Below are 144,179 nucleotides of genomic sequence, written 5' to 3' on the forward strand. Positions count from 1 at the left end.
CTCAGTATCCCTCTTCAATAGCCAGGACCGTCCTCACAGTCCTATGACCTGAGCAGTCACTCTGGGTCTGATGCTCTATGGTCGCCACCTGGAAATTCTCCACACTTTCTGAACAAGGAGGATCTGCGCCTGCGTTTTGTGCTAGCTCCTCATATTATATACCGATCCTATGGCCTTCATCCTGTTCAATGAGATGAATCATTGGATACACACCTCCGTATCTGGGCCAGGTGAAATTGCTATGAAATGATCTTAAATGCTTACTCTCAAGTTTTGCACTTATCTCTTCATGAACCACCAGCAGTCACCTAGGAGCAGGCAGCTGAGGACCACGTGCACAGAAGGTTGCCCAAAGGACAGCTGAGCATTAGCAAGGACAGCTGTACTGTGCAGAAAGGACTGGGTCATTGGTCAAGACCATTCAGCTTCCCATGGAACTGGCCCCTGAACAATGGATATTGGGTCCATACTCTGTTCCTTAGAGGACAAGGGACATCTTCCTAATGTTGCTCGGGGGCCCAGGATACTGTCATTTATAAGGCTAGATCCATGTTCATGGCAGTTGGCAAACACTTCCCCACCATGTCAATGATCTGCGTCCCAACAATGTGAGTAAGTCACGAGTCGGCCTTGGTCCCCTTGCCTGGTAGAAAACTGAACCTCAGGAAGGATACTGAGCTGCCCCCGGTCCTGCGTTAGCCACATGAAGCCAAGTCCTCTGTCCAATATGCGGGACCCAGGCTCCATCTGTTAAGTGAACGGATATTCCAGCTGTGAACAGGTTTTTGTTTTTTCTCCTGTTCTTTCTGGGAATGAGCCAGCTGTTATTTCAGGAGCAGCCAGAAAGGTGGACGGTTTTGTGAAACTATGAAGCACTTAGGAAGGTGAAGGCTCGGGGCACCAAGGCTGCCTGTGCCCCCCTTCTCCCAGCTCGCTGCCCGCTTCCCTCCATTCGGGCCTCCAGCTACAAGCCTCTCGCCTGGAGACAGAGAGAAGAGGCTCCCTCCTTCTCACTTTCAAGGTCGCGCTCTCTTTAAGCAAGGGTGGCCTCCCAGGGCTCAGTTCCTGTGCCCTTCAAAGGGCAAAAACACTCCTGACTTTTTCAAATAAATCTGTGTGGGCTACCCACGTCACTTCTGCCAGCCACGTTTAGCCTGGGAACTGGAGTGCAGAAGGGGAGCTGAATCACAAGCCCACAATCCCCAGGCCTGGCCTTGGCTTTGGCTGTGGAGCAGGTCTGAGGCTGGAGGTGGGAATTCCTGCTGTGTGCTGGTGTGCGAAGCTGTGAGCCCAGGACAGGGGAGGCCCTCACTGCCACTGGAGGTCCTTGTCCCACTGTGAGCCAGGCTCTGGGATAAGCATGTGGGGCTGGGACAGGGAACCACAGGGCCTCTGGCATTCGTTCATTCACTTATTCACGGATTCCTCCACGTCACAGCCCTGCACCCAGAGCATCTCACTGCCACATCCTTGTGTGTGGTCGCTGTGGGCTGAACTGCCTCTGCCCAAGAGATGCTGAAGCCCTACCTGGTGGTCAAGTCCAGATGAGGTCCTTAGGATGTGCGCAGATCCAATACAATCGGAGTCGACAGATTATGTCCACGTACAAATACCCCACAAAGAAATCCAATATATCCATATGCATAATTATAATCCACTAATTGAAATACCACTACTACTACTACTAATAGTACTAACAACAATAGGAAGGAAATTAGCAGAATAATGCAAATGGATTGGGGGAGGGGGAGGGGAAGGAAAGGGGAGGTTTGGGGAAAATAGATTGATCAGATTATATGCAGGAATATGGCATGATGAATCCATTGTTACGGATCATTGTAATTCATCAATACAAAAATGAAAGCCAGAGGTCACCACAGGGCAGGCACATGGGGGAGATGTGTGACCACGAAGGCAGAGGTCGGGGATGCTTCCACCAGCCAAGGAACGCCAGAGGTCTCCAGCAGCAAGCAACCCAGGGCTAAAACCCTCCCAGCCCTGGAAAGGGGCCAACCTTGCTGACCCCTTGACCTTGGACTTCAGGCCTCTGCACTGTGGGATGAAATGTCTGTCGTTCCAACCATGCAGCATGTGGTCCATGGTTACTGCAGTCTTTGCCAACTGATGGGACAGCTAGTGGGAAAGAGCAGCCGGAGGCAGGAAGCCACAGGACAGGTGGAGGTGGGCACAGAAAGCCTCAGGGTGCACAGAGGAATCACCTCGTTCCAGGGAGGATGCTGTAGAGGACTTCAAGGGACGGGGCCCTGCCAGCTCTCCCTTGATGTCTAGAAGACTGTCCCCAGTGGCCAGGTGTGCCAGGCCCACAAGTGAGGAGAAGGGATGCTGAATTCAAGGACAAGGCCCGGGAGGGAGCTGAGGATGGGGAAGAGGACCATGGAAGACTTGTTCTTGTGTCTGTCTCCAACCTTCAGAACACATCCAGAGCCCATGAGGTGTTAACAGATTCCACAGCTTACATTTTCTTCCAGGGCACCGTGACACCCACCCGAATTACTGAAAAAGGCTCTTCAGAACTTGTCTTTCTGCTTCCACATCAGCCTAGTCTCCTCTCAGTCACGGACAGTTCTACACCAGGTCACACTCAAACTCCTGCTGCTTCCCATTGCGCTCACCTTCCTGCCCAGCTGGGGAACCAACAGCCCCGGCCGCACCTTTCTCTCTGACTTTATTTCCCCTGTTCTCATTCTGTTCCATCCACATTGACCTCTGTGCATCTCTGGCCCAAGAGTCTGGGCTTGTTCACTTCCCTGTGCAGAATGCTCATTCTACAAGAGTGAATGTCTCCCTTCTTCCCTTCTTCAGAGTGCCACCGAGGGCTTGGAGGCCTTCCTCTGCCACTGAATATAGTATAGCAGCCCTTCCCAGGCCCTGCCCCTCTTACTCTGCTCCACAGCTCACCATTTATTTTGCGAATGCATTTATTGCTTGCCTCCTTCTGCCACAGAGTGTGAGCTCCTCGGAGTCCAGGGCTTCCCTCTGCCTCCTTCCCAGCACCAAGGAAGCTGAGATGTAGCCACCTGTGTCAACTCCCCGCCAGCGCTCATGTGGCATGACGCCTCTGCCAACTCTGAGGACCATGTCTCTGCAGCCAGGTGGGTGATGGTGCTTGGCCCTGCTGCATCAGCAGCCAGTTAACCAGCTGAATTTCCAAATTGAGAAAAAGCCACTGGGAAGAGAAGGGGAGAACCGGGTGACAGCCACTTTTGCTAACAAGGGGAGGCAGGAGAAAGCAAAACTGCCACCCAGGGTAGGAGTCAGGAAACACTGACATGGAGACTCCCCATCAGTGGCCTCTGCTCAGGACACAACAGGAACTGTAGGAGAAAATGGCACCACAGCAGCAGCTGAAATGTGGCACTGGGGTTGACTCCAGAAAGGAGCTGCGTGAACAAACCTGGAGGATGCACCGCGGGGTCCTTCTGTGAGAATGCAGTTTCCACACCCTTGAGGATTCTGGCAGTCCATGTTGGCAGCCCACAAGCCCAGGTTTTGTTGCCTGCTTGTTATTGAATACCCAGCCATTCCTAGCTCTGTGCTGCAGACCTGGAAGCCCTAAGCACCATTCCAACAATGGAGACAACCAAGAAGCCTCCAGCCTGCTGCACTCTGGCCACCGTCTTAGTGTGTGTTGTGCTGCTGTAACAGAAAACCTCAGACTGGGGAATTCATCATGAATGGAAATTTTTGCTCCAAGTTCTGGAGGCTGGCATGTCCCAAAGTCAAGGGGCTGGAGTCTAGAGAAGGCCTTCTTGCTGTAACATACCACGGTGGAAAGAGAGACAGGAACAGAGGGAGAGAAAGCAAGAGCAGGCGAGCCCACTCCCAAGATGACCACCCCAGCACTTTCACTAAGACAGCACCCGGCTCCTAATGCCTCTCAAAACCCACCTTCCACCACAAGTAACTTGCCCCATGAGCTTCAGAGAGCACAGACGACCCAACCACACAGGATTCCACAAAAGAGCACAGAAACTGCTGGAATCTCAGACTTGAGTCTTGTTTCCTCCATTTACAGGCTCCGTCCTCCTGGGCAGTCACCTCTCCCCTGTCTTTTATCAGAGGGACAATGTTGTGAGCCGGGGTTCCCTCGAGGACTGAAGGAGCCAGTCTGTGTGTCTCTGTGATGTTCCCACAATACTGTGACTCATCCTGGTTTCTATGGCACCTCATGCATGGTTCTCAGGACGCCTGTGCACTTACCAAGCACTCTGCAAGGACCTGTCTCCCCAGATCACCTGACCCTGTGGTGGCCCTGTGTCCACCATGGCTGTGACAAACAGGCATGTGGTTGCCAGAGGAGCACCCAGTCTCCCATGGGAGTCCATGCGTGAGTGGGTGTATCATTCACACAAGGGCCGATTGCCGTGACAGGTGAAGAGATAGTGATGACATATCAGGAGCCCTGGACGAAGCCCCTGCCCACGAACACCAGAGAAGGTGACTTAGACCTCAAGGGAGTGATCCGAGCTCTGAGCCCCAAGGGGTGAGTTGAATGTGCCTGGCTGAGCATTGAGCAAAGGGACCTGCCAGAGTCACCGGTGGGCAGAAAGGAGGAACCCAGAGAGGGGAGGGGCCATCTGGAATTTGTCACCAGGAGGTAGTGATACCTTACTGTCAAGCCTTGACGGATGGCCTTGGGCAGGAGCAGACACTGCATTTGTGGCTTGAGAATGGAAGCTGAGGGTCTGAAGAGTGAGAGGGACGAGACTCTGGTCACCAGGGTGGAGCCAGTGCCTAGAATCTGGAAATTGTTTCTAAGAAAATCGTCTCCAGAAGAGTGAAGGCAGGTAAGCTGGGCTAATGGGGGCAGCTTGTAGGGGGACAGGGGGTCTCCGTAGATCAGCAGAGGCGCTCTGAGACATAGGACCAGTGCGACAAGGTAAAAGGCAATGACATCGGGCCCTAGGGCAGGTTCTGTGACAAAATCAATGATCTTTGGTTGCACAGACTTTGGACAGCCCACCCCAATCAGGTCGATGTCCTGCCCCATGGTGACAGAGAGCAAATCCTAAGGAGTCACGGAATTGCCACCCCACTTGCTGGTGCTAGGAAGAGAGGCCTATGACCCACCATGCCCAAAGAGCTAAGAGAAGAAACCCTCCCACTATTCCCTGGGAAAAGTCTCCTCTTAATTGATGAACAGGAGGAGCTGCCCCTGGTTACCAACCAACTAGGTCCTCCAAACCTGCTGGGCTCCTCACTCCCAAATAGAATCCAACCTATTTGGACAGTGTTGGGAGACTCCTTTTTATTTTTTTCCAAATTCAGGAATATTTTCATATAGATAATGAGTTATCTTGGAGATGAGACCCAAATCTAAGCACAAAATTTGTTTATCTTTTGTATACACTTTACATATGAAGCCAGGTCATATGACAGTCCCCACAGGGCTCTCCATGCTAAGAAAGGTAGACACAGAAAGCACCTGCGTCCTTGCTCCTTCGACGTGTTCTGCTGAAGTGCCTGCCACCTCCCTGCAGCGGGCCCCTCGCTGCCTGGTCCACTTGGGCTGGGCTCCTGCTACTTACTGCTGAGGTCATCCTACCTGATACAGTCAGGCTGAAGCTGCCCAGTCCAGGGAATTGTTGCTCACACCACTGGGATACGCTCTTTATCCTGAAACTCTGCAAAGAAGGTTTTGAGAATTTTATGTTCTTCCTATTCTTCCACCCCACCCATGAGAACCATGAGCAATGAGTTCAAAGTCACTCTCCGTTTCCTCTCCCCAAATAACACCCGTTCCTGGGAATTTGTGTGTGCAAGGCGGCCCCGGGCTCCTCTCTTGTCTTCTGGGCCTTCATATATTGAGCCACAGCCTCTACGCAACACTTGCTTAAGATGCAGTTGCTAGTAAAATATATCCCATGGTCAACCTCTCTCTCCTACTTCCTCCCTATCCTCTGCAAATGTCCAGGTCTCCACTTGACCTGTTGACAACGAAAGGGCTGGGATAATGGACTGACCTGACTCTCCAAATTTAATGCCCAAGTCTATTCTTAGTTCTCTGCTCTCTGCCTGGGGACAGTGCCCTGAGGTGGCTAGATAATGGGAGAAACAATTTATGCCTCTTGTGAAAGGAAGAGGCATCTTTTTTGGTGGGCCATCTTGGAATGCACACTTGAACAGAACAAAACACCTCCTGGACCCACCAGTGATGTCATCTTGTGGACCCGTATGAAGCCTCTGAAGCACCCCACCCATGCCTCACTGTCAACCACCAGAACTCAGGGGCAACTCAGATGCCTGGCGGTTTAGACATGTAGTGGTAAATTTCACATGGGCTCCCCACAGCACAGCAGAGTGTCACCATTCACTGGACACGACACCATGTACTTCCTTAAGGACTTGGCATGTGCTACAGAGAGAAAGTATTGCTACAGTTTGGAAGAACAAAAGGGCTGAGTGCTGTCATTTTCCACAGCTTACAGAGGGACAGAAGTATCGGCAGACAGGTGGAGGAGTATCCTGTCCGAAGTCACACAGGGGAAATCGGCAAGCCTGCATTAAAGCCAATTGGACCACAGAGAGCAGGAGCGACCAGCCACAGAGGTGGCAAGAACAGGGGGTGAGGAAACCACCCCAGGCCAGGAACCGAGCCCTGAGCTCACGGGAGCAGAACAACACCAGGGACAGAGGGAAAGGCTCTGGAGTTGTGTCCTTGGCAGTGGTGGGATCTCTGAGCAGGACAGGGTGATTGGCCCTCCACCTTTTCATATGACCTTCTGCCTCTCCTTGAGCAATCAAGCCACACCCCATATTGTCTCCACTGCAAAACCCTGAGGAAGAGGTCCTTGGTGGGACCAGGGAGAGCAGAGCCACGGGTTCCTTATTTTTACTTTTATTCTTTCAAGGCTGAGTTCAACACAGTTGGTGGCTCTGACAGAAACCACTGCCACCAGTTGAAAAGTTAATTATGGATTTTTGCCCCTTGAAATAAAACATAAGTTTTATTGGAAGTTGAGGGATAAATCGAAACAGCTGGTGGGAGCATGCCAAGCCACTGCTGTGACAGAGCCCATGATGTTCTACTTAGAGTAAACATTCCTTTTATTTTATTTTTTTAAGGCCCGTGTCTGCTGCGTAAAAGTCATCATCTCTTTCATGTGGGACAAAAGAGGATTTGGAAAGGGAATCTTCTTAAATCTGTGCATTGAACATGCAGCTTATGGGAGCCTAAGGGACATACATGTTGCCTTTTTCTTACAGTGGGTTCCTCTTAATTGTGACTTTTCTAAAGCCCTTCTGTAGCCACCCTAACCATCCAATTAGCTCGCTTCATCTCTGTATGATGAAAAGAACCCTCTCGCCGAACATACGGCAATTATCAGCGAGCCTCTAAAGCCATTGTGCTCTTTCTGGTGATGTGAGAGTCCCCTAGATAAAATAAGGTTTGATTTATAAAATCCTGAAATATACGTGAATATGATATCTATAAATAAACACTATAGTAGATGCAAAATCTCATTACAAGGAACAATTTTATTAGCATATGCATTGAGGAAAATGCTGTCTGATGTTAATGTTGGTAAAATTAAACTCCAGCCATCCCATCAACTAATCATTCCTGAGCTCTACAGCGTGGGCACCCCGGCCGTGAAGGCATGTGTGTGAGAACATAGTGTGTGTGCATGCTCCTTTTTATAAAGGATTGAAAAATACCTTGGGACTCCTTCCTAGCTAAATGAATGCAATCATAAATAAAAGTAAGACTGATGGGGGAACTTTCTATATGCCAGGTTTTATTCTGAGCAGTTCGAGCTACAGGTTGAGCGTCCATCATCCAAAATGCTTGGGACCAGATGTGTTTTGGATTGGGGAATTTTTTTTCCCAAATTCGGGAATATTTTCATATACATAATGAGATATCTTGGAGACCCAAGTCTAAACACAAAATTTGTTCCTCTTTCGTACGCACTTTACACATATAGCCTGAAGGTCATTCTATGCAATATTTTTAGTACACCTGCATTTTTTGGCTGTGGCCAAATATGAAGGTCAGGTTGGAATTTTCCACCCACAGCAGTGTGTCAGTGCTCAAAATGTTTCAGATTTTGGAGCATTACAGATGTCAGATATTCAGATTCAGAACACTCAACCTATAGTCTTCACAGCTACTCTGAGCGGTTAGTATGGTTAAGTCTAGAAATGAAGCTTGAGAAAGGAGAGGTTAGCCAATTGCCCTGTCCACCTGGACAGCCACTGTTGTACCTGGGCTAAATCAGAAAGCACAGAGGACAAAACACCACCACAGAATGGCAGAATGAGAGGCGTCTATTTGCATGTCAAAGCCTAACATAAAAATCATTGGTGTTCTAAAGGAAGGAGAAGAGGAGGTTCCCAGGGGACAGAGGAAGGGATGAGAGAGAGAAAAGTATCCCAGGAAGAAGTGGAAAACACAGGATACTGAAAGACAGGCATCGCCATGTGCTTTTGGAACGACAAGACAAGAACCTAAAACCCTAAGATAGGCTAATGGAAAATAAATCCTTACACAGTCACACCGTGCAAAATGCACCATCACAGTTTGGGTTTTCAAAATGTTTTCAAAAATGTTTGTAATGCACAGTTGAGTGAACCCTAAAGTACCATGTAAAAATTTCTCTTCAATATCATCCCCATCATGTAAATAAGCAAAAACACAAGTGAAAAAATCTAAATGACAAAACAGCTTTTCTCTGTTACGAGATTATTGGTGACTTGAATTTTCATCTCCTCATGAAGCTGTGGTCTAGGTATTTTTTCCACAATGGTTGGGTATTTCTTTTATAAGCTGAAAGTCATGAAAATATGAACTTAGAAGAAGATGAAAAGATCTTGTGTCTCGTCGTCCTTTTCCTGGCACTGAGGTCCAAGGACCTTACACCCTTCAGAACACAAGCATCCCATAGACAAGGCACACTTTTAGGCAGAAAGGAGAAGCGGGCTGGCGGGCTGAGCCCCTTAGCCCTCCGAATGATGGGATTCAGTGGTTGGGAAAGAGTAGCCTGAGGCTGCCTTTTGCCCGTGGCATTGGGTGGATGGAGGCAAAAAGGATCAGGTGTTAGATCAGTTCCCATTGGATCTGTAAATACGGATACAGCCATCTCTGGGGAGGGTGGGGGAGAAGGGGACTCCTACAGGTCCCCATGGTGACTGGGATATCAGGATATGAGTGTGGAGGTTCCCACAGAGCATGAGGTCAGCAGACATGAAGGCAAATACCACCACCTTGAGCCAGGTAGACCTCCCGAAGCCCTTCCCCCGGCTTCCCTCCTTTCTCTCTCCTCTCTCTGTCCCCGCCATTCTCTCTCCCTGGCCCTCACCCTTGCTCTCTGCTCAGGGATGGTTTTGCTGTGGTCACACATTGCCCCAAACCACACAGACCATCCGAAGTGGCCTGGCCTCTCCTTGTCTTCCTTTGCCCTTCCCCAGCCGTCGCTGAGATCCACCAGCTCTCCTTTCCCCTGAAACACATCCCCTCCTTCTTTCCTCACCTGCAAATGCCATTCCCGTTCCAGGGCACAGGAGGCAGGATCTGGGCCCCATCGCTGCACCTTCTTGCAACCTTCAAGAGACTCCTTTCCCCACTCAAGCAGGCATCCCTGAGTAATGAGTGGAAGAATCTTCCCTGGGTTTACTTGCCCAATTAAATAGAAGTTAGCCAATGCAAACCGTAAAGACTTATCTGAAACCAGACTTTGCCCAGTTTGGGAAGAATAAATGGTGAATTGCTTTCAATCCCTGATACCACCCAATAGCACTGAACTTGGTGTTGAGACAAGCATACAAAGCACTTGGCGGCTTAAAGTTCAAGTTTACAGTTTTTAAAAAAGTGGACTTTTTACTGCTTTACTGGCATAATTCTGAACAGTGTCAGCACATCAGCAGTGCACACAGAGCAGCTCAGCCTGGCCAGAAGAATGTGCTACTGATGAAGAGTTTCTTGAAAAGCAAATGAAGGACCACAAAGATAAATCCATGCCACATTCCCTTTCATTTCACATCAATTTTTAATTTGCACAAGTTCCAAATTATGTGAATCATAATTAGTAGCAACTTATTTTCGGTGATAATATTAAATTTCTCGGAAATTTTCATGTAGTGATCTAGGTCGTCAAGGTGGAGGACCACACAGTCCTGCGCCGACACTGCACGTTACAATTCTCAAAGCACTTCAGAATTTGTAAATTAATTTTTTCCTCAAATTAAAACATGAGAGGGCATGAAATTCTTATTAGATTCTTGTTTAACCAAAGGGAACATGGGTATAAGAAAAGCTGGGAAAACAGTGAATTACCGGAGATTTCTAAGGCTTGCCCTTCCACAGTTTGTCCAAGCATGTATCCATCTGTCCATCTATCCACATAGTGCTCATGCCTTTATATCTGTCAGTCTTTTCCTCCTCCATACAGTGGCTGCATATGTTCGTGCACATATGCAGGGTGATTGTGAATACACCTACAGTCCACGCCCACATCCATGGGCTCTGCATCTAAAGAACCTCAGATCAATATGTATGGGAAAAAATCTCATCTGTATTGAACAAGCAAAGACTTTCTCCCTTGTCATTATTCCCTAAACAATACAGCATATCCACTGTTTACACCGCATCTACATTGTAGTAGTTATTATACAAAATCTAGAGATGATGTATGTATCTAGAAATGCTATATGCTATTTCACGTACGAGACTTGAGTCTCCACCATTTTGAGCTTTCACAGGGATCCTGGTACCAACCCCTTATGGAAACCGAGGAGGAAAGACTATAGAATATCAGGTAGCAACCAAGTGGGACCCCTCCCCTAACAGAACAAGTCTGTTGAACTTGGAACAATGTCCATTGGCTTTGAATGTAGGCATCAGTGTGTTCTCCTCCCAATAATTCTGTGTCTCCTTCTAACACTGTGGACCAGGAGAGATCAATCTCATTTCCATATTCTGGGAATGCCCCAAGGGAATTACCTGCAGGGGACACATTCAGGCTGATGCAAGTGGTAGATAAAGGAGGAGATTGGATCAGGGGTGTGTATGTGTGTGTGTGTGTGTGTTTTATTTTTCTTTGTTTTGGGGTTTTATTAAAGGAGAAAGCACATGAATAAACAAAACATCCACCAGAATTTTATCAGAATTGTGTTCTATTTTTTCCATTTATACATTTCCAAGCACAGGTCCTTAAGTTGTTGGGTTGCTTGGTCAGAATTTGTTGAATGAATCTCCTGGGTGTGGAGTGCCTTGTTCCTGCCCTTGCAGAACTGGACTCAAGGAGACAAACTGTAAACAAGGAGAATGAAGTGATACAGGTGGGCTCTGGGGGTCCTCATGCTGGTGACTAGTTACCACACCTCCCGCTGGTACCAGTATCACAGTGGAACAAGAAGAGACTTGGGGAGAGGCGGTGCCCTCCCTGAGGGTCTGCTGGGGTGGAACGGGCTTCATTCATGGGCTGGGAACAGAGGCCAGGGTGGGTAGCACAACGTGGATCCAGGTAGTGTGGGCCAATACAAATAGCTTAAACATTGGGTTTTGCACCAGGCAGTTAAGGTCTCTCCCTCATGCACCTGCCAGCTGCAGGAACTTAACTAGAGGTCCCTCACGTGTCTGGTCTTGTGTATAAAATGGTACCATAAGATTTGGACAGTGCACGTTCGACTCCAGGCTGGATGCCTAGCACAGAGCAGACACCCACCCAACAGCCCTGCAGCACCAGTTACTCCTCATTCAAAGCCTTCCACTGAGCGGGCCTTTCTCGAAGCTTCTTCTCCTCCCAGTTCTGACCCACCATCCTATCTTCTCGCCTGTGCCTTTGGCTGGCCCTCAGGTCCACTGGTCTTTTCATAGGTTTCCTCATCCATAGACTCCATGTGTTGGCTCTGCTTCTAGCCTCTCTGGATTCACTGTAGCCCAGGGGTTGGAGAGAGGCAGTGGGTGCCACCAGCAACCCATGGGTAACAGTCCCCCGGGCTTTCCTGAACCGTGCAGGGAATCCAGTACCTTGACCACATTCCCACAAGACACTGACAAATGGGAAGGACAAGCTCAGAGTTTACCTACCTGGCCAAAGACAGCAGGGAGGGCTGGACTTTCATTGTCTCCTAAGTCTGACTTCCAGGCTAGTGCTTTGGAAAGAAGCACAAAATATATGGATTTGTGTAATGCTGCACACGGAATGGACACGGGGCTCGTCCAACCCATGTTAACTGTGATTTTAGCCACAGAGGTGGCTCTTAGCTCCGGGGAGTTAGTAATATCCAGTTGGGTGAACAGAATATGACGTCATAGTCTGGGAAGCCAAACCCCCTGAAGACAAAGTGACACACTGGAAATTCACCCTCTCCAGGGAAACTGAGGCCAGCGGTAGGGTCGAGAGCCGCAGGGAAAAGCTTAAGTGAGTGAGTCTTACAGCATCTGGTCAGAGAGCAGAAAAACTCAATTGATCATCTCGACCTTGAGATGCCTCCCTCCACCATCCTCCTCACCCCAAAACATCCTGAATGGCCGGAATGACCAGGAGGCAACAAAACTACCAGGTGACTAATGGGATACCCTGCTCTTCTTTCAGATGCCCTGGTGCCTCCCAGCCACTCAGGTACACACCTGCCTCTAGGAGGGAGCAGCTTCTGCCCCTGAAGCTCATACGACTGTTCCCAAAGTTTCTGATCATTTTTATTGTTCATAGAAAGAGGAAGGAAGGACCCGGGCTGAACACTTGGCCTCGGAGTTGGGGCAGCCAGGATGCAGCGGCACCCTCGGGGACCTCTGGCTGGGTCTTTGCTGCCCAGAGCACATTCAAGGCAGTGGGGGCAAAGCTAGGCGAGAGCATCCTTCTCCAGGCCACACATATCCACCGACCTCCTGGATAAGATAGAAAATGGAGGCTGCAGGGTGCAGAGGAGGGTGTGAGTGGGATTAGAGATCTGCTGGGGGCTGCAGAGTACACCTTGGGACTACGCCCAGCAGCTGGGCCTGTGAGTGTAAATGACACTGTATTGGAACACAGCGGTGCCCATTGACTGACAGAGTCTTGGGGCTGCTTTTTTAAACATAAGAAAGGTCTGAAAAGACAAAAAAATTTACTATCTGGCCCTTGATGGAAAAGTTTGTGAAACCCAGCAGAGGGACGATTACCCAGATAGGTATCTCAGCGAGGCAGACACCTCGGCATGACACGTTCTGCAGGGACGCTCACCCCTGGTTAGTCTGCCAAATAAATAAAATATTACAGACCTTCCCAGTCAAAGGCAGGAGGTACAAGAAAGAGAGAGAAAAATCATAATAAAAGGTAATCCCATTGGATTTATCGTTTCAGCCCTGGAGCAAGCGAGTGTATCTGAAGCACATTCCGCAGCCTGTCGGGGGAGGCAACCCTGATGGGCGTCGGGCCGCCTGGGGCGGAGGACCACTGGGGTTGGGGATGCGGAGCCAGCATCTCCATTTCTCAGGCTGACGTCGGAGGAAGCTGGGACCCTCAGAAGACTGGCCTTGTCCCCCCAATCTTGCTGGCATTGAATCCCACTTAGAGTGTGAACAGGGAAGGGGGGGACCTCCTGACAAGGTACACTTTTCAATTGAAATGGGACCGACGCATTATTAACGCCCAGAGCCAATCTGGGGCAGTGTTTATTTCCTCTTGTGCATTGAGGGGTGTCGCAAAAGAGAGGGAAGAGGAAAGGAGAGGACAGAGGAAGGGTGGAAAGAAAGCGAGAGAGACAGAGAGCGCCTGCCAAGAAGAGGAGACGAGAGGGGGAGCCAAGGAGGAGGCTGGCCTTTCTTTTTTCTTTCTTTTCTTTTCTTGATGTGTTTGCCTTCACGACTCCGAAGTTCTCGCTAATTCCATCTGTCCACAACAGAGCCATCGACGGCGAGAAAAAGCGTTTCCATATGTGCAAATTCGCATCCAGCCTCCCTTAATCTGCACCGTGGTCCTCTGAAGTGGAGGGGAGCCCGCCTGCCAAACCCACTAATGGCATCCGACAGACACGGTGCTGGCTGAGCCGCAGCCCCCCCCCCCCCCACTAATGGTGTCACTCTGCACAACTTCTTGTAAACACAGGGCCCCTGGTATCACGGCTTCCTTGGTGAAGGCCTCATCCCTCCAGATCCACAGGTGGCCCTTCCAATGACAAGGGACCTTGAAGGGCTACATGCCATCACCTGGCACCACCGGGTTCCTGGGCTGTCAGCTCCCCATCTGCTCCTGCTCTGTGCCTTGGTCCTGGTGGAATGGAGGCTCTTGTGTTCCCCAGCAGCCCGAGCCCTGCCCTCTCCTGTCCCTTCTCCAGATCAGGGCCTGTTCCTCCTCTGCTGCTGTCTTGACCTGACCCAGCACTATCACACCTGACACTTGCTCGTGAACTGTTAGATGGTGTAAGAAAGGTGTAGGGGCAGGACTGAGGCCCTGCCTGGTGAGGCGGATGCTCAGAGGGCCTGTGTAGGTAGAGAGGGGCCTCCCTCAACCCCACTGGGTTTGTCTCCTGGGTTTTTAGCCTCACCTTTCCTCAAAGTAGTGGCTTCAGCCCACTCCTGTCACCCACCCTTTCCTGACTCCATGGGGTGACTGGCAGCTGTTGTTACCAGGAGTCGGCCCTGGGCCTCACTCCCCACTGGCCCCAGGAAAGGGCTCCCCTTCCTGCACTATGTGATTTTAGCACAAACCTCTGGGAGGCAGAGGAGGAACTGGGAGGGGCAGACCCTTGAGGTCACCAAGCTGGCAGGCCCCTGCCTCTCCCCCACTCTCCTTGGGAGCTCCCCTGCCTGTCCTTGTTTGGTGGGTACAAAAAGGAGATGGGGGTGACGTTCTGAGGGAGAATCTGCACGTCGCTCCCACCACTCTCCTTTCTCCAGTGTCCCTGTATCCCACTAGGATGTCACAGTGAAGGTCAAGAACATAAGCGCAGGGCTGACAGCCTTGCTCAGACAGGGCCTCATACGTTCGTGGACCCTGGCCTTGAAGCAAGGCCTCGTAGCTCAGAACTTTGGGGACTTGGCTCAGACTGTCTTCCTGAGCACTTCCCCCTTCTCCTAACCACATCTTCTCCTGGTTCTTCAGCCAACAGATGCTGAGTTACCTCAGATTAAAATCAGCTCCCTGGACCATCTCAGAAAGGGCCACAAAGGACTGACTTCAGCTCCTGCACTGTGATCCACCCTCATCCTCTATTTATGGCCTCAGGGTCCCTCCAAGGGTCTAGACTACAGCTGTAAAGAACTTCAGAAAACCCTCTAGAAAACACCAGAATGTGTAGTCCAGAAACAGGGAACCTCTGAGAACACAGGGTTTTCCTTGCTGATCCCCACTCTACAGGGGAAGAGGAATTCCTGAAGAGACAGGCATGTGGCTTTAGCCATTACTGTCACCCACACTTTCCTGACCCCGTGGGATGACTGACAGCTATGGTCACCTGGAATTGGCCCTGGTGCCTCGCTCCCCACAGGCCCCAGGAAAAACAGAGTCTCTGGGAGGCCTTGGACAGAACCAAGCCCCTAAATCTTGAGTCCATCAAATTCCACTCTCAAAATTGGGAAAAGAACAGAAATCGTGTGTGAAGGAGAGCAGCCTCTGACCTGGGATCCGCTGCACCACGGGGAGGGTGCTCATAGGAACTCTGCATGGGTGAAGGACAGCCAAGGCCTGGGGACAGGAGCTCACCAGGAGAGGTATCGGGGCTCAGTATGAAAGCTTTCCCTGACCCTCAGCGCTGCCTTAATATGACACCAGGTGCCTCAAGTTGTGCACCAACAATCAGAGCAGTTGTGACAATGCAATCGCGAGTTCACTGCCACCGTGAAGCACCTGGCTGGCCACCACCCTTTGCCATGAGGTGAGAGCTGGACCCTGACACCATCTCACTCACCTTCTACTTTGAGGAAACTGAGACGGTGCAGAGGTGGACGTTGCAAGCTGTCAGGACAAATGTCCCATAAATCTCAAAGCTGGGAAGGACCTGCCTAGGGTACCAAGGTGGTGGTCATCATAAGCCCTCCATCACCCAGGGCACAGTGACAGTGATAGGCATGTTTTTGTTAGACTCCAGCTTTGTGTGGGGTTCTGGTTAGAGCAGGGAGCTTCCCTCTAGAAGGGTAAAAGACCAGGGCTCCCCAGGAGAATCACACAGCAAGCCGCAGACATGCTGCAATGGAGGACACTCGGGATTTCCCATTGGTGGCCTTTCCTGAATCACACCAAGAGACCCTGCATGCAGTGCCCTCAGATTGAGGGGCTCTCCTCTCCTCTCCCTCCTGTGGTTCTTAATATATATTAACTGCAAAAGATCCTAAGACCCCCAAGCACCTCCAACATACCCACGCCCTGCAATGACTCAGTGATGTGTGATTTTATTGTCTTTGCTATGACCTTCATTTGACTATCAGTTCTTTGAGGGCAAGAACTGCTTTATATATCTTAAACATCTCGGTCCCTGGCACACGGTAGGTGCAAAGCAAGTTCGAATGATGAATGAATGAATGAAAGAGCTCGTGATAGGTGTGTACCATGCTAACCAGAAGCTGCCAGCTTTGGAACATACCTCTAAGACCTCTGCTCCTGATCAGAGAGGGGCTGTACCTGGTGGCCTAGCCAGCTAAGATGCTGAGATGGTCCCCAGTTGCTAATCCTGACTCGCTTGGTAGTGCCAGCAATAAAACCACGGCCTCTCGAACATAGCAGGCTCCATATGCTAGCCCCCCAGTCTGCTAAATCACCAGCCAGCCTAAATTTGAAACATTTCTAAAGTGTTATACAATGTTGTAATAATGTTTTTACAAAACAAAGGCTGAGTTACTGGAAGCCATTTTCGACCAATCAGCGTCTTATTGAAAGAGGAGTCCTGGCGGTGCCGGCCTAACACAGTGTGAATGTATGTATATTTCACAGTCCAGGCTCAGCCGGGAAACATCTGCTTTTTACATGGGGAAGGGGTGGTAAGGGGATGGGGTGCAAGTGGGACTGGGGTGGAGCCAAGGAATGTGGGCTGAAAATGTTTTCAACTTAAAGAAGTTGAAAGCAAATCCAAGTCAAGCAAAGCTCAGCTCTTGGGTCCTTGGGATTAACTGTACCATCAGAGGAGGGCAGATAGGGTTGGAAATGTGACTTGGGATCTTAGCTCACAGCCAAACTTCATCCACATGTTAATGATATCACGCAGGGCTTCATGCTATGGGGATGCATTAACAGTGGTAGCATTCCCAGGAAAGGGAGGAGACAGCCTTGCTCTGTCCATGCCAGGCCACATTTGGCATCTTGGATTTAACTCTGAACACTGAAGCTTTCCAGAGGATGTTTAGAGACAGTCCTCAGGAGGAGTGAGTGAGATTCAGAGAGCATAAGATATTAGGATGTGTAAAGAAAAATGTAAAAATATAAAGGTCAATTGAAAAGAAGATGTTGAAAATCAAGGATCTGAGCTATCTTCAAAGAGCTCCAGACTGTAATGGGGTACCTGAATTTTGTTTCCCCAAAAATTTTAGGTCATTTAGGACCCTTGCTGAAGGTTTTTTTGCAATAGTGGAAGAACTCGTGGATGGGCAGGCGCGGGGTGAATTCTTACGACTCTTGGGAAGAACCGCAGGGGATGGGCTAGTTCCATGGGAGGGAAGAACTTTCCATCCGACTGCTCTTTGCAGAGATGCAAATGGCCACAGATGATAGTGAGCTCTCTGTCATTGTGACCGTTCAAGCATGAAGCAGCAGGCCCACCTGTGCTGATCCCAGGATGCTAATGTCACCCAGGGCTGTGATGGTGCAGCCGGGTGAGCTCCGCAGACCTTGGGGAGCTCCCCAGTGGAGCTAGGAAATGCCACTCAGGATGGCGAGAGCGAGGAGATGGCGACTCCTGGGCCGGTGGGTTTTGAGGCTCTACAGCTTCTCGACAGCTGGCCATCCTCAGCACATTGCTGCCACCATTCTAGGTCCTAAGGACGACACAGAGACAACGTGGAGTGCGACTGCAGAGGCTGTCCTGTCCCCAGGCCCCCAGACTGGAGCTGGGCTCTGACGTCCCTGAAGTGCACAGGGGACGGAGGAAGAAATCTCTGCCAGTGGCCAGGGCAGGGGCAGGGCGAGGCTCTGCAGAGGCGTGGACAGCGCCAGGCATCCCACCCCTACTCCCTCCATGGGGTGACTGAGGCTTTCATGTCAGCTTCTCATGAGAGAGTGTCACGGGAGGGTCCACACTGCAAAGGTGTCTGCTCGGGTCTGCCCTGTGCCCGCCCTTCCCCTTCCCAGCTCCTGCAGACACTCAGACTCCAGGTGTGCATGTGTGTGCATGTGCATGTCTGGACGTGCGTGTGAATTATCTTTCCATGAATAGGAATCTACCATATGCCTACGTCCCTGTACCCAATCCCAATTCATTGACCAACAAGTACAATCAGTGCAGCGTGTGTATGTATTTGTGGGAATACGTGTGAGTGTGTGTCCACACACCCCTATAATATGCGTGTGTGTGTGTGTGAATACAGAAAGAATGGTCTTTTTAAGGACTATCTCCTATCTATGTGTGTGTCTGTGTTTCTAGCAAAATTTGTTCAAACAACTTTTTATGAATGAACATTTAGGGCGTTTATTGTATTTTGATTCTATAGAAAGCATCACAGCAAAGATCTTGACACAGTATCTACCATCAAACTGCTGGGTCCAAGCATCAGGGTGGCGAGAGCCAGGAGATGACGGACAGGGCGGCTCCTGGGCTGGTGGACTTTGAGGCTCTGCAACATCACCACAGCTGGCCACCCTCAGCCGTCAGAAGTTTTATTCTTACAGGACACTGCGGAAGCCCGTGATTGGGGGACAAGCAGTAGTGGATCATGTGACAGCTCTGCTCTGTGTGATGGGTTTTCAGACTCACAGATGTCACCAGTCTGATGGGTGACAACTAATATCTCATAACAGTTGCAATTTGCATTTCTCTTATTGTGATTAAAGTTTGTACCGTTTCATATGCTCAAAGTCATTTGTGTTTTTTCCAGGACCTTTCTGTCACTGTCCTTCAATTGTGTTTTCCCCACAAATTTCCGATGATTCCTGACATCACTGAGTTCCAATAATCTGACCCAGGCTTTCCCCCATCTTTTAGATGACGATTGATCTGAAAAATATGCCCAAGTGACACAGGCCCCTCCATCCTCTGCTCTGTGCACAGGTGACACTCACATGCAGGTTCAGGGTGGCCATCCCCTCTCCACCCCAGACGTGGCCTGGTGCATCATCAAGCCATTGCTGTTCCAGGAGTCAGGAGGGACAGGAGCCTGGCTGGAGTCCCCAGGTGGAATGAGCCTTGAGCCAGAGGAGAGCGTGAGGCCCTCTGTGGACTGCAGCTGGGTTCCCAGGTGGGGCCAAGGGCAGTGGGCTTTGCTTCTTCCCCTTCCTCTGAGCCCCAGATTTTTAGCAAAGCCCTTGGCCAGGGCCTTGAATAGGAACACCCACTGGCCTGCTGCCCAGGTTGCCCTGTGTCCGAGACCCATCTTCAGACGGGTGCTTATGGCTGGGTAGTGAGTGAGCAGGCCTCTTCCATCTCCCGACCGCACCCTATTCACAGGACCGCTCAGGACCCTACCTCCTAGGAGCTCAGTGGCAACACCACCCCGCCCTTGCTGGGGAGGGGGCTTCTCTCTCCCTGAGCGGCTGGGCCTCCCCGTGGTTGGAGGTGAGATCTCGCCGGGTATCCAAGGCGGCACGATGCTGGTTCTGTGCTCCCGCCTAACTGTTTCAGGACTTATGAATTATTAACGAGCCCTCTGTTTGTAATGCTGGGCTCTCCGCTTCCTCCAAATTAAATTACCGAGGGATATATTTGATTATAAACATACTTAGTAAATGTTTTCATTGTTGCTTTCTGTAGCTTCCTTTGTACTAAAGTGTTATAATGTCAAAAAGTCAACCGCGAACATCTACAGCCTGCCGTGGAAAACCATTTAAAGCAAACACTGGGCAAATTAAGTAATCAGAAATGAAAACCACTTTAGGACAATAGCGAATATAATTTGTCATCTCTCAAAAAAAAAAAAAAGCGGGTGGTGGGGGGACACTTCTCCCGCAGCTGAGCACTCTGGAAGGAGACCTGAAACTGACACACGAAACCAGAGTCAGGATTCGCCGCGCTCTCTTGCTCCTGTTGTTGTCTCCAATGAAGTAAGGTCCCTGCCTGCCTCTCTCTTCTCATCTGCAAAATGGGAACAATGAGCTCTCCTCCTCCTCCTCAATACAAAGCCTGAGAAAGGCAGTTTGGATAAACTGTAGATGATCTCCAGATGTGAAGGCAGATTGTTTTACAGAAGTCAACAGTGGGGAAGTGGGAACCGAGGGGCTGCACACCCATTTGGAGTCAAGCAGTGTGCAAGCAGCCAGGGCAGCTGGAGCTGCATCGCAGAGCCCCTAACTCTGCGGAGCCGGCAGTCTGATGGAGGTACAGCCACACAAAACAATAGCTGGGGTCCCTCGACTTGGGGTCCGAGGGGACAGGTCTGGCACTGAGGGTAGACACAACTCTTCTCACCTTAGAAGATGAAGCCGTGTTACTTATGCAGGGGAGGAGGCAGGGCTGAGGCCAGAGGTCTATCTGCAGGGTCAACAAGCAAGAATACAAGGAACCCAAAACAAGACAAGGAAGGTAGCCAGGATGTTTCTGGGTGCAGAAAGAGGGAGTGGACCTGCAGGGTGGGCACAGAGTGTGTGCCAGCCTAGGGGCATCAGGCCTGAGAGCACGGGCTGAGGATCAATAGAGGCTGAAACGGGGAGAACAGGGCTGGGGAACTGCAGGTGCCACCTGACAAGGGCTTTGAATGCCACCTAGAAACCATGGCTTCTCTTCTACTGCTGACGGGATTCATGCAGATATTGACAAACAGAATGTCATCACAGCCGGGCTTTTGGGAAGATAACCAGAAGACGGCTCCAGTCAGCCAAGTGGAAAGGTGTCCTTGGGGACTGGACAGACCGGAGTGCAATTCCCCAGCAGCACACAACGACCGAGGGCTCACCCCACCACCCCCGCATCTCAGGTCCCCCTTTGGTGCAAGGAGAAAAGATGGCCCATGGCCCTGAGTCACTCTTGGGAACTTCAGACCACAGATGTAAGGCCCCATATTCACAAGAAAGCAAATGACAGCTTTTGTCCTTTAGTTGCTTGTGGAAATTCTAACCCTTTTGTTCCCTAGTAAGAACAAACATCAGGACAGACTGGAAGACAGTGTGCCCCGTGAGGAAGAACAAGCCCCCAGGACCTTGCACAGATGGAGTCTGCCTTATCTACCTCAGTTTCCCCACATATAAAATGAAGGCTTTAGAGCAGATCTAGTCAAAGAGCCATCTCTCTTTAATTGCCTCTCACAATATCAAATGGACATGTGGGACACAGCTTGTTAAATGGGACCAGGGTCCAAGGGCCCTTCTTAGACCATAGCATGACAAATGGCATTTAATACAAGCTACAAAGGCACCAGATGCAGACTTTAATGAAAAGAAAATGGCGCCTCCATATCATTACAAATTAGCTCCATCTATCTGCAAAGCCTGTGGTTCTGAAGTCATAGTTTGAAGTTCAGCGACACTTATGGCTAACACATGCTGGTTTATTCGTTTTCTTCTTCATCAAACATTTACTGAGCACCTACTAGTGCCAAGAATTGTCCTAATCCCTGGAGACACCAAGATGAAAGAGGTTATCTTTTAATACAACTCCACAACCCCATCAGAACCCCTGGAGCACAGCTGTTGCGTTTCGTGTGCCTCTGCTCAGTCAGCGCCAGTTCAGTATCTCTTGAGCAGTAAGGCTCAAGGCATCATGGATGGTGAGGTGTTGTGCTGGGGGCTGCAGAGCTGGAGTTTACAGCAGGTGGTGTTAATGACAGTGGTGCAGGGGTGATGGTAGTGGGAGAAGTGATACTGGTTTGGGTGGTAATGGTGGGGTGCTGGTGGTAGTTGTGGTGGTAGTGTTAATGTAGTGGGATTGTAATGGTGATGATAGTAGTAGTGGTGATGGTGAGGGTCATGATGGTGATAATGGTGATGGTGATCATGGTAGTGGTGGTGATCATGGTAATGATGAGGATGATGGTGGTGGGATGATGGTGGTAGTGGTGATGTTAGTAGAAGGGATGGTGTTCATGATGGTGGTGGTGATGGTGATGATAGTGATAATGGTTATATTAGTAGAAGGGATGGTATTGATGGTGGTGGAGGTGGTGATCATGGTGGTAGGGATGATGATGGTAGTGGCGATGCTAGTAGACAGGATGATGGTGACGGTGGTGGTAATGATGATGGTAGGGATGATAGAAGTAGTAGTAATCGTAGTGGTAATGTTAGTAGAAGGGATGGTATTAATGGTGGTGTTGGTGTTGGTGATGGTGATGGTGGTGATGATGATGGTGGTAGGGACAATGGTGTAGGGTTATGTTAGTAGTCGGATGGTGGTGGTGGTGATGGTGATGGTGGTGGTGATGATGATGGTGGTAGGGATGATGGTGGTTGTGTTGATGTTAGTAGAAGGGATGGTGTTGATGGTGGTGGTGATGGTGATGATGATAGTAATGGTTATATTAGTAGAAGGGATGGTGGTGGTGGTGATAATGGTGGTAGTGGTGATGTTAGTAGAAGGGATGATGGTAATGGTGGTGGTGGTGGTGATAATGGTGGTAGTGGTGATGTTAGTAGAAGGGATGGTGGTAATGGTGGTGGTGGTGATAATGATGGTGATGGTGGTGAGGGTGATGGTGGTGGTGGTGATGGTGGTAGTGGTGATATTAGTAGAAGGGATAGTGTTGATGGTGGTGGTGGTAGTGATGGTGATGGTGGTAGGGACAATGGAGGTAGTGGTGATGTTAGTAGAAGGGATGGTGATGATGGTGGTGGTGGTAGTGATGGTGATGGTGGTGGTGATGATGGTGGTAGGGTTATGCTAGTAGACAGGATGGTGGTGGTGGTGATGGTGATGGTGGTGGTGATGACAGTGGTAGGAATGATGGTGATAGTGGTGATGTTAGTAGAGGGGATGGTGGTGATGGTGGTGGTAGTGGTGATAGTGGTGATGATGATGGTATTGGTGCTGGTGTTGATAGTGATGGGAGAGACAACACTGTTTTAGTGGTATTATGGTGCTGTAGTGTTCATGGAGGTGGTGGTGCTGGTAATAGTGTTTTCTTTACCAGCACTAACTTTGGAGATGGAGGTGTTGATTGTTTTGTGGAAATTTAATTTTTTTTTAATTGCAGTACAGGGGAATGAATCCAGGGTCTTTGCATGGGAAGCAAGCCCTCTATCACTGAACCACATTCCAAATCTTTTTTTGAGGATTTGATTTTTGCCCAGAATAATTATTCTATTAATTTCTTATTGATGATGTTCATATTTTTCTAAATAATGGTGTTTTTTCCTCCCAAAAGAATACATGTTCATTGCAAACTACGATAAATTAGCAGTCAAGAAAAGGTGAAAAACACTCATAACCACACGCCAGGATACGGTCATCACTAAGCTTTTGACTCATAGCCTTTTCACTGCCCACAGACATTTCAGACAGAGCACAGTGTTGTTTAACCTGATTTCACATTCGATCAAAGGCATTCCATTTCAAGAAGAAAACACAACAATCACATTCATCGTTCCTTTTTACTAGCTAATCTCTATATCTTATTATTAAACAGAGATCACCATTCCATGGCCGGAGACTATGATTCCCCACTCACTGGGCCTTACCTCCTAGGTTAGAGCAATGAGTTCAGCTTTCAGGATGTGCCAGGGTTCAATGCCAAACTCCACTTACAGATGGGAGAGGTTGGAGAGAGCTCTTTTATCTCAGTCTCCATTTTCTCTGCTGAAAAAGAGGGCATAAGTGCCTACCACCTAGATATTTTGAGGCTTAAATATAATGCATAAGGCTTGTAGCCAGTCTTGGAAGTAGCCAATAACCAAATGGCCCCTCCACTCTTGCCTCCCCCCAGAAAGTGGAGGGAATCATTAATAGAAACAGGCTCATCTTCTAACTTAGGAGTAGAGACAAGTGGAGCGTGAAGATCCATTCTTCTCCTACTTATCTTCTTCTCATTCTCCAGGGCTGTGCCCTATGGAGCAGTGGGACTGGAGAACTGTTCATCTCTGCTACCAGCGAGGAGAGAGAGGAGAGAGAACGGGGTGCCCATCTCTGGGGTCAGAGGCAAAGGGGCTGTGTTTCTGACCTCGTTGATGTAGTAGATTGGGAACCCATAGTTCAGTTTGTCTTGGACTCAAAGAAACCACATTGAAAGTGCTAGCAACATTCCCAGGCTAGACCACCCAAACTGCTGCCATCCTGTAAATCCCTGGGGTACTGTGTAAACAGGATGGTTTCAATTTAATCTAACAGTGATGAAGCCAGTTTAATTGGAAAACAAAGCATAAAACTCTCTACCACTACAGGTAATCACCGTGCTGTGAAATCCACCCCAGGGCTAGTGTCAGACCACGGAAGAGCATTTCATTCCAGAAGCACGTTTCATGGAGAGGGTCTGAGGCCTTTTACACTTTAAAGGCCATGGGACATGCAGAGCCTGCATTTCCCAGACCCTCAGAATCAACCCCAGGAGGAGGATGCAGGAGTCTCAGTGCTGGACTATCAGGATTCTCACCACACCTATCTGGACAACGGGGAGCCTTCACTGGGCCCTGAGCAGGGGATCCCAGAGGTGGCGGCAAGTGACAGTGGTTCAGTCAAGACCCACCTATGTTCCAAAAGTTTTCCTGGACTGTGTGCAAGGGAGCCTGGCCTTAGAGCTGAGATTTGAGTTCAGACGTTTAATTGAGTCAATTCAGTCGTTTAATTCTTATCCCAACCTAGTGAGGTAAGAATGTTGATTCCCACCTTATAGGTTCAGGACCAGTTTCAGGACGTGAGCTGTTCATAGGAGAGAAGCCAGGACCAAACCCTCCAGTAGGCGAGAGCTCCACCCCATGTGGATCCACCCCTTGGACGTGCAGGCCAGCGCCATTTGTGAGTGGAGGGAACTGGGCTGCAGCAGACCCAGCTGGGCTTCCTGTGCTCTGGCTACTGCCCTGTATTCCTCTGCCCTCTACAGCTGCCCCTCTGGGGTCTTCACTGCCAGGAGGGACTTTGGACAGGGCAGCCTCTCTCCCTCTACCACTGCTCCCTGGCTGAGCAGAGCATCCCTGGTGGTAAACACAAGCCAAATGTTTTAGCCAGCTTTTTCACTCCTATGACTAAAAGACCCAACCAGAACAATTGTAGAGGAGGAAAAGTATATTTAAGGGCTCAGAGTTTCAGGGGTCTCAGTCCATAGAAGGCCGGCCCCATTCCTTGAGGCTCCAGGTGAGGCAGAACATCATGGCAGAAGAGTGTGGCAGAGGGAAGTGGCTCACATGGTCATCAGGAAGCAGAGAGAAAGACCCCATTCTGCAGATACAGATATATCCCCCAAAGCCACATCCCCATGCCCACCTCCTCCAGCCACACCCCACCACTTCAGCTACCACTCAGTTAATCCCTATCAGAGGATTCATTCACTGATTGGGTTAAGACTCTCACAACCCCATCATTTCTCCTCTGAACCTTCTTGCACTGTCTACACGTGACCTCACATCCAGGCCATAACAACAACCACTCCGGTTCCCTCCTTAACATTCCAGAGAGCAGGAAGAAGAAACGCAGACTACACCATCTGTGCCATTCTTGCCTCTGTGTGTTGGGTTTCAGGTCCAGAGAAGATCCTTCAGTCAAATTTCTATCAATGGCATGGCTAACTGCAAACCCCATGGACACCCATAAAATGTGGCACTTAAAGATGCTTTGGGTTGGCACTTGGGAATCTGATGGAAAAACTGAGATACAGTTTGATTACAAGTAAAGTTTTTTTTAAAAAAATACTGATCTGAAGTTTGCTTTTTCCACCATCCAAGTCCAAAAGAAGAGGGCAAGAGGTAGGGTGACCGTGTATCTCCATGACATCAAGTAAGGGCTTTACCCCAGGGCAGCCCAATGCTGCTAACACATGGGAAAGTACCTTCCAGTCTATTAGAAAAATAACGCAAGTTGCAATGAGACTAAATATGCCCCTGTGGCTCAGTAAGCATCAGACTGTCAGGGAAACATGATACATTTTAATAAACCCAATATTTAGCCAAATACAGCAAAATCCCGTAAGAACATTTTTTTCCAGAGGGTGGGAAATGAACACACATTAAGTGGGAAATATCATGTGTGTGACCACCCGACCATGTCCTAAAGAGATAAATGCTATGTGCGGGAAGAGTTCTAGGGAAATAACCAAGTGTTGTGGCCTCCACGGGGGAGGCCTTCAGAGGAGCCAGGGGGTTGGGGAAACTGTGCAAGCAGGGTACAGACCCACAGTTCTCTGTATGCCAGTGGGTGTCCTAACCACCCCGCTGGCTCCAGGGAAACTCAAGGCAGTTGGCATGAGTGACAGAATGAGGCAGAGATGCTAGTAGCCTGTGGAACCCAGTATGCATGGATCTCGTTATACTGGACAGTCACTGATATCCCTGGACCCATTGTGTGCATCTGTAAAGGGGCTTAAATACCCAGGTTTCCAGGAGCAGGTACCAATGAGAATTCTCCATCACCCACAGACAAGATCAGGTTATGTGTCGTAGACTGACCAGGTCGGTGGGGACAGCGCGACCCTTGCAGGACAAGCTCCCTCTCCTCCCCCCTTCAAGGACAGTCGGTCCTTCCAGTACCACCTATATGTGTGTGCAGTGTTTGCCCACCGGCGAGAGGAAGCCACACATCCATGATCATTGACAAAGGGAAGGCGTTCACAAAAAGTGCCCCTGGGAAGGAGCCACTGCCCAGGCGGAGGCTGCACACTGCACCCAGAACCTTCCCAAAGCCAATCTGTCAGCCTAGAGCACCTGCTGGTCCTGGTCCCCACATCTCAGAGGAAGCCCGGCCCAAGAAGCCAGGTGAACACCGGGTGCCTTCTGGGCACTGCCTGATGGTCCTCAGAAACTAGCTCCGGGTGACCTGGGTGACGTCCTGTTGCCAGGCATCTGGCAGGTGCCACTGAGAGGGGCTTTGGCTCTGCTACCACTCCAGCCTACCTGGAAGGAGAAGCAGCCCCCACCTCCCTGGACACATGACGGGCTGTTTCACTGAAAGACATCATGGGTGGCTGAGTGGCTGACATGGCTTGTCACCACCTGTGAGAGGTGTCCCATTAGGTCCATCCGATGCCTTCTCTGAAACCCATCTTGCTTGCACCCTCACCTCTCTCTCCATGAAGCCCCTGACTTGGTTTGGTGTTCAAGAATTTGGGACCACAGGAAGCATATGTCCCATCTCTCCCCTTCCCGGATGCTATGGAAAGACTCATTGGGGAGGCTCATTTTTGAACTGCCTTGAAGGCCAGTTTTGTCCCTTGCCCGCACTCTTGCCTGCTTTGGTGGAGGAGGTCTCTTCCAGCCCAAATTTCCTAATCCACCCTGTGAGGACAGGAAGTCCTATGGTGGCGGAGCCGGGCTTTCTCCTGCAGAGGGCCATGCTGTTGATGGCACACACTTCCACGGTGAGAGACGCTCCTATTGGGGTCCGAGGCTGAGGACCAGCTGGGCAGTCTCCACTCTTCGCTCTGACTGGAGTACAACGACTCCAATCAATTACTCATAAACACTTGTGATATGATTAATTTAATTTTTCTTAAACAAAGAGGGTAAATTAAAAGAATGAGCTCAGTTCTTCCCACACTATAGTGACAAGATTAAAAATGAAATTTATACATATTTTATTTCTACATAATAAAATCTTTTTGCAAAAAAAAAAAAAAAACACAGTTCATCTAATTAAATCAAAGAAAATCGCCTGCAGCGATGTCACAGGATTGCAGTTAAGCCACTGCCAAAACCAATCCTAGGGATTCTTCGGCACTGCTCTGGGTTGAAAAACCCGATCGGGTCTTGGTGGGTGTGAATTTTGGGGGTGACTTTAGGAGAACCTGGAGCCTCTTCCTCTGTCAGTCCATAAGGGTGTGAACAAAGGATGTGAAGCTCTTCTAGAGTCACTGATACATCGAAGATAAAAGATAAAAACAAGATCTAATTTTGGTTAAAATAAAATAAAAATTTTAAAAAAAATACTCAGCAGATTCCCAGAAAGGAGTAAAGAAACAAATTCAAGATGACCTCCCCTCTTCCCAACTCTTAAACCCTAAAGCCAGCAGCAGGTATATACCTTAGGTGAACTCAAGGTGGGATGGTCTCTCTAAGTCTGTGAGTCCCTGATCACACCGGGACCCAGCCGGGGTCCCCTGTGGTCCCAGCTTCAAGAGTTCTAACGTCTCTGCCCAACTAGAAATGCCACGTGGCCCACTACGACTCAGCCTGGGAGGGGCAGGGGTCTCTTGGACTCCCCTCACAGGGCCTCATCCTCAGGAGGCTGGGCAGGGCGGTGGACATGGCCTCTGGGCTCCAGGGCCAGGGCACCCTCCGTGTGGCCCAGGCTCCTGGCACACTCTCCGGCCTCCTAAGTTCCTAATTTGTTTCCTGATGGCATTCTGAAAGGATGGAATTTTGTTCTTGGAAATCGGGCCATGGAACAGGGAGAGGCTCACAGAGGATTGGCCTGGGTCCTGGTCCTGGTGGATCATTTCTGCCTTTTAGGTCAGAACAAGGCTCTCTGACAGGTGCTGAGCAAATGTTCCCTCTACACGAGCTGCTTTCAGCAGCAGCGTGGTGGGGGCACCGGCCCTGCTTGGGCTGTGAGGGCCTCTACACTCTTGGTTTCTTCTGCCCAGTGAGGTCCGTTCTGGAGCTTGAGGACCCTTGACGGGCTGTACCAATAGTTCATGACCTGTCCTAGCAGGAGCAGCTGGCCGGGGAGCTGTAGCTTGCTGCCTGAGCTCCCCCGCACATTCTCATTTGATCCTAGTGACATCCTTGGGGGATGTGCAAGAAGTCCAGAGCCATTTATCTGAAATCCAGAAAGCTCTGAAAGCCAGATGTTCATTCATAAATTTGGCACAAACTCATGTGGCAGCAAAATCTGAACTGAACAACTGTGATGTTATTTATAATCTTCATTTATCCCACAGAAGGGGAGTAAGCATTGGTTTGGGTGCAGAAATATTAATGAGTTTCATTTTAGGGTGCTCTCCCAGGTCCCACTGGAGGTATTTCACAGAATGGTAATGAGCACCTATTGCCTGTATTAGTTATTGATTGCTGTGTAACATTGGGACGGAAGCTCAGAGAAGGAAAGCAACACACACTGATCGTCTTACAGTTTCTGTGGGTCAAGAATCGGAGCCTGGTTTTGCTGGGTCTCTGCTTTAGTGTGTCTTCAGAGGCCCATGTCAAGGCTAGGGTGTCTCACAGGGTGGCCATAAAGGTGTGAGCAGAAGCCACAGCCATGTCACATTGGCCTGGGAAGCCTCCTCTTCCACGTGGCTTGCATGAGGGTCAGAAAGAGTCAGTTCCTGAGGGGTCCTGCTGCTCCGAGACCTCAGGGGTCCCTGGCTGTTGAGTCTGCTCTTTCTCCCGGATGAATGTCACCAGAAACATGGTTGAAAGCCTAGAAAGAAATGACTATAAGATGGCAATCATGACCTTGAGCCTAATCACAGGACCCCCACTAGCTTCCCCATGTTCTTTCACTAGTGGGAGTTGGTAGGTCTGGCTCAACCCATGGGGAGGGAACTTCACGAGGTCCCCAACGCTGGAGGTGGGAGCCTTTGGGAGCCTGGTCAGAAACTGCCAACCACATTATAATTCAAAATCTGGACACCCTGATAGACCCATGCCATCACCCCTGCTTTCCACGGGGAAGAGAAGTTCGGAGCCATTAATGTGCCACGTTCTGGGTTTCAAGACTGAGAAGAGATGAGTGAGCACTTGAACTTGAGCCTCAGGCTTCCCTTGTCTCCTCCGCTTCCAGCTCTATCCTCAGAGCGGCTGATGACGCCTTGGGGGAAAAGACTCTTGGAGTCCTCACAAACTCAGCTGGACCTGCAGCTAACTCACCAGCTGTTGACCCTGGACAAGTGCCTCAGACTTTCTGCACCTGGACTTCTTCATCTATAGAATAAGGCACTGACCCTCAGCTGACGAGGCTGCTGTGAAGAGTATGTGGATTTCCACAGAAGGTCCCCTAATGTGCCTGGTGGCCACAGGTGCCCAGAGTACCCTCTTTAGGCGTTGCTTTTGTCTGCCTTCTGCAATAGTCTAGAGACTGACGAGGAAGTACAGCCGTGCCCATCTCACAGAGGAGGATCTGGAGACTCCAGGATGTAAGGTGACTTGCCATATGCCCCCCAGGGAGAGTCATTGCCAACCCTTGACATTATTTTTGAATGTGGCTACAAATCTATTCATTGTCTCCACAGCACAAATGCAGACTCCGTGGCAAAAGGAATCCGTGTGTCCCCTTCAGTGCCTCACCCCATCCCTGGCTGCACAGAGGAGTCACCAACGTTCACTTGAGGAATCAGTGCACCTGCTTGGGACCGTCCACCCCCTGCTCCTCAGCTGAGACCAACTGTCTGAGCCCTGATGGATGCTCCAGCACTAACCAGTGGCTTTGACGGACATGTAGGGACAGTGTTTTAGAAAATTTTTATTTATTCATCCATTCACTCATTTCTGGTTGTTTGATTTTGGAATAATCTGATAAAAGTCACTGAATAATCTCATTACAAATTCAGAAACTTTATCAAAGGTTTTCGAAGGTCCTCTGAAGCCCATTCAGGACTGTAGGGTAAAACCCCTGAATAGAGGGCAGTGCTTGGGTGGAGATGCCTGTGTGTGTAACCAGCCTGCTCCTTGCCCACCTGGTCTTCACCAGTCATCACAAGCCCTGGCCCCTACCACCCACCAGGGCCTGCTGCCTCAGAAGCCTTTATCTAGTTCCAAATCCAGGAATATCACACACCCCAACCCCTGGAATTCCCACGTAGCCCCTGCCTCAAGTCACAAGCGCAACATGGGAAGAGAGCAGCCGGCTGGTGCAGGGCAAGCCAGCTCCAGCTGCTACATGCACTGTGTGCCCAAGGAGTCCTCTCGACAACCTATAAGGCAGGTGTCTGTGTCACCCCCATTTCACAGATGGGGAACCTGAGGTTCAGGTGAGTTAAGTCATTTTCCCAAGTTCAGATGGCTAGAAGAGGCCATGTACAACCAACACCCCTAACTGCATGCACTGTGAGGAGATTCATTGATAATTTTTATCAGATTCTCTCAGAATCAACAGTCAAAAATAAGGATTTAAGAGATGAAATGATTGGCCCAGGACATGGAGTATGTGGTGTAGGTGATCTAGCTGTCCCTACAAATGCCACACCAGCTTACCAATCTGGTAGCACTCAAACCACACCCACAGTAGGCACATGGCCTCAGGAGCCATGTTACAGTGATAATGAGTGGACTGTCCTACAGGATGGTGTTCCAGGCAAGGGGCACCCCCAGCATTTCCTGAACCCAGACAGAGGCTACATTTCCCAGCATCCCATGTATCAAGTGAGGTCATTTGCCTGAGTCCAGTGGGATGTACATGGGAAGTGCCTGCCTCACTCTCTTTTAAATCACTCTCTGGAAGCTGGGCTAGTGTGGCCATTAGGAGGAAGTAATGTGGGTCCCTGTGTCACTGCACAGAAGACAGCTGCCTGGGAGGATGACCCAACACCTGCAGTCTCAGGATGTTTCCAAGGAGTATGTCTAGAAAGGAATCTAGCACTAATTCTTTTTAAAAATAATAATAGCTGAATTCTGAGGACTCATGGTGGAATAGGGTCTTTGCTGGCCTTATCTCCATACTGTGTTTTAATAATTGCTGAATGTGATATTGTTGATCTTATGGTTTAGATATAAGGTGTCTCCCAAAAGCTTATGTGTCAAACAACACAAGAATGTTCAGAGATGAGACAAAGAGATTAGGAGAGCTATAATTAATCAGGGTGTTAATCTTTGATATGGATTAACTAGGTGGTAATTGTAGGCAGGTGAGTTGTGACTGAGGCGGTAGGTCACCGGGAGCGTGACTTTGGGATGTGTTTTGCCTTTGGTGAATGGAGCTGTCCGTCCTGAGCTGCTTTTCCCCGTCATGCCCCTCTGCCTGGATGTTCTGCCTCACCCCAGGCCCAGGGCTTCAGAGTCACCCTCATGAATTGACCAAGAGCATGGGAACATTTCAAACCCTAATTAGCATAAGCTTGAACCAATAGCATTGGTACTTCTTCCAAACCCTGATTAGCATAAGTTTGGACCAATCACAGTGACCCCAGAGGTACATATACCCCTAGACGAGCCCTCTCTTCCAGGGAAAACCAGCAGTCGGATGCCTTCTTGCCCGTGGCAGTTCTGTTCTTGTCTCTACTCTTCAATAAATCCTCCTCTTACACTCACTCATCCTGGTCTGTGGATTTCATCCTTCAATTCACAAGAGGAGATCCCCGAAGAAAGAAATTGAGGTGAGCTGCTGGGGTCTGCAGAACACTGGAGGGCATGGTCCCCCCTTCCTCAAGAGTTGCAGCACTTCTGAGCTCCAGAGGCCTGTGGCCTGTGCAGACCCAACTTGCCAGCAGAAGGAGGGAATTTAATCTCAAAACTCCGGTTTTTCAGTACCACACGATAGAGTGGAGACTATCCTTAAATCTGGCTCTATGATTCCCGAGCTGTGAATGTCCTTCCCCATCCTCCTAACCTGCAGTGTCCCACTTAAACGGGTCAACTATCTATCGAAGGAAAAGTCTCGGGAGCACAGAAGATCACATCCTGGTTGGAACTGTTGAGTGCCCCTGGAGAAGACAGGTAAAGTGTACTTGGGATTCAGCTTAGAGGACAGTTATTTGTAGCTAGACATCAAGGAAGACTCCCTGGTAGGACTCTTTGGAGACCATCAGTGCTATAAATCTGTATAGCACCCCCTGAACTCCTGGGACCCCTCTCATTCTCCCTCTCCACCTGTACTCTGCCACACAGCCTGGCCCTTCCATGTCGTTCTCCTGCTCCCCCAGCCCCATGGTGACAATCTGTTTGTCCGGCTATAGTCTTCTATCTTATGGAAAGCTTCTCTAGAAAATCTCAAGAATTTTATCCAGAAAGATTACCGTGAAACGGTTCCTAGAACCCATGATGATTCATCTAGAAATGTTGTGGCCACAGCCCACGTAACTATCCTAGGGAGAATCAGCACAGTCGAGCCAAGGGGCTGGTGCCTTGGAGCCAGGCACACTGATATAGGGGTGCTAGTGATAACTGGCCCCTGGGAGAGCTGGAGATGAGGCCTGACAGAAGTTGCCCTCGGCCCCCTGGACTGGGATTTCTATAGCACACCTGAATTGTTCACCTTCTTTAAGAAAATTTTCATGGTAAGTTACATTAGATATTTTTAAAATTTTATCAAGGTCACCTTCTATGTTATAATCTCTGACACAGCAGTCCAGAATATATTTTGATAAAACTCTCTAGATGATTCTGAGGCATACTATTTAGATTAAAAATGTCTGTCCTGGAGTAAGAGGGTCAGTTTCATGCTCCATCTATGCTCAGGAGCACAGGCATGAGAGTATTTAGGTCAATGGAGAGAAAATTCCACCGTGCTGCCCACCTGGGAGGAGGTACAGACTAGACACAATACAAACAGGTCCCAGGCTCTAGGACAAAGTTCAGGTCTCCTTGTCTGGTGTTTGGCTTTTTCCTTCAGTCTTCCTGGGGTCATTTGTTCACCTGTTCATGAAATGGAAGTATTTGGCAGTCAATGCCAAGAGGAAGGAGCTGCTCTCAGAGATCAGAATTAGGAATAATTACCGTTGCTATAGGCAATAGAGAGATGATGAGAAAATGCGACCTCAGAGACACCGAGGCCTCTGCTCACACCAAAACATTTTTCACAGACTGGAGCAGAGAAAAAGAACAATCCACCCCAACTCCCTCCTGGGAAGTCTCTGGAGCAGCAAGCTCATGTCAAAGACCAAACTCTCTACCCAGAACAGAAATGGAAACATCAGCTCAGAGAAAGACTGGGGACAAAGAAACAAATCCCAATGGCTCTTCCACTCTCCTCCCTAGCTGACTCGAGGCAGAGCAGGCAAACTCATTCCTTTTTTCTGGGTCATGCCCCTAAAATGAGACGAGACGTCTTGGTCACCTTAATGAAGCAAATCAGTGTACAGAGTTCCTTTCTTTGGCTTTTCAAAATGATTAACCACAATCATGATAATTATTCCACTAATCCAAATTATTACTAATGGAACATAATTATGAGATCATCGTGCCCAACACTGTCAACTGACATAGGAAGAAATTGAGGCACAAAAGGGAAGGGCCTTGTCTGAAATGGCAAAGCCCAACTGTGGCCTGGGTTGTCCAAATCCCTGTGCTTGGGGCTTCCTGAGGAAGCTGACTGCTTGCAAGGACCATGGCAGTGTGACAGTTGCTGAGTGGCCGAGCAAAAAGCCACAGATAGAGAAGAAATGAAGACCTCCTGGAAATCTCACATTTATGGACCATACCAAGACTCAGAGAGACAAAGGGCCCAATGCTCAGCTTTCAGGACCTGATGCAGCATGAGAAAGTTCCCTGAGCACTCCTATGCGGAGCACAACTTCCGGCTATATTGCTGGGCTCCACAGTTCTGTGAAAACAACCATTTGTGGGATGATGAACATTTGCATGCAGTTTCTTTACCCATCAAATTCAGGAATGCTTATTCCACTCTGTGCTTGAGAAATTGGGTTCCTAATTGTTCCTAGGTGCTGAGGCCGAGAGTTCACTATCTGTAGGGTCAGGATTCAATCCCAGGGCTCTCTGGATGCATGGCACCTCATCTTCTCATACCTGCCTTGCTTCTGCCCACCTCTGGGCTGATACGTGACTATTCAAGGTTATGGGAGAGTGGTATGATGAACATCTGAAATGTCCCCAAGGCCCATGGGCTGAAGGCTTGTCTCCCATGCAACAAGGTGCAGAGATGGGCTCTGGAGGTGATAGGATCATGAGGGAGTCAAAAGTCATCATGGACAAATCCACCTGTGCATTCATCATCTGAGTGGGCTTTGGTGGTGACAGAAGCTGTAGAGGTGGAACCTAGCTGGAGGGAGTAGGTCCCTGGGGTTTGTCTTGAGGACTCTTATATTCCCAGCCCCTTCCTGTCTGTGCTTGCTGGCTGTCAATAATTGAGCAACTTTGCTCCACCACAGCCTTGCGCCATGATGTCCTGCCCCATCTCAGGCCCAAAGCAAAGGAGCCAACTGACTATGGACCAAAACTTCTGAAACCATGAACAAACCAAATCTTTCCTCTTCTAAGTTGATTTCTTGGGTACTTTGTCACAGTGATGAAAACCTGACTAATATGGAAAGGAACTGGAGTACTTTGGAGAAATCGTAAAGTTAGAGCAATTGTACTTTTTCAGAAAGTGATAACTGGCTGGAAATGAATGGAAAGTGTCAAAATTCAGAGAGTTTGAAGATTTCTCAAAGAATATGTGGCCTTGTAGTTTTGTTCTGGAAAATGTCCGCTCATTACTCAGACACTGGTTAAGTACTTATTACACAGGAGCCCCGTAGAAGTCAGAAGGGGTTGTTCCCAGGCTCTGCTTCCCAAGACCTCAAAACCAGGTAGGCAAGACAGGGTTGAGCATGTAACTGACCCAAAGATGTCATCACCATCACGCATCGTTCTCAATGCCACAAGAACCGTCACTCTTTCTGGTGGAAGTTACGAAGTCCTTACATCATTGACTCTGGGCGTAGCCTGTAGGATGTGGGAGTCATCAAGTATTTCATGTCCAAGTCAGAGCTTTAAGAGGGACTAACAATTTCTTCCACAACTCCTCTGGCCTTCTGCATGGGGCCAGCATGACTTGGAGGGTGCTGTCTCATCAACCAAGCTCCAAACATGAGGAGACATGGGGTCCTTAGAGGTCCAGCCCAGAGAACTGCAGCCTAGAGCAGAGCCCGCCAGCGGCCTACATATAACATGAATGAGAAATAAGTTGACACACATCGCTGAGACTTTCAAGTTGTTTGTTACAAAAACAAGACAGACTGATAGGATAGGAAAATTCCACAAACTGATTTTAATACAAAGTAGAAGCAGATGACTTCCAAGAGAAAGACAAACACAATTTTATCAGTCTATAGAAAGAAGAAGATTGCTTCTTTTGGTAAAAAATCAAGGTGGCCCTATGGAGATGATGGTGTAACAAGGGTGCACTGCACATTCTACATGGTGTGCATCATCCAGGGCTGCCCAGGTGGTTGGGCAAAGGCAGTAGGAACAGAATATCTGAGAAAAGCAAGTCTCTTCTCTGTTGTCTTGGAAATCCTTTAGGACTGTGTTCCTTTTGGTGAATTAGTATCTATGTGTAGAATTCCAAGAGCCCTGGTCATAATCGACTAGCATCTCCCCCAGAGGAGCTCCTGTGAATGGATTTCATAATGTGATATTCATTTGACGGAGAGTGGACGGCCTGCCCTAGATTCAGAAGGGAGGGGACAGGATACCGCACACCAGAGCTGAGCTCATTGCTGTCTCTAAGATGAAAGGGCTTTGTGATTTTGGATTAGGGCCCCCAAACCACCCCACACCTGGCCTCAATTTCCATACGCATATACTGAGAGGAAGAAGTGAGAATCTCTAAGGGCTCTTTCAATTCCGAAAAATCTGAGCTGCCGAAGATTCATTTTCATGAAAGCCTCCAATGCTAGATTTGATTTCAGCTGCCAATTAAGTGTCATGTCACACATGCATATAAGTTTGCCGTGTTGACCCAGACGATGGAAAACATCCGCTCCGCCTGTGATAAAGGTCTAGCGGTTAATTGCCAGTCTCCTCACTTGCCTGGGCCTTGTTCCTTTACATCCATGCTAACCTTTAGTTTTCCTCTGTCGTTTCTTAAAAACTCTTCTGTATTCTTCAGGGAGCTTTTCTTTGTCCCATCCTCTAAATGGTAACTGCTTGTAAACAAATGCCGAGTTCCATACTCAATACCTTCCAATTCCATATTCCTTATTTCTTCTTATGATCATGGAAGAACTGTGTTTTTCACTGTATGTCTATTTCTGAGCTGTTCAAGCAAGGTGAAAACACAGGATTTGTCTGGACTTTTATTCCATACACTAAAAACACTTAAGAAAGTTCTGTTGGCCTTGTGTTGAAGCTGTAGCCCAAACCTGAGCTCTCCTTGAGAGCTCTAACTCTACCACAGCTCCCTACTAGCTGCCTCTCTTCACGGAAACTCCTGCTGTCTTCTGGTCCCTCCAGTGTGCTCTCAACACTGCGGCCAGGGTAATAATTCACAGAGTAAAACAGATAAGGCAACCATAAAAAATGTGCCACTCCAAAGTCCCGCTGCAAGGACAACAGCTGATTAATGATCTGAGGTTTTGAACTTTTGGATCCACCTCCGTATTCATAGCAAGGTGCTGCTTCTCGGGGGCCACTCCTGTTCAGTGCCAGGCAAGGTGGAGGTGCAGGAGCAGGCTTGTTCCACAAGGCTACCGACTGCTGGCCTTGGAGAGAGGGGAGTCACTGCCTCGATCCAGCCTTTCTTAGAACTTGGAAGCATCTGAGGCTCTTCCTACCTCCTCCTTCCAGCTCCCTCCTAACAGAGGGCAGATGTGCACTGAGGTCAGAAGGCTCTCCTCCCCGACTCCAGCCAGCTAGGGGTTGCTGTCAGTGCCCTCCAAAGTGAACTCCAAACAGGATTAACTCAAAGAAACCTCTTCTCAGATAGACCATAACCAAACTGTCGTAAATGTAGGTTCAATAAAAAAGTGACAGAGGCAGCCAGAGGAAAATGGCTCAATACTTCAAGAAGGAGGAGGCCATGAATAACTGAAGGTTTCTCACGGAAGACCAGGAGGTCAAAGGAAGAGGGCAACGGAGATGAGAAATAAGAGTGCTGACCGGACTCGGCCTGTGACCTGCCTTCAGGAATAAGGGGAAATGAAGGCGTTTGCCTGTGAAAGGAAACTGAGTCTGGGCCACCAGCTTTCTCTGTGGAAAAGAAAGTGCTAAAGAATGTGTTCCAATCAGAAGAGGATGATACCAGAAGAGAATCTGGAATATTGGGAATGAAGGAAGAGTCACAGAAATAGTAAGACATTTGAAAAATAGGATAGATTATTCTGTTCCTCTTAAGATCTTTAAAATACGCATGACGGCTGAAGGCAGGGATTATACCATTGCCTGATTCAGGTTTCTCCGTGTTTTGGGTATAATATATAAGGGGCAGGCAGGAAAAGAAGAGTGTGACATAATCTTTATGGTGACAAGTTTTCTGTATTCTATGAGAAATGGTAAAATACTAATTTTAAGTAGAGTGTGACGTGTTTAAGTACACATATTACAACCTCCTGGAACAACTACTAAAATCTCCCCAAGAAATATAATAAAACACTCAACAGTTGAGGAGGAATAAGTTATTTACACAATCCAAAATAAGGTAGGCAAGGGAAAACAAAAGAATCAATAAGATTTAAAAAAAATGATCATGATAGGATAGATCTTACTAAAAAAATTGTATTAAATGTAAATAATTCAAATAAGATACTTAAAAGCCAAAAAATAAAATGTCTAATTAGATGATAAAGGAAACAAAGACCCAAATTATGCTGTATGAATGAAAAGTATGAATGAATGAATGAATGAAGCTACTATAAGTAGCTCACTCACTTCCTAATAATGTAATTATTATGTAAGTATAGATATAGGAAGTTTGAGAGAATGAGCAAAAAGATACTCTATGAAGACACTTACCCAAAGATGGACTGACCACATTAATATAAGACAGATGAGACTTAAAAGCAAGATAAATCCCCAAGGGCATACAGAATGCTAAAGAAAGGGATCAGTTTGCCTGAAGATATAAAAGTCTAAATATGCATGCACCTAATAATAGAACCTCAAAATATATGAAAAAAAAAGAAAATTAATAAATTGAAAATGGAAAAACTATAGTGAAAAATCAAGCAAGACAAACCTGATCCTCTGGAAATCCCCAATCACTTTGATATGCTATGGAGAGACAAACAAGAGAGAAGATGCAGGATCAGACACTACTACAGATTCCACAGTCTTCCACACAATGGCTGGGAATCACCAGGAATAATGTCCACTCCTAGAGATTTGGCAGCAAATGAAATGCACTGTTCCTTCTAAGCCACCAACCACAAATGGAAATTCCCAAAGAAATGGACAACCTGAATAATTCTACATCAAATTTTAAAAATTGATTTCACAGTTAGAAACCTCTCACACACGTACGTGCACACACATGTGCTAATACACACACACACACACACAGAGTTTCACTGGCAAATACTACTGAACATTTAAAGAAGGAAGACAAAATTCTCTGTAATCTTTCAGAAAGCAGGAGAAGGACATATCTCCCATTCACTTTATGAGTACTGTAGGATCCTGACACCAAAATCAGACAAAGGCTGGGCACGTTAGAGCATGAGGCTCAGGAAGTTGAAGCAGGAGGATTGCAAGTTTGAGGCCTGCTTCAGCAACTTAGTGAGGCCCTAAGCAACCTAGTGAGACCCTGTCTTAAAATAATAAGGGCTGGAAATGTAGCTCAGTAGTTAAGCACCCCTAGGTTCAATCCCTGGTATCAAAAACAAACAAACAAACCCAAAAAACCCAAAAGCAGACAAAACCCTCAGCAAAATTCTAGCAAATCAATGGATTAGGTGTGTAGCTCGGTGGTAGGGTATTTTCCATCATGTTCAAGGCTCTGGATTCAATGCCCAGCAATGAAAAACAAATTCCAATTCCACTAAATAAAATCCAGATACTTACAAATAATAAAAATAATAATAGTCTGAGTAAGTCTGATATGTTAAAGTAGCAAAAGAAAAAGAAACAAATACATGAATAAGTCAATTATATCAATAACAAAATTTCACAAACTTCAACTTTTTTTCTTGATTAAAAAAAAATAATAATGAAGACTCCCAGTAGACAGAAATAAAGTGTAGCTTCCTAAATCTGAAAAAAAAAAGAAGCTATAAAAAGCCCTTGAGGCAACCCCATACTTAAAGGTGAGAGATTTAATTCTTTACCCATAGATGGGGAGCAAGACAAGGAAAGCCACCCACTCTTCAGTTCAGTAACACTCTGGAAGTCTAGCCAGGGAAGAAAGGAAGGAAGAGCAACGTGGGCATGGAAGGTGATGGAAAAACACATTGCTTTCCAGAAAATCCAGAAGAATCTACAAATAATTCTGAGACCATTATCAAAGTTGCAAAGGCAGCCAGGAATGATATTTTATCCAGTAAATGGTGGTGGAAATATTGGATACACAGGCAACAACATGAGCAACATTGATCTAAGCCTCAACCTTAAACAAAGCTCCATTTGTGCACAATGAATCAAAATGCATTCTGCTATCATGTATAACTAATTAGAACAAATAAAAAATAAAAGATAACATTAAAAAAAATAATGGCATCAAAATGCAAAACTATGAAAACTATGAAACTAGAAAAACAGGAAGATTAGAGGAGATGTTTTTATGATGTTGAATAGAATAAAAAAAACATGAACCATAAAAGGGAAAAAAATAACTTGAATTTTATGCAAAGAAAAAAAATTATCTTCGAATCACAATGTTAAGAGAAGGAAAAGATAAGACAGACTATGTTGCAATGTTTACAGAAACACAACTCACCATAGCCAAGTTACGGAAGCAGCCCAGAAGCCCATCAACAGGTGAGTGGCTAATGAAAATGGGGGACATACACACAATGGAGTTTTACTCAGCCATAAGGAGGAATGAAGTTATGGCATTTGCTGGTAAATGGATGAAATTGGAGAACACCCTGCTAAGTGAAACAAGCTAGACGCAGAAAGTCAAGGGTCCATTGTACTATGGCCAATAAAATTGGAAAAAGATTAAAAATCTTCTGATGAGTGTTTGGCAAAATAATAATAATAACCTGGATCTTCCAAGTTAATTGTGTTATGAAGATGATATGTTTTCTACTAATTCTTTTTGTGTTTCAATAACAGATCATGATGACCTTGGGACAAAAGTCAAGTGACTAAAAGATAGAATTTTCCAGTTACATTTTTTTATATATATATATGAAGAAAGGGGGAATATGTGGGAGACAAATCTTACATGTGACTGAGTCATACTCCCCGGCTGGGTGCTGGGACGCTCAGTCACAGAAATGTGGCAGAGCTTTCCCCACCCTTCTTGGGTGCGAGGATTGGTGTCTCATGCATGGGTGTGTCTTGCTACAGCCCCATGGATGGAGCTATGCTCACCTGTTCCTTTGTAATATAACCCCTTGCCCTGTTTAGGGTAGAATCTTCCATGGAAGTGCCTTGTGTGTGTCCCCTTCTCTTACTATGCCCTTGGGTGTGGCCTACCCAGGTGTCAATCAACCTGCTGACAGTGGACATCATGAAGATAGACTCAGCCCCCTGAAACCTGACCCCTTGCCTCATTTGAATAGCTTTTCCATAAAAAGGGTCAGCGCGTACTCTCGCTCTCTTTCTGTGGACCCTTAACGTCAGAGGAGCCATCACAGTGACCCCAAACAAAAAAAAAGAAAGAAAGTCAAGGGTCCAAAGTTGTCTCTCATTTGCGAAAACTAGAGCAAAATAATGAAAAAGGGGAAGAAGTGGGATCCCATGAAAACAGGGGGAGATCAGTGGAGCAGAGGAAGGGATTGAGGTGTGGGGAGGAGGAACAGGAACCAAGAGGAAATGTGGAATGAAATTGGCCAAATACAAAGAATGCACACACAGGAATGTGCCACATGGAATTCACCTTTATGTATCTCTAGAAAGCACTAATTAAAACATCTATGAATAAATGGAAGGAAGACCAGTAGAGTAGAGGAAAGGGGGTGGGGAGGGAGGAGAAGAGGGAAAGGGGAAGGACTGGGGACTGATGTGGAGCAAATTATGTTCCATACATGCATAATTCTGTCCAAATGAACCCCAGTATTAGTATTATGTGTAACTAAAATGAACGGATAAAAACATTAAAAAATTTAAAACTATAATAAATATTTGGAAATGACAGAACTACTAAAAATGTGTATCTGCAATCTATAATAATTGCCCCAAACTCAACAATAAGGAAACAAAAAACTTAAAAAGTGACTTCCCCCAAAAGGACATACCAATGATGACTATCCACAGGAACCTGTTCTCAACGTCATCACCTCATGGGAAAAGGCCAACTGTAATCACGAATCAGCACTCTGCACCGTTGATGGAAATGCAAATGAGCTGTCCACTCTGGAAAACACTCAGCCATTTCTTTTAAAGTTTTGCCTTCACACACCACCTGACCTAGCAGCCCCATTCCACAGTACTAAGCATAAATGAAAAATTTATATTCACACAAAATCTATGTGTGAACATTTATATCTAGTGTACTCATAATTTCTACCACCTGGAAGCCACCCAAATGTCCTGCAGAGGGTGAGAGTGTCAACAAGCCATCTGTACACTGGATACCACTCAGAAAATGAGAGACGGACATCTCCATACACAACAACAGAGATGCAGCTCAAGGCCTCCTGCTGACCAAATGCCAGTCCCAGAAGATCACACAATAATGCACAAGGTGTTCATAACAAAGCTCAATACACACTTGGATGTTTTTGGCAGGGAGTACCAGGGATTGATCTCAGGGGCATTCAACCACTGAGCCACCTCCCCAGCCATAATTTGTATTTCATTTAGAGACAGAGTCTCACTGAGTTGCTTAGCACCTTGCTTTTGCTGAGGCTGGCTTTGAACTTGTGATCCTCCTGTCTTAGCCTCCTGAGCCACAGGGATTAGAGGCGTGTACCACCACACTTGGATTTTTTAAAAGCAAACAAGGAGTAGAAGGGAATATTCTAAATGTGATAAAGCATATCTTCCCAAAACATAGGGCAAATATCTTTCTTGGTGACCCACTAGAAGTAGTGTTCATTAAATTTTGAGCAAGACAAGAATCCTCAGCCTCACTATTGCTATTCCAGATTTTCTTGGAAATCCTAACAAATAGAGGAAAGGAAAAAGTAACTTGTAGAAAGAAAAAAAAGGGGGGGGGGAACTACCTTTTTACAGCTTATAATTATCAATAGAGCAGATTCTGAAGTATCGATAAATCATTACATAAGAGTTTAGTGAAATGGTTATATATGAGACCACGTATGATAAAGTCACATTACATTTACATATTCTAGCAAAAATAAAGATACTTTTGTATTTATGACAGGAAGACATATGGTACTTATAAATGATTCTGTTAATGGATGTATAAAACCTACTTTAAAATAATAAAATTTTATTGAAACTTTTTCAAGGACCCAGGTAAACAGACAGATGTGCCATAATCGGCAGTACCAAGGCTTGCTATTAAGATCAGGATAAATTTCCTCAAAAAGACCTGTGGGTTGATGGACTCACGAAAACATGGTGGTGGGCAGGGAGTGAGCCGCCCCGTGCCCTGTGCTGCCATGCCCACTGATCTCGCCTAGTCAGAATACTATGTCTCTGAGAGTGTTAGAGGACCCCTATCCAGCCGCTCTCCACAGAAATCATCAGCGCTGTGACCCCATGTGGGGCTCTGGGCCTCAGCATTTGAGTAGGATGCCCAACATTGGGGCAGGACCCAAAGCCCAAAGTTCTAGCTCACACAAGACTCTGCGAGCACCTTAGCAGAATCAACTATCAACACATCTGCAGACGCCAAGACTTCGCTCCACTCCCAAGCAAGTCACTCAGCTGCAACCTACCCACAGTGCAACGCCATCACCTGGCTCCCCCCACCTCACCGGCTCCCCCCACCTCACCAGGCTCCCGGAGCTGAAAGCAGATGCCGCCATCTTGACTCAACTTTCTCACCATTTAGCTGGGGGCAGTTCCCAGATCGGATCTCCAGCGGCCAGGTACCAGGTTTCTAACCTTCCCAACTCCCCAGCGGTAATAACCCAACTCAGTAGCTATCCAACACAGGTGTGTAGTGTGACCAGGAAGCCATCCATGGGATCCCCAGGGTGAGAATTTCCTCAATTGGGAACTGCTGGGGGAGAGGGAGGCAGGGCTAAAGTCTGGAGCCTAAGGGAGAGACCAGGAACTGTGATATCTCTAGGCAAGAAAGGGAGATAGTACTGGGCACTCAAGTCATAAGAGTGGTCCCAAAAAGAGACCCATGAAATGCAGTCTTTCAGCAGGGACTGGTGGGTGTCACTCCCCGCATCCAGGTGCCCTGCACCAGGACCAGTTTTCCCACCCTGGATACCTCCACCATCAGGAGGGCAGACACCGGCTTATAACAGATGACCCCACTTACTGGATGAGAAGAGAAGCAGGAAAGACACAGATCTCTAAATTAGCTAGAACCCTGTTTCTTCCTTTGAGTTTTTTGTTTGTTTTTTATCTTCTACCCCTCCATCCTCTGGCCCTTACATCCCCAACATATGTGAAACCAAGAACTTTGCATGAAATGGGACTTTGAGGACTGAGTCATCTGAATAATATAATATAGAGGTGTTATATATACCCTTTTTTCTTTTTCTATTCTTTCATTTTTCTTTTCCCCTCCAAATTTTATTGTTTTAACAGCCTGTATTTTTTTTAAATACATATATGTGTGTTTGTCTTATGTATTCTACTGTCATCCCACGTACTTGCCTACCCTAAATTACTTCCTGTCTATTTTCTTGCTACTAACCCTCTTCATTAGATTTCTCCTTCACACTTCCTAAGATATAGTAACTCTGCATCCTCACATCCTATCTCATTAGCATACCATCCTAAGCCCCACCCCCAGTTTTTTGTCCGCTATCAGAAACTGTACATCTTTTTACAAAACTACTGATTATAATTTAGATAATAATTGAATCCAACATTTCTGTACATCGAGACTAAACTGTAAAGGTCTTAATAACAACAAATTGTTCATAGGTGGTATATTGTTGATATTGGAATCTGTTAACAGTGTCCTTCCCCACAAAGGAGAGGTCTTGGAACCCTACAAGAGCACTACAAACCTATGGGGTAAAAACAATAACAATCTAGACCCACAGAGCTGGAAAGGAAGACACACAAGCAACATGAAAAGACAAGGGAAGAAAATGCCCCAAACAAATGAAGGCACCACATCATTAGAATCATTGGCAGCCACAGCAGGAGGAATGACAGAGAAGGAGTTTAGGATGTACGTGGTTAAAGTGTTCTGTGAACTCAAGGAAGATACAAGAGAGCAAACACAGGCAGCGAAAGATCATTTCGATAAGGAGCCACATAAACAAATACAGGAAGCAAAAGATCACCTTAACAGGGAGAGTGGTTCTAAAAAAAAATTAAAAGCTCAAATGAAAGCATCATCAACAGAGTAGACTACTTGGAAGATAGGACATCAGACAATAAAGACAAAATATATAATCTTGAAAAGAATATAGACCACATAGTGATAATGGTAAAAACCATGAGCAGAACATTCAAGAAATATGGGATACCATAAAAAGACCAAATTTAAGAGTTATTGGTATATAGGAAGACATGGAGGTCCAAACCAAAGGAATGAACAATTTATTCAATGAAATAATAACAGAAAACTTTCCAAACATGAAGAATGGATTGGAAGTCCAAATTCAAGAAGCCTACAGGATGCTGATTGTACAAAAATCACAACAGATCCACACCAAGGCACATTATAATGAAAATGCCTAACATACAGAATAAGGAGAGAATTTTAAAAGCCACAGAGAAAGGAATCAGATTACATATAGGAGAAAACCAATTAGGATAATGGCAGATTTTTCAACACAGACCCTGAAAGCTAGAATATCCTGGAACAATATACATCAAGCTCTGAAAGATAATGGGTGTCAATCAAGAATCTTGTATCCAGAAAAATTAAGCTTTAGATTTGAAGATGAAATAAAAATCTTCCCTATAAACAAAAGGTAAAAGAATTTATAGCTAGAAAACCGCACTGCAAAACATCCTTGGAAAAATATTCCATGAAGAGGAAATGAAAAAAAAGCAATGAAAATCAGCAGAGGGAGGTAGTACACTAAAGAAAAGACTAATCAAAGAAGAAAATCGAGTCAAGTTAAATAACAAAATAAACAAACATGGCTGGGAATTCAAACCATGTCTCAATAGTAACCCTGAATGTTAATGGCTTAAACTCACCAATCAAAAGACATAGACTAGCAGATTAGATTTAAAAAGACCCAACAATATGCTGCCTCCAGGGGACTCATTTGATAGGAAAAGACATACACAGACTGAAGGTGAAAGGTTGGGACAAATCATACCACTCACATGGACTGTGGAAGCAAGCGGGGATTTCTATCCTCATATCAAATAAAGTAGACTTCAAGCCAAAGTTAATCAAAAAGGATAAAGAAGGATATTTCATACTGCTCAAAGGAACCATACACCAACAGGACATAACAATCATAAATATATATGCCCCAAACAATGGTGCAGCTATGTTTATCAAATTCTTCTCAAGTTCAAGAGTCAAATTGATCACACTACAATAATCTTGGGTGACTTTAACACACCTCTCTCACCACTGGATAGATCTTCCAAACAAAAGTTGAATAAAGAATCTAAAGAACTCAATAACACAATTAATAATTTAAACTTAACTGACATATATAGAATATTTCAACCTGCATCACATGGATACACTTTCTTCTCAGTAGCTCATGGATCCTTCTCTAAAATAGACCATATACTATGCCACAAAGCAACTATTAGCAAATACAAAAAAGTAGAGATACCACCATGTATTTTATCAGATTATAATGGAATAAAATTGGAAATGAATGACAAAATAAAAAATAAAAATTACTCCAACACCTAGAGACTAAACAATATGCTACTGAATGAACAATGGGTTGCAGAAGACATCAAAGAGAAGATTAAAAAATTCTTAGAGGTAAATGAGAACATAGACACAACATATTGAAATCTCTGGGACACTATGAAAGCAGTTCTAAGAGGAAAGTTCACTGCATGGAGTTCACTCCTTAAAGAAGAAAATGTCAATAAATAAATGACCTCATTTTGCATCTCAAAGCCCTAGAAAAAGAAGAACAAATCAACAGCAAAAGCAGTAGAAGGCAAGAAATAATTAAAATTAGAGCTAAAAATCAATGATATCGAAACAAAAGAAACAATTAAAAAAATTGACAAAACAAAATGTTGGTTCTTTAAAAAATAAATAAAATTGACAGTCCCATAGCCATGCTAACAAAGAGAAGAAGAGAGAGAACTCAAATTTCCAGCACACGTGATGAAAAAGGTAATATCACAACAGACATTACAGAAATACAGAGGATAATTAGAAATTATATTGAAAACTTATACTCCAATAAAATAGAAGATAGTGACGGCATAGACAAATTTCTTAAGTCATACAACTTGCCCCGACTGAATCAGGAAGATATACACAATTTAAATAGATCAATACCAAGTGATGAAATTGAAGACGCCATCAGAATCCTACCAACCAAGAAAAGCCCAGGACCAGATAGATACACAGCTGAGTTCTACAAGACCCTTAAAGAAGAACTAATACCAATACTCTCCAATTTATTTCATGAAATAGAAAAAGAGGCAGCACTTTCAAACTCATTCTATGAACCAAATATCACTCTGATTCCAAAACCAGGCAAAGACAGATCAAAAATGGAAAACTTCAGACCAATATCTCTAAAGAACATAGATGCAAAAATTCTCAAAAAAATTCTGGCAAATTGAATACAAAAACATATCAAAAAGATCATGCATCATGATCAAGTGGGGTTTCAATCCCAGGGATTCAAGTTTGGCTCAACATTGATTCAATAAATGTTATTCATCACATCAATAGACGCAAAGATAAGAACCATATGATTATCTCAATAGACACAGAAAAAGCATTTGACAAAATACAGCACCCCTTCGTGTTCAAAACACTAGAAAAACTAGGGATAACAGGAACATATCTCAACATCGTAAAGGCTATCTATGCTAAGCCCCAGGCCAACATCATTCTAAATGGAGAAAAACTGAAGGCATTCCCTCTAAAAACTGGAACCAGACAGGGATGCCCTCTATCACCACTTCTATGTAACATAGTTCTTGAAACACTGGCCAGAGCAATTAGACAGACAGAAGAGGTTAAAGGGATACAGATCGGAAAAAAAAGAACTTAAATTAGCACTATTTGCTGATGATATGGTTCTATACCTAGAAGACCCAAAAGCTCCACCAGAAAACTTGTAGAACTAGTAAACGAATTCAGCAAAGTAGCAGGATATAAAATCAACACCCATAAATCAAAGGCATTTCAGTGACAAATCCTCTGGGAGGGAAATGAGGAAAACTACCCCATTTACAATAGCCTCAAAAAAAAAAAAAAAAAAAAACCTTGGGAACCAACTTAACAAAAGAGGTGAAAGATCTATACAATGACAATTACAGAACCCTAAAGAAAGAAATCAAAGACGACCTTAGAAGATGGAAGGATCTACTTTGCTCTTGGATAGGCAGAATTAATATTATTAAAATGATCATACTACCAAAAGCACTATACAGATTTAATACAATTACGATCAAAATCCCAATGGCATTCCTCAAAGAAATAGATAAAAGCAATCATGAAATTCATCTGGAAAAATAAGAGACCCAGAATAGCTAAAGCAATCCTTAGCAGGAAGACTGAAGCAGGTGGCATCACTATACCAGAACAATTTTTCATATCTCTGTTTGTATATAAAGTATGCTCACACCAACTCATGTCTTCATACATGTTCTATATGCATAATAAGAATTGTGATGCATTCCACTGTCATATGTTCAAAAAATAAAACCAATATTAAAAAGGCCTGTGGATTGAATGCAATCCCAATATAATTCCCTGAAAATTCATAATCTGACAAACTGATGTGAAAGTCTATGTGAGAGATCAGAGGCCTGAGAACAGGTAACAGCTTCTGAGAGAACAATTTGGGATGGGAGTGAACCCCCACAGAGGGTTCCACAGTCAGGTTCTAGTAGTTAACACTGGTGGTACAGAGGTGAGGACCACCCAGTTGGTTCTGTGACAAGAGAGAAGCCAGACAGCAGCCCCAGAGAGGACACTTGGAACATGACCTAGATGGCTTCTTGGGGCCCACACATGAATGGTCTTTATCATTTGATTATTCATATAGAGAAAAATGAAAATGTACTCACATGAGTGAAATACCAAAATGTAAGAGAAAACAATGTTAGGATGTTTTCATGATATCCCAAAAGGAAGGATTTTCTTACTAAGCCTCCCCACAACCTGCCTAAGGAAGACGTGCTGACATGAAATGTGATTGCAGGGACCTGAACTGTGGCTCAGTGGCAGAGCGCTTGCTTAGCATGTGTGAGGCACTGGGTTTGATTCTCAGCACCACATATAAACAAATAAAAAATAAAGGTCCATTGAAGCTAAAAAAAATTTTTTTAAATGTGATTGCAAATTCAGTCATGTTAAAAATAAAAATTCCTGTTCACCCAGGCATTGTGTAGCATACAAAGAGATGAGCTACAAGCTGGAAGAAGAGTTACTACACAAACAGCAAATGAAAGACCCATATCCAAAACATATAAATATCTAACCGAAATTAAATATACAAGCTAACATAGAATCACGGATCAAAGTCTGAACATAGAAAGAAAGCTCAAAAGACGATACAAATACATGCATGTGTCTATACAAATATACATAGCATATGGGGTAAAAATGGGAGCTCATAACCCACTTGAATCAAAGTGTGAAATATGATATATCAAGAACTATGTAATGTTTTGAACAGCCAACAATAAAAAATTAAAAAAAAAATGCTAAACAAAAAAAAAAAACAAATATACATAGTAATCAGTTATAATTAAAACATATTCAGACCATTTACAATTACTATATAAGTAAAAATTAAGAATGTTTGCACAAACATGTTCATAGCATCAAGAATCCAGGCCAGACTCAAGCTTCCTCAACTGCAGAACATATAAATTATACTGACATCTATTGACCAGGGGGATTATTATGCACTAGAGAAAATGAACTACTGCCAAAAGTCCATGTGGATTTATGTAAAATACATAGCAGGTGGAACAATGGGAGGCGTGGACCATGACATAGACAGATTTCTCTTTTTTTAATGAAATCTAAAATAACAATTTTTAAAAGCCCAACACCGTGTTTCAGAAGACACACACTTCCAGCACGAAACTTTAAAATGTAGGATGATAAGCTAGAAATCCCCTGGAGGTCATTCACAGGCTGATGGTGAGGCATCCCTGATGGCCCTGGTCATGATCTGCCTCAGGACTGTTCTCCTCATTATCATCATTCATAACATGTACATATATTCAACGCACAGTTTTGTATGAGTCAAATATCCAATAACGATCATCTTAAAGAAGACAAAATCAGTAACAGAAGACAAACTGGTTGCCACGTGCTTGGGGCGGGGGGGGGGGAGGGGGGGCAGGCAGGGCAGTCAGAGCAGGAAGGGAGGCAGTGGGGGGTCGAATGTGCTGTGGGGCCTGGGTGGTAAGGGTCCCTGGGGCTTGGGTGGCTAAACAAAAGGGTAGCTTTACCTGCTGTAGGATAGCAGGAAAGAGCAACAGGATGTGAGTTCATTAAAAACACCCAACAGCTGTGGTTGGGGCAGCTGAGGTGTGTCTGCTGCTCAGGTACCTGCTGTGTGGGCGGGGCTGAGCAGGGGCAGTGAGGGTCCGCTCCCTCCCTCCAGCAGGGTCAGCCCTAGGTCTAGGGCTGCATCCTGAGAGACCTGCTTAGTCTTGGGGCTGGAGTAGGAAGACCCAACCAGCTGGGGCTCCCCTGCCAGGCAGCCAGCTTTCCTGGCCGCTAGTGCAGAGTTCCACAGGTCAGCGTCCCAGTGGAGAGAGTGCTCTGCAGAAGCTGGGCCACCTTTTCCAACTTGGTCTCAGAAATCAGTCAAGGTCACTCTCCTGCATTGCATCATCCAAGTTGCACAGGACCACCCACTTTCATGAGGATGCAAAACCAACTTGATCTTTTGATGGGGGAATATGAAGGCTCGGGAGAAACATGCAGAGCTAAAACTGTTGGTGCAGCCATTTTTTTTTTTACAAGCTCTGCTGCAGTGTGTTTTATGTTCCATCAGCTAACAGACAGGGGTGGAGGTGGCGTCCAGGTAGAGAGATACAGGAGATGGAGGAGGGGGACAGCAGCAGAACAGCCATCTCTAGTCTAAGTAGTACTTGAGATTTAAGCACTAGGTAGATGGGCTATAGGAGATCATGACAGACACAGCAAATTCAAGATCCAAAGGGGGAGGAGAAAATACCACACTCAGCCTTGATTTGAGCCAATAGGAGAAGGAGAGCTCTCGGGAGGGAAGCGCCAGGCAGGGGTCAGGGACCTCGGGGAGGCTGGAGGAAGTGTGCAGACAGAATCTATGTGCAGTGTGTGGAGAGCAGCATTAGGGACAGGAAGCTGGCACATGGGATGCCCAGGAGGGACCAGCCGATGCCAGAGGCCAAGAGGACTTGATGTGGCATCTTCCCCCGACAGGAATGTCATGTGGCAAAAGCCCTGAAACCCCAGATCATCAGCTCCCCCAGCTCCCCGAGCAGCCCGTCCACTGCATCCTGGCAGAATGTGATGTCCTGTCAGAGGGAACTGAATAATTCAGAGTGATGTCGTCATCAATATTTAATGATATGAAAAAATGTTCATGAGAGAGTGTTAAGTAAAAAAAAAAGGTCGGTTTCAACATAGTAGGAATGCCTAGAAGGTCCGAAAAGATGTTCACCAAATGGGAGCCTTGTTCATCCCCAGGTACGGGAGTCACTTACTTGTCCTCAGTTTACCTCTTTGCAAGGTCTAGATTTCCACAATGAAAGTGATTAATATTTTAATAAGTGAAGGATAGTAGTGGTCATATTCTAAGAGGGTGTCCACCTTGGTGCTACTCAAGCCAGGGAGAGGATGATGCTTTAATGAGGTTCCTGCGATCCATCCCCTATCACGAAGTCTGACTTCCTGTTAGGTTCGCAGAACTGATGTTGGGTTTTCTTACCTATTTAAATTAGCAGCACCTCTCAAAATGTCACTCTTCCTGGATTCAAGGAAGGCAAAATTGCTTCCCTAGTAATAGCGGGGTGTCGTGTCTCTGTCACTGTGCTGGCATCTGCACGAGGGGCAGGGGTGCTGCAGAGCAGGGCCACAGGCTCCTCCATGGGCGTTGAGGCGGTGGTCCCCACGTCCCAGCGGTCACCCTGTCCACAGCCACACACCTGCAGCAAAAGGGAGATGAATAGAAAAGAAAAGATAAAAGGGTGTTTAAGAAAAGCAAAAGCTGGGGGAGGGGGAGGGAACTCTTTGTACACAGTTTATGGGAAGGTGAATTAGCAGAGCCACTAGGGAAACAGCACGGAGGTCCCTCAAAAAACCAAGGGAGTCACTGTCATAGAATGCAGCGATGCCCACTCCTGGGCATGGAGTCAACACACAAAAGAGACCCGCACGCCGGTGCCACGGCAGCACTGCTTACAGTAGTCAGGGTAACAAAAGCATTTTAATGAAAAGTAGCTACTTTCTAAACTTTATTTCTATCACAGTAAATGTCCACATAAGCAGAGGCTCTTTGATTTCCCAGGAGTCTTTGAGTGTGAAGGGGTCTTAAGGTCAAAACACTTGGGAGCCTCTACGTGACAGTCCCCGCCCATGGACCTAGCCACAGGTTTGTTTTCAGTGCTTTCCATTATCCGTGATCCACGGTATTTGGAAATATTAAAATTTAAAATTAAAAAGTAATTCATAAGTTTAAACTGCACACCATTTTCTGTAGCATAGGTCACAAGATGCCATTCTGTCCTGCCTGGTGTGTGAATCAACCCTTTGTCTAACATACTCACGGGTGTATACTATTCTACCTTGCAGCCAATGTGGTGAAAGAGGGCCTATTACTTCCAGTTAACCGCTGTGGTGATGAAGGGATGGGATGTGTACTTGGCATTAATTGTCCAAGGCCATGGGTACAAATTTAGAATAAATACTTTAATCGTTTTGGCTTCACTATTTTTTTTCATAATTGCTTTCATTGGGTTTACTACCTCAAGTCTGTATTTCCAATCAGACCCAATACAAACATCTCAGAGTGCTTCTCCAACATCACTGTGATCATTAAAATTTAATAATCAAATAAAATTGGGCTTAGTTCATTTTTAATTTTCAGTTTTGCTTCAAAATAACCTAGATAAGCCAGTTGCAGAGTGCATACCTGTAATCCCAAAGACTTGGGAGGCTGAGGCAGGAGGAGCTCAAGTTTGAGACCAACCTCAGCAAATCAGCAAGTCCCTAGGCAACTTTGTGAGACCCTGTTTCAAAATAAAAAATAAAAAGGTCTGGAAATGTAGCTCAGCGGTAAAGTGCCCCTCAGTTCAATCTCCAGGACCAAAAAATAAAATGAATTAAATTACCCAGGTAGTAAGTTTTTCTTGTTGCAGCTGCAAGTTGTTTTCATATTTTACACAAATTCTTCCACTCTGTGCTGTACTAGCTATGTCAGTATTCCTGGTGAACTCTGAATTCTAGCGCAGCGCTTGCCCTGCAGTCTGGTTTTGCAAAAGCTTGTTAGGATGATACCTATACAAAGCATTTGCTGCAGGCTAGGGACTTGACTGTGGGGACAGCTCTCCTGGGGTTACCATGGCCATTTTGTAGGTGGGGAAACAGAGGCAAGCAAAACTGACCCCTGGCAAAGACAGATCAATACGTCTTTTTCTAAATCCAAATTCCCTCTGGCACTATTAAGGAGCAAAGCTTGAGAAGTTATTCAAGAACCATCTTGTACTTAATTAATATCTCTAGTGATAAGAAAGTGACTCTCTCCTGGAGGAATCATTTACTTTTTACAGGAAGCCTAATAATTCTAAAGTTCTTCTTTCAGGAGATGGCATTGCACCCAGTATCCTACGATGACAGTATTCTAGATGTTCATTTTCTATTACAACTGCCTGAACCCTGAAGAGACAAACCTGGGGGCCGGGCACAGGCGGGGGTGCTGGAGGGGTGGGCCCTGGACAGGAGAGGGGCACCAGGAGTTCAGTAAGGTTGAGAAGGCCATCAGCTGTGGATCCCGAGGCTGGGCTCCTTTTCGGTATCCTTTACCATTTCCCTCCTGTACCATGTGTTAGCCACAGGGAGCACCCACCCCCACTGTGCTAAGCACCCTACAGTGACCTCTGCAAGCCTATCAGTTAAGTGGCCATGCTGCTCTTACAGACGGGAGAGGGGGTCACAGCGTGGTTAACCCATGAACCCATAATCCCCAGGAGGAGAAGGGTTGCTTCACCAGGTAGATGAAGGCCCCACATCCGAAGAGACTGCCGGATGAACTCTGAGCCCGCCTGCAACCTGCCAGACAAAAGTCTGTGTGCTCCAGTTGCTAAGGTCCCTACCCACATTGAACCTGTTATTTCAACTTCAGTGGCCCAGGTGGTGTATGGGGGTTTATCATTGTGGCTTTAGTGGATGTTCCTCAATGACGGATATTGTGAACACATTTTTATGTACATCTTATTCTTTTATGTGTCTTCTTTTATGAAATATGTACTTGTCCCTGGCCCCTTTTTATTGGGCTATTATCTTTCTTATTTTGATAAGAGGACATTCTTTATAGATTCTGGATAAAAATCTGTTTTGAGATCTTTGTATTATAAATGCATTTCCCTTATCTGCATTTTACCTTTTTAATTTTCTTAATGATGCCTGATGGTGTGTTGTAAATAAATGATTTTGATGGTGTCAAATTTGCTATGCATATATGTTATATATAGAGAGAGACCATATAGAAGATGTATATAATACACACACACATATAATTGTTCTATTTGCATTTGATGGAAGGTTTCTCCTTTTCCTATTGCAATTCACAGTGACTTTGCCCAAAATTATTTGATCAAATGTTTTCAGGTCTGTTTCCAGATTTATATTTATTTCTATCAATGGGTTTCTTTATCCTTACTCCAATACCACACTACTGAGAATATTGTAGACTAAAACAACTCGGAATCAAGCAATATAAGTTTTCCAACTTTATATTTTCATTAATGACATTTTACATTTCAAGATAAATTTTATAACGGGCTTGACAATTTTTATAGTAATTTTTCTGAAAATGTTTTCAGGATTGTAGTCAATCTAAGATCTAATTTCTGAAAGAATTGCCACTGTGGTGGATTATCCCATTCATAAACCTTGTCAATCCCTTCAATTTTTTTTAGGGCTTTTAAAAATATCCTTCAGCAATGTGTGATCATTTTGAGGCTAGAAGTCTTGGACATTGTTGGAAAATATGTTTTAAGTATTTTGTGACTTTTGATACTATAATAAATGATAATTTGAAATTTCATGTTCTAATTATTCATTTCCAGTTTGTAGAAATTCAAATAGAAATTTGCCTTTTGACATGGTCTATCCTCAAACCTTGTTGCATTCACTTATTCAAGTACTTTTGGTGTTACTGTGGGTTTAGATCGCTTGGCCTTATCCATGTTAACCATCAAGTCATTTATGGTGGAGGACAATTTCTTTTGTTCTGATCACTTAATGCCACTTTTAATATTTCTGGCCTAACACAAGGACCTAAGCATAATAGGAAGGAATGTATTTTGAGACATTTCTGTATTTTCCATCTTTGTGACAGAAAAATAATTTGTTATTAAGAATTTGAGGTAGGATTTTCAGGATAGCCTTTATCAGACTGAGGAAGTTTCTTCCTACTTGTAGTTTGTTGAAAGATTTAAATTGTTTCTACCATAATTGATAGTTGGGTTTAGTTAAATAGTGGTTTTTGTATTTATAGTATTGAGATGACCAAATACACGATATTTTTAGTCTGTGAATATAGCAAATTTTATTAATTGACTTTCAAATATTATCCTATCCTTGCATTCTTAAGATAAATCTTACTTGCTGATATTACATTGACATTTTTTATACATTGAAAGATTTTATTTGTAAAAATGAAAAAAATAACTGAATCTGTATTAATCAAAGTTATATATTTTTATTGGTAATGTCTTGGTGTGGTTTCTGTGTCAGTGAAATTCTGAGCTGAAAGAGTAGATTTGGAAATTGTCATTCTCTTCTACTTTTCTGAATGTGTGTGAGTTGCTATTAAATGCTAATTGAACATTTGTAAAATTTACCAGTGAAGCAATCTGGCTCTGAAAGCTTCATTGTAGGGAATTTTGAAAATATTAGTTCAATTATTTGATAGGTGTAGGAGTACTGAAGTTTTTGTTTTTTTTTTTCTTTTGTAAACTCTCGCAATTGGTACTTTTTCAAAAATTTGGTCCAAGATTAAGAAGAGAAGGTCACATTATTGGCTGCTCTGTGGAGTGAAACCAAGAAAATTGACAGGCAGCTTCTCAACAAGGGAGGTACTAGGAACATTCAGGGACACTCTAGGTCCATGGGGAAGAAACTTTACTGCCTCAGATCCATACTGTTAGATGGGTAGACACATACACAACATGAAAAGGAAGGGTCAAATTGCCCCAAGCAAACCAATAACAGAATCCATCAATGCCACTGTGGAAGAAATGTCAGAGGAGAAGTTTAGAATGAACATAGTTAAACTGATCTGCAAAGTAAAGGATGATGTAAGAGAGCAAATACAGGTAGCAAAAGATTACTTCAATAAAGAGAGAGAGATTCTTAAGAAGAAAAAAACAGAAATTCTTTAAATGAATGAAACAATAAAAAAATTAAAATTCATAGAAAGCTTCACCAACAGAGTAGATCACTTGGAAGACAGAACCTCAGACAATGAAGACAAAATATGTAATCTTGAAAATAAAGTGGACCACAGAAAGAAGATGTTAAGAAACCATAAATAGAACTTCCAAGAATTGTGGGATAACATGAAAAGACTAAATTTAATATTTTTCAGGATAGATGAAGGCATGGAGATACAAACAAAAGGAATGCACAAACTTTTCAATGAAATAATATCAGTCTAATTGCTCTGGCCAGTGTTTCGAGAACTATATTGAATAGAAGTGGTGATAGAGGGCATCCCTGTCTTGTTCCAGATTTTAGGGGGAATGCCTTCAATTTTTCTCCATTGAGAATGATGCTAGCCTGGGGCTTAGCATAGATAGCTTTTACAATGTCTAGGTAAGTTCCTGTTATCCCTAGTTTTTCTAATATTTGAACATAAAGGGATGCTGTATTTTGTCGAATGCTTTTTCTGCGTCTATTGAGATGATCATATGGTTCTTATTTTTAAGTCTATTGATGTGGTGAATAACATTTATTGATTTCCGTATATTGAACCATCCTTGCATCCCAGGGATGAATCCTACTTGATCATGGTGCACAATTTTTTTGATGTGCCTTTGTATCCGATTGGCCAGAATTTTATTGAGGATTTTTGCATCTAGGTTCATCAGAGATATTGGTCTGTAGTTTTCTTTCTTTGAGGTGTCTTTGTCTGGTTTCGGAATCAGGGTGATGTTGGCCTCATAGAATGAATTTGGCAGAGCTCCTTCTTTTTCTATTTCCTGAAATAACTTGAAAAGTATTGATATTAATTCTTCCTTAAAGGTTTTGTAAAACTCCGCTGTATACCCATCCGGTCCTGGGCTTTTCTTGGTTGGAAGTCTTTTGATTGCTTCTTCTATTTCATCTATTGTTATTGGTCTGTTTAAGTTGTGAGTATCCTCCTGAGCAATTAGACAGATGAAAGAAATTAAAGGCATAAAAATAGGAAAGGAAGAACTTAAATTATCACTATTTGCAGATGACATGATTCTATACCTAGAAGACCCAAAAGGGTCTACAAAAAAACTACTAGAACTAATAAATGAATTCAGCAAAGTGGCAGGATATAAAATCAACACGCATAAATCAAAGGCATTTCTGTATATCAGTGACAAAACTTCTGAAACGGAAATAAGGAAAAACACTCCATTCACAATATCCTCAAAAAAAAATAAAATACTTGGGAATCAACCTAACAAAAGAGGTGAAAGATTTATATAATGAAAACTACAAAACCCTAAAAAGAGAAGAAGAAGATCTTAGAAGATGGAAAAATATACCCTGTTCATGGATAGGCAGAACTAACATCATCAAAATGGCGATATTACCAAAAGTTCTCTATAGGTTTAATGCAATGCCAATCAAAATCCCAATGGCATTTCTTGTAGAAATGGATAAAGCAATCATGAAATTCATATGGAAAAATAAAAGACCCAGAATAGCAAAAGCAATTCTAAGCAGGAAGTGCGAATCAGGCGGTATAGCGATACCAGACTTAAAACTATATTACAGAGCAATAGTAACAAAAACAGCATGGTACTGGTACCAAAACAGGAGGGTGGACCAATGGTACAGAATAGAGGACACAGAGACTAATCCACAAAGCTACAACTATCTTATATTTGATAAAGGAGCTAAAAGCATGCAATGGAGGGAGGATAGCATCTTCAACAAATGGTGCTGGGAAAACTGGAAATCCATATGCAACAAAATGAAACTGAATCCCCTCCTCTCGCCATGCACAAAAGTTAACTCAAAGTGGATCAAGGAGCTAGATATCAAATCAGAGACTCTGCGTCTGATAGAAGAAAAAGTTGGCTACGATCTACATATTGTAGGGTCGGGCTCCAAATTCCTTAATAGGACACCCATAGCACAAAAGTTGATAACAAAAATCAACAAATGGGACTTACTTAAACTGAAAAGTTTTCTCTCAGCAAGAGAAACAATAAAAGAGGTAAATAGGGAGCCTACACCATGGGAACAAATTTTTACTCCTCACACTTCAGATAGAGCCCTAATATCCAGAGTATACAAAGAACTCAAAAAATTAAACAATAAGAAAACAAATAACCCAATCAACAAATGGGCCAAAGACCTGAACAGACACTTCTCAGAGGAGGACATACAATCAATCAACAAGTACATGAAAAAATGCTCACCATCTCTAGCAGTCAGAGAAATGCAAATCAAAACCACCCTAAGATACCATCTCACTCCAGTAAGATTGGCAGCCATTATGAAGTCAAACAACAACAAGTGCTGGAGAGGATGTGGGGAAAAGGGTACTCTTGTACATTTCTGGTGGGACTGCAAACTGGTGTGGCCAATCTGGAAAGCAGTATGGAGATTCCTGGGAAAGCTGGGAATGGAACCACCATTTGACCCAGCTATTGCCCTTCTTGGACTTTTACCTGAAGAGCTTAAAAGAGTGTACTACAGGGATACTGCTACATCGATGTTCATAGCAGCACAATTCACAATTGCTAGACTGTGGAACCAACCCAGATGCCCTTCAATAGATGAATGGATTAAAAAAATGTGGCATTTATACACCATGGAGTATTACGCAGCACTAAAAAATGACAAAATCATAGAATTTGCAGGGAAATGGATGGCACTAGAGCAGATTATGCTTAGTGAAGCTAGCCAATCCCTAAAAAACAAATACCAAATGTCTTCTTTGATATAATGAGAGCAACTAAGAACAGAGCAGGGAGGAAGAGCAGGAAGAAAAGATTAACATTAAACAGATACATGAGGTGGGATGGAAAGGGAGAGAAAAGGGAAATTGCATGGTAATGGAGGGAGACCCTCATTGTTATACAAAATTACATATAAGAGGTTGTGAGGGGAATGGGAAAATAAACAAGGAGAGATATGAATTACAGTGGATGGGGTAGAGAGAGAAGATGGGAGGGGAGGGAGGGGGGATGGTAGAGGATAGGAAAGGTAGAAGAATACAACAGTTACTAATAGGGCATTATGTAAAAATGTGGATGTGTAACCGATGTGATTCTGCAATCTGTATTTGGGGTAAAATTGGGAGTTCATAACCAACTTGAATCTAATGTATGAAATATGATATGTCAAGAGCTTTATAATGTTTTGAACAACCAATAAAAAAAATAAAAAAAAAATAAAAAAAAAAACAAAGACTGGATCATCAGGAAAAAAAAAGAAATAATATCAGAAAATTTTCCAAATCTAAAGAATGAAATGGAAAATCAAATACAGAGGCTTACAGGACCTCAAATGTACAAAATCACAACAGATCCACATCAAGGCAAATTAAAAAAATACCTACCATACAGAACAAGGATAGAATTTTAAAGGCTATGAGAGAAAAATATCAGATTATATATAGGGGAAAACCAATACAGATCTCAGTTGATTTCTCAATCCAGACGCTCAAAGCTAGGAGATCCTGGAACAACAACTACCAGGCTCTGAAAGAAAATGGATGCCAACCAAGAATCCTATATCCAGCAAAATTAAGCTTCAGATTTGAGGAGGAAATAAAAACCTTCCATGATAAACAAAAATTAAAAGAATTTGCAACTAGAGAGTCTGCACTTCAGAATATTCTTAAAAAAATATACCACGAAGATGAAATAAAAAAATAATAATTGTAATGACTTGTTTCCTTAAGCAGTATGAAATGTCCTTCTTTGTCCCTTCTGATTAACTTTGGCTTAGTCCACTTCATCTGTTATGAGGATAGAACTCGCTGCTTGTTTACATGATCCATGTGAGTGATGTTTTTCTCATGTCACCTTCAGTCTATGGATGTCTTTGCCCATGAAGTGAGTCTCTTGGAGACAGCTTGTTGTTGGGTATTGTTTTTTAATCCAATGTGCCAGTCTATGCCTTTTGATTGATAAGTCTAGGCCATTAATCATTTTTACTTTTTTTACATTTCATCTTAACGGACATATATAGAATATTTCATTTATTGATGACTGAGTACACTTTCTTCTCAGCAGCCCACAGATCCTTCTCTAATACAGACCATGTTATGTAAGATATCACAAATGTTGGCATACAATGTAATAATACCTTAATATATTTTAGCATCTGTAGGGTCATGTTGATAGCTCCCTTTCCATTGATATTAATTTTTGTGTTCTTGCTTTTATCTTGATTAGAATTGTTTAATTTTATCAAAAGTTTTGTTATTATTATGTCTTCCCGATTTCATATACTTCTGCTCCTACTCTTATTTTTTCCTTCCTACTACTTAATTTGAAAATAATTTGATTGATACTCTAGCTTCTTTCTGATACAAGCACTTTAAGTTATAGAAGTTTATCTGAGTACTGTTTCATCCCAGGGATCCTGATATCTTAAGCTTTTATTATCACTTAATTCAAAACACTTTTTATTTACTTTTTGTGTGTTTTCTTCCTTGACCTCAGAGATATTCATAAGAGGCCATTTAATTTTGAAGTAGTTGACATGGGGGTGAGATTCTATATATCTTAAGGTAACTGATTTCTAATGTAAGGAATCATGCAGGAAACAACAGTCTGCATGATTTCAAATTTTAAAGTAATATAAATGCTTTATACAGTGATTGTTTTGGTTACACACATGTCAAAACCAATCAAAGTGCATACTTCAAATATATGCATTTTATTGTACTTCAATTTTATGTCAATAAAGGTATTGTAAAAAAAAAAAAGAAGGGCCAAAGGTGGAATATAGAATACTATGTTGTTTAGAAATATATATGTAAGAAAACAATAAGTAAAAACAAGGGATTGATGGATTTAAAAGAATTTCTTCTAAGTTGTCCAGCTTATTGTGATAGAATTTCTCATCATATTTCCTTAATATCCTGTTATATCAGACTGTATGATTCCTGATCATCGCTCTCTGACTTTTCATTTTGTTTTGTTCCTGTCTTTTTAGCCTATTGGTGTCTTCATATTTGATATTTTGTCTTGAGGCATAGTAACTGAGTCGCTTCTTACTTTTTTTATTAAGATAAACTATTTAGGCCATTTAAATATGGAGAAATTATCCCCATGATTAGATTTAAATGATGGGTCTTTCTGTTTGTTTTCTGTTTGTCCCATCTGCTCTTTTAGAGGATCGCTACTTTTAGAGGATTTGTTTTGATTTCATTTTTCTTGGGTCTTCTGGCTCCACCACCTTATTTTATTGTTTTGTTATTGTCATTGTTGTAATTAACTGACCCTAGTCTATTCTTGAACAAATGTCACTTGAATCATGAAGTGAGAATCTTGCCGTGGCCGGCTTCCCATCCCTCCCACCTCTGGTTGGTGCTGTTACACCTCAGGTCAACCTGAGTTACAGCCGTCTCTCTCTGTCTCTCAATAAACATCGGCACACAAGAACACACAGTCAGACATTTTTGAAGATATCAAGAATGGAGTTAACAACTCAAAGTGGATCAAGGACCTTGGCATTAGACCAGAGACCCCCTGCCTACTGGAAGAAAATGTCGGCCCAACTCTTCATCATGTCACTTAGGAACCAACTTCCTCAACAAGACTCCCAAAGCAGAAGAAGTAACATCAAGAATCATAAATGGGATGGTACCAAACTAAAACAAAAATCTACCTCACAGCAAAGGAAATAATCAAGAAAGTGAAGAAAGGGCCCATAGAATGGGAGGAAATCTATGCCACCTGTACCTCAGGGGGGTGTTAATATCCAGGATACAGGAAGAACTAAAAATCACTTAACACCAAAAATAAACAAATAAATAAATAAAACTACACTGAGATTCCGTCTCACTCTAGGCAGTATAGCAATGATCAAAAATACAAATAACAATAAATTTGGCTAGGATGTTGGGTAAAAGTACTCTCATACATTGCTGGTAGGACTGCAAATTGATGCAACCAATTTGGAGATTGCTCAGAAAACTTGGAATGCAATGAGCATTTGACACAGTCATCCCATTCCTCAGTATATACCCGAAGGACTTCAAAATCAGCATACTACAGTGACACAGCCACATCAGGGTTTATAACAGCTCAAATAACCATAGCTAAGCTATGGAACCAACGTGGGTGCCCTTCAACAGATGAATGGATAAAGAAAATGTGGTGTACATACACAATGAAATATTACTCAGCCAGAAAAAAAATAATAAATCATAGCATTTGCAAATAAATGGATGTATCTGGAGACAATTATGCTAAGTGAAATAAGCCAATCCCAAAAAACTAAAGGTCAAATGTTCTCTCTCATATGCAGATGCTAACACACAAAAATCAGGGGAGATGGAAGAATAGAAGTACAATGGATTAGACAAAGGGAAATGAAGGGAAGGAAGGAGGGAAGGGAATAGGAAAGACAGTGGAATGAATCCAACGTAACTTTCCTATGTTCATGTGTGAACACACGACCAGTGTGTTCCACCTCAGGCACAACCACAAGAGTGGGATCCTAATTAGAATAAATTATACTCCATGTATGTCTTCTGTCAAAATACACTCTACTGTCATGTTTATCTAAACAGAACAAATTTTAAAAAAGAAATTTGCATACACACAAACACACATGAAGATTGGAGTTAAATGTCAGTTTTATCTAGTCACACTCTGGTGCCCATTCCTTTATATAAATCAGAATTTTCACCTAAAACTTTTTTCCTTCAGCTTAATGACTTCCTTAGCACTGCAGGTGATGTGGGTTTTCTGGTAATGAGTTCTTGTTGAGAGCCACAGCCGAAGGGGCCCCAGCAAACTTCCAGCTGCCAGCAAACTTCCAGCTGCCAGCTGATGATTGGCTCACAGCGGCCCCAGCAACATATAGCTGATTGGCTCCTCGGCCCCAGCAACATCTAGCTGATTGGCTCCTCTGCGGTGATGCTCATTGGGCTGTTTCCCTGCCCTTTCAGACCACGGAGCTTCTCATTGGGGGACTTTTTTGGCTCCGCCCACATGACCCAGCCAATCGTCCTCAAGAGCAGGAGGATTGGGGGAGGTGGAGAGAAGCTTGTGGGGGAGAGAGAGGCTTGTGGGAAGCCGGTGGTGGCAGTTGAGGCTCTGAGGGTTTTTCCTGAGAGGCTGTTTTGTTTGGCGTGTGTGGTTCTAAAAATAAAGTTAGTTTCTTTTGACAAGTGGCTCCTGATTGTGCCCAGCCAGACTGCGGCATTTGGTGGCTCGCACGGGGAGCAACTGAGGGTAAGTGAACTGCTCGCCCCTGAGGGCAAGGCAAGAGGATGGGTAGCCATTTTAAGATTCTTCTTTTGTTATTTTGTTTCACTTTTGTTTTAAGTTGCCTGTCCCTGGAGATGTGTAAGATGGAAGAAAAACCGCTCACATCTGAGGAACAGATAGGGAGAAAGGACGGATGGACATTTCAGGAGGCTATTATAATGATTTTGTGTTGTTCCAATTTTGTTTCACTCAGTTTCAGTTTTGTTAGGCGTTATCTTGTTGGGTTGTATTATAGTAGAAATACGGGATCAGAAATTAGTAAAAAACAAACTGAAAGAGTGTTAAGTAAATTGTTAGAGGAAGGAGGCATCTCAGTAAAATCAAGAACAGTCAGGGCATACGTTGATACAATACAAAAATGTAGCCCATGGCTTTTTAAGGAGGAGTTGTTAAATATATCACAATGGAACCATCATGGTGAAGATTTAAAAAGAACAGAAAAGAAAAGCCCAGGGACTCTGCCAGTTGGCACATTGCCATTGTGGACGTTCATATCTTGTTTGCTTAGTCCAAAGCCTTCAGTTCAGACAATGGTAGAGGAAGGAGAAGACATAATGATTCAAGTAAAAGAGAAGGTCTCTCAAGTTAGTCAGACAGAGGAAAAGATTCAAGTAAAAGAGAAGGCCTCTCAAGCTAGTCAGACAGAGAAAGAAAGTGTAAAACAGAAAAAGCCATCAGGGGGAAAGTTACAACAGGAGACTGCTACTAACACCTTTCTATCACCAGAGGGTGTAAGTGTCCAACCAACAGCACCACCTCTACAGGAGACTGCTACTAACACCTTTCTATCACCAGAGGACGTAAGTGTCCAACTAACAAGGCCACCTCCATATGCTGGGAGGTCCCCAACCCCCGCAGTTGATAGTTGGGATCCTGAGACAAGATCTCAAATATTAACATGCCCTGTATTTGAGGCAGGAGGGCAGCGATTTTACCAAGTTTTAAATTTCAAAACAGTGAAGCAGCTAAAAGAGGCTGTAACAAGCTATGGTCCTCAAGCACCCTTCACTGTAAGCATGGTCGAATCCATTAACAACTTGAACATGACGCCAGCAGATTGGGCTAATATGTGTAAAGCTGTGCTAAATGGAGGACAATACCTGTTATGGAAGGTTGCCAATGAGGAATTTTGCAAGGAGACGGCTAGGCGAAATGCAGCAGCTGGTTATCCTCAGAGAAATCTAGATATGTTGTTAGGAAAGGGACCTTATGAGGATCAGCAGCAACAAATTGCATATGATCCTGGCATATACGCACAAATTGCTGCAGATGCAATTAAGGCATGGAAGACTTTACAAGGACATGGAGGTTTACAAGGTCAATTATCTAAGGTAATACAAGGAGCTAATGAACCTTATGCTGAATTTGTAGATAGGCTTATTCAAACAGCTACCAGAGTTTTTGGGAATACAGAACAAGCAATGCCATTACTAAAACACCTGGCTTATGAGCAAGTGAATCGCTGGTGCAGAGATATCATTAGACCATGGAAACATGAAGATTTAAACACATATATTAAATTATGTAGAGACATTAATGAACAAGAGCAAGTCGTGGCAGCTGCAGTAAAACAGGCTTTAGATGCCAGAGACATTAATGAACAAGGGCAAATTGTGGCAGCTGCAGTAAAACAGGCTTTAGATGCCAGGCCAAGAACATGCTACAATTGTGAACAAACAGGACATTTTAAAAGGAATTGCCCCATTGGAGGAGGGTTTAACAAAACTAGGTATCAAAGGAGTAGAATACCAGGTATTTGCCCACAATGCCGTAGAGGGAGACATTGGGCTAATGAATGCCGTTCTCAAACCACCATAGAGGGTACTCCATTATCAAGAAACGAACAAGGACCAGGTGTTTATCCACGATATCGTGGAGAAAGGCATCGGGCTCCATTGCCAAAAAATGGACAGGGGGGCCCAATGCTCCAGGGCCCAAAACCACAAATATACGGAGCACTGGAGGAACCCAGCAACCCCATCAGGATAGTGCCCAGGACACATTGTCCATCAGATCCCTCATCAGACAAACCAGAGGGAGCGCAGGGTTGGACATCTGCGCCTCCGCCAGAGCAGTACTAACTCCAGAGATGGGAGTTCAAATCATTCCCACAGGGGTGAAAGGACCTCTTCCCAAAGGAACAGTAGGCTTATTATTGGGACGCAGCTCTTCTACTCTAAAAGGACTTATGATAAGTCCTGGGGTAATTGATCCCGATTATGAAGGTGAAATAAAAATTATAGCCAGTTCTCCAAAGGGTATATCAGTAATTTCACCAGGAGATAGAATAGCACAGTTACTAATAATACCCAGCCTACATGATAAATTTTCCAGTCGTACTGTAGAAAGAGGTTCCAAGGGATTAGGCTCCACAGGTGTAGATTGGGCTATGCTTTCTTTAAATTTAGATTCTCGCCCCATGCTAAAACTAAATATTCAAGGACATGAATTTAATGGGCTACTGGATACAGGTGCAGACCTTAGCATCATCTCTCGTCAAGAATGGCCAAAACATTGGCCATTACAACAAGCCACTCAAACGCTTCGAGGCCTAGGAGTGGCGACTAATCCCCATAGAAGTGCAATGGTATTAGATTGGAAGGATCCTGAAGGATGTGAAGGAACTATACAGCCATATGTATTGGATCATCTTCCCGTGAATTTATGGGGACGAGATGTCCTAGATCAATTAGGTTTGACATTAACAAATAACATCAACCAAAATGCACCCACTATTATGACTAGACAAGGTTTTAGGAAAGGAAAAAGATTAGAAAAACAAGAACAAGGTATAGCAGCACCAATACAAATAGATCAAGGAACAGAAAGACATGGGTTGGATTTTCAGAAAGGGCCACTGAGACAATAAAAATTACTTGGAAATCAGAAAGACCAGTATGGATTCCTCAGTGGCCCCTGACTAAAGAAAAGATACAAGCAGCCCATGACCTGGTCAAACAACAATTAGCGGAAGGACATATACAACCTTCTGTGTCTCCCCATAATACTCCCATTTTTGTTATCAAAAAGAAATCTGGTAAATGGAGATTATTGCAAGATTTAAGAGCCATTAATAATGAGATGGTTATTATGGGACCTGCTCAATCAGGGATTCCTCAGTTGTCTGCTTTGCCAAAAACCTGGTATGTTTTAGTTATAGATATTAAAGATTGTTTTTTTTCAATTCCAATTCATCCTGAGGATAGTCCACGTTTTGCATTTACTATCCCTGCACTGAATCATGAAGGTCCTGATCAGAGATATGAATGGAAAGTACTCCCTCAAGGGATGGCTAACAGCCCAACTATGTGTCAAATTTACATTAACAAAGTAATCCAGCCACTTAGAAATCAAAATCCTGAACTACAAATATTTCACTATATGGATGATGTATTATTAGCACACAAAGATAAAAACACATTGCTAGAATGTTATGCCACACTTACAAACTTATTAAAAAATTAGAATCTAGAGATAGCAATAGATAAAGTACAATTAAATTTTCCAATTAATTATTTAGGAGTTCTATTATCCTCAACCATGGTCCGTCCACCAAAAATTCAAATACGAGTAGATCAACTCAAATCACTTAATGACTTTCAAAAGTTATTAGGAGACATAAATTGGATAAGGCCTTATTTAGGTATACCAACAGGAGAGTTGGGACATTTATTTGATATCCTAAAAGGTCCATCAGATCCAAATTCACCCCGAATGTTAACACCTGAAGCAAGAAAGGCATTAAAAATCATTGAAACATATATGGAAAATATGCATTTCGATAGAATTGATATAAGTTTGCCTTTAGTATTTATTGTACTACCAACAAAAAATATTCCTACAGGAGTATTTTGGCAAGAAGGTCCATTATTATGGATACATTTATCTTATTCTCCTAACCCTATTCTTACTAGGTATCCTGAGGCTGTAGGACAATTAATACTCAAAGGAATAAAAGCAGCAAAGGGAGTGTTTGGAATTTCTCCCAATAAAATTATTACTCCATATACTATGAATCAAATTGATGAGTTAGCTAATGAGTTAAATACTTGGGCAATAATCATGTGCAAATCTAATGTTTCATTTGATAACCACTTACCATCTAATCCTTTATTGTCTTTTTGGTCATTGCATCCTGTAATTTTTCCAAAAATGACAAGAAAAACACCTATCATGAATGCTCCAAATATATTCACTGATGGGTCAAATAATGGTACAGCAGCAGTAGTTACCCCTGATCAAACTTTTACATTTTTAGTACCCAAACAATCAGCTCAAAAGGTAGAGCTTAATGCAGTTTTACAAGCTTTTGTGATGTTTAAAGATTCTGTATTTAATTTATTTTCTGATAGTCAGTATGTAGTTAATGCTATAGTATCTCTTGAAGATGCTGGTAGGATTTCCCCTTCTTCTACTGTTTTCTCTTTGCTTTCCACTATACAAAGTCTAATCTGGGACAGAAAAGATCCATTCTTTATAGGACATATCAGGGCACATACAGGATTGCCTGGAGCCCTTAGTTTGGGCAATGATTTAGCAGATAAAACTACACATGACATACATATTTTCTCTACACTAGAAGAAGCTATAAATTTTCATAAAAAGTTCCATGTCAATGCTAATACTTTACAAAAGCGTTTTAAAATAACTAAGGAACAAGCTAGACAAATAATAAAACAATGTCAAAATTGTGTGACCTTTTTACCACAAGTTAATCTTGGAGTCAATCCTAGAGGATTGATACCTAACCATATTTGGCAGATGGACGTCACACACTTGCCAGAATTTGGAAAATTAAAATATTTGCATGTTACAGTTGATACTTCTTCTGGATTTTTGATGGGCTCCCTTCATGCCGGAGAAAAAACTAAAGATGTTATAGCTCATTGCTTACAAAATTTTGCCACTGTGGGTGTTCCAAAACAGTTAAAAACAGATAATGCCCCTGGTTATGCTTCTACCTCTTTTAAACAATTTTGCTCAACATTTGGCATTACTCATATAACAGGAATCCCATACAATCCACAGGGACAAGGCATAGTTGAAAGAGCTCATCAAACTATTAAAATGTACTTATTAAAGCAAAAAGAAGGAATTGGGAAGGGGCATATATTCCCCAAAGATAAACTTAAAATAACCCTTTTTACTCTAAACTTTTTAAATTTGGATTCATCAGGACTTAGTGCTGCGGAAAGGCATATGTGTCCAAAAAATGTACATAAGCCCAAGGTACTTTGGAAGGATATTCTAACAGGACAATGGAAAGGTCCTGACCCAGTAATTGTCTGGAGTCGGGGGTCTGTTTGTGTGTTTCCACAGGGAGAACAGCAGCCGATTTGGATTCCAGAAAGATTAACTAAAGCGATTTCTACAGACCAAAAAGAAGATGATTTGGCTCAAATCCATAACAACTGATATCCAAAACTCCAGTTTGGCTATTCTTACATCTGCAACAGAACCAGGATGCTTTTTTCAATATCTATTTTATTATTGCCCTTTGCCATATCATGAAGTTCTATTTTGTTTTTTGAGCTCATACAGACCTAGGTTAATGTTTTGCTGATCAGTTCTATTTTTTGACTATAGAGTTTTTAAACATTGCAATGGAGATTTCACCTGTAAAAAGTTATAAGGCCTTTACTATAATGTTATGTGTTGTATGTATTATATTATGTGTGAACACTTGTGTTTTGTGTTATATGTTTGAATGTATGTATGTCCATATATCATATATGATGAGCGCTCATGATAAAATGGATCCAAATATTTTTTTTCACGTGATTTATATGGTTTAATTTAAATTGGGTAAACAACTGTTGAGGATTGTTTTAATAAAAAGGAGGTTAACAGATCTGTTTGTTTACTTTCACCTTTCCTTTTCATTATATTTAATATTCTCTTAAAGACAATGTAAATTGTTAAGAAAATTGTTTTCTTTTAGTGCCTTCTGTAATGTTACATAATTTTTTCTTTAGCCATTATTGCCAGAATTCCTATCTTCATCCCAGTGCTGGTGAAGTCAAAGATAAAACCAATCTACAGCTTCTACAATAGCCATCACTGAACTGCTTGCAGAACTTGCCTGGACACATTGTGAGCTCACCTGTATGCATTGTGAACTATCTGTTGGTGCAGCGACTTGTGGTAGTGTTGGGGTATTTTTGCTGATGATGTCATTGGTGGTACAATTTTTCCAAAAGGAGCCGTCAATTGGCTTGGTGTATCTTCCTCCCTTCTGCTTGTCATGATCGTCCAGCTAAAATTTGGGGGCCAACAGAGGTGAGGCAAAGAACCTCACCCCCCCGCTGGTACAAAGACCTCTCCACAGGTGTGGCTGTATACTGGACTGGTAGTCAGTGACGGGTAAGATCCAATTGCAATGGTACCAACCTAAGGACCATATGTACTATTGGACAACCTAAGGCAGGCACGGTCCCTAAGCCACATGCTTGTTGTTTAAACAGAGAGGGGGAGATGTTGAGAGCCACAGCCGAAGGGGCCCCAGCAAACTTCCAGCTGCCGGCTGATGATTGGCTCACAGCGGCCCCAGCAACATCTAGCTGATTGGCTCCTCCGCCCCAGCAACATCTAGCTGATTGGCTCCTCTGCGGTGATGCTCATTGGGCTGTTTCCCTGCCCTTTCAGACCACGGAGCTGCTCATTGGGGGACTTTTTTGGCTCCGCCCACGTGACCCAGCCAATCGGCCTCAAGAGCAGGAGGATTGGGGGAGGTGGAGAGAAGCTTGTGGGGGAGAGAGAGGCTTGTGGAAAGCCGGTGGTGGCAGTTGAGGCTCTGAGGGTTTTTCCTGAGAGGCTGTTTTGTTTGGCATGTGTGGTTCTAAAAATAAAGTTAGTTTCTTTTGACAAGTGGCTCCTGATTGTGCCCAGCCAGACTGCGGCAAGTTCTCTCACATGTTTTGAGTTGCAAAGATAGTGTAACTGCATCTTCATTATGAAGGGTGTTTTTGCTGATAGAATTCTGAATTGGCTGAATGTTTTCAGCACTTGGAAGACATCGTTTTATTGACTCCTGACCTCCATTACATCTGATGGAAAGTTGGCCATAAATGCTGTGTCTATTCATCTCTATGTAGTACATACTTTCTCTGAGTACTTTAAGTTTTTTTCTATGGTTTGCATTTGTTTGACTACAATGGGTCCATGACGTTATCTGTTTGTAATTTCCCAGGCTCATTGGACCTGTGAATTGATATTTTCCAAATTTGGATACATAAATATTTCCATAAATATTTGGATACTTATGGCTGTTATTTCTCATTCCTTTTCACATTCCTGGGCAGGGTCTGTAGCTCAGTGGTTGTGTGTGTATTTTGTGTGTGCAGGGTGCTGGGTTCAATATTCAGCCCTGGAAAAATAACAATCCTTTGTTTTCTCAGTCCATTTTCTTTCTTGTCTTTCTTGAGAACTTTCATTTTATGTATAATAGACTATGCCATTTGTCACTTTAGCTCTGCTTAATTGTTTCAATGTCTTCTATTTTTGCTCTGGGATTTGCAATAGATAATTTAGACAGTATTGATCTGTCTGTTGGTCCTGTTGTTTTCAATTTGCTTTTAAACCTATTATTGCACTATTTATATCCTATTTTGTAATTTCGTTAGTTTCAAAATTTCCATTAGGTGTTTTGCTGACGGTTTTCACATCTCTCCTGAGAACACTCAACAGTTTGTCAATTCTTTGTCCCTTCTCAAATTTTTAAAGGAATTTGGAAGAGCATGATTACAGTCCTTTCCTACAACCACCAACACAAGTCATCTGACAGTCTGCTTTACTTGACTATATTTTCTCTTGATTATAACACATTTTTCTGCTTCTTTGCAGGTTACATAAAATTTTATCATGAGTTTGATTAATAGGACAGAAGAGGAACTTATGGTACAAAAGAACTAATATGTATTGAGACCCCAAAAGGGCCAGCGATCTGGTTTAAATATCACTTAAGACAGGATACCTCTGTAGGTAGGCAATATGGTTTCTTGCTCTCTTGTGAGGAATATGGGTCAGAAAAGATTTCCTTCACTTACACAAAGATAGGGAGTTCAGATGTGAGATAACTGGAATCAACTGATGTTAAAGCACGCAGACATCCCATTCATCCTTCGCTGTCACATGTTTCTGGAAACCCCGAGGCATCGCCATATTGAGGATGCATTCCTACCCGTGGTGCTCACTGTAGCAGCCGTGGACACGGGCCCCTCCTGGTTTGTAAATGTTGGTGGTCAGTAGTTTGTGCAGAGCTCTGTGTTTAAACAGTGCTGAGACTTCTTCAGGATTCTGTGGAAAATATTTTTGAGAAATGTTAGTAATGCCTGCCGTAGATAACAAGTCACTAGGATGAGTTGTAACTTCCTTGGGTGAAAATTTCATTGACTTAAGTAATAGGAAAGAGAAAGAAGATGGCGAGGGTGTTGGGAATAGTGGGTGTTCACATCCACGGGGACCTCCCTTAGGGCCTGGCACATGGGCCCCAGAGGTCCTCCACTCCTGGCCCCGGCCTGAGCTCACCCCTGGTGCAGGCCACTCAGGTAAGATGATATCACAGCAGAAAGGAAGCAGCATGGTTGTCCCAGGGGTAGGAAGAAAGCTGTCTTCCATCAAAATACTCGTGTTCTCCAGATGCAGACCACCTTCAGAGGGAATCAGGGCCCTGGGCGCTGCTTGTGAGTTGTTATGGGAGCTGTTCCCTCGGACCCAGTCAGCTCTTCTCTTCCTCTGGTGTCTGGGGTTCAGCCAACCGCAGGACACTTGTATTCTGATCACTAGTGAATTAATGTGGAAGCAAAGATCATTCTGCCCAAAGCAGACTTGTGGGGGCTGGGGATATAGCTCAGTCAGTAGAGTGCTAGCCTCGCATGCACAAGGCCCTGGGTTCAATCCCCAGCACCACCCAAAATAAAAAGCAGATTTCTTTTTCTTCAAATGTAATGACATTATGTGTGGGGAAGACTCTGTTGATGTCCAAGAACTTTTTTGAGGCTTTTAAAGTCTTTGGTTTTTTTCCTCACAAATGGAACGCTGCCGGTGCCAAGAAGCAGTGAACTGGACACCATGTGGTGACAGTTGGTTCTGAACTTGGCCCTTGTTAGCAGGGCACCAGGAGAAACAACTTTTCTACTTCCTGCTTTTCCTTTCTCTCCTCTGTTTCCATCTTTACTCCCCCTCCTCTCTTGCCCCTCCCCCTCGTCCAGGCAGTAAACACAGGCTCAGGAATAGAGCACAGACTTTAGAACAACGTGCTACTCGGTCCATCGTCAGTTGGCCTTGCATGTGCAGGGTCACCTCAGAGCCTCAGTTCCTCTTCTGTGAAATGGTGACGTACATCCATTCCTCGCTTCTTCCTAGAACAATCTACCTTCGATGAATCCAACTCTCCTCCATGGAGTTCTGATGAGTTGGGGGTGGAAAAGACCTCCGGATCCAAGAGCGAAACTTGAATGGTCAGAGCTGATAATGGCCACCTGGTCACTCTGGAGGAGAAAGGGTTCAGGCTCCAGGCTGGCAGCTCTCAGAGCTCGGGTTGGTTACATGCTGGCTGTGACTTGTGGGCGCAGCGTTTTTCTCTGCCTCCTGGAAGCGTGTTGTTCAGACTCCGTCACGTGACTCTAGGGGAAGCCATCCCGAGGATGAAGCTGTCACACCCGAGTAAGCCAAAGCATAGGAGAGAAAGGAGGCTTCCTCCCAGATCCTGCTTCACATCCCTGTTAGGTCCCGACTTTCTACCGTTCAAGATGCATTTCTGTGCTCCTTAAGCTAATTGTGGGACTTCCTTACTTGCATTTTTTTTTTTTTTTTGCAGTGCTGGGGACTGAACCCAGCCTTACTTTTCCACTGAGCCACATCCCAGCCCTCGTTGCATTGTTTCATATCCACAAATGTCCTCACTGCAGAAACGTGACATCCAGCATGGATGTTGACAGCCACACCATCTGTGGCATGTGCTAAGTTTCCTGCAGATATGTATTATTTTCCTTCCCACCATTTTACTTTGCCTTCCTCTGTTTTCATGGATGCTGCCCCTCTGTCTCTGTAACTTGAACACAGATGTTACCAGGCCGTAGAAGTCACAGAAAGCATGCAGTGTTTTGGGATTTCTTAGTTTCCAAAAAACAAGAGACCCCTCAATTCTCTGAAGGCTCTGGAAAATTGAGAAGGAGGAGACATACAAAGGAAAACTGTCCATGCCCTAGAGGGTTCCAAAAGCAGTTGGAAATGATGGCTGATCCTCAAGACCCCTGACTTCTCCAACCCTCTCTTTATGCCTGTACCTGTACCTTAAGGGGCCCAGATGTTGTCTTCTGCCTAGAAGTTTCCTGGGTCTCAAATGCCTCTGTATCCACTTCTCCCATTTCAATATGAATTTAATAAAAAGATCTATTAGACACAGGAATCCATCTAGGCGCAGCTCTTAGGTCTCCAAACACCACAGAGATTGTCTGGCTGTGAGCTACTGCTCCTACTCAGGGCCAGACTCGGTTGGCCAGAATTTAGGACTGCACACAGTAGGACTCAGGCCTTCTGAACTCGTTCAAATGGTGCTCACTCTCCAAACAGTTAAGCATTTACCTTGTGCTTGATACAGTTCTAAACCCTGATCATGAATAAACCAGTGGAAGAGCTTTCCATGCAAATATTCCCTTGAATAAACAGATATGAATCAAGTTGTAGTAAGAAAAATGAAGCCGAGGTGAGAGGGTAGAGCCATCCTGGGTGGGCCAGCCGGATGTACATGATCCATGGTCAGCAACCAAGGCTGCTGTAGACAATGCTTAAATCCAGGTCTAAGAGAAATGTGGGGGCTCTTGGCTACTGAAAGCCCGGGGTTCTCTGCTACAAATGTCCTGTGTGAAGGATGAGCTTGGTGGTTGGAGGAACATACCACAGGCTGGTGCAGGGCCAGCAGTGTGAGAGCATCCCGTGTGGTGGTGCTGAAGGGGACAGAGAGGAGGCCAGGGGCAGAGGTTGGGGACAGTGTCCCTCCTTTCTCTATGTGGCTCTAGAAGGTGCCAAGGTCCCTCAGAGGATGGCCAGGTTCATGTGGACCTGATCTGGCCTCTTTGGTGGAGAGAACTGAGATCTGTGTCTTGGACTCCGAGTCCCACACCAGGGATTCATGTCCAGGATGGATGGAGAACTTTCTTCCTCAGCTCTGGATGCTTAGCTGACCTCGTTCCTCCCAGCCGCCCCCTCTCTGTCTCTCCCTCTCTCTCTCTCTCTCTCTCTCTGAGATACTTGCTTGGAGTCACAGGGAGCCTCCTTGGGCCACAGGAAGGGACAGCGGAAGGATGATGTGCCTTCTACACCAGAAGGTGACAGCTGGAAGACGGTTCTTGTCTTGTTCTCAGGGTCATCTCACAGCTTTCATTAGCATCTAGCACACAGTAGGTGCTCAGGAAGCCTAAAGGCCTGTCAGTGTTTCTGGGCTCACACTGATGAGCTTGACCTTCAGCTGGGCTCCTGGTCCAGAAAACAGGGAAGGCTTTCTCCTCTGCCTGATGCCACAGATCTCTCTTTGGAATCTAGGCTGGGTTCAAATTCATCTTGAGTTCAATTTTTTGTTGTTGTTGGGTTTTTGTGGTTCAATAAAAACATTTAAAAATTCATTTCTGTCCCTCATTCCTGGTGAGCTCTTCAGAATCTCTTAGGGATCCGAGTGCTATTTCTTTGCAAGGGTGGCACTAAAGGGCTTCAGCATGGGGGCTGCTGAGCAAAAGACCAAGTCAGCATTGGAAGTGGGACCAGCCGCCGCCCTCTGACTCTCCAGGGAGAGGAGCTGGTCAACGGCCCAGGCTCATCTACCCTAACCTCCATGGGACCTCAAGAGGTCCCAGGAACCTCTGAGTGGGCGACACATCCTGTGCCAGGAGGGGGCCTGCGGGGAAGGGACGCAGGCATTGCTCACCACATGCTCTCCTCCCCAGCACCTCTCCTGAGCATATTTTCCATGTGGCTCTTACTGAGTTGTATCCTTTATAATAAGGCAAAAGTCAGAAGAACAGTGCTTCCCTGAGGTCTGCAAGTGGTTGTAGGTCAAACCTGCAGAGAGGGTTGTGGAATCGCTTGAACTTAGAGTTTAGTGGGTAAAATGTGGGGTGCCAGGGTTCCCACTTACAATGGCTCCCTGCGGGGTCTGGACCATCCCAGGAAGTTGCTTCAGATTGGACGCAGACACTGGACACCCTTCTGGTGGTAGAGAACTGCAGAACACATTGCTGGCATTGGGGAAAACACACAATTCTCAAAAGGTAGCCTCTCAGCTCAATGTGTGGAATTCTGATAGGAAAATAGGAAAGAGGTGTTATCTAAGGAAACCATCTCTCAGGATCAGAGGCAGAGCAAAGTGGGTCAGCAGCCAAGGTTAGGTTCTGAGAAGCCGAGCCTGGCTTGGACAGTTTGTATTAGACTCAAAGCATCCAGAAGCTAAATGAGCCAGGATCAAACTTAAGCCAGAGCCCATAGAAAGAGCTAACGATCAAAGCCCGTGGAAAAAAAAGAACCAACACATGTGGCCATGGGGCCTTAAGTGGCTACTTAATTCCAGGGTCAGAATCTCCTCCAGGACTCAGCCAGCAGGCACAGCTGGGAACGGGGAGGGCAGGCCAGGGCCATGGATCTGCAAGGCCCAGTATCTCCATCTCTTTGCATCTGTTAATTAAGGCAAGTGATAAGGGTTTCACTTAAGGAAATAGGGTCATCAGACATTGTCACCTGGTGTCCTACTCCACAGTAATGGAGAGAATTGCCCAAGCAGAGAGAATGAGGACTGTGGGGAGCAGAAACCCACACACAGAAGGCACAGACCTCTGTAGGGTAAAGGCAGCCACGGTTCTTGTTCACTAGAGTAGCAGTGGAAAAAAAAAAAAAAAACACGTAAAACGCGTGAGCCCGCAGTATCCTGGCCACGTCTCCTGTGCAGGGTGTCATGGCAGCTCCCTAGTGGTGCTGGTGGTCCCAGAGGCCAGTCTGGGGACAGAAAGTTTCAGCCTTAGATTGCGAATGACACAGCTGCATGCAAGCTCGTGATGGAGCCAGGGGGGCTGTCATCCCATGCTGGGTCCGTGCTCCCCATCCATGCGCATCCTGCTCTTCCTCACCTGGAACCTCCACCTCCTAAGGGGCTGCCTCTCCACTATGGATTAAATCTTCGCTGGTCACCTGCACATGAAGCCAGGCTATCAGTGTGAAGAGTTCTCTTCTTGATTCTTGGCATCGGTGTCTGTGCAAATCCCATCCTTCTATCCCTGGCGCAGCTCCCTGGGCCTCCCCCCATGTTATGCTCAACTCCTAAAATGTCCTGTTCAGACAGTAACTTCCGCCTGGGAATTTCCCAAACCGTGCAGGACGTGGATCCGTGAGTCCCCAAACCCTCAGAAGGAGGCTGGCCGGGAGGCATCTGTGTTAATAAGTGGGAAGAGAGCGTACACTTCAAAGGCGGACCTTCTGCTTCTCTGGGGCCTGGGAGCAAAATGCCAGGCACAGGAGGAGACTTGCCTGAGGTCCCCACGCTGGTCACTGCAGGGCAGAGCCAGGAGCAGAACCCAGGGATCTCAACTCCTTCCACTTTACCAAACCATCTTTCTCTCATCGGTGGGTAAACAATTTTGATTTTCAAGGAAAGGGAAAAATAAACGAAGGCCTTTTGATAGTTTTTGTTGTTATTCAATACTATGATTTCGGTGCATAAGCACTCCGTTCGGGGGGGAGAAATGGAAAATCCCGTGCCACCGATCATTCACCCTCCCCCAGGTGGTATTTATACACCCTCATCAGAGGCAAAAGGTGGCCTATTGAGGCAGAGTTAGAATAAAAACCTTGTCACCCTCTCACTCAGTTGTCAAGAAGGAGCCTTGCTCCAAATGCAGGTTGCATTAGGCAAAAGTGGTTGTGTGTTTGAAATTAAACCACTCAAATAAGATTAAAAACAGGATGCGTGAGCTTCCGCTGGGGTCCCTGCGTGAACGGGGCACCATACAAAATCAAGTCGCATTGTGTCCTGTGAAATGACTTCACATTAATGTTCAGAATAACGAGGCCCCACTGAGAGCCCTTCACGCTTCTGAATGGTGCTTGGAGTTTGTCAAAATTTTTCAGGAAGGGACCGGTGCCGCCCTGACTGCACGAATAATAGTTAAAGAAAATAAGGTTGGTGAATTAAAATGACATTTTTTTTTCTTTTTATTACTCTTCAGCTTTTGAGCCGCAGTTAAGTGGGAACCGAGGCCATCTCGTGCCCGAGCATTTGCCTTGTTGATGTTGTGCTCGAGTCTAACTTGGAGGAACGCAGCAGCAGGAGGGGAGGGCCATGGGTCGGAGGACAGTGGTCTTGATCCACAGAGGCTGCTAGGGCAGAGGTCCGCAGACCAGGTGGCTTCCAGTAAGAGAAGTGCATCCCCACAGTCTGCAGGCTGGCACGTCCAAGATCAAGCAGCAGATCCAGTGACCAGTGAGGCTGCATGTCCTGCCTCACAGACGGCTGTCTTTAGGCTGTGTCCACACCTGGCAGAAGGGGCAATCCAGCTACCCGGGACCCCCTTTTTAAGGGCAGTAATCCTGTCCCTGAAGGCTCTGCCTTCAGGACCTCAACACCTCCTGATACATCATGCTGTGGGCAGGATTTCAACACAGGGATTTTAAGAGGAAACAAATCTTCACAGCAACCGATAAGCTTGCTACCAGCTGTATGTGTCTTTATCCATAAAAACAGACACAAAAATACCAACTTGAGGGGTTGCTGCAAATAAAGAAGAGAGGAATCTTATAGAGGATTGTGGCATGGAGAAAGGTGAGTAGTGAATACTAAACAAATGGAGAGAAATAAAAGCATTAGAGCGTAATCTACTTGGAATAGTTTCTCAAGGCTTCTATGACAAAGCACCAGAGGCAGGATGGCTTTAAACAACATAAAGGTAATTGCCTCACAGTTCTGGCGGCCACAAGTTCAAGATCAAGGGGTTGGCAGGTTTGATTTCTCCTAAGACTACTCCTTGGTCACTCCCTCCCCGGTTCTCAGTAGTGTCTCCTCTGTACCTACACACTCCTGGCATTGCTTTATGTCCAAATTCTTTGTAAGAACAGGGAGGATACTAATTGAATCGAGTGCCATCCCACGCCAATGGCCTCATCCAATTATTTTAACTTCATAAGATTGTAAAGGCCCTTCCTCAAACATGTCACCTTCTGAGGTACAGAGATTCACACTCCACACCTTCTACAACCCTAGTTTATCCCATTTACATGAGGCACATACATACTTGTAAATCATATAAGTGTTTTATATACTTAAAGGCAAAATCATATCCACATTTTTCAGAGACTTTCTTAAACATAAAACATAGATTTTAAATTTTTCTATGGCTAACAAGATGGGTATGTGTCAAGGATAGTCTGGTGGCAGCTAAAATCCTTTAACAAAATACAAACTGAGATGGCAAGATTCTGTAAACACAACAATCACAGAGACAATCGTAAGCTGCAGTGAAAACCTGAACAACCCTCCAGTCCAGGAATGGGCTTGGAGGTTTTTTCTTTTATTTTTATCATTTTCCTGCTTTGTCCCCCAGTCTTGATTCAAGGGTAGGTCTGGTTACCCAGAGTCCACCGGGCATGGAAGGAAAGGCTCCTGGGGAAGTTGTCTAGTCTTCCCAGCTGAGGGACAAGGGAAGCGAACCCCAACATGTCAGAGAGTGAGTTCAAACTCTTCCTTGGGCTTTGTTCCCTCTCTTCTCTCACAGTTGTGTTCCTACTATCTGCCACACTTCTGCACCTCAGGGACCTGCAGCCTCATGAAGACCTTCCTCTCTATGCAGGGCTGAGGAAAAGGACCTATGTTGTTCAAGCCCCCAAAGAGCAAAGACCTTAGAAACTATGAAATAAACCACAGACTGGATCCTAACTAACCCTCAGTGGTAGGCAGATTCAAACAGCAAAACAGACTTTACAACTAAACTGATGCTATAGCCATCAATCCCAGATGTGAGATAGAACTTGCAGACTCTGTCTACCTAAATCCACTGCCTATTAAAACAACAAAAATGAGCATCTCTAAGACTTTAACAGAATCCACCCAGCACAGTGGCTCACACCTGTAATCCCAGTGGCTAGGGAAGCTGAGGCAGAGGATCAGGAGTTCAAAGCCAGCCTCAGCAAAAGCAAGGTGCTAAGCAACTCAGTGAGACCCTGACTCTAAATAGAATACAAAATAGGGCTGCAGATATGGCTCAGTGGTCAAGTGCCCCTGAGTACAATCCCCGTACCTAATAATAATAATAATGATAATAATATTTTAACAGAATTTACTTTCACAAAATACTATTCAAAAATGTCCAGAATGCAATTAAAAATAACACACATGAACAAAAACACACTACAGGAAAAGCTAACTGAAAAGCTATAAGCTAAAATAAGCATTCAGTATCAAATCCAAGATGAACCAGATGTTAGAATAACTAGACAAATTAAGTTACTCTTAAAGTAACTACAATCAACATCTATGAAGCTAAGGTGAACACTCTTGAAATGAATGTAAACATAGACATTCTGCTGAGAATGAAACAGAACTCCCTTGGACTAAAAGCATTAGACAAAAACTTCCCTAGGAGTCTTTCTTTTCATGCCCAATGTACATTGTGGATATTTGACAAAATTTTTAAATCAAAGCTGAGAGACAAAGGACAGAATGCTTTCTAAATAGGTATTATAGGATAAACAAACTCAATGTCAAATATTGAAAATAAAAGAATTCACCGAATGGACAGAATGGAGGTGAAATAGTAAAGAGGGCATGCAGTTGAGTAGAGATGATTAGAAGTCACATGATCTATAGACAGAGAAAACAAACCTGGAAATACAGAAATGAAGGAGGAACAGAAATGGTAACTATTTGCATATATTTAATAGTGCATTTATTTATTAAATTCTTCAAAATATGAAGATTGAGATCAAACAGTGTAACGTTGGCTAGATGTGTTTCCAAGTATGCAGATCTAAGACATAGCAATGTTAGAGTCAAGTGAGGAGAGCAAATGGTTAAATATGGCTGTAAGTAAAATCTCAAATTGCTAGTAATTATACTGTTGATGACAGTGTAAGACCCGTTATTCTGAGAGTGTAGTGTATGTATAAGCTAAGACCCAACAAATGACTAATTAATTGATTTAGTGTCATTGGGAAGTGAGATCCTTGTGAGAGGACAGATGAAAGATCAAAGAGGCTAAGTAAAAAAGTCAATCTAATAAACACCAAAAAATAAGTACTTAAGTGATAAAACCCAAACATTCAAAGATAAACTAGATATCCTGAAAAAGAACCAAAAATTTAATAAGGAACTAAATGTAGATTATAAAAGTAAAACCTGTAAGTATGAAATTTTAAAATCAAAGGTTGAGTTATGGATTCAAATTGGGTAGAGAACACTTGAACTGAAGTTCAGATATTAGGTGGCTTTTATAATCTCAATAACAGCAAACATTGAGGCAGATCAGAAGAACAGGGGGTCTTTTCCTCAAACTGTGAGAGAAAATAGGAGTCCACCAAGAATTCTACACCCAGCTAAACTGACGTTCAAGTGTGAATGGGAATAAAGGTATCTGAAGACAAATACAAATTTACCAGAAATAAGGCCTTGCTAAAAAATGAAAACTACAATGTATATGTCAGACAGAAACACACACACATTCACACACACACACATCCTGAAACAATGTGGTATGACAATTTTGAATAATGATACTTGAAGTGATTGTTCTTTTCTAATTACAGAAAAGAGAAATTCCTTCATTTCTTTTTACTTTGTTAAATTAAATCTAAAAGCTAAAATTTTAGAGGTAACCATGTATTCGTAGTAGTTCAATGATTAAATTATAACTTCATCAGGGAAAAAACCCTAAAAAAACAAGTATACTTCATCCATCCAATAGAAAGAAAGAAACAAATGGGAAATAGAAATTGTAAGTAAATTCCAATACATCATTACAATAAATGTAAATGAACTTGGCAGATAAAAAGATAAATTGTCATCTGGGGGAGAGAAAGGAAGAGAGGTAGAAACATAATTAATTATAAATTAATTATTAAATCCGAAAGTAAAGAGTGGGGAAATATTTATCAAGTATGAACTATCCAAAAGAAAGCTAGCTATTTCAATATTGGGGGAAAATTGAAGACCAAACTTATTATATGAAACAAAAATGCATCAAGAAGGTATTACAATACAGAACTTCTAGATATGAAATAATTTATCCTTAATTTATGTAAGAGAGATGACAGAATTGCAATAAAAAAGTTAAGAAACTCACCATATTAATGGGAACTACTGACTCAGTAATTGTTGTCTCAAAAACAAAATAGTAAAGAACTGGAATAGTTGAACAAAATAATTACTTGGTGTGAAATTCATAAAACATAATATCTCCTAAATCAGAGATGAAATGCTCATCTCAAGCATGCCTGGAGAATACACAAATATCGACCATTTCCTGGACCATGATCCCAGGTGTTTGCCAGGGCAAGGATCAAAGGGATCTTTCATGTTCTAACAGTTCATGGCTCTGTAGGTCCGGCTGATTTGGAGAGCAATTTGGCAACACCTAATAAAATGAGAAAAGCATATGCTCTCCAATCAACACTTCAACTTTTAGAAGATCCCTACTCAATCTGCAAGTGCTCATGTGCTAGAATCATCTTGCCGCACTGTTTGAAACCATGAAAACCTGGGAGTACTCTAGCTGTCCCTCAACCAGGGATCAGTCAGATAAGTTGAGCGATATCATTCAAGGTAATATCACCAAGCTGCTAAAATTAATGCACTAGAACTTTATAATTGATCTAAAAACCATCTTGGTACAAATTCCCCTCCCCAAACCCTTCAAGGCCAGAAACCTTTCAGAATGTAGTTACTTTATTTTAAATTTCAGGGAGGCATTTATTTATATTTTGGTAACACTCTCAGCAGAAGTGAGGCCAACACTACAAAACCAAGCATATTAATATTTCTAAAGAAAAAAATATGACAATTCACCTTAGTCGATTAAATCAAAGTCATCGATAGCCTTCCATTGATTCAGGGCATGCTTTACCACCTCGTGGGTCAGATTCGGTTGGCCTTTTTCCACATACACTATAGAAAAGAAGTTTGGTACTCAGACCTTTGGGGTGTCAGAATCTTAATTAGAAGATTGCAGACTTATTTCAGTGAAAAAATAATAATTTTTGCAAAAAAAATATAGAAGTACATATAGTATAATAGTATATACACACACACATTCAGCAGTGCAATATATTTTGTGGTGACATGCATATTTTATAAAAGTTGCTCAAGGGACCGATGATTACCAAGTTGAGTGCATTGCTTATTTCTGGGGAGGGGAGGAAATGGGATCAATGAGGGGAACAGGAGGCTTCGATTGTTTGTAATGTGTTCTTGTTGTCTAAATTAAAAGATAGAGAATGCGGTCATCTTACAAATTCCACCACTTAAAAGAACACAAGCATGTAAGCAGGTGGGAAAGTGGGAAAGGATATTCCAGGCAGGAAAGACAGTCTGCCCATGCCCACTCCAGATGCCACCTGGCTTGAGACAGGCTGCTTGTTACTGGGCAGACGAGGGGCCAAGAGGTTGCAGATGTAGAGGAAGATGTTGCTACTAATCCTGAAGGCAGCAGGGAGCCAGGAGCTGGCAGGACTGCATGTGTGACCTCTGACCTCAACTTGGAACCCTCCTGCCTCAGCCCCCCAAGGCACTTGGATAATATTCCTCCAGTTTAATAGGAGAAAAATCAAACCTTAAAGGTGATATCTGTTGCTCAGAGCTATAAAGTGGGAAGAAGTCCTAAGGATCTTCTGAAGTGATCCATGCCGACACTTGTCCCAAGAGAGTGATGAAGAAGTCATTAGGGTTGTCTTTGAGACACTTTGCTAGATGGCCAAGAAAGATAGTATATCCCCCGACTCCACTCCTGCACCAAAGAAGTGACATAAAGATTCGATTTTAGAAAGTTTGTACAGGAATCCAAGCAATAAGCAAAGCCTTCTGCAGCACCTTCCCGGGTGGGAACGTGACCGGACTAGAGCAGCAGGGTGTCCTGGGCATGATGGAATCTGACCTCCTCCTTTACTCAGAGGGAAGATGTACAGAGCCAGAGAAGGTGCAGGAAGAGAGGGGCCAACCTGGGTTTAGAAAGTGGGATTTCCGGACTCCAAGTTCAAGGTCGCTGACCGGTTTTCCTTCCCTATGAATAGAAGGTAAAGACCACATCAATGAAATGTGGACTTAAATTAGAAAAGAAAACAGTATCGGAGGTGTTTAAAGAAAGGGTATTAGGAGAACAGAAGAAAGGACCCCTGGCTCAGTTAATAGATCTCAGGTTTGGGCTTTGTGGAAGCGATCACGTGTGTGCACTAAGACAAACAGAAGCTGCATGTGTGGAAAGGGGCAGACCCCAGGGGCCTGAAACAGATTCTTCTGGAAGCTTTCTTGAAAACAATGAAGGTGGGCTTTAGGAGGAGGGAAGGAAGATGGCGGCGAGGGGAGTGCATTGCCCCCGTGTGCTGCTTCACTGTGTGGGAGTATGACAAGTCAGGACGGCTAAAGGATATCTTGTTGGAAATTTCCAGCAATAGTGGGGTGCTCCGGAACCTGGAGGAAGGATTTCCATCGCACGAGGATCGGCAACGGGGACTCAAACGCGAGAGGTTTGTCGCACGGAGGGTAACACTGCTTATTCAGCAAATCGCCCCGCGGCTAGAGTCTGCAGCGCGCGCTGGGAAACGAGGAGATAGCGACGCAGGGATACAGCGCTGCAGTTTCTGCCAGCCGTGCAAGCACCGTACTCAGGGCTGAATTCTGGGTTCGAGACGGGGGAGGGAGGCGGTCCATCTCGGTTCTCCACACCGGTCAGACCACAGAGGAGGCCAGCAGCCACCATGTTGGAAAGCTGACGTCACCATACCTGTTTTCGACTGACCGCAGCTCATTCAGCCATAGAACAGGTAATTTCGGGCTGCAATTCGCCTGCGGCTTGTGGACGGATTGCTAGGGTTCAGTGCCTGGGTGCTTCTTAGAACCTGATCTTATCGGAGCGAACACCGAGCGCGGGGCGGCCGAGTTCCGGCTCCCGGAACCGTCCCGGAACTGCCCTGGCCCAGGGCTGCGGAGCCTGCGGAGGCTGCTTCTTGGACCCTGCTCCTATTGGAGCATACACCGAGCACTAAGCGGCCGAGCCCGCGGGGACTGCTTCTTGGAGCCTACACTTGTAGGAGCTTGCACCGAGCACGGAGCGGCCGAGTTCCGGCTCCCGGAACTTCCCTGGCCCTGGGCTAGGAGGCCGCGGAAACTGCTTCTCGGTCCGGGTCCTGCTGAGGGCCGGTCGGGACTCACCCGTTGCTTTGGTTGCCCGGCAAGGGGAACGAAATGCTTCCATTCGCATAGGATACCAACATGGCAGAGATCTGATGTCATCAGAAAGCGGCGGAGGAGAGAACTTCATCAATACCAGCGGCAACATAAACAGTTGGTCTCCTGGTAGGGGGGTTGAGGCACAGACACCCCAGTCTCCTCAATTTGGCATCGAGCCAGAGGGGAGGAGACAGGCCGCCGCCAGCGCCCAGAGCAGGCCCAGCGGCTCGCCAGTGTGGTGACCGCGTGACCCCAATTGGAGAGGGGGCGGAGCGGAGCCGCCACCCGCACCCGCAAGGTGGGCAGACCCGCGACCCAGTGGTACATGGGCGTGGTAGGAGGGGCAGGGCAGAGCCGCCGTTCGCGCTTGCAAGGTAAACAGACCTGTGACAGCCTGGCGGGTCAGGCCCAGTGGCCTGCCAGTGTGGTACACACGTCACCCCAACTTGAGTAGGGGCAGAGCAGATCCTTCTCCCACGCCCGGATCAGGCCCTGCCAGTGTGGTGGTCACGTGACCCCAATTGGAGTGGGGGTGGAGAGGAAACGCCACCCGTGCCCGCAGGGTGAGCAGACCTGTGACCAACCTGCAGATCAGGCCCAGGGGTCCGCAGGCGTGGTAGGAGGGGCAGGGCAGATCCGCCGCCCATGCCTCCAAGGTAGGCAGACCTGCGACAGACCGGCGGATCAGACCCAGGAGCCTGCCGGCGTGGTACACACACCACCCTAATTGGAGTAGGGGCAGAGCAGAGTCGCTGCCCGTGCCAGGAACAGGCCCAGCGTCCTGCAGGCGGGGTAGTCACGACACCCCAATTGGAGTAGGGGCAGAGCAGAGCCTCCACCTGTGCCCGAAAGGTGGGCAGATCTGCGACCAACCAGCGGGACAGGCCCAGTGGCCTGCCGGTACGACAGACACGTCACCCCATTTGGAGTAGGGGCAGAGTAGAGCCGCCGCCCGCGCCTGCAGGGTAGACAAACCTGCAACCGACCGGCGGATCAGGCCCGGTGGCCTGCCCGCGTGGTACACTTGTCACCCCAATTGGAGTAGCAGCAGAACAGAGCCGCCGCCAGCACCCAGAACAGGCCCAGTGACCTGCCGGCGTGGTAGCCACGACACCCCAATTGGAATAAGGAGAGAGCAGAGCAGCCGCCCGCACCTGCAGGAAAGATACGCAAGCAGTATGAAAAGACAAGGAAAGAAAGGACCACAAGCAATGCAGGTCAATGCAACTTTAGAAGAGGTAACAGCTGCAGCAGATGGAATGTCAGATAAAGAATTCAGGATATACATGCTTCAGATGATCTGGAGTATCAAGGAAGACATTAAACAGCAAAATCAGACAATGAAAGATCACTTCGACAATGAATTACGCAAACAAATCCAGGAAGCAAAGGATCAACTATACAGGGAGATAGAGGTTATGAAAAACAAACAAACAGAAATCCTAGAAATGCAGGAAGCAATAAACCAACTTAAAAACTCAATGGAGAATACTACCAGCAGAGTAGAACACTTAGAAGATAGAACATCAGACAATGAAGACAAAGTATTTCAACTGGAAAAGAACATAGACAGCTCAGCAAGACTGTTAAGAAACCATGAGCAGAACATCCAAGAAATATGGGATAACATTAAGAGACCAAACTTAAGAGTCATTGGGATACAGGAAGGTACAGAGCTCCAAACCAAAGGAATGAGCAGTCTATTCAATGAAATAATACGAGAAAACTTCCCAGACTTGAAGAATGAGACAGAATCCCAAATCCTAGAAGCCTACAGGACGCCGAATGTGCAAAATCATAAGAGATCCACACCTAGACACATTATAATGAAGATGCCCAACATACAGAATAAGGAGAGAATTTTAAAAGCTACAAGAGAAAGGAAGCAGATTACATTTAGGGGTAAGCCAATCAGGATAACAGCTGATCTTTCAACACAGATTCTGAAAGCTAGAAGATCCTGGAATAACATATTTCAAACACTGAAAGAAAATGGGTTCCAACCAAGAATTGTGTATCCAGCGAAATTAAGCTTCAGGATGGAGGATGAAATTAAAACCTTCCATGATAAACAAAAGTTTAAAGAATTCGCAGCTAGAAAACCATCTCTTCAAAACATCCTCGCCAAAGCATTACAGGAAGAGGAAATGGAAAATAACAATGAAAACCAACAGTGGGAGGTAGGACAGTAAGGGGGGGGGAATAATCAAAGAGGAAAACAAACAATGTTTAGTAACAGAAATAAACAAATATGGCTGGAAGAACAACCCATATCTCAATAATAACCCTAAATGTTAATGGCTTAAACTCACCAATTAAGAGACACAGGCTAGTAGAATGGATCACAAAACAAGACCCAACAATATGCTGCCTACAGGAGACACATTTGATAGGAAAAGACATACATAGGCTGAAGGTGAAAGGTTGGGAAAAATCATATCACTCATATGGACTTCGGAAACAAGCAGGAGTGTCCATACTCATATCAAATAAAATAGATTTCAAGGCAAATTTAATCAAAAGGGATAAAGAGGGACACTACATACTGCTTAAGGGAACCATACACCAACAAGACATAACAATCATAAATATTTATGCCCCAAATAATGGTGCAGCTATGTTCGTCAAACAAACTCTTCTCAAGTTCAAGAGTCTAATAGACCACCATACCATTATCATGGGAGACTTCAACACACCTCTCTCGCCACTGGACAGATCTTCCAAACAAAAGTTGAATAAGGAAACTATAGAACTCAATAACACTATTAATAACCTAGACCTAATTGACATATATAGAGTATACCACCCAACATCAAGCAGTTACACTTTTTTCTCAGCAGCACATGGATCCTTCTCAAAAATAGATCATTTATTATGTCACAGGGCAACTCTTAGACAATATAAAGGAGTAGAGATAATACCATGCATCTTATCTGATCATAATGGAATGAAACTGAAAATCAACGATAAAAGAAGGAAGGAAAAAGCATACATCACTTGGAGAATGAACAATAGGTTACTGAATGATCAATGGGTTATAGAAGACATCAAGGAGGAAATTAAAAAATTCTTAGAGATAAATGAAAACACAGACACAACATATCGGAATCTATGGGACACATTGAAAGCAGTTCTAAGAGGAAAATTCATTGCTTGGAGTTCATTCCTTAAAAAAAGAAAAAACCAACAAATAAATGATCTCATACTTCATCTCAAAATCCTTGAAAAAGAAGAGCAAAACAACAGCAAAAGAAGTAGAAGGCAAGAAATAATTAAAATCAGAGCTGAAATTAATGAAATCGAAACAAAAGAAACAATTGAAAAAATTGACAAAACTGAAAGTTGGTTCTTTGAAAAAATAAACAAAATCGACAGACCCTTAGCGATGCTAGCGAAGAGAAGAAGAGAGAGAACTCAAATTACTAGCATACGGGATGAAAAAGGCAATATCACAACAGACACTTCAGAAATACAGAAGATAATCAAAAACTATTTTGAATCCTTATACTCCAATAAATTAGAAGATAGTGAAGGCATAGATAAATTTCTTAAGTCATATGATCTGCCCAGATTGAGTCAGGAGGATATAGAAAACCTAAACAGACCAATATCAATTGAGGAAATAGAAGAAACCATAAAAAGACTACCAACTAAGAAAAGCCCAGGACCAGATGGGTATCCAGCAGAATTTTACAAAACCTTTAAAGAAGAACTAATACCAATACTTTTCAAGCTACTTCAGGAAATAGAAAAGGAGGGAGAACTTCCAAATTCATTCTATGAGGCCAACATCACCCTGATACCTAAACCAGACAAAGACACTTCAAAGAAAGAAAACTACAGACCAATATCTCTAATGAACCTAGATGCAAAAATCCTCAATAAAATTCTGGCGAATCGGATACAAAAACATATCAAAAAATTGTACACCATGATCAAGTAGGATTCATTCCTGGGATGCAAGGCTGGTTCAATATACGGAAATCAATAAATGTTATTCACCACATCAATAGACTTAAAAATAAGAACCATATGATCATCTCGATAGATGCGGAAAAAGCATTCGACAAAGTACAGCATCCCTTTATGTTCAAAACTCTAGAAAAACTAGGGATAACAGGAACTTACCTCAACATTGTAAAAGCTATCTATGCTAAGCCTCAGGCTAGCATCATTGTGAATGGAGAAAAACTGAAGGCATTCCCTCTAAAATCTGGAACAAGACAGGGATGCCCTCTCTCTCCACTTCTGTTCAACATAGTTCTCGAAACACTGGCCAGAGCAATTAGACAGACAAAAGAAATTAAAGGCATAAAAATAGGAAAAGAAGAACTTAAATTATCACTATTTGCAGATGATATGATTCTATACCTAGCAGACCCAAAAGGCTCTACAAAGAAACTATTAGAGCTAATAAATGAATTCAGCAAAGCGGCAGGATATAAAATCAACACGCATAAATCAAAGGCATTCCTGTATATCAGCGACAAATCCTCTGAAATGGAAGTGAGGACAACCACTTCATTCAAAATATCTTCAAAAAAAAAAATACTTGGGAATCAACCTAACAAAAGAGGTGAAAGACTTATACAATGAAAACTACAGAACCCTAAAGAGAGAAATAGAAGAAGATCTTAGAAGATGGAAAAATATACCCTGTTCATGGATAGGCAGAACTAACATCATCAAAATGGCGATATTACCAAAAGTTCTCTATAGGTTCAATGCAATGCCAATCAAAATCCCAACGGCATTTCTTGTAGAAATAGAGAAAGCAATCATGAAATTCATATGGAAAAATAAAAGACCCAGAATAGCAAAAACAATGCTAAGCAGGAAGTGTGAATCAGGCGGTACAGCGATACCAGACTTCAAACTATACTACAGAGCAATAGTAACAAAAACAGCATGGTACTGGTACCAAAACAGGCGGGTGGACCAATGGTACAGAATAGAGGACACAGAAACCAATCCACAAAACTACAACTATCTTATATTTGATAAAGGGGCTAAAAGCATGCAATGGAGGAAGGATAGCATCTTCAACAAATGGTGCTGGGAAAACTGGAAATCCATATGCAACAAAATGAAACTGAATCCCTTTCTCTCGCCATGCACAAAAGTGAATTCAAAATGGATCAAGGAGCTTGATATCAAATCAGAGACGCGCCGTCTGATAGAAGAAAAAGTTGGCTACGATCTACAGTCGGTGGGGTCGGGCTCCAAATTCCTCAATAGGACACCCATAGCACGAAAGTTAATAACTAGAATCAACAAATGGGACTTACTCAAGCTAAAAAGTTTTTTCTCAGCAAAAGAAACAATAAGAGAGGTAAATAGGGAGCCTACACCCTGGGAACAAATCTTTACTCCTCACACTTCAGATAGAGCCCTAATATCCAGAGTATACAAAGAACTCAAAAAATTAGACAATAAGAGAACAAACAACCCAATCAACAAATGGGCCAAGAACCTGAACAGACACTTCTCAGAGGAGGACATACAGTCAATCAACAAGTACATGAAAAAATGCTCACCATCTCTAGCTGTCAGAGAAATGCAAATCAAAACCACCCTAAGATACCATCTCACTCCAGTAAGATTGGCAGCCATTATGAAGTCAAACAACAACAAGTGCTGGCGAGGATGTGGGGAAAAGGGTACACTTGTTCATTGCTGGTGGGACTGCAAATTGGTGCAGCCAATTTGGAAAGCAGTATGGAGATTTCTTGGAAAGCTGGGAATGGAGCCACCATTTGACCCAGCTATTCCCCTTCTTGGTCTATTCCCTAAAGACCTAAAAAGAGCATGCTACAGGGACACTGCTACATCGATGTTCATAGCAGCACAGTTCACAATAGCAAGACTGTGGAACCAACCTAGATGCCCTTCAATAGACGAATGGATAAAAAAAATGTGGCATTTATACACAATGGAGTATTACTCTGCATTAAAAAATGACAAAATCATAGAATTTACAGGGAAATGGATGGCATTAGAGCAGATTATGCTAAGTGAAGCTAGCCAATCCCTAAAAAACAAATGCCAAATGTCTTCTTTGATATAAGGAGAGTAACTAAGATCAGAGTAGGGACGAAGAGCAGGAGAAGAAGATTAACATTTAACAGGGATGAGAGGTGGGAGGGAAAGGGAGAGAGAAGGGAAATTGCATGGTAATGGAAGGAGACCCTCAGGGTTATACAGTGGAGGGGGTAGAGAGAGAGGAGGGGAGGGGAGGGGAGAGGTGGGGAGGGGGGAGGGTGGAGGATGGGAAAGGCAGCGGAGCACAACAGACACTAGTATGGCAATATGTAAATCAATGGATGTGTAACTGATGTGATTCTGCAATCTGTGTATGGGGTGAAGGTGGGAGTTCATAACCCACTTGAATCAAAGTGTGGAATATGATATGTCAAGAAATTTGTAATGTTTTGAACAACCCACAATAAAAAATTAAAAAAAAAGAAAACAATGAAGGTGGGACCCCCTCCATTTAAGCATGGAAGGTGTCTGAGATATGGATTACACGTGTTAGAGATAAAGTGCTTGCCTTCAAAATCGATTCAGTTGAAGTTCTAGATCAATCATGAGCAACTGACAGATTATGAAGCTTTGATCTTGGCTGCCAGTTTTCCTTCAAGAGCCCAGAAATGTGAGCTTAATTAACACACACATGGTCAGCTCAGTGCCCCCATTAAACAGCTCAGAGGGGTGATTTCCTATTCCCCAAAACCCAATTTTACCAACTTGCAGGGTTGCAATGCACCCTCAGAGCCGTATAGCAACAAGCAAGCTCTTTTGCTGTGCTTTCCCAGGTGGAAATATCACAGGAAGTCAACTCTGTACACCTGGACAAGAAGCAGCTTCTGATTAAAAGATGTTAATCACCTATTTTAGGTCAGATCAGGAAATCTAAGGAAGGCAGAGATTCTCAGCTCCTGCTCTCTGAGGCCTCCTTAGTGGAGGGACCAGAGATTGTCAACATCGTCAACCCACAAAGCTCACACAGCTCATGAGGGACCTGTGGCATACAGGGAAGGTACAGTTGGAGAATACCCTGCATCCCAGGGTGCAAAAATGGGATGTGTCAGTACTTTTCAAGCACCTTCTTACTCAGTGCCAATGGTCAGCTACCAGCCAGGGCCACCTCTGTCTCTGCTGTTCTTTCTGTAGCCACCCTCACTGTCCAGCTCATGGTTCCTCCCCCCATGCCTGGCTGCAGTGCAGGACAAGCACCTGGGGTCCCCTCCTGGTGATATTTGAAGAGAGACTCCTGTAGGCTCTTGTGCACTCTGAAGGCCCTCTCAGCTAACCACGATGGCAAGCAGCAGATGCCACAAGATGACCCAACATTCCCTTCAGCCAAAAGCAAGTTTCCAGGAAAAAAGGGTCCCTTCCCCTGAGCCTGTTGCAGAATGTCAAACAGTGCCACATCCCAGCATTCGTCAATTTCAAAAAGACCAGCAATCTTGTTCATTCGGAGGCCTGAGAAAATAATTTAAGTCACACATCCCTACATCCCTAATAATGAAGAGATATTAAGCCTTTCCTCTGGGGAGTATTATGAATAATATCCTTTTGTTTACTCAGTTGTACAAAAACATGTTCAAACCATGAAGTTTTAATATCTGTGTTGAGCAAAGGTTATTGCCATGGCATAATATCGAGTTGATATATGAAACAAACACACTTCTATGTGTACTCTCTTCTTTAGCATCCAAGATCTAAATATTTCTCTCCTGTCTCCCGCAAGACTGTGTGTTTTTACCCTGATTTGATTATCATTTTTGAATGGCTAAGATATTAATTTGCTGGCTTCAGAAACAGCAAACTCCAGGATGATTGAGATTCTGCATGTGTTTTAGACAGGGCTGAGATGTGAATGTCCTGCATGGATGACACTTTGAATGTGTCTGTGATCTTCTTACAACTGGATTTTGAGATTTCTTGAAACCATCTGTTGAAAGCAACTGGGTGTATGGATTCCATCCTTTTTTTTTTTTTTTTGGACACAGCAGTTTAAACAAGGAGGGAAGAAAGAATGTGGGGAGAGCTCGCTTCGAGGACTCTCTAATAATTCGTCTCTTCTGCCCTGTGATTCTATTATGAATGAGGACAAATTTCAAGATGCCTTGGTGTGGTTAGGAGACAACTCTTAAGTGTATTTTTAAAATTTTATGGTCTTCACTGAGGTCATCCCCAACCTTTGTATCAGAAGTGCCTGCTGAGACAGGTGATGCCATTGTAATCGGCAGGGAAGTGGGAGCTCCCGCTGGGGCAGGAGAAAGCAAGCAACCTGAGTGATGGAGAATTGGAGCTGGGGAAACCAAGGAGGGAGGCAGCCTATTCTCAGCCCCTGTGCAGCTGGCTGTACCTAGTAAAGATGGGTGAGTTGGTCCCCCAAGTCCTGAGTTCTGACTCTTGGATTCCCATGAGCAGAACTAAGGCTCAGACCTCAAGGTAGGGTGTGAAGTAGATGAACCAAATCTGTAGTGCATATTGGAGTCCCTCAGCTAAATTAGGAGATGCAATGTGACTTTTCCAGGACCGTGGTCATCAGCTCTTACTTTTCTGAGACTTCTGTGTCACCCTGGGCTGGCAAGTCAGAATCAGCCAATCCATCTCAGGTAGAGAGAAGAATAGACCATTTCCAAAGCTGCCGATGTCCTAATCCCTGGAACCTGTGACTAGGTTCCCTTTTATGGCAGAAAGGACATGGGGGATGTGATGATGTATAAAGGAATGATATAAAGGAATGATCATAGTTCCAAGAAAGAAGCAGGAGGATCAGAGAAGACTCAGTGGCATGGTGATGGAAGTAGAGGGGGCAGAAGACGTGAAGGTGAAAGCAGAGCAGAGTAACGCCACAGCGGGAAGGGCCGTCGAGGAATGAAAGTGACTCTCAGAGCTAGAAATGACCAGGACATATTCAAAATGCCCCAGTTTGGTTTGAAAACAGTTCCTGGTGCCAACATCCTGATTTCAGGACTTGAGACTGCCTGAATTAAAAGATAGTGGCTTTGTGTTGTTTTAAGACCCTGCATTTGTAGTAATTTGTTACAGCAGCAGCAGGAAACTCATACTTACCTCCTGGGTAAGTATGAAGGCTTCTTTCTTCAGACATGAGGTCTGACACAGTGAAAAGAATGGGTTGCTTTTTCTTGGAATTTGACTCTCCCTTTCTCTGACCGGCTGGTCTTTGAGTGGCATATCTCACATGAGAACCATGGTGCACTTCTGCACCAACCTCCAACCCTCTGTGAGGGCGGTCTTGTCCTCTGCTGTTTCTGATGATCATCCTGATCTCCCAAAATAACTGATAACCAGGAAAGAACTCTAAAAATCCTTTCCACTAAACTTTTACACTCTTGCCCTGACTATCCTTAACATGACCTGCTCTCCCAACCGTCAGAGCAGATTTATGAAATCTTGGATGGCAGAAGAATTTGCCCTCCCCCGCCCCCGCCGCAAGCTGAAATGGGGGTCGGAGTGCAAGGGAGAGCAGGAGAGAAACCACCCCTCTCGGCTTCATGCTTGATGCTCAGCATCCTGGCTGGAAGCCAAAGCATTCAGTTCATAATAACTGGCCGCCATCCAGAGCTTTTTAGAAAATAAAAAAGAAAGGCAGAAAGAGAATTAAGAAAGGAGAAGAGCAAAGAAAAACAATTCCAAGTGGAAAGAAGACACCCAGGAAAAGAAAACCAGCAAAATCATATTGTTTATTTTTCTTTTTAAAAAAAAATCAAGAAAAGAAAACAACATATTTTCTAAAACCACCCATTTTAATCATACTCCGAGGTCTGTAATTAAGTGCAAGTGAACATCTTACCTTCCCTGCTTTCTGAAGACTGAATGTAAACATGCTCAGTTTTATGGCGGATGTCTTGAAATTGTAACAACAAAGTAAAACCCACCAAAACTATGTGGAACATGAGCTTTGCCGGTGGAACGCGTAGACCAGGATCATATGGGCAATCCGGGTCCCACCGAGCTCAGAAGACACAAAAGCTGATGTGAAGAAGTGAGATTGCAGTGGGAGAGAAGGGGCCACGTGGTGGCAGGGGCCTTGGGCAGAGCCTGTGGACAAGGTGAGCCTCTCTCTTGCAGGCATCATGCTAGACACCTGGGCTGCACACTCAGCCCACCAAGGTGCTACAGAAACGAGCACTGTCACCCCCGTTGTTCATGGGAGGATAGTGAAACTTAAAAGGGTCAATGACTTCTCTGTGTCCCAGATTCAGCTAAGGACGTTTGCAGCATCCACACGGTAGTAAGGCCCGCCTCCTTCACCTGCTCTTAGTGTGCACACACCTTTGGCACCTCCCAGCCTCTCTCTAGTTTTTAGGCCTTTCAAGAAAAATCTCCCCAGGAAATTCAGAAGTGGCACTTAGAGGCTCTGCTGTGTTAACAAGCCAAAGACCCGCACACTCCAATCGGCATGACTCCAGGGTGGGAGCTAAAATAAGACGCTCCACCTGAAATACCTGGAATAGCAGGTTCCATAAGTCATCCATGCGCAGGTGGGACTGAGGTGGAGAGATGCATTCTGGGAAATGAAGTTAAAAGTGCAAGGGGACGGGGAGGGACGAGACGAGCAGGTGAGCAAAGGAGTGCAGTGAGAGCCTATTTGTAATGACGGCAAAATTAATGACAAAAACCAACAGAGTCTTGCCTCAGAATTGATTGTTTGCATTTATGTTAAATGACATGGAAGTTTTGAGTTTTAAATACCCGTATGAAATTATCTTAGGGTTTTAACTCATTGAATTGGTTCAACTGCACTAACGTGAGTAGTATAGCAGGTAGACATGGTTGGACGCTGATTTGGAGTGGGGGTCAGTGAGTCATAGCTGGAAAAGCCCCTGATGGGATGTCAGGGAATTAAATATCAGCCTGACCTGCCACCAATACCTCTGCTTCTGCTGTCGGGGCCACAGGCTCCCTACCTATTGACGACTCTGAGAAGGAGGCGTGCACACTGGGACACGTGCGGCAGGGGAAGTGGAAGGGGCGGGCAAGCCCTCCTTGAGCAGCCTACCCCTGTGCAAGACAGGTGCCTGCTTTAAACCTGAGAGTGGCCAGTCTGGACCTCAGGCTGTGGAAGGGAGAGGGAGGCGACAAACACGTCTGTGTGCAGCGCTGCTGCCAACGGGACGCGTTGGGACATCCACTGAAGATTAAGTAACTCAATTCCTTTCGAGATAAGTACTGGTCAGTGGAGACGGAGGTGGAGGGCAGGGAGATGACCTGCCCCATGGCAGACACACTATTGCTGGAGACAAAGCTCAAACCCAGAACTGAGTCCAAGGCTTTAAGGGTGACCTTGCCTCAAATTGGAAAATGAGTTATTCTCCACTCTCAGTTGAAGATGTGAAATGACAGCCAGCTACCAAGAGGGAAGGAGCGATCGCGGTGTCCCCAACAGGCAGAGACGACAGGCTTTTGGAGTCCGGGAAGCCCTGTACTACGGGTCCTTCCACTCAACACTCTGAGGCCTGGCTCCATGCCTCAGAGGCGAAAATTAGAAGGAGAAAGGGTGGGAAAGGAAGGTGCTGTGTTAAGGATGTTTTTGTTGCCTCCCAAATTCACACTGAAATCTAATCTCCTCCAAAATTCAGATTTTGCCAATGTGACAGCATTTCAAGGAGGACTTTCGGTAGACAATGTGCCCTGAGGGCTGCTTCCTCACTAATACCACGAGGACGGCTTGCTGCTGGCCCTTCTGCCTTGTGGGACCAGCGGGAAGACCCTCAGCAGATCAGATGCCGGTGCCTGGACCTCAGGCTCCCAGCCTCCAGAACCGTGAGAGCGAGTTTCTGCTCTTCGTCCATCACCCAGACTCAGGCATCCTGTTACAGTAGCACAAAACGGACTGAGATAGAACAAGGAAAGGAGAAGAGGGAGGCTGAGAAACAGTGAAGAGGGACAGAGGGAACCAGAGCCAAGTCACAGAGACCGGAAAAGCAGAGAAGGATGTCAACAGAAGAGGAGGGGACAGGAGATGGGAAGGAGAAGGAGAAAAGAAAGAGAATACGGAGGAAAGAGAGAGCCCACTGAGCTGGGCTGGCATCAGGACGGACTCTATTCAGGTGGCAGGAAGAGGCTGGTGGACAGACATGGGCAGGGGGCCTGGGTGGGTGGACAGGTGGGGGTGGCCCACCAGCCTGCGCTCCAGGTCCAGTGTGGCCACTTTGAAGAGCCTCTCAACAACTCGCTTGTGTGGCGGGTCTATCACTCAGGTTGGTTCCATTATTAATGAGCAAAACTGCGATGACCCCATCCTTCCACTCCCTTTCCTTGAACGTGCCCAGTTATAAATTAGCCATCTCCATTATTCATTTTTCCTGGGTGACTCATGCTTCAGGAACTCGGCGTCAGCCCAGGTCTGGGAGAGTTCGATTTCTGTGGTCCCTTGTTCCCCTGTGTTCCGCTCTGAGTTCACACTCTAGAGCTGATGGAAGTGGCTGTGATGGGGATCGATGACATCTGCATGCCCACAAATCACAGCGGAGAAGCCATCCCCCCACCCCGACCCCCGGCTTGTCTTCGTACCACGGGGAAGTAGGCTGGGGTAAGAATTCCATCTATTTTTCTTCCTGGTTATGAAACCGGGCAAGCAGACCCACGTCAAGCCTTCTTGAAATATATTTGTAAAGGACTGGTGCCCACTATTTGCTCCTGCATTCTTGAACCAACAAGGTATTTCATTTTCGTTTTTTTTTATCATATCCTTTTTTTATTAGTTGTTCAAAACATTACATAGCTCTTGACATATCATATTTCATACATGTGATTCAAGTGGGTTATGAACTCCCATTTTTCTCCCGTATACAGATTGTAGAATCACATTGGTTACACATCCACGTTTTTACATACTGCCATACTATGGTCTGTTGTATTCTGTTGTCTTTCCTATCCTCTACTATCCCCCCTCCTCTCCCCTCCCCTCCCATCTTCTCTCTCTACCCCATCTACTGTACTTCATTTCTCTCCCTTGTTTTTCCCCCCCTTTCCCTTAACCTCCTCTTATATGTAATTTTGTATAACGATAAGGGTCTCCTTCCATTTCCATGCTTTGACGTTCATTCCTTGGGGGATGGGGATTATCATCAGGATAAAGAGAAAGTGAAAGTCAGACCTCTGGTCTGAGAAAACAAAACAAAACTGAACTATAAAATTGAATAAGCCATGATTGGGGTATTAGGGTGTCCTAAGGGAAACTTTATTTAAAATACTGGAAGTACTTTTACCATACAGAAATCCAGGGTCATTTTGTGACCTAATGCGTGATTCTGGGGTGTGGGATTAGTTTGATGAAAATATAGACCTGTTGGAATACAAATGACTTGGAGACAAACTTCAAGAAGCATTGTTGCCTCAGTTTAAAAACTGAGTAACTTCCAGAGAAGCTGGAGACCTGAAGCACGTCCCTTGCAGTTTCCAGGTCAGCGTGGGGTGTGGAAATCAGGAGACTCCAGGCCTAGGATTCTTGGGCTCACGTGGAGCCCCTGGAATGGAAGGTGAAGGCCCAGGCCTCATTCCAGAGAGTGGACAATAGTGGGCTAGACCCACCCCGGAGCTGCCCGCCTCACCCCTCCCTTCCCGAGTCGCCCTCTCTGTCGATGCCCCCCCCCAAGATGTGCACTCCAGCTCCTCACCCTGGAACTCTTTCATTATTCACACTTGGTGAACCACAATCTATCCTTCCAAGTCCACCACGAACACCACCTTCTCTGACTGGGATTGGTTCTTTCTATTTAGGCCAGATGGATTTGCCACCCCAGAGCCAGGGCAGGGGCAGATGCTAGAGCCGCCCACAGCCCTCTCACCTAGGGCTGGAGGGTTCCAGAGCCTGGGGTGTCTCAGGGCACCTAGAAGAAGCCAGGGAACCCCTCACCTTCCCCTTTTTAGCTCAGGCTCCTGGGCAAAGACCTGTCCTCTCCTCCCTATTTTCTTCAGGGTCAGAACATCGCCTGACAAGCCGTTTTTATTTATTAAATCAAGTTGGCTTTGCTTTTCCTCGTTTGCCTTCTTATCTGGTTTGGTTTGTGCCAGGAGGGCTCACCAGATCAATTAAAGATGTCACTGGGGGATCAGGGGGCAACACCCGCAAACACATCATTACTTCCCCAGAATTTTTGATGCAAAATTCCATTTAGTGCATAAAATCTAACAAGGAATACAAATAGTTTTATCAGCTGCAACTGTTTTTCAAAATAATGTAAACGAAGAGATCTGGGTGGGAGGACTCTTGTGAAAGAACTCACCCCTAGTATCTTGGACATCCTGTCTATTCAGTTCCAAAGGCCAAATGCTAGTCACAGTTTTCTGGCCATAAATCGAGTGCTTTCCCCGTGGAAGCGGCAATTCCAGTGGTACTCGGTACACACTGCCTGGTGTGACATCCCAGCGAGATCACATTTTCACACTTACCCATCTGCTGCCACCTGCCTCCCCAAGAGCCACTCAGTCACACTCTTTAAATGTCCTGGCTGCTGCAGGAATTTATTTTGAAAGTGATGTCGGAACAAAAGATGAGTGAACCCCGTCTCCAGCCCCTCCAGGCAGGGCAGAGGCAGAGGTCCCACGACTGCGCATCTCTCTGCACCCACCAATGCTTTCTGCTCGAGGATAATTTGGAAAGAACCTTTGCTCCCCCCTGGGTGTGGTGGAAGCTATTGAAATACTCTGGGAAGAAGTATTATATATTATAATATTATCATAATATTATATTATGCTATTATATCTGGATTGACCTGGGTGCCTCCCAAGACTGGTCATTTCTTTGTTTCCTTCCGTTTCAGTAATTATGACGTGGGCATTGCCTGTACTTCCAGCCGCGCACGACACGGGACCTTCTTTGTTCTCCACTGCAAGCAAGTGCTCAGAGATGTCCAAGGAGGGAACCCAGGTTCCAAGGAAGGGAAAGGGGAAATGCAACTCATGAACAGGACAGGCAGGGAAGTCAAAGCCCTGGCATCCTGCCAGGATGGGGTCAGAAATAGCGCTGCTGTCCCTCAGGGGCTGAACAGCTTCAGGATGGGAAGCGAAGCACCTTTGGTCCATGTGCTGAAGTTAGTTTTTACCCTAAGTCAAAATGCAAAGCCTGGTCTGCTTTTGTGACTGCTCTTTTCCTTTTTGCTGCTTTTAATTTTTTTTCTATCTGGTTGTTTACTGCTGATGTGGAGGGTCCCTGAGGGCATAGGGCGGGGCCCACAAGGGGCACCAAGCTCCCCATGCTCTTTCGGAGTGTTTTGGTTTTGTGGCTCTTGAAAAGAACCTAGGCCTGAGGCTCAGAAGCGTTGTGTGACCAGAGATAACTCTCAGGACTATGCTTTCAGAGTGTTGCTGTATTTGTTCATTGCTGAAATGGAGGTCATAAGTCTGACTTCCTTCATGTGTTCAGCAGGTGTGCTCCACCGGAGAGCCCTGCCGGTGATCCACGATATCTGAAATAAAAATAAAAAGACATGCTGGCCAGAGTTTAGACAATGCTTAGCTCGATGTCACAGAGAAGAACTGGCTGCCCACCACTTTTCTTCTTTCCCAGCTCGCAGAAAGGTGACAAAGGAGAGCCACACTCTCTCCAATGCCTTGATTCCTCTCAGTCACAGTAAATGCTTAGATTCTAGAGCAAACTCCTTCAGCTCAGCTGTGGCCTTGCCTGGGACCCCAGCCCTCCCCTCCCAGCCCTGTCCTGCTCTGGTTCTCTCACTTACTCGCTGCTTAGAAGAGGCACCACTAGAAAAGGAGTTGGCCAAAGGCAGGAGAAGTGGGAGTAAGCGGACCCTCCTGTCCCTAAGCGCCTCCAGCAGTGGCTGGCTTGGGATTCCAGCAGATGTCCCTTTCCTGCAGTGGCTGCTCCTCTGGGCAGCCCCTGCTGGGGATGCCCCTTGGTCTGGATGGCTTTCGGTACCCTCCACCATTTATGTTACTAATCTGCATATTGTATGACATCCTTCTGAGATGTCTAAAGTGGGCTGACTTTTCTTGACTCATCCCGGAATTTTATTGCAAGGATACAGATGGACACAGATTTGAAATGCTCCCTCTCTCTGTCTCCTAAGCCACCAGAACAGCCTTTGGGGCCTGTGTTGCTCTCTTTTTATGTTCACTTGGGTCTCATAGTTGCTTGGTTCTTATGACCAGTTGAGAAACTTTCTCAGAATTCTGGAGAAATTCAGGCTGGAGTCAGAGAAGGGGATGAGACCCAGCCGGACCAGTGAGTCTATCTGACCCTTTCTGCGCCCAATATGCGACGGGATTTTTACTTCCAGGTCCTCCAGGTGCATGGCCTGAGTCTCCAGGTGCGTGCCTCTGCGTCCTCCGGGAAAACTCCACTCACTGCGCGGATGTCGGACACACTGGCCTCAGCATCTGGGCTCTCAGAGGACAATGACAGCCTCATCGGAGTTGGGGATGTCACGAGCAGCTTCTCAGCCTTGTCTGGTTACCAGGAGTTCCCTTCCGGATATCTGCACTGGACCCCGGACCGCGACGTACGCGAACACCAAGCACGAACTCGATTGCCTTTTGAAATGCTGGTTTATTCGCACACCACACAAAGCAATACACGAGGTGACTGGCTCACACTGCACGATCTTACTCTCAGGCGATGAGAGTTGATTGTGAGCAAATACATGGAGTTTCCCTCGCGCTTATATACTCTATATGTTTACAACAAACTTGTTTATGTCTAACTTATCTAACATGAACACACTACCTAGTTACATCATCAACTTATCTAACATGGGCATACTATCTAGTCATCCTATAACCAAAACATGTTTACAACTAAAAAGTCACTTAGTCACTACAAAGTCCAAAACAAGTCCAAAACAAGTCCTTTTGCTGATTCATGTTGTTTATTCATCCTTGATGTTTACTCCTGTCAGGGGACAAAGCATCTGGCAGAACAAAGTCTTGGTCTGACTCTGCCACAGCCTGCTCTGTGGCCTCGGACAAGTCATTTCCCAGCTCAGGAAGAGAGACTGTTGGATCCAGAGGACAGGAGGAAACCGTGGGGCTCCAGGAAGTGCCCTGGATGACTCCCTGCCATCGTTTTGCTATCGGAGCACAGGTTCAAGGTCACATGGGACTCCATCTCTGTGTCACAAATATTCTTGGGGCTACATTTCACCTCTTATCCCCATTATAGAAATCAAATGCAGCCTGTGATCAGAAAGCCAGTCTTCTTTCTTCCCAGTAGAGAAGCAGCTCCCAGCACTACCAGGGACAAGAGGTGAGGGGAACAGAACAACTGGAACCCAACTACTGTGGCTCTGGGCTAAGCCGGTTCCACCCACGTCCTGATTCAGTAACAACCCTGGGCGTGTTGGGTCTACTTGGCACTCACAAAACTAGAGGGGAAGAGAGAACCCAGGACTGCCGGCCACCAAACCCCAGCACCTCCCTGCTTACCAGCGTCCCTCCGGCATCCAATCCCTGCTCACAAATGAGGGTTTTGCCTGGAACTTGGAAGACTTTGGATACGTATTTACAAAAGGTGGATAAAGACTGTTCCTCGAAACAAACTGGAAACCTCATCCAACCTCATTGCTTTCCAGGGACCTGAGTTGGTTCAGCTCACAGGGTTCTTTGGGGAACACAGTCTGAATAGGGGCTGTCCCCTCAGAAGGCTAAAGGAGCAATTTAAGTGCGACTTTGATTCAAAGGAACAGCTGTGTGGACCTGGGAGAGCTGTTCACCTCCGTGGGTGCTGCTTCCTACATGACAATGTGGGCACCACCGGTCAGAGTGCCTGTGTGTCCCGAAATTCATATGTTGACACTTAATTTCCAATCCTATTTGGAGGCAGGGTCCTTGGGAGGTGATCAGTCATGAGGTGAAGGCTCATGAATAGAACTAATATCCTTACAGAAAAGAGACTCTAGAGGGCTGCCCTGCTTCTTATACCACAGGAGGACACATCCCATGTCACCATCTATGAACCAGGAAATGGGCCCCCTCTAGTCACAGCACCTACTGGTGCCTTGATCTTGAGCTCCTCAGCCTCCTGAACCTCCTGAACAAATTTCTGTTAGTAAGATACTGGTCTCTGGTATTTTACTATAGCATCCTGAACACACTAAGACAATGGTCATAGTAAGACCTAGTCAGATTCACTGGACCATTTAAGGAAAACATGATAGTGCTTGCCATAATAAACACAGCAAATGTTAATTAAGTAGCAGGTGTTATTGTTTCATAGGACACATAGCATTAGTAGAGGAATATTCACAGACAACGCCACTCTGCGACTACCTCCCAAGAATCCAAGCAGCATCCCTCACCCATTTCCTTCTTCCTGTAGGAAGATTCTTTCCAGTCAAGGACCAGTGTATATATAGGAGCCAAGAGATCTGGAGGAGTGGGAAGGACACAAAGAGCCTCATGTCAAGGGATGGCAATCTAGAAGTTTCATTAGTCTATCCCACAGAGGTGTGTTGAAGAGGGTTGGCATGGTACCAGCAGCAGGCCACGAGGGTGAGAACAGGAGACAAGGGGCATGCTGGTAAATGTTCCTGTGGACTCTAATTGGAGAAGAAAAGAATATAGAGTGGAAATCCTTTTTGTCACATTTGAGTTCTTGTACATAGACGCCACCGTGAGTTCCGTGCTCCCATTCCAACTAAGAGTCACAGTAATTCCTCTTGTCTCCATGACATGAGGGTTTCTAGCAACAGTGATGGTGCATCCTGACTTTTGTGCCTAGGAGTGGAGGAATCTACTTCACAGGTAGCAATTCTCCTCTGTCTTTGTCCAAAGAGAGAACAAGACAGATCAATTGACACAAAGAGAAATTCTTCCATAGCTACAGATTAATAACAATCGGCTCATTCAGTCTAGAAAAAGAAGTCATGCTAAATTGAGACCCCCACCCCCAAAGGTTCCCCTGCACTCAGTGACTCACAGAGTGGCCACTGACTGGCTGGGGACTCGTGGCTGGAGGACTGCAGGGAGGGATGGCCCCGTGGAACCTTAAGGAAACACATCTTTGTAAACAACATCTGGACAACGTGAAAGAAAGACAGGAACATGGTCGGGCATCACGCTTGCAGTGACAGACTGCATCTGTAATAAGAAGACTCTTAATTAGAAAAGTAATTTGTAAGAGACATTAACGGAATGTGAATATTCAACTTTGACCAGCACACTTGGGTCGAAAAATCTAGGCTCTGTCAGATGTGAACGGAGGCCACGTTTCCAGCTCGATGCCCCGTCCCGTCTGTGAGTTCCTAGTGTGTACGCATACTAACTGCGCTGATTAGAAAAATGATTCAGGACATTTGCAAGCACTTCAGAGTTTGTGTCTGCCACCCCCACACCCCAGCAGGAGGCTAATCAGGAAATGAAGACAGGGCCTGGAATGAGGTGGAGAAGGTGCTCCTGGCAGTATAACAGGAGCCATTCGAACAGGAATCACCACCCTACCCAGAGGAATTTCTGGATGATACCAAGAAAAGATGCCAAAGATGGGTTGTCAATCAAGGGGCAAGAAGAGTCACAGACAACCAAGAGAACAAAACCACAGCTAAGGTAGAATGATAAGAAGCTATGGGTCAGGACAGGAAGTCAAGTGGCAGTCAGGATTCATAGCAGACATAACCAGAGCTCACACGGGGGACCTGTGGGAAATTTCCTGCTTTAGTACTGAAAGGTCCACGTCCTGGGAAACCCTTCAGTTGACTAGCCAGGAGTTTGGGCCACTTTACATTGAATGGCACATGGTATGCACTCAATAAGCACCAGCACTTATTTATTTGTAGGATCTGAAAGCATCGTGATTCCAACCACGGAGGATAAAAATCATCTTTGGATGACTACATTTTTATCAGACAAACACACTTAGCAAGTACATTTTCACGGAGATCTTAAAAGTGAACAGATAATTAGTGCAGAAGCATCTGCCGTGGGTGAACTGGACAAGAGCATGAAATAGTTACTGTGAGACTAGGTGTGAGAAGTATCCAAAACACAACCTAAATGGGTAAAAAGACATGGAAAAAGAAAGGAAAGAGAAGAGGTGTGTAGCATCAACCCTGAAGAGCAACATTTTTGAAAAATGATGGGTAAGGTTTGCTAAATTGAAAACAAAACAAACAAAAACAACCCACAAACAAACAAGTCAAGGTTTACGAAGTTTGCTGAGTGACAAACTTGCCTGTGTAGAAACATATTGGGAAGTTTCAGGCCATCACAGAAGAAGAAAAACTTGGAACATGTTCAAGGTAAGAAAGTTAAATCAGAGTGCCCATTCTGGCCCCCAAGCCCCAGCAGAGGTGTATTTTTAACTCTAAATAAGCACCCCCCTGGCCTGGCTCCTTCTCCAGACGGTGAGGAATGAGAGAGAGAGCTTCCATGGTATCACTGCCTGGGCAGGCTGGCTGTCCAGTCACCACTGGGGGAGAACTGGGTAAATAAAGAGCTGTGGAAGGGAAGTCCCCATTGATGATTCAGTTTGTCCAAAGCTAATTTGTTGACTCTTATGATCCCTCCAACAGAAATCACTTTCACAAAGTTGATCACAGTGAACGGACAAGAATATCACCTTCAACTTGTAGACACAGTGGGGCAAAATGAACATTCCATATTTTCTCAGACATACTCCATAGATGTTAAGGGTCATCTTCTTGTGCATTTTGTTACAGCAATCAAAAGTTTTGAAGTGATTAAAGTCATCCAATGACAAGTTGTCGAATGTGGCGGGGAAGGGGCAAATGCCTATTAGTTGGTGGGAAATCAAAGAGCCCTGCGTGGGCAAAGGCCGATGGGTTCGGAAGGAGGGAAGGCTTTGGCAGCATCTTGGGACGGAGCTCTTTGGGTATCTTCTGCTAGGGAAAACCAGACGGCTGCTGATGTTTTCAGAACAATAATTGTGGAGGAAGAAAAAATTAATGGGACAGTGTCCCGAGGAAAGTCTTCATGATCTGTGATGTAATAATTCTACTGCAAAACCTGAGGACATGGGGAATATATTCTACCTGAAGAAGCAAACTGCCCATTATTATTTAGGATGAACAATGCTTCTTTTTCCTTCTGTTAAACTGAAAAGATGTCATTTGGTTCAGAAACCCCCACTGCTGCCAGAGTATGTTAAACCCTGACTCTGTCCAAATGAGTTCACTTCCACGTTCAAAATTCGAGCAAAATTATATCTTCCAAAATGGTGTGACCAAGGCTGTTCTCAGAACATTCCATGTTTTCTTCAGGGAAACAACTCTCCTTGCTGTGACACTCCTGTTCAGTTGGTTTGTGTAATATTTAATTAAACCACACATTTTACTCCAAGGACAATCAGTTTTGAGGACAAGTGGTCACTGAGGCTTAAAGTTTCCGATGCACTTTGAGGGAGCGGCCTGGCAGAGGGGAGCAAGGGCAACGCCACTCAATCACAGGGGTTGCCAGTCAGTATGTTTGACAAAGAAGCAGTGGAACACGCCGGCTGACGTGACCAGCCAGCTAACTGCAGGCCACGGAGAGAAGCTGTGGACATGGAGGGCAGGGGCAGGACTAAATAGTAGCTTAATGTTTAATCTCACAGTAACCTGAAGCTCAGTCCCAGGAAAAAATTCCCTGAGAGCTGGAAGACAGGCAAGAGGAGACGAGAGGCGTTCATCTTACGTCGTTAAGTGCACAGAAAGGGCAAGAGAGAGAGAGAGTTTTTTTTTCCATAAGAAAAGTTCAATATGGGTGTTAAGGCCCACGGGTGGCCCTGTGGAATTTACAAAATGCCTATCCAAAAAGAAGGAAAAATGACTAAGAAAAAAAAGGGGGGAAACTAATAGGAGGAAAGACAAAGTAAACCCAACAAAGAATATGACGTCTATCAAATATATATTAGTGCAATGAAAGGAACAACTTAGGCTCAGTATTTAGAAACCAAGTGGGGTATGGCAGCACACACGTATAATCCAGCAATTTCTGAGGTTGAGCAGGAAGGTCACAAGTTCACAGCCGTCCTCAGCAAATTAGTGAGACCCTGTCCCAAAATTGAAAAAATGAAAAAGACTGGGGATGTGGCTCAGTGGTAAAGCTCCTCTGGGTTTAATCCTAGTACAAATAAATAAATAAATAAATAAATAAATAAATAAAGTAAAAGACAGAGAGAGTGACTAAGATCTGGTACCTCATTTAGTCCAACCATTCTAGGACATGTGTCATAAGGGCCTTTTGGTTATAGAAGGAATCGTACATAGTTTTGAGAAACATCTATGGTAGTTTAAAAGTGAAACGATTTGCTTTCAATTACTTCACTAAAGGCAAACAAAGAAGACTAGATGAAGTAACTGTGGTAAAATGTTAATAATTGTTAAATCTGAGTGACGTAAACATGGGGAGTTCATTACAGCGCCACCTATGTTTGGTAAGTCTGAATGTTTTCATTGAGAAAACTCTTGAGGGGTTCCACTGTAGTTTTATTCTTGGTATCCTTTGGATGTGAGGTGTCCTCCAAAAGCTCACGTGTGAGTCAGTGCAAGAAGGTCTAGAGGATAGATGGTTGGATTAAGAGAGCCTTAACCCAATCCCCCCTCAGGGGATTAGTTGAGTGGTACCTGGAGGTAGGTGGGTGGGGCTGGAAGAGGTGGGGCATTGGGGGTGTGGCTTTGGGGTCTTACTTGTATCTGGCAGATGGAAACCTCTCTACTTCCTGATGATCACGTGAGCTGCTTCCCTCCACCTCACTCCTCCCTGTGACATCCTGCCTCACCTCAAGTCCCAAAGAATGGAGCCAGCGATCTATGGAAAACCATGAGCCCTCAAATAAACTCTTCCTCCTCTACAATTGCTCTGGTTGGTCTTTTAGTCACAGCAGTGAAAAAGCTGACTAAAACAATTCGAAAATAAATTCATAGATAAAACACATATTAGGAAAAAAAAAAAGAACAAAAATAAATGAGCTGAGTGTTCAACTCTACCAGCTGCTTTGGTCAGCTTTATAAAATTCACCATTTAAAAGTATTATTTTGAGAAAATGCATACAGTCATGTGAGCACCACCAAAATCATGATATTGAACATGGAAGAATCAATATTGAAAAGATGTTGATCCTCTCTCATTTAATATATAAACTAATAGTTTAATGCAATTCAATTAAAATTCCAGTAGTGTTTTTCAGGGTATATGAAAAATTAATTTCAAATTCAACAAGATGAGTAAACTTGCAAAGTAAATGATACAAATTCCAAAATATTTAAAAATATGTGAATTGTCCCCACCAGACATTAAGAGGTAACATATGTTTTAAAAATTTCAATGGCAGAGTATCGCATGGTCAGTGATGAATTTAAGACTGCACCAGGAGGAGACATACAGACACAGACACTTACGTAGAGGGCTGCTCAGCATGCCACAGAGGAAGGACAAGTGATGTAGGCACAGAAGAGACACTGACAGAGGAAACAAGACAGAACAAAATAAAACAAAAACCAGTAAAGAATATGACATTGATATATTCAAATATATATTGAGATATATATTGAGTGCAATAAAAGGAACAGGTTGTACTTGGTAATTAGAGAGAGACCAAACCAGGTGACCTCCCTCTAGGTCACCCCCTTTTTCTCCTGGTCACACAGGGAGGCTTCACTCTCCATTTTTCCTTGTGTCTAGAGACCAGTCAGTGGGATGTACATGGAAGAGATCGGTGGCATTTTTAGGTCGGACAACTAAAGTGTTCCTAGTGATCATTCACATTTTCTTTACCCTGTGTGATTAGATGTGAAGGAGTCCAAGAGGGTGGGATTGAAAATGGAAGGAGCCAGATCTCTATCTCCCGGCAAAGCAGGGATGTTGACCAGGAACATAAGCTGATCATCAAACTATAAGTCAAAGGGAAACAGGATTGTCACAGATTAGCCTTGAACTCCTAATTAATAACAGCCAGGGGAACAATGGACATGCAATGTGTGGCTTAGGGGAAATGAGTATCCACCATAAAGACAAAAATGCAATACACTTAATATTACGCTCCTTACCAGAGAGAAAAATAAATTCAAGAAGCAATGAATATCCAGCAACTTAAAAACACACTTAGAATTATAAGAAAGTACTATAGGAAAATGTTTTGTGATTTTGGAATTGAGAGTGTTTTTTTTTTTTAAACCACTGCATGATGGAATAAAACAATAATAATCTTAAGGGGGAAAAATGACAAATTTCATTTCATCAAACTCCTAAAAAGAAATCTTAAGCCAAAAAGCTCAGCGAACAGAATATAAGGTATACTTCCTACTAGGGAAAATAAAGTAATCACAATGTATAAAATGGTATCATGATTCAAGATATATAAAGCATATCTGCAAATTAATATGGAGAAGTCAAGCCATAAAAAAAGAAAACAAGTGAAGATTATAAGTAGAAGAGGAAATCCCAACGGCATAAATTTATGAAAAGATGCTCAAGTTCTGTAGTAATCAGGAAATGTAAATTACACAGGACTGAGATTCCATTTATCATGTGTCAGATTGGAACAATTTGATGATCCGAAGTGTTGGGGGATTCCTTGGATGGGAGTGCACAGTGTTGGAGACGTCTTGGAAAGGACATCTGTTCAACATTATCTGGGAGAGAAGAGCACGGCGAGGGTGTCCCCAGAGCAACACCAGCGCGTGAGCATGCTGAACCAGGCAAGGTGTGCAGGCCTGGGAGTCCACAGAGCAGAGATCAGATAAGGGGTGATTACCCCTTAAAGAAGCAAAGGAGTTCAACGAAAATCAGACTTTCTCCATTGCAAAAATAAGATTTTCTGGGGGGAAAAATCCTGTTTTGTTGAGTACATGGAGACCCTTTCCCTTGGCCCCCGTGTTTCATCATAAGAAGCTCCTTCATAGCAGCTTTCCACTGGCGTGCAGGTCAAGGTGGCTAGATAAGAAGGGGGTCACAAGAGGGGGCACAATTGTCAGAGTTCCAGCAGAAAACAGATGGCATGCTAAAACTGGGGACACTGAGGTGAGTCAGTGCCATGATGGATCATGGGTGTGGACGAGCTTGGGGAAGGCATCAAAGGACGGTGTGAGTTCTGAGAGGAGCAGGAGGCGTGGACACCCCTGTACCTGAACGGTGCACTCAGGGTGTGGCTGCCAGGACCTGGAGAGGAGGGCCCACGAAGCTGATGCACTGGGTCCCTGGTGGCTCTGTAGGCATGGAGCTGCGGGGGAGTGAAATTCCAGACGAACCTCCTTTCTTTCCAGTGACTTAATAGAGTCCCACCTTCGCTTCCTGTCTGTCTGTCTCTCCTTCTCCAGACTTTTTAAACACTGTGAAAAGATGCTCTTGTTTTGATCCATGCTGACACGGTGCTTCTGACTCTTGAAGGTTCACGTGGATGGCAGAATATCTTTTAAAAATCAAGATTTCTGCGATCTGTGATGCTAACGATGCTAGGTACTGCCCACACCTCACCTAGCAAGAGGCAGGACATTGAGATGAAAGTGCTCCGTCTCCAAATAAGTTCAGAAAACTCCGAGGAGGTCCAGCAGGTGTCTTTACCAAGAGCCTGTCCAATGGCTCTCTGTTCACTGAACTCAGTGACCCCTGGAGGGCCCACAGTGAGCAGGGGAGAATCGGAGATCTGCTGACCATCCGGATAAATTCTTGCCTGGTGTAATGGCTTGGAGATTAGGTGTCTCCCCAAAGCTCATATGGGAAGCAATGCAAGAAAGCTGAGAGGATGAATGACTGGATTGTCAGAGTCTTAACCAATGAGCACATTGATTCCTTGATGGGATTAACTAAGTGGAGGCTGAAAGTGGGTAGGGTGTGGCTGGAGGAGGTGGGCACTGTGGGGTAGGGGTTTGGGGGTAGATATTTTGTGCTTTCTCATCATCAGGTGAGCTGCTTCCCCCACCACACTCCCTGCCCCGATGTCCTGCCTCACCTTGAGCCCCGAGAAGTGGAGCCAGCTGTCTAAGGACTACGTCCTCTGAAACTGTGAGCCCCAAATAAACTTTTCCTTCTTAAAATGGTTCTTGTCAGGTCTTTCAGTCACAGCCGTGAAAAAGCTGTCTGAAGTACCCGCGACGTAGCTACACCCATGATGCAGAGCCTTCTTTCCTGGTCAGACCCGAGTGGTGGAAGCAGAGGATAACACATTATCCATGCAGTGAAGAGATTTTATCATTTAATAATCAAACTCTTAATTAAGAATAAGTAATTCAGGAGAGTGATTCAGACAAGGCAGTTAAGTAGGTTTATTCAATACCCATGGCATTTAAATAGAGGATAAAACAGCATTTCTTCTCCCCAAACATATTTCCTTAAGATAGGGGTCTTAGACAAGCAAATGTGATTTTTTTTTACTTAGTTGACAGAGTTAATAATCCCCAGGCTGGACACTACCATTAGACCAGGCTGATTGTAAACATGTCCTTGGGAAAAATATTTTTAAGGAACTGTTTGGTCAAAAAAAATTATTTATTTAGGATTGCATCTGTCTCAGGCACAGAGCTGCACCGCAGTTATTCCGGCATGAGGGACAGCCCTAGAGCATGCCACCACCCTCAGGGAACCTACATGCTAGTGGGCCTGAGACTCACATGGGCAGAATGGTGGCAGGAGGAGCAGAAGACGCAACCCGGCCATGGGTCATGGTGATGTACCGCAGGGAGGCTGCTTGACCAAAATGCCTGTCCAGGGAGTGTCTTGGTAAGAGGAGAACTGCAGGGCAAGGTGCACCCTGCAGAAGCACCCAGGGGAGAACCCGCCTGGCTGTCTAGAGCTCAGGGTGCCCTGAGGCGCATGGGCCTGGATGGAGCTGCATAAGCATCTGAGCAGAGAGCAACTCCTGTGCCCTCTGGGCTCCTGGGCACCATAGTGGGGGACCTTGGATCTTCCTCTTAAGATAGTGTGAACCATTGGGGTGCTTTCTATCTTTTAATGATTCACAGAGTCCAGGGTTATCCTGGCTTTCAGGAGAATGGACAAGCAAGTCCGGGAGTGGTGGAAGATTCAGGAAGCCTAGGAGGGGCAGAGGTAGTGTGGACCACCAGCAGGCAGCATGCAGGGGAGTTTGGAGCTGTTGGGGTGCAGAAGTCCTTGGGAGTTGCTGAAGATCTGTATCTGGGAGATATCAACTCATCCACTCTATTTAAATCCAAGAAAAAGGATGAGAAAACCCAGAGACAGAACAGAGATTGAGGGAGAAGACCCAGAAGCCATCCCCAGGTGTCACCCCATCAAAGGTTGAGAAGCTTTCCCACAGGGCAGGATTCCCGATTCTCAGAGATAATGCTGCTCTAGAGGGGAACCCCAGGAGGGGGCATCTACAGCTGTGCTGGCTGGGCCCCCCTGTTTTCGCCTGCCCTCTTCCCCTGGCTTCTCGGACACCTCACCATGGTCCCCACGGGGCCTGCCTGCCTGTGTGCCCGTGAGCTCAGATGCTGCTTCTCTCCTCCCCATCACGTTGATTGGCCTCCAGGCAGTGCCTGTCTCAACCTTGGCTGGAGGCTGTGTGTCTCAGTCTGTGTAGGCTGCTGTAACAAAATGCCATGGACCCACGGGCCTTATGTTCTGGAGGCTGGTTATCCAGGACCACCAGGCCCAGCGAGGGTGGCATCCTGGCCCCAGCCTTCATGCTGCACCTCTATCGCAGAGGCGGGGCTCGCTCTCCTGTCTCTTCTGAAGACAAGAATAAGCCACTAATCCCATCACAGGGGCCCCATCCTCATGACCTCATTAAACCTCTCACCTTCCCAAACCCCAGCTCCTCAGACCATCACTGAGGGGTTCCAGGCTTCAACATAGGGATTTTGAGGGGACACAAAAACTGAGTCAGCTGCATGTCCATCTGCCCTCTGGGCTGAGCACCTTGGCCTCTGGGTGGGGACCTCGTGGGCCTCTGTGGCCCCAGCCCAAAGCCTGGCACTCTGATTTATGAATATTTATTTGTAATGAATATACAAGTGATTTCAATCTTCACGGAGCTTATGAGTGGCTTATATTTCTGAGCTACACCTTGTGTTCTTTACTGTTTCTCTCTTATCACAACATAGCAAAATCATTAAACGGCAGTACACTGGAGTCATTAAAAAATGACTTTTGACATCAAATACAGGTTAATTGTCTTGTGTATGAAATGTTTGGGACCACTATTGTTTTGGATCTTGAATTTTTTATTTAGGAATATCTGCATAAACAATCAACTACCTTGGAGATGGGACACAAGTCTAAACACAAAATTCATTTGTGTGTCATACACCTTAGCCTGAATGCATTGTTACACAATCCTGTGAGTGTACCTGTACTTGACCATGACCTGCCACACGAGGTCAAGCAGGTGTGGAATTTTCCAATTGTGGCATTAGGGTGGTGTAGGAGTCCTTTCTGATATTATAGCATTTCAGATTTTGTATTTTTGAATGGAGGATACTTGACCTGCATAACTTGTTTAAAGTCCCCTTTTCACCATAACTAGCTAAACTACTAGTTATTGAACCATCGAACCCTCATCTGTAGAAGGGGTTGTTGCCATGGTGAACAAGGCCATGGATGTCAATCACGTGTCCCGGAGCCACGGTGAGGCTCACTGCCATCCTCCTGGGGGTGCTGGAGGAAGTGGCCACCACAGGCAGCCACAGCAGCAGCGGTGAAGCAGTAGGAACCGTCATAGCCGAATAGCAGCAGCAGCAGCAGCAGCGAAGGCCATGGTGACAGGAGCAGGGGCCACCGTCGTGGTAGGACTTGCTCAGGGCCCTCACTGTGTCCTTGAACTATGTCTTCTTATCTCTGAACGACATTGTGAGACAATCAGATTGACATACAAATGTAAAGAAGTAAAAATTTGAAGGTGTTTACTAAGTTTCCATTATGCAAACAAAAACAGATTTTTAACAAATGGTAGTGTGGGGCTGGGGATGTCGCTCAAGCTGTAGCATGCTCACCTGGGTTCGATCCTCAGCACCACATAAAAATAAAAAATAAAGATGTTGTATCCACCGAAAACTGAAAAATAAACATTAAAAAATTCTTTCTCTCTCTAAAAAAAAAAAAAGTGTTCCTAGATTAGCCAACCATTCTAAGCAACACACATCAGAGCACGTGACATGAAGTCCAAGGGGCAGGACAAGGGGGAAAGTGGAGGGGAGGCTGGTCGGTTCCAGGCCCCAAAGGACTCCAGACCTAATGAATGAATGAGGCCATGGGCGGAGGGTCCCCGGGGACACTGCTGTACCCTCAAACCCTGGTCCAGGAGACCTCAGGCCTCTATGGTGACCCTGACCCAGGGCTCTCCGTCTGCCTCTCCAACTCGGCTCATGCTGACAATCTCATGAATCCCCGCTCAAGTGCAAACCTGCAAACCTGAAAGAAAACGAGAGGGAAATGAAAGGAGGGACAACCCTAGGATCAGCAGAGATGTTGGGGTTCCCAGGGCGCCTGGCTTCCAGCCCTAACAACAGCCAGCGAGTGCCCAATGGAGGGGCCCTCGCTGGTGTGGCATTTGCGGTTGTCGGTGTCTGTGTGTCCCCACTCCGGCTACCCAGTACCTTGGGTTCAGAAAGAGCCTCTGGCACACTGATCTGATGCCATTAAGAGACCTCTGCTTTCTAATGCACAGTGCGTTCAAAATTGTTTGTGACAGTGGTGCCTCCACTCCCGTAATTATTTAATTCTTCTGGAATGTGGAGAGTTGGCACAGACAGTGAACTGGAAGTCCACGCAAATCAACCTCTTCTTTTCTTTTCTTTTTTTTTTTTGCACAAGACACACTCCTACCTAGAGATGCAAAGAAAGGCAAAGGTCCATTGGTGAAAAGCTTGTTCCTTTGGGCTGGACCTGAAATTGAACTGGACAGAGATGCTAAGTGCTGACATTTCTTCCATGTATGTGGGAGACGATGGGTGAACAGCTGGACAGCTACCAAACCAAATGGCTTGCGATGCTTTTACTTTCCGCCTCTCTTTCTCTTAAGACACTAAAGCCGAAAAGCCAGATCCATTAAACAATTCATCCTTTGATTTGCAAAAGACAACAAACACTTTCTGAGAGAGGGGAGCATGTCTTTTCTTGCATCTGAGTTCAGGAACACGGAGTCTTTCCGTTCAGGTCCTTCAAGGTACATCAAGTTGAAGGGTGAGCTAATCGGTTTTCAAGGCAAGAGGAGCGTTCATTGTCCGCACGGCTCTATTCAATGGTTTTTTCCAGCATTAAGCACACATAGACTGATCATTTAGCCTTGATTCCAACATCTGCAAAATGAAGAATTCAAAATCCTATTCACAGGGAAACTGGATCCTCTGGCGTATAACTTGACCCTGGAAACTTGCTCAAAAGGTATCTGTTAAAGGAAAGACTGAGTTTTGCTAAGTGAACAAAACGATGAATCATGGCAGAGAAAGCAGAAAAGGGAGTAGTAATTAGTCCAGCTTAGCACGCCCACTCCACAGACGGACACTAGACCCCAGCGAGGCAGCCACATCACCAGACCCCTGGTCAGGCAGCCATGTCACACCAAAAGGTGCAACAGAGCTCATCCTTCAAACCCCAGGGCCCGTGGGGTTTGAAGAGAAGGAAGAGAGCTGGGATCCTCTTTCTCTTACCTCTTCTGTAGTTCCTAGTAATGGAAGTGGTGAGAGTAGCATGCTTGGCTGCTTCTCCTTTTCTGAGTTCCCCTGAGATTCAGAGATGTCGATGGTACCAGCCACCTCGCTGCCCAGGGCTGTGTGCCTCACCCACAGCCCATGTCCTGGTGCAGAGCTTAAGTACCCATGTTGTCACCAGCTCTGTGGGTGATTCTGATTCACGCTGAGCCTCAAGGGTCACGTATCTTGTTCATGGCAATCAGATGACCAGATGTCCATAGCCCTTCCTGGCCCAGCAGGGCATGGCAGGTGCTGACAGCTAACTACTTACCCTTGCCTGTCACGGAATACAGAGACTTAGAAAGCAAAGCATTTGCTTTTCTAATGGCACAGCAAGGAGTAGCCATGATATTGAGTTTTTACCAATAAATAGTTGGCAGAGATCCACCAGGGAGGTTAGGAAACTCATCAGAAAAAGGCTCATAAGGAGAAACTCCATGTCTGTGTCAACCTTTGCTCTTGATTTTGAATAGTGTGTGAGGATATGATGCAGTGGTCCTGCAGCCATCTTGTCACCAAGAGGAGAAAGTTAAGCCAGCTCAGAATGGCACTGTCATGGAAATGCTAAATTCTGAGAGTATTGTCTTGATAGAGAAGGACAATCATTATGTTTCTAGTTATTCTAGTTATAGCAAAGCTAACACTCTACCAAGAAGCTTTGCTCTGCAATATCTATGAATAACCATCATGTAACAAAATGAAATATACATTTCATTAAAATGAATAAAATCAGCTCAAAGATGGAATTCTGGCTTGTCAACGAGATGATTATGCAGAAAAAGATTATGCAGAAAAAGGAAACGTAGAGATGCAAAGAATAGCTAGTCTAGCTTTGTTGAGGCTTGTTTCCTGAGACCTTTGTAAGAAATTAACAAAGTAGTTACCAACAACAGAGATTTATTCTTGTACTGCTCTGGAAGCCAGAATTCCAAAAACCAAGTCATGATCAAGGTGGATTTCTTCTGAAGGACCCTAGAGGACAATCTGCCCCATGCCTCTTCTTGTGGGTGAATTTTGTTATCTCAAAAGATGCCGAAGTCCTGACTCCAGTTCTTATGAATGAACCTGTTGGAAAATGAGGTGACTCTGTTGAAGTGGGGCATTGGGTTAACCCTGATCCCATCTGACTGTGTCCTCATAAAAATACTAAGTTGAGAACAGAGAGGGTCATCCTCGGGGGGGAAGACAAGGTGAGGGACCAGGGAGGTGACCAGAAGCTAGGAGAAAGGCCTGAAACGGATTCTCCCCCCAGCCCTCCCAAGGAACCAACCCCGACCCCAGCCCCCCCCCCCCCCCACAGCGTCCTTCCTCCCTGCTGGTGACCCAGGCAGTCACAGGCCTTTTTTGATCTGTGGATCTGCCACCCAGGCTCTGCCTCCCTCCTCACCTGGCCTTCTCCTCTAAGCCTCCATCTGAAGCCTCCCTCTCCCTCCTCTTATTTGGGCAATCCTCATTGGGTCTGTGGCCCACTCTGAGACCAAGGTGATTTGAACTCAAGATCTTTAACTTAGTCACATCTGCAAGACCCATCCATCCACAAGGTCACATTGGCAGGTTCCAAGGTGTCTGTACGTGTATTTCTGGGATAAACAATCCATCCCACAACACTGTGTTAACACACTGGTAGGAAAACAGGACTTAATGGGCATAAGGCATCGGCAGGGCGCATTTTCCACCCTATTTAAACACTTCAGCTAGGGAAGGGGAGGAGAATGGGGAGGAACTCTGCTTTCCCTTCATCCTGGATTGCCTGGAAGGACTCCAGGAAAAGGCTCTGGGTCTTCCCCGTCGGATTTGGGAAAAGTCCCTGGCTCCTACCTGTCCCACGATGGCTTCACTCAAAGTAACAATGGGCCCTGGGAGTAGAGGATAAAAACCAGCACGACGACGTGTGAATTGGCTAATTGCTCTCCATTGCTGTGGACATGGCGCGTTTGGTTTTCCCGTCCCATCCTAAGTATGACATCTCAGTGACAAATTATATCCATTAGGTTGAGGGTTCCCAGAGTGTGGGTAATAGGCGAGCATAAGGGCCACTGGGCGCCGGGAGAAAGCTCGGCTTGCAATTAGCCATGGGGGGTCCCGTGGGCCCTGGCCCCGGCCTCTCTCTCCCTCTCCATGCAGCAGGCTGGCCTGGCTCTCTGTCCACCTCCCTCCACAGCACAGCACTTTGTACATGCTCCCTTCGGAATTTGGACAGGAGTTGATTTTTTTTTCATATGATCAGTATGGAGTAGTATGGAGACGCCTGCTTTTTATACAGCTAAAGAGGGAAACGCGTGCACACGCACACACACACACACACACACACTGTGCACAATAGCTGCAAGTGAAGCTTTGCCAGCCTCGCACACACTTCGACAGCAGACACAGTGACATAGGCTGCGGGCAGAGAAGTAAGTCTGTCAATATTTACTGAGATGAAAATGGTGAGGCGCCCTGTTTCCTCTTCTTCCCTCAACAAACGCGGGCAGAGGCCCGGGTCTCGTCCCTGGAGAGCCAGACCCTAGGGTACATTCGAGAGACGGACAAGACGACAGCCAGCCTGTGAGCACCCAGGTGGGAAATGCCAGGTCCTGTGGGAGCTCTGAAGGGTGGGGTCCCAACCCCAGCCTTGGGGCCTCCAGAAAAGCCAGGAAGAGGCAATGGAGCCCCAGGACGGCTATGTGTGGCCTGCCTTATTGCCACCTCAAGTTACAAAGCCATCGGTGGTCTCTTGACCGAATGTGCAGCTCTCCTGTTGCCTGGATTCAGCCCCCTGATCCCGCAGCATGTACGATTGACAGCTCATGCCACCAGGTATCTTCGCCAACCCTGGTTCAGAGAGAGCCACGTGATCCCTCCAAATGTTCAAAGGAGGGGCCCAACCTGTAGAACTGCATCTGCCGTCCTGACTATCCGGCTGGTCAAAACCACTTGTCTTGTGACCTTGCTAATGTTGTCCCATGCCAACAGACATGACACATCACATCTGGAGGCAGCTTCAGGTATGAGGTGCCACAGGTGTCTGAAATTCATTTAAATCATACCCATCCACGGGTTGTGTCTATTTCAGGGGTTCAAAGATGGGCTAGCTCTAAGTGTGAAGCCAAAGACTTTGATCAGGACCTTGCTCTGCCTCCTGGAGCCGGGGACAAGGCTCCATTGCCCTGTTTGTAAACTGGAGGCCACCACTTGTGTTCTGGCTGCCTCTGGAAGGGAAACAGAATCAGCACGTGGCCCCCTGGGTTGGGGCGGGGAGGTTTCTCTCTAGAGCAAGAGCCTGGGTCGCAGGTCAAGGAGCCTGAGCCCAGGTCAAGTCCCTCAGTCCTCCCTGGGATGACTCAGCTGCCCTCTCCAATCTCTTCCCCCCTGCTAAAAACACGTGAGGTTGAGCCTGGATGGAGGCCATTGATCGTCTCTTGGCTCATTGGGGACTTCTGTGAGTCCATCCACTTCTTCAGCATGAGAGGCTTAAAATTTCCTTGGCGTAAGTGACATGGAAAGTTCTGAGCCCCTAGAGGAAGCACGCACAATCCTGCCAGTGGCTGGCAACAGGCTATTCCCAGCGTTGCCTGTGTCTTACGGCCTCTGCTGGGCACGGTCGTGGAAAGCGGCCCTGGACGCCCACTGCAAGGGCCGGGCTCCCACTGCTTTCACCAAGGATCCTTGTGCGGGTCACTCTGCCATAATCTGTATCCGTTGGCCACTCCCCACGGGGCCAAAGGGGCAGCCAGGGGTGGAGACGTCACTGTGGCTGAGACCAGGACCAAGCTCTGGAGCCTTGCAGATGTGCGCCTGGACCCTCCGCCCTCTGGAGCCCGATCTGGCCCCTCTCTGGGCAATGTAGGGTAGTGCCGGAGGCGGCCTCCCGTCCCTGCGGTGGACGGGGAACTTGTCTCTGAGCACAGGATCTCCTACAGCAGAGAACGCGTCTCAGACGATGAGCCCGGAGTTTCACAGCTAAGCAATTTCCCTTGGTAATATGCTCAATGCTAAGTGCTTTCAGTTCCTCTAGGTTCATCTCTTACTAAATTATTTTCCCAGGACCATTCATTTTTAACATAATAAGGTGAGCGTGCCTGCGCTAAATAGGACCTTCGCAAAAGGAGCGCCCCTGTTACAAGGCCTTATTTTCTGTCGAGGAGATTTAATCAAACTCACTAAGTTGGAGGATTATAACAGAGATTTTCAATAATATATGTTAAAAGGGTTTTTATATGATGCCTTGCAACTTGTGAATCAAATCCGATGCAGAAGTGTTTGGTGCTGCTTCTGGAGGGTGAATTAACTGGCCATGGGAGCCCAGAGCGCCTCCGGACCCAGATCTTGAGTCCAGCACAGTCTGAGCTGGTTTGTTTGGTAACACTGTTAAGTACAGGTGTATCTTATCACAGAACAAAAATTAAGATCTTTAACTGGAATCCCTAAAATTAAAATAATAATAATAATAATACTGATCATTAGAAATAAGTACCAATCGCAAGTGAGTCCCTTTCAGTTCACCTTGCCTTTTGCAAAATCTTGTGAATTTTGGCTCTCATATTTGATTTTCTTATTCTTTGGCGAGCTGTTTTAATAACTTGTTCAGACTTAAAGTGCCTAGAATATATCCCAAAGGTACGCACTTAGTAAGTGGGGAGGGAATGGCTGCCTCCTCCCCTTCACACAGAAACAGTGTCTGCGCTCATCTTCCAGAATGTCCTGTAGCTACTAGACATGGCCTGCCATCATTTTCTCTCCCAACACACATTCTTGCTCTCTGCCTCTCCTTGCTGCTTCTGTCTAATATCTTAACTACTGAATCAACGTGAAGGGAGGAGGCAATTTTTCCTGTCTAAGTTGGAGGAGCAAGGAGCTCTCGGGTGTCTACTGCGACAGGAACCCGAGGCATGAAGAGGGTGCTGGCCCCTGTTCTCATCTCTCCCCACCCCAGAAAATAAAACTGACGGAGCCACATGCAACAGGGCAGAGCAGAAGCTGCCAGGATGTCCAGCACCATGATTTCAGGGTTCAGCCACACACATGATGTCATCTAGTAGTGCAATGACCTCATTGGATGACCTCCACTAAGCAGCTATGACCAATGCTTTGCCTTCTGTTCTTTTTTAATATTTTAATTAATTAATTTATTTATTCTAATTAGATATATATGATAGCAGAATGCATTTTGATTCCTTGTATCACCGTCTGTTCTTTATCAAAGCCCTGGACTTAGCGATTTGCCCCCATCGCGTCACTTTAGAGATTCACGGAATCGTAGCTGACCATGTGGTGCTGTTATTTTACCACTTCAGTCTCAGCCGTTTATTAAATATTTACTGGAGCTGTACTCTGTGCCTAGTGCCCTGCTCAGCATCCACCTCATCAAAACTGGGTAGTGACTCTAAGTTCCTGATGATCTCTGTGCCCCATGGGGTTAACGCTAGAACAAGTCAACAAGACACCTGCAAACACAGTCATGCCCCTGCCTAAGAAGCAAATGAAACCCAGTGAAGCTCGGTTTTCTCACCTGGGCATGGAGACAAATATACATATGTCACCAAAATGAAGTTGGAAATAGATTGCAAACATCTGCTGACATTTAAACAATATGCAATGCATAGAATGCTATGTGAGTACTTCCCAACCATTCCAGAGACAGGTTCGAGGACCTGTGAGACAAGAGTTTTTAGGAAAATTATTGGAAGGAGTGTCTATTCTATTGAAAAGTAAGAAAGGAATCTCCACGTCCAAAAGGCAGCCTGTTTTATTAGAGTAAAATGCACAAATTAAGTCCTTGATTGCAACCCCAACTTGACTATGTTTTATTGATGGGTTGTCGGGAATTGGAAACAGCCCCTGCCTCAGGGGTGGACCATGTAGGAAAAGAGTCGGATAAGAATAAGACATTCGTTCCCGATTGGCCCAGAGTGAAAGCCTCATTCTTTTGTTCTCTCATTCAATCAATATTTATTAAAGACGTATTATGTGCCAAGGAATGTTCTAGACCACAGAGAAAAAGTAAAAATGGATCGTGTCTGTCTTCCTGTGCCCAGAAACAGAAAATGGCAGACTTCAGAAGCAGGCATGCCCATGTTCAACTCCCAAGCTCACCCTCTAGCAATGTATGACATCCTCCCATTACCACCTGCACCCGGTGCAGCTCTGTGAAATGTGGGTAACACTTTCCTATAAGGTCCACCTTCTCCTCTATGACTTCACTTGGTCAAGTCCGGTTCATCTTTTAAGATATGTGCTAAAGAAACATGCCCCAAAGAAATGCTCCCTGTCCCTCTACCACTCCTCAATAATGACCACCTTTGCCAGGCCTGGCTAAGGCTCTTGCTAAGGCTCATAGAGATTCTTGGGGTTATGGCCATGGGATAGCCCCTTACATTGTATGGATGCTATCCATTTGAATTTGGGGTGGCAATGTAGCATTTTCTCCTGTCTGGTGTTCCCCAGCACGGAACAGGCACTAATCACAATAGAACTGATCTAACTCATAAAATCTTTATGTGTACATACTTTCCCAAACTGCAATTCATTCTCAAATCAGTGGCTCGGTGTGAACCAGGAAGGAGAGCACAATCATTCTGAATGGGAACCACAGCTCTACCTTGTTGGAATATTGTTATTTTAAATATATGTCAGTATTTTAATCATAAGGAACTTAATGTACATGAATATTTTAGCATGCTTCATTTCATTAATAAAAAAGCACTTAGGATTAAATTGTATGCCTTGTACTTTTATTTCTCCATAATGGATTTATAGATAGCAGCTCTGGTTTTTGTATTGTTCGGAGTTTTTAATTCATTATGACTGTGTGTGCAAAAAAGAAAAAAAAATCTGTAGTAAATATCTTGTTTGATTCTATCTCCTTAATTGCATGAGATAGTTCCTGCCTGGAACTCTAGGGATTTGTTGGAAAGAAGGCGGATCTCCAGCATCATTTAATGGATTTAATGTAGTAAGGGATTTCTCTGTTTGTGGAAAAATGTCCTCAGATGCAAGTCCAATAGCCTCTAAAATAGGTGTGAGTTTTTCCAACAGTGAACAGTTATGTCAGGTCCCAGTTCACATCGAGAAAGCAAGACAGGCCACCTCCGGTTCTGTCTAAGTGACAAAGGGCCACGTATGAAATGACCCTGGGTAAGAGTAGGTCCCTGAACGTGGACAGGCAAATCTGAACTCCAAGCACAGCCCTGCACAGCAGCTTGGTCTTTGGAAAAATGTGCCAAAAAGAAGCAAAAAGCACCAAAGCCCTGGACCTAGGTCATTCAGGGCTGAAGCAAATGTTCTTGCTCGGCTTGAGTTGCTATTTCTCTTCAGCTGGAGCCATGGTTTATTTTCATAAAACATGACTCAGAAACTCTGTAGCCATTATCTGTTGCCCTAATGATTCTATGTAACAAATAGCCACAAACCCCAGTGGCACGCAGTAATGGGCACAGGGTGTTTTCCAGGCACCTGCAGGTGCAGGGGGCTCTGGGCGCCAGGCCTGGGCTGGTTTTTCTCAGCCAGCTCAGGGGTGAATCTCGATGCATCTGCTGGGCAGGTCATGGGCTGGCCGCTCAGGATGGCCTCACACAGGACAGCACCTCTAGATTCCATGTGGCTTCTCCTGCTTGAGCAGGCTAGCCTGGGTGTGCTCTCCCTGGTGACCATAGGGGTTCCTGGAAGCAAGAAGTCCACAGAACTTCTGAAACCCAGGCTCAGAACCGGAATATCTTTATTTCTTCCACATTCTACAGGCAAGTCAAAGACCTGTTGAGAATCTAGGGAATGAGAGACAGACTCCCCTCCGTGATAGAGGAAATGCAAACTCACTTTGCAAAAGGCGTGACATCCGGAGGGGTAGGGAAAAAAGGCCGTTTTGCAGTCTCTCACAGCCCCCCCCCCACAAAAAAAAAAGCTAAGCCAATTTTCATCCCATTTTTTTTTTGAGGAAATCAGGGAAGTATATAAATATCTTAGAAAACTTTCCATGCAGATAGGTCAGAGGAATTTTGGTATTAAGCCCCAGCTACCTAAAAAATGTGGCACAGGAAAGTGTATTTTTTAATGGAATCAAAGTAATGTACATTGACTGTGTCACATTTGAAAATTTCTAAAAGGCAAGAAGAAAAAGTCACCTGATTCCTAATTCTCAGAGATAATGCTGCTAACATTTTTTTTTTTAACCATTAAATTTTTAAATGTGCAGAACAGCACTTGTGGGCCCTTTGCCCAGCTTCAACAGTCAGGGAATATTTGCCATTCATCCTCTGCCCACTTTATCTTCTACTGAATATTCTAAAGCAAATCTCAGAGATAGTGCTATTTTACCTGACCTACTGCAGAGGTGCAGATTTCCAACAGGTACGAAAAATACACACTCCCATACACACACTGGAGTATCATGGTGAACAAAAGTAACAAGGATTCCTTAGTATCATGGGCTCACTAGCTTGTGTTAAGATCATCTCTCTTCCATTTTCTTCAGTGTCTCAATTGCTTTAAAAGTGAAGCAAGTTCGCCCATTGAATTTGAATGATTATTGTTGTTATTCTCAACTTTCCATAAACAATAAGACTTTATTCTCGTGGGACTTAGAGATTGACCCAAGTTTGGCGGAGCCAGCCAGACAGTGTTTGGACCATCTGGAGGTGGAGGAAACTGAGCTCCAGGATGCACTTAATGGAGTGGCATTCAAGGGTGGGTTGTCACATGCTGGGTCTCAGATTGCTCTTCTGAAGCAACTGACTAGAACAGGAGCCAGGTGGTGGAGTTGTCCTGTGCTTGGAGCTCGGTGGCTGGGCCTTTCCTTCCTCTGAGTAGGCCCAGGAGAGAGCACTGGAGTTGTGTTTGTCAGTGGGTTTGTGCTGACACACAGCAGCTGCAGACCCTGAGTGGGACTTGGAGTCCTCTGCGAGGCCCTCCCTTCCAGCCTCTGCTATCTCGCAGGGAGGTCAGCCAGGGAACCTGCCCCACCGCCACTCCCTTCTGCAGGCTGTCCCCCAGGTTTCCAGCCCTCGAGGGTTGGATGCTGTGTCTAAAATCTTTCTTCCTGAGAACAGAGTACATTTATCACGGGGCAAAGACCCAGAGCCGCCTGACATAAGAAATCTGCCCCACTTGAAGGGACAGTGGCTGGGTGGCTCCTGAAACTTCCCCTTGGGGCCCCAGTCTCCTCTCTAGCTGAGGGGATGTGCCTGAGGAATTCTTTGTGCCTGGGCGCAGGTTGTGAGTTTAATGAGGAGAATAAGGCAAAGGCACCTCCTGACAGCGCCCAGCCTCCTGGCACCCCGAGGGGGTTAGCAGCCGCCCCGGCAGGCACGTAGGCAGCGCCTCCCCGCGTACCTGACGGCCCTGATGCTCTTTGTGGGGTTGCCAAAGAATGTTGCCGAATGATCACTTCTGTTGGCACAAGCTGCAGCCCAGCTTCTGTGCCCACCTTCCTGTGACAGTGTGGCACTACCCCAGGTTAGACAGACGCACCCAGAGATGGGGCTCACAGAGGCCTGGCCAGCTGGGAGGGAAGCAGACCCAGGGGTGGTGGACGGGTTTTATCCTTCAGTGACAATGGTTCCACAGTGTGGTAATCTGCTGCTTATCAGGGATCCAAGAACTGGATTTCCTGGTGGATCTTATAAGCGTCTCTGAATGGGCCACACGAGAGCCCACTAATCTATTTATTTACTATGACATGTGTCTTTGTGCAAGACATATGACGAAAAGGCTGAAATTATTTCTTACCCACATGTCCCAAGCCCTCCCCAGGTGGTGGCAAGTGGTAGAAGTCATTGATTCTTGCAGGTGCGAAGACAATTGGGATGTGGACCTCTGCAGAGGGTCCTGCGGACACAGAGCAGAGGGAGCCCTAACCCAGGACGGGAGATGTGGCTATGGCCTAGAAGAGGAGGGAAATCTTCACTTGGATTTTAAGAATAAAGATGAGATGTCCAGACAAGGACCGGAGGCCATAGCGGCCCTTCAGCAGAGGGAGCAGCGTCTGTGAAGACGGACAGGCAGAAAGGGAATGCCATCCCCTTCTGAAACCCGTGAGCAGTGTATCAGTGAGGTGCAGTGAGGAAGGGGGTTCAGATGATTATTCTGGAGATGGGAGGGGAAGGTAATTGAAAAAGAACTTTTTAACCTCATACAGGTTGAGTGTCCCTATGCAAAATCCTGAAATATGAGCTGTTTCAAAAGTCTCAACTTCTTGAGCACCAACATGATACCAAAAGTGGAAAATTCTACACTTGGCTTCCCGTGACAGGTTGCAGTAAAAAAAAATCACCTTCAGGCTATGTGTCTAAGGTATATAAAAAACATATATGAACTTTGTTTTTAGATGTGGGTCCCAACTCAAGACATTATATATATGCAAATACCACAAACTCCAACAAAATTCAAAATCCAATACACTTCTGGTCCCAAGCATTTTGGATAAATGATATGCAAAAATGTATCAAATTTGAACCCTTCCACTGTGGATAATAAGCTTGGTCCTGATCTCAGACGGCCACAGTGATGTCTCCACCCCTGGATGCCCTTTGGCCCACAGGGTGGGGGGGGAACCAGATTTCCCATTTTAAGTGGGTTTCTCCATTTACTAGAGGAGAAAATGGAAAATCAGAGAAATAAATGACTTCTAACATCAAGTTGATATTAAGTGCAAAAGCCAGGATTTGAATATTGATTACCTCAAATGGGGAAAAATTAGGTAGACAGAACCTCACACAGCAGATTAAATGCAACAGGGCAACCATCAGGTGCTGGAGGAAAGAAAGATCAAATTATTTCATCAGCGATACTAAAGAAATTGAAACAATGGCCAACTATTTTAAATCTATGAAATCAATGAATAAAATGACAGTGTCCAAGGAAACAAAAGTTCCTGTACATTTGCAAAGGCAATATACTAGGTGCCGTCCCTATGGAAAGCAATTTGGAAAAAGCATTAAGAGTTTTAAATACATTTGCTCTTTGACTCTCAAGAAAATCACCTGAGATAAGGTGGGCAGGGGAAGGAGGAGACGCACTCTATGCTCAGAAGGCTTTAGTGTACTTGGATTTAAGGCATAAAGTTAGCAACAATGTATTTTTAAGTTGAGAAGAGTTTAAGAAACTCTTTCTTAACCACAAAATGAAATATATCTTGGCTAATTTTGATTGCAAAGACTTAATAAAATGATGGTAATAGACAAGTATAGTTCAAAGCACAAGGGAAGGAGAGAAAGTTAAATATGATAGGAATTCTAGATGATCTCAGGATGGATCAGTGTTGGAAATAAGCTGTTTAAAGCAACCTATTTGCAAAGAGGGTTGACAGTTGAATAACCAATAGCAGAGCAAAATAAGTCAATTGGAATACATCTTAGAAATGAACATATCATTATGAAATGGATTTATGCATTCAATAAATTTTTATATATACATATAGCTTATAATTACAAATTCATGTAAAATTTTGCCATGAACCACCAGTGAAGCCTGCTTAATTTGGTTTTCAATTTTTGGATAAAATTGATTGGTAGCATGATATAATAAGTCTAATATGATATTTAACATTTATAAGTTCAGAAAGTGGGTCATTTTTTGTAAAAATATTCAAGATTCGCATCAGTTTCCCTAAGCCTCTCTCTGGATCTTGTTTTCCTTTCAACCTTGCTCATTGGAAATGTGTTAATATTTATTCATTCCACAGATATCTATTGCATGTTCATTGTGACCCAGGCATTTTTTTTTTGGATCTGGGGTGAAAGACCAGTAAGACCCACAATAAAAGGGCCAAGCCCTTGTCCTCATTAATATCCTAGACAAAGAAAAAAAAAGACGCTTAATTAGTGAATAGATTTTGATGAATATCTACTGTGTTTTGGACACACTTCTAGGTGTCAAGAGTGCATCCGAGAATAGAAAACCAAGGATCTCTGTGGCCACGGAATGTACATTCTCACAGAAGCCAAAACCGGACCTAACTGCTGCAGGGAAAGTGGGAAAGGGTAAGGCCAGGAGGGGGTTGTCCACTAACTTCCACCCCAGCACTGGCTAGTGCCTTCCAAGGTGATCTGAGAAATTCCTCAACATTCTTGTCATCTTTTTGAAATCCTGCACTTTGCAAGACTTGCAAACTCACTTTGTATTTGCTGTGTGTATTTCTTCCAGAATAGCTCAACTCATGAGCTGGTATGACTGTCAAGGAGATGTCCAGCCATGATCAAGCTCATAAGTTGGAAAACATCCTGGAGTAAGCTGCTATTTTGCTCAACTTCCATTAAACATTTTCATTTTGGTGATGATTTTGCTTTTCTATGCCACCTAGAAGGCATAGGGAATGACATTATGAATTTCATATAGGGGACCTCCAGCGCCCATGTGGGCAAGGATACAAGCATGATTGTGGAGGTCATAACTGTGGATCTTGTGGACATAAAGGCCAGGAAAAATGGTACTGGATTTGAATTTGTGGCTCCACTTCTATTAACTCAAGAGGACACTTTTGTGGCAGTCAGGTTTCTGCCACTAGAACGAAAATACCTGAGGAAATCTACTTCCGAAAGTGACAGATTTGTTTTGGCTCATGGTTTTGGAGGCTTCAGTTTTGGTTGGCCCATTGCTTTGGGGTCTGTGTCTTGGCAGCACACAGGGTAGCAGCTTGTGGCAGAGAAAACGACTCACCTTGTCCAGGAAGCCCTGCTGTGTGGCTGGATTACTCACATAGACCCACCACAGGTAACTGAGACACCCATTGGTAAATAAGTGAGAGAAGCCGCATTGTAGGCCAGGGAAGTTCTCAAACCCCACTGGCTTCCCCCAGGAAGTCTCAACTGGGATAAACCAGGCTGGTATGTATCAGGTAGGTATATTCTAGTGACGGAAACCTGACTCAGAAAAGGTGTCTTCTTTAATTAATTTAAATGCAATGGAATGGGATTGGCACATTTTCCTCACACACTCCAGCGGGGAATGCGAACCTTTCCATCTTGAATGAAAGGATTGTTTTTGTAACATTCAGCTGCTTTTTCTCTTTTTATTTACTTATTTTTAAAGGTATGCATTTCTCCTTCAGGGGTTGATAGTGGAAAAATTACATAGTATCTTAGAATCTTAGAGTCTTATAAAATATGAAGAGAAATGCAAATATTCCCAAACTACTCTGTTTATTAATTAATTAATTTATTTATTTATTTTAATATGGTGCTGGGGGTGGAACCCAGTGCCTCCCGTGTGCTAGGCAAGCACTCTACCCCTGAGCCACAACCCCAGCCCCCACACTACTCTGTTTAAGTATCAAAGTAACAATAGACTATTCACCTTTCCTACAACTGCCTCAGAGATTTGTTTGACTTTTTGCCCCCCATCTCCTCCCACCTCCCCCACTTTCTCCTTCTTCTTCACATCTTTAGACGTCTTTCTTTCACCTGAGGATAAAGACATTCAAGCCCTATGTTTGGGCAGCATTGTCACAAATAGGACCACTCCTTCCTTCTGCTGCAGCCATGGTCACCTGCTACTGTCTGGTCCCTGCCAGGGCTGGGGCATCACCCTCTGTCTGTGCAATTAAGCTCTTCTCACCTCCATGATGTCTTCTCCCAGCTCCGCCCTTTCTTTAAGGTCCCACTCAATTGCCTCTTCTTTGAGGTAGGGCTCCTAACCCTCTGTTATGCACACCTTGAGCAGGTCCCACTCTCTGCTTCTCTGGTTCTCTATGTGCCTAGGAGTGGCAGCCCAGTGGGTCTAACCACTGTATTCAAACCCCAGCCCCAACCTGGACTTGTGCCGTGACCTTAGGAACACGCTCGTCAACTCTACTTTAGCTTCTTCACTGTAAAATGCAGACAATGATAGTTCCTACCTCACAAGACACTGGGGTGAAGACAGAACATGCTTATGGAGGCAGAGTGCTTTATGTGGTTCTTGGTAGAGAAGAATTCCTGCAAAAGTGATTAATTTTAACAACAGACAAGGAAGATGTCAACCTGCAGAATTTCCAAAGGCTCCCCCCCCACCAGGATGTACATGAAGAGGAAAGCAGGACTCTTCAGTGAGAGTCCTGCTTTCTAAGTTACCTGTTCCAGGTGCGGGGACATTATTAGACCCTAAAAGTACAGGTGTGTGATGCCATCCCCCCGCCCAGGTGGCTGCAGGCAGGAGGCTCCTTCATGGTGTTCCCCAGGATGCACATCTGCTCAGTGAGACAGGGAACCCCTTCTCTAGTTTGAACCCCAACTTAGAAATGACTCTTGGCATCACAGTGAGTAGATCAGAACCAGGCGAGTGCACCTCATGAAGGACAGAGAGCTCCTGCAGAGAGCCCTGGAGGCATCGGGGCTGCTGCTGGGAGAGGTGGGCTTCCTGCAAAGCCAGGGCACCCACTCATCCATCCTAGGCAGGACCTCCTTATTGCTCCCTCCGAATCCATCCTCCAACCACCCAGGTATCATTTCACATGACGTCAACAAGTAAGTCCACGGATAACCTGAGACCACGTGGTACAAACACTGGTCAAAGTCCCTATGTCGATGGTGGCAGGACACTAGTAGATGGCGTTTTTGCAAGATCATCATCTGACAAGCAGCTTTTGTTACATGGTAAAGGTTTTGGAAGTGCAGAAACAGCTGTCTTGTGCATGGTAACTGGCACCAAGAGGAGAAGTGCCACCAAGCCCAGCAGAGGCCATGGGAAGGGCTGACTGGGGACAGGATGGGAGGGGAGAGTGGTGGGGAGGAGGAGGAGAGCTAAGCACAACAGGCAAACTGCATGGATAAGCAAGCCTGTGACATGGAAGAGAAGCACCACACTCCTGTGTCCTGCTGCACGGGACGCTCCTGCCCAGCACGCATGCTGCTCTCCCTTCTGGTGAAACGTGCTGTTCGAGATCCAAAGTCACACGCCATTTGGCATCTCCAGTGAGCTCCTGTAAGCCCTGGTGGTGGGCCTTCCCCAGCCTGCGCTCGTAGCTCCCCAAACCTACATTTAATCATAGACTAAAGGTGACTCCCGTGGGAGGTCAGCCATCAGACTAACCATCACACACGACAGGAATCAGTGTGTGTTTGCAGTGAAATATATGAAAAAATAAATAAAAAGCATTAATATTTTATTAACAACCATTAAGATCTACTAGAATAGAGTATATTACACTAGTAATAAACAGGAACATAATATTAGTGCCGCAACAATAAAAACAATTGCTCTCATACATTGCTGGGCATGGCGGAGGCTACCTATCTCACGATGCTAGGATGAGTGGGGAGGATGGCTTGTGTGTGGGACAGCTGCCCTCTTCCCGTCAGCTCGTGCCTCTCAGATGCTCTTGCTATCTGGGACAGATGTGTGGCTCTCTGTGAGCATCTTTCCTTGGCAAAATCTAGAAAATTCACGTCCCTGACATCCAAGGTTCAGATTTGCAATGATTGCCTCCAGGCTGCCAGGAAGCCTGAGGTGGAAGAGTGGGGCCTGCCCAGGGGGACATTCAACCCCAGCATCATGCCAGCAAGGCTGCTGGCAGACACCCGGCTTTTGGAGAAGACGGGCGTTCCAGGGCCTGGGATTGTGGAGCACCAGTGGCCTCAAGGTGAAGGCACAGGTGGGTGGGTGCCGCAGGACGGGCTCCCTGCAGCACCAGCAGCAGGAGCTGGTCCTGTCAGGCCAGGGCAGGACACAGCTGGAAACAACTGGAAACAGCTGGAAACCAGAGCCACCAGCAGTTCTTGAGACGCTGGAGGCTTTTTTCCTCCTGGTTTGCATTTTGAAAATCTGTGGTCCCACGCATGTGACATGAAATTCACCATCGTCACCATTTTTCAGCATGTAGCTTAGTAAAGCTAAGCACACTCCCCATCCCTGTGTCACCCTCACCACCATCCACCACCTGCACTCCTCACGTCTTGCCAAGGGACACTCCCCACCAGGCTCCTCGCCCCTCCCTGCCCCTGCCCCATCCCCTGGAGGCCTCCTCTCTCCCTGTATCTTTGAGTTTGAGGACCCAGAGACCTCATCTAAGTGTGGTCACACACTGTCTGCCTCCTTGTCAGGGGCCTGTTTCACGTAACATGATGTCCTCAGGGTCCCTCCATGTCCTTGTGACAGGATGCCCTTTCTTTCCCAAACTGAGTACTCTTGCTCTTTATCCTCAGGCCATATTCTCTTTATCCATTCATCCATCCTTGGGCACCTGTTCTGCTTCTGCCTTCTGGCTACTGTGAATGAATGATGCTGCTGGGTCCAATGGGAGTGCCCCAAGGAAGTCCAGAAGAAGGACCCTCTCTTCTTCTTCCGGAGCCCGCCGTGGCATCCTCTGCAAGCCTTCGCCTGATTGCGTAAGGCCCACCGGCCCTGGGAGGAGAATCTGCTTTTTCTTTCTAATGATTCAAACATCAGCCTCATGCAGAAACACCCTCACCTTTGGGCTCAGATTAAACACTGGCTACTCATGGGTCTCCAGGGAGCCAATCTTTAGATGATAACTCTACCATGGACTCCCCTGGTTCTCCAACTTGACAACTCACTCTATAGATCTTGGGGCTTGCTTCCCTCCAAAATCATGTGAATCAATTTTTTTTCTAAGAAAATCCATTCCCTCTTTCTCTCTCTCTCTTCCCTCCACCTCTCTCTCTGTCTCTCATTCTTTGTTTGTCTTTCTGTCTACACACACACACACACACACACACACACACCCTGTATTAGTTCTGTCTCTGCAGAACTCGGGCTCCTGCCACACCCCACCGTGTGTTGGCCTTGCTGAGTCTCAAGGTAAAGAAGGAGTGAGCAAGAGGAGTCAGGGACAAGCCACTCTGCAGGACAGGTCCTGCCGAGTGGCCTGGCCAAGGTTGTAGTGGAGAAGAAAGCTCCTGCCTTGACAACACAGACTGTCTCGCGGTCTAGAGCTCAGCAGTCTGAGGGGGAGGCCTGGGCAGGGCCGGTTCCTCCTGAGGCTGAGAGGCCAACCTGCCTGGACCCCCCAGCTTCTGTGGTTTTCTGCCATCTCTGGCCTTCGGGGATCTGCAGGACTGTCCCTCTAGTCTTGGCCTTCGTGTCCCTTTTTGTAAGGACCCCAGTCACACTGGATGCGGGACCCCTCCTACTCCAGGGGTAAGGCTCCTCCTGATTCAGTGGATCACACCTGGGGCCACCCTCCTTCTACACAGGATTAGATTCTGAGGGACTAGGGGTTCAGACTCCCATGAATGGACTTCGGGGAGACATCACTCAGTCCACAACACCTCTATTAGTGCCCTTTGCTCCTGAGAGTGTGACACTTACAGTATCTGTGCAAACACAAGCACACATTTGCACCTCAGGAGTTCCCTCCCCACCAGCCAATCACAGAGGGGACTGCTGCAGGGGCGGGAAGTGACACCACCCCTTCTCCCAGTTCCTCTGCCAGCGTGTGGGGGTGCCATGCACACAGGAATTATTGACAGAGCCTCAGGCTTGCCAAGTGTGAGTGTGTGTGTGAGTGTGTGTGTGTGTGTGTGTGTGTTTGAGAGACAGAGACGGGGGCAGACAAAGTCATTGGTGAGGATGGCACCCTGGCTGCCAGGAATCCTGCTTTTATGGAGAACCTTTTTAGCCTCTGACAGTGGCTCTGAGGTGGCTTCTGAACTGCAGTGAATAAAGAGAAAACCAGGGGCCCCCAGGTTCTGGGGAACCTGCGTTTGCAGGTGAGCCCAGCGCCACCCTTCACACCTGCCCGTCTGGCCACCCACAGCCTGGGCTCTGTCCCTCCCTGGCTCCCCCAAGCTCTGCTCCTCCCCCTCACTCCCGCAGCCCCTCCTGGAAGGCTCGACCACTTACAGTTGTTGAGTGATTAAATATTTATAATCAGGGCAATGAGTGAGGTGCTGAATAATGAATGCTAAGGTTAAAGCAGCCTTAGATGATTTCTGCAGATTTCTTCGTCCATGGTCCCTTTGATTCCAAAGCAAAAAAAGAAAAACATATCCTTTAATTCACTTCTTTTCGGGAGCGTGTGCAGCAGCGACACTGGATAGGCCTTTATCACTGTTTGGTGAAGAGTTGCTGCCCTGCCGCTGGGTACCTCTGCTGTCAGGTCTCTTCCCCACACACATGCAGATGCCCCGTGGTGAAGGGGAGCCTCCCGTGTTTGTTTCTGAGCACTCAGTGGGAAGCGTTCTCTAAAAACTCCAACCCCTAGACCACAATGCGCGGGTGCCTTGTTTGGATGAGCAGAAAAGTTCTTAAGGCTGACACCAGGAAGCCTCCTTTCTGTGGACGTAGGGCAAGCCGTCACTCCAACATTTACACTGAATTCTCCCCACAACTGTGTGCAGAAGCTACACCTCTACTCTGGATATTCAAGTTAAGGAAGCCGAGACATACAGAACTTAAATATTTTGCTCAAAGCACAGGAGCTGGTGGACTCTGGCGCTTGGAGTTTGGACTTTGTCTTTGGAGTCCAGAGCTTGTAACTCTTTGTGCCAAACAGCATTCCAAGGAGGAGGGACAGAGAGATAGACCTGGATCACAAACAGCCCTGGCCCTGTGGACAGCTCAGAGCAGGAGAGATGCCCTGGCGTGTAGCAACACGGTGGCCACAGACTGAATGTTTGTGTAGAACTAATCCTCAATGCAATGCATCTGGATGTGGAGCCCGGTGGAGGGATTAGGTCATCAGGGTGGAGCCTTCACGAATGTGATTGGCATCTTTTTGAAAAGGCTCCAGAAACTTCCCTCACCAATTCTGCCACATGAGGACACAGTCAGAAGCATCTGTGAGCCAGAAAGTGGGTCCGCACCAGACACCAAATCTGCTGGTGTCTTGATCTTGGGCTCCTCAGCCTCTAGTACTACAAGTGATAAATGGCTGTTGTTTATAAGCCAACTGGTCTCTGGCCATTTGTTACAGCCACTGGAATGGCAGAGGCCAGTAAAACCCTCCCTTGCCACGAATGGACATTTACAGGTGATTTTGGTGAGAGTTCAGAAAGAAAAGAGGAGTTTGTGGGGAGAGAAAATGAGGATCAGGCCAATAGGACAATGAATGAAGGACCACCCTCCAACAGCAGGCAAAGAACTTGGCTGGTTGTGTTCATGTTCTAGTGTCCTGGGAAGACAGGCTTGGGAGTGACGAGACTGGGCATTCGGATGAACCCACCTGTAAGCACAGTCTTGAAGAAGCTGCCTGTCCTCTCTTGGCAGTTCATAATAAAATACGAGAATTCAGACATGATCTAAACGGAGAATTGTTCATCCAAGGGGAAGCAGAGCTGGAAGATTTGGAAGATTCTGTTACAGTAAAGCCTGTTCAGGAGGAAACTCAAAAGGTGTGGCCAAGTCCTCTCAGCTGAAGATGGGATCTACTGTTCTGATCAAAGGAAGATGAGCCTGAATGCGATTCAGAGAGCACCAGGGCTGCCCTCCCAGCTGGGCTCAGAGTGTAGCACCTGCAGGCACAAGAGTTTGAAGGAGATGCATCTTTGACTGCACTCTTCAGCAGGTCCAGGGGTCCCAGGACTTCTCTGAAGGGTCCATGTGGGCCCCAGAGGGCTCTGGTGTGGAGATTTGGGCCAGGAGAGTCAAGGGGCAATGTCTGCCTCCACGTCCACCAAAGGGTGAGGTCTCCAGCAGACCCAGTGTCCGCCATGTTCATACACAGCTTCATCATTGACTTACATCACATTCTGCCAAGTCTTCAAGAATCTCAGGTTCTCCTCTTTTCCCATTTCCATGGGGAATATTAGCATATTTGGGGGAAAACAGATGTTATCTTGGGCAATCTGTAGGAAAGAAAACTGTGGGGACACAGACTTCTAGTTCCTAAATATTTTAGTTTGGGGGGGGGGCATTTAAAAAGTTATTCCTTCTGGCATTAAAAAAAATATATCTAGCTCTCTTGAGGCAGAGCATTGAAAAGTGATATTCCTAGGTGTCATAGAAGCCCTTTCTAAGTAGAAGATCATAAATTCATATGCAAATCACATTTATTGGGTCCCTCCCCATGCAGAGCATTTTCTCAGATGCATCCCTTAACCAGTGTAGTGTTTAATTTCTCCAATTATTATTGGTAGAAAATGTGGATCTCAAAGAAACCAGGTGACAAGCCCAAGGTCACAGAGATGTTGGGGGAAAGTCAAGAGGGGACCTCAGACCTGGTTCTATGATTCTTCTTATGCCAAGAGTGCTACTTTGTCAGGAGAAAACATAATGCCGTGTTGATCAGCATTTGAATGCATTTCCTTTTAGAAGTCTAGATTGTGGAAATCCCTAATCTCTCTAGAGCAGAATTTTCCTAAGTTTGACTCTGTAGAATGTTGGTTTTGGGGTGAAATAATGGACAAAGAGCTATCTTGGACACATTTGGAAACTGCTGGTTTAAACAAGGTTAAGGCTGTTGGCATTTGGAAGGTCTTTAATATACCGATGTGCTCTGTGGATTTCCAAGTCCATTTTCAGGGTCAAATTTACCTAACAGATATTTGTTGCATGTGAGATAATGATGGAGCTGCTGGGAGAAAATGGCGTCCCCTTGGACTCAGGGCAGAGAAGTGTCCACAAGTAACTCCTCATCAGCCCCCTTCTGGATGCAGCTCTAACTGCTTTTACCTTCTGCCCTTGCTGTGAATCTCGTCTCGGAACATGGATAAGCACTAAGGTTATTTTGTGATTATTGTCATTTTCAGTTACCGAGACTTTAACCTCTCAGAGGCCATGTGACCGCTTATTACACCCATCCGGCGTCTAAGTACCTTGTCACATGCTGACAAGGAATAGATTACTTGGTGACAACTTAGAATATTGGGTGAGAGCACAGGTTCCAGTGCTGGCCTGACACTCACAAGCTATATTGGGCTTGTTACTTCATTAATTTGAGTCTCAGTTTCGGCCTCCGTAAAACGTGAATAAACAGACATATTTGCCGGGGCTGTGAGGGAGCGCTGGCGGCGGCCTGGTGAGCAGCAGGCAAAGGTGCCCTTCCTGAGGCCTGCCCCCCTTCTCTGCTCAAAATTAAAATCCCTTCCACCCTCTTCCCTCAATACTGCTCCATTTTTTAAAGCATATCCCTTTTCACTTTCTCCCATGCTGTATGTCTTTACATTTATTATTTCTTGTCTGACTTCCCCGTTAGCATGTTGGCTCTGAGGGCAGAGACCTCTGCTTTCCCATGGATCATGAAGAGAGCTGGGCATACAGGAGGTGCTCAAAACATGGGCTGCATTAACCCATGCAAACAATAACTGCTCATCAAGCCAGGACTGGACAGGTACTTCACAGAGGCATGGCGGGGGGGCGTCTGGGATGAGCTTTGTGTGCACAGTTCTAGGCCCGTCAGGAACCTCGTGTGATGAGGACCAATGGCACCTGTGCCCTTGCGGGAGTGTCGCTGAAGTTGGGCTAACATTATGGTTGAGAAAACCGACCAGGAGCAGGATTCGATGGCATGCCCGAGTCCACCTGTGAGTCCTTCCCAGGACTTTACGAGCCATGCCATGCTGTGCTATCCTGAGTGTGGCTGAGTGGTGAGCAGATATGGAAGAGACCAGCAAAGGGCAGAGGTGGCAAGGGACCTCCCTCCACGATGGGCGGGGAAATGTTTTCAAAGCAGGTCTCGGTGGCCTCAGAGGCGGATGGCCTGCTCCCTTTTTACCAGGGGCTCTCTCCACACAGGCTCTTGGTACCTGGCTGTTAGTTAACCTGCAGGAGATAATAAACCTGAGATATCACACGTGAAAATCAATACTGAGGTCAAAGCCGGAGCCTGCGGGGAAGAGCTCTCCTTTTCAAGTGCAGCGGGCCGGCCGGCCGCAGTCGCATTTGTAAAGGCCAGTGCTTGCCCTTGGGTGCCCAGAGAAATAGCCAATACCACCTGCTCACTTCGAGGCCAGGCACAGGTGGGGCCGGTCTCTGTGTCTCCAAGAGTCTGTTTTATCTACTTCCAAAGAGAGTAATTGCCAAGTCACTGAAGGCTACAGAGATTTATCACCACTTGCCAAACCTCGCTGATAAGTTCAAGACATCCTGATCCTAACAGAGGCCACTGCAGAGCGTTAAACAGGAAACCGGGAAGGTAGCATGAGCGTCGGGCGGGGGCTGGCACCAGGTAAAGATGAAAAATGCCTCTCGGGGAGATTAATCCTTCCTGTAGTCCACTGTTAAAGTAATAAAAGGTTTATGATTCATTTCTTCCTTGATAATGGAGGAGACAATTAGTAATTACTGGATTTATGGTATTTGTTGTGTTAACTCAACCAATAAAATATCCAACCAAATTGTGCTTTGGAGCACCCTAGCTGTGGAATAATAGGGTGAAAACCTTAACAAGGAATTCAGCTTCACCATGCATGCCAGACACTCACAGGCAAGAGCTCGACGGGGGCCAGACGAGACCATAGCTGGTGAGCAGTTTCCCCCAGACCCCCCTCCCCCACTTTATTCTTTCTAGAATTAACTCAAAGAAATAGGATCTGACATTCCGTGTCACAACTTTGCCTTGACTGACTTTCTCAAGGACATGTTTGCTGTCCATGGCACCATGGGTCCCTTCTAGTGCCTCTGGAACTTGGATTGTACCTGTACCTATACCTCTCACCCCATGCCAGGTGGCCCTCCTGTCTCCCCCGTACCAAGCCAAGTATGCAACAGGGCTGCTCCTTGGGAAATGTTCTTGAATGAGACGGTTGTCTTTAAAAGACTCAGCAAATAAAGATGCCTTTTTGCATCTTCAGAAATATTCAAATCCAATGAGTACAGCACTTGTTGTGTATTATAGGGAACACGCCAAATACCTCACTATAGGGTTATTTAGACATATTCCAGTGAAAAATCAGGCCACATTAGAAACACAACATTTGAAAGCTGTAGAAATATAGTACCGTTTCTACAAATGAAGTCAAGTGATTAAAGTGATAAAAGTATAGAAAGATCCAGACATTTCCAAGCCATGACAACTTGACTTGGAATTTTTGAACTTTATGATGGTGCAAAAGTGGACCCATAAAGCCATTTCCTAGTCCACCTTCTGTGTTTCACTTTTAATATAGAATTAAATAAATTACATGAGATAGTCATTACTTGATTACAGAATTGACTAGGTGTTAGATTATTTTGTGCAGCTGTTGGGAAGCATAACTGTTCTGAGCATGTGGAAGGTAGGTCATGCTGTGACGATGTTCTGTGGGTCAGGTGTACCAACTGCATTTTGACCTATAAGACTGCTGATCTATGATATTTTCAGCCTGTGATGGGTTCATCAGGACATCAGCACCTGTCCTTGAAATACTTACCTATGTGGATTAAAACCAAATGCCTAGTCCAAGGACTTCTGGCAGTGCAGACGCCTGTCATGGTCTGTGTTATGCTGCTGTAACAGAATGCCACAGACTAGTAAATTTTGGTGAACAAAAGTTCATTTGATTCACAGATTTTGGAAGCTGAGAAGCCCAAGATTGAGGGGCTGCATTTGGTGAAGGTCTTCTTGCAGCTTCCTAAGGTGACAGGAGACATCACATGGGGCAGAGCAGAGATCACACTTGCAGACTTTAACCCTTTAAAGATGGGTATGAATGCAATTCCACCCTTCATTGGGAGGCCTCATGAGCTAGACACTGCCCAGTAGGCCCCACGCCAACACTGCTGCATTGGGTATTAAGTTTCCAACACATGCTCTTTTGGGGGGAGCAGGTAGGGGACACATTAAAACCACACAGTACTTAATAAATATTTGTGGAGTAAATGTAAAAAATAAAACAAACAACAGAAAAGTGAAAATTGATATTAAGATGGCAAGAATAGATGTATGATTTTAATCAACATTTATATTGTTGCAAAGATATGCCCATTAAAAAGAAAATGATTAAATGATTGGCAGTTGAGGATTTTATTACTGTTTCCCATTTCTAGTTAAAACTACAACTAAATGGATTATTTATTAAAAACAAGTCATAATTCTCAAGGCCCTCTGGCCCAACATTGTTGAAAACTTTCTGTTGCTATAAGAAAATGGGTGGGCTGGGGATGTGGCTCAAGCGGTAGCGCGCTCGCCTGGCATGCGTGCGGCCCGGGTTCGAGCCTCAGCACCACATACAAACAAAGATGTTGTGTCCGCCGAGAACTAAAAAATAAATATTAAAATTCTCTCTCTCTCTTTAAAAAAAATAAGAAAATGGGGGATAATTTATAAAGAATAGGGGTTTGTTTGGCTCATGGTTCTGGAGGCTGGGAAGTCCAAGAGCTTCTTCTCCACATCTGCTCAGCTTCTGGCTGCGTCACTCACCAGTGAGACACAGCCAGCTGCTAGTTCAGGTCTCTTTGCTTCTCAGAAGCCACAAAGGCCATCATAGGGGTCCACTTTCATAACTTCATCTAATCCCAGTTACATTCCAAAGGCCCCATCTGCAAACACCATTAACGTATGGATTTGGGGATCCTTGTGTTAAGGTGATTTCTCCCCAGACTCTCCAGACTTAAGCCCTTTTATAACCCACTTCATTCTTTCTAGAATTAGAAGGAAACTCAAAGAAATTGGATCCATCATTCAGTGAACTTCTGGGGGACACATTAAAGCCACATCAGACTCAAAACATTCCCATAGAGAAGAGGGGCGTGAACTGGTGATAGCTGGGTGTGCTCAGTGGTAGAGCACTTGTCTAGCATGCATGAGCCCTGGGTTCCATGCTCGCGATCATTTCCATTTCCAATGCAAATTGCAACCTCTAACATACCACAGAAGAAATGTCCTTTCTTTATTTAAATTGCAAAGTGGGTCATCAACACAATCTTAAATGACTCTGGAGAATAGTTTTGAAACATTAGTCAGATTGACTTACTGGTCTCCGTACTTGAGAAGGTTAGCTTGCATAACTTGATGGGAGGAAACAGTCCTCATCATTGTGTGTTGAGTACTTTGGTTCATGTGACTCTGTCCTTCATTTGTCGCACCATCTTGAGCATAAGTCCTCTGGGTGGAGCACCACTCCTCCTTTTCCTCCCAGTGGGGCAGTATAACCTTGAGAATCCATTAAGGTTTACTAAGTATAAACTTAGGTCCAAATTTCAGGTTCCTCCCTCAAGACTAAGTGAGAAACATAAACTGAACTTAGAGTTTAGTCACTTTCCCAAGGTCAAAAGGCCGTATTGAAACCCTTTGGGGAAATATATTTTTGTTCTCATTGAACCTGGAGATTCCAACTTTTCCAACCAAAGCCCCGCTTTGAATGGGGTTGGAGCCCCATCCGTTGAAAGATAAAATGTGTGACTGCTATTTTTGAAAACTCAGGAGGCCAGAAGAAAGGGAGATAAATAAGGAACTTCAGCTGATTTACTGAACACGGAACTGGCCCACAAAGGTGGTGAGTTTTTCCTGACCTGATTTACATGGCTAAAAATTGCAAGAGAGCTGTTTAAGCCATCAGCTTCCTCCAGCCTTGGCTGAGGTCCTCTGAGGCCCCTGGACTTGCCTGTTAAAATAATCATGCACTTACCGTGACCTATGGGCTAAGTTGGGTTGAGCACAACTTCTCTATTGTTATAGAGAAACACATTAACAACAGGTCTGTCGCAGAGCTAGAGTCTGTCCAGAACCAAAACATCAGTAATGTGCTGATTTCTTGGTAGGTTCTTGTCGAGCCGTGGAGCGCAGGAAGTCCTGGTGGACTGGAGGTCAGCAGGCTTGGGCTTCAGGGGATGACAACGCATTTCTTTTTTTTTTTTCTAATATTTTTCAGTTGTAGATGGACACAATACCTTTATTCATTTATGTTTCTATGGTGCTGAGGACCAAACCCAGGGACTCACAGGTGCTCGGCGAGTGCTCTGCCCCTGAGCCCCAGCCCCAGCCCAACAGTGCTCTTTTCAGTATCCCTGTGACCTCAGGGCCATTGCTTTGGGCCTGCACAGCTCTGTTCACTTATGATTAGATGACGATAGTAATTGTTGGGACCCTGTAAATCACATAAGTGGGGACTGTGAGATCTTCTCTATGCGGAGGTGGCTCTAAGACTCAAGGTACTTTAGCAGGAGATGTTTACAATTCACTTTTCAATGAATGGAACTTGAGAGCATTATGTAAATAAATTAGCCAAACCCAGAAAGTCAAGGGTCATGCTTTCTCTCATATGTGGAAGCTAGAGCGAAAAAAGAAAAGTGGGGGGTCCCATGTCAGGAATATAGGGGGAAATCAGTTGGGAAAGAAAATCGGGGGGCGGGGGAGGGAAAAGGGAGTGGTTAGGGAGCAAAATTGACCAAATTATATTGTTATATTGTGTGCAGGTGGAAATACTTAACAATGTATCTCACTATTATGTACATAATTATAATGCACTGATTAAAAAGTTTTTAAAAAGTGAACAAATTTTCCTATGGGAAACCTAAAGGGGGGGGGAGAGAGAGAGAGAGAGAGAGAGAGAGAGAGAGAGAGAGAGAGAGAGAGAGAAAGGGAAATATTTATTTTTCAAAGTACAAAGAAAGATCACAGAAGAACAACTTGAGCACCAGCTCAGCCAATGAAGAATGGAAAGCAAGAATCAGCAAACACGAGGACATCATAAAAAGCTTCAGATCAGCAAAGGAAATGATTAAGACAGTGAAGGGCGCATCTGTGGATTGAAAGCACATGCGAAATGTCTATCTGATAAGGAGTTAATAAGTAAAATACGTAAGGAATGCACCCAAATCAATAACAGGAAGAGAAATTAAATAACTATTAAAAATGAGTAAAGAACTTCAGTAGACGTTTCTCCAAAGAAAACTTCAAATGGCTAACAAGTACATGAAAAAGTGATCAGCACCATTGATCATCAGGGCAGGGTGAATCAAGAGATATCACCTCCCACCTGTTAGGGTGGCTATTGCCCAAAAGACAGGAGATGCCAGAGTTGGGAAGGATATGGAAAAAGGGAAGCCTTACATACCTGATGGAAGTGTAGATTGCAGCCACTGTGGAAAATAGTGTGGAGGTTTCTAAAGAAATAAAAAATAAAACCACTACATACTCCATCAATCCCTTTTCTGCATATATACCCCAAAGGAATGGAATCACTACTTCAGGAAAAGGTCTGTACTCTTGTGTTTATTGCAGCATTATTCCTGATAGTCAAGGTTTGGAAATAAATGAAGTGACCATTGACCAGCAGAGGACTAAAGAAATGGTGGAATAAACCTACAACAGAATATCATTCTGCCCTGCAAAAGAAAAGATCCTGTCTTGTCCACAGCATGGATGACTTGGAGGATACTGTGCTAAGTGAAAAAAGACAAATACTGTGTGATTCTACTTCTATGTGGGAGAAAGAAAGAAGGAAAGAAAGAAAAGAAAGAAGGAAGGAAGGAAGGAAGGAAGGAAAGAAAGAAAGAAAGAATTAAAACATAGAAACAGAATAGGGCAGATGGGGGCTGGGGAGAAGGGAGGAGTGATGGCACAGATGTGTGGATGCCTAGGGTGAATCAGTAGAGAGCTCTAGTGCTCCAAGTGAGGACTCGAGTTAATAATATCACACTGTACACTGGGCATTTGCAAAAAGCACGGGATTTTAAGGGCTCTTCCCACAAGAAGGCAAAGAGAAGACTGAGAGACTGGGTGGGGAAGGTGAGGAGGAGAGGATGGGTGTGCTAATTGGCTTGACTTTTGTAATCACTTCATGCTGTCCTTAAATAAGGACCCCAGAGCGACTCCACAGTGCAGCTCCAGGGCCGCGCTGGTGAGACTGCACCCTGGGTGTCGCACCAGCCTTGGGTGCTGCAGGATATTTCTTGAATAAAGCACAGTGAGGACGGGATCTGGCACCCACATGTGGACACCAGGCTCTAGCATCCCCGGGTGCCCCTCTCTCTTGGCGTCCACATGTGGGTGTGTATTTGATCATATATTGACCCTTGCAATGACCCTTGCCAATTCTTGACAGGTGGGTGTGACAGGATGGCGATGAGCCAATGCCATCGGTTGGCTTTTCCACTGTCAGATACCATACCCAAGGCCAAAATGTGTTGTTGCCCAGATCTCTCTTTATTCAAACCTTGGGTCCCCTCTTTGGCCCCAGAAGAGAACTCTGGAGTGTACTTCAGCTGTCACTACCAGGCCATTCTTGTGATTCTGTGGCATGGCTCCTGGAAGTGCTGTGGGTGGCCTAGCCTCCTCTGTTCAGATCTGAGAGGACTCCAGGGTGGCTCAGTCACCTGACTCTCCCCTGGGGTGACGTTCAGGCTCTACCTGGTATGACTGTCCCAAAGTCAAGTTTGATTGCAACAGAAAAATGTCAAAGTGTGTGTGTGTGTGTGTGTGTGTGAGTGTGAGTGTGTGTGTGAGAGAGAGAGAGATTTTGTGAT

General features: G+C 45.2%; 1 pseudogene; it reads left to right on the forward strand.

The window, feature by feature from the left end:
* Positions 1-22,060: 22,060 nt before the first annotated feature.
* On the forward strand, positions 22,061-106,309 carry LOC124080373 (GTP-binding protein Rheb-like; annotated as a pseudogene).
* Positions 106,310-144,179: the final 37,870 nt, after the last annotated feature.

The sequence above is a fragment of the Marmota monax genome, unplaced genomic scaffold (assembly GCF_021218885.2).
Source record: "Marmota monax isolate L192 unplaced genomic scaffold, Marmota_monax_Labrador192_F-V1.1 WCK01_AAM20220418_F8-fsc00183, whole genome shotgun sequence".
NCBI lineage: Eukaryota > Metazoa > Chordata > Mammalia > Rodentia > Sciuridae > Marmota > Marmota monax.